The sequence below is a fragment of the Takifugu rubripes genome, chromosome 16, assembly GCF_901000725.2.
Source record: "Takifugu rubripes chromosome 16, fTakRub1.2, whole genome shotgun sequence".
In the NCBI taxonomy this organism is placed as follows: Eukaryota; Metazoa; Chordata; class Actinopteri; order Tetraodontiformes; family Tetraodontidae; genus Takifugu; species Takifugu rubripes.
In genome coordinates this window covers 11,270,619-11,390,792 of record NC_042300.1, presented here as the reverse complement: position 1 = coordinate 11,390,792, position 120,174 = coordinate 11,270,619, and the positions used below count along the sequence as shown (strand labels likewise).

The following is a 120,174-nucleotide window of genomic DNA, read 5'->3' as shown; positions in this document are numbered from 1 at the left end:
ATCTTATTTCTAAAACTCTCCAGGACACCCCGGGACATTGCGCAATAATGCCTTTGAAATTATTTAACTTCGTACCCTTTTCCCTCCCGTCCTTTTAAATACATTTTCATTCATTTCTATCAATTTGATATGGAAAGGGATCGATAATGTGAATGTCATGGGAAATAATCCACTATTAATCAAATGTATCCGACAGCTGGATGGGATGTATGGAGACACACATTAGCCCAGTGTTCTGTAACTTTCTTATCATATTTCTACTGTTTCACTTTTTATTACACCACACTGATAGTAGCGAGGTTGAGCAGACTTTCATCGAATGTTCCAGATCAAGAGATAATACAGGTGAATCAGATACTGTTGAGTTAACTGTTCGTAGACATTTTTGTCTTCCAGTGTTTGTTCAGTTTAAGTGCTGCACTAGTTCTGGTCTTATCTGAAGCTGGGTTGTTACCCTCGGCCCTGGCGATCTGTAGCATCGCTGTGGATGCAGCAAGTGTGCGTTCCCTCAGTCGCCCACATTTAATCGCCTCCTCCAGAAAGAAACCGAAGACGGTGGCTGCCAACATGAACTCTCCATCTGTGTTTATGGCTGAGTATAAATGATTTGGATGTGGCAGACAGCGTTCCAGAGGCTGTGGAGCTTTGGGTCCAGGCTCGGTCCTGGGAAGATGTCAGGAGGAGGTTTGTAAAGGTTTGTTGCAAACAGCAGACACTCTGCACACACACACGTATAATCAATTAGCGGAAGTCTAGACACAGCAAAGAAGACAGGAAAAGTACCTTCCACTGGCTGCCCTTATCACATCGCTATCATCCTTCTATAAACCCTGACTATTATGTGACCATAAAGCCTTTCTCCCACTAACCACAACATGATTTCTTATGTTTAAGAACTCTAAAGACAAATGTAGATCGCGCTTTAGAGTGCTAATGTCACTCTGAGTGGAGGACTACCTGCTCATCCAGACTTCCTTAAACATTAATTTTCTGTTGCATGCATGCATAAACTTGGGTTAGTGTAACGGCCTTTCTGCAATCAACAAAAAAATCTGAAGTAGGATCCAGTGTTTCACTTCATACCGACAAATATCCCTCATTTGCATTAATGACTGCGACGCTGGCAATGGTGCAAATCTATGTTAATGAGTATTCAAAAAGAATGGAAATCAGCTAAAATGGAGCAGAGGGCAGCTTCTGTGTGTGGCAGAACTGCGCTGAAGAGGCAAATGAATAGTTTTCATTCCAATCAGCCTAACGTCTGGGCTGCTGGATCTTTCCAGGAATGGAGATGAGATAGAGTACCTATAACCAGGCGAAGCCAAACCTTATCTTTTATTACAGGACTGCGGCGCAAGACAGTCGAGGTGATCAGACTTTGTTCAGCAAATCAATTCTGAGCATCTTGCCTAACGTTCGGCAGCACTGGAAACTTATGTTTGCAGTTTCAGTGAACTGCTCTTCCAATCTGGAGAGTTAGAAGTCTACAGATAACCACTGATAAGGCAGCACAAAGCATACAGCTGAGAACATCTGCACCCCGTCACCCCTTTTACCTCACAGACACCCAGAAAATAGATAGAAGTGCTTTTATACTGGTGTCAATAAATGAAAGCATTTCATTATTCACGGTTTGACATGACTCAGTGATTAAGGAGGCAAAAAGGGCCTACAGCCGTCCCGCAGGTATCGATCTCCTGTGAACGGCTACAGAGGTCACTCTTTTTCCACATTCAGCACTTCGATACGTGTTACTTAATCACTACAAACTCTTAAGCCTGCAGCATGATGCTTTGGGTGCCCAGATGTTGGAGTAGATCTACCAGCCCACCCACAGGGGCTCAGGTGATCCACATCTAGAGATTCAGTCCAAAAATGTATTAGGCTGGAACCAATCTACAGGAAAAAGCAGATGATCAAATACTTGATGGGGACATCAGTAAAAGGCCAAAAAAGCTCCCTTTGGACTTTATGTTTGTCCTGCAAACATCAGTACTGTGCAGGGAAAAAAGCTGCTCTCATGGAACATGACACAACGTTAATACATATAAACAAACTCTACCTTTGAATCTTTGCTGATCAAAGTTCAACATCTGACCCCTATCGAAATTTGGTACATGTTTTTGACTCGAGGCGGTGGTAGCTGAAGAAGCACCAGGAGCCATTTCTAATCGTGAGTATTGGAACTTTAGATCGGTGATTTTGATTATATTTTCATTATAAAGCACTGGCATAATGATTGGAGTGATCTGGAAAGCACTAATAAACTAATTCAGTGCTCAACAGACGGTGAAAATGTAGTAACTCAAAGCTGCTGGTTTTCTTGCTGGTGAGTACCAACCGCGTTTTAAAGAGCTGATAAGTTTATCACACGGAGGGACTTTGTGTTGTGATCATGTCTTGATCACTCACTGGTCATTAAGGGCGTCTATCATTGACCGAATTCTCCCAGATAATGACCCTGATTTATCTTTTCCCTGTAGTCCAGATATATGATTACATAAACACCTCCTCCTGGGGACCGACTGGTCCATCTGGGCTGTAGACACAGAGAGCTCACATTGACAACCTTTACTTTACCTGAAAAATGAACATTGTTCTGTGCTGAAATCTCATATTTCTGCGCCTTTAATGTATCTGGAAGACCACATTCTGTTGGTGGGGATCCTTTAAACCTTTTGCCTTTGTCCCTCCACACAGGAGGTCGGGGTGGACTTTGAACGTTCTAAAGTGGTGTCCCAGCCCCTCTGGCAAAATCCAGCTGAAGCTATAAAAGTCCTGAGCTGAGGTCAAATTGTAGTCTCATCTGAGTACTCGCCAACTTTAAGGGAGAGAGCTTTGTCCGTGATGGGGGACCCAAAGCTCTGCCTTTTGCTGCTCCTCAGCACCTCAGCCTTGGCCCGTGAGTTCTGACAGCAAGTTTTATTCAGCAAATTTATCAAATTTAAATCGTTAAACCGTTGGGGGTTTTTTTGTTAATCAATCTGAATTGTTATTGTCAAAATCACACTTAAGACTCTAAATAAAATCCAGAAATGATAAAATAAGTTGTTGTTTTTTTAAAACAGTTGCCCAAGACGATCAGCCAACGTGCCTGCGTAAGTTACACCAAAGTAGATTCCGTGATTTTGCTAATAAAATGGCTCATTTGCGTTGTTCAGCTCACACGCTTTCTTAACGCTTAAATGTGACTTTCAGTGGCCAGGAGATACAAGACCCTTCACAGGTATCAATACAGATACGAAGCTCAATCCCTGAATGGCATCAATGGAGCCTCGACTGTCAAGAATGGACCCGGGGCCTCTTGCATGGTTCGAAAGGAATCATTGTAGGCTGGCGTGTAATTGACAGACCGTAAGATAAAGCTGACATTGTCTGACGCAGGTTGAAATTGAAGTACCTCAGGCATGTAGCTTCATCGTCCACACCACGGGCTGTCAGCTGAATGAGGTGATTGACGTGGACTTGGAGGGCAACCATGTGTTTGGACCTGCACCCACGTCTGACGTCTTTGCTGCTGACATGGAGAGGTAGTGTGATATCTCTCAACTTATTCTGATGAGCTTTTATTTTAGGGGTCTTAGATAAAAAACAAAAATAAAAATCCATGTGGTGGTTTTCAGATATCCCCTAAAGGTTGTGGTTGACGGCATGTACGACGTGAAACTGTACCCTGAGGAAGGAGAGACAACAACCACCCTGAACATCAAAAGGGGAATTATCTCTGCCCTGGCTGTGCCTCTGCTGGAAGAAGAAATGAACAAGGAGATGGTGCTTAAAAATAAAACAACCTTTCAGCACCACCTTTAATAACTGATTCCTAAAAGTTCTCCTCCGTTCACCGATCTTAGCCCACCATCCATGGCAAGTGTCAGACCCAGTACATCGTCAACAGCAGAGGGAGCATTGCAACAGACATTAGCCTCAACAGGGATTTGTCTGAATGTGACCAATTCGTCCCCATTCGAGACCACACCAGTCCCCTGGCGCTCATCTCTGGAATGGTAAAAAATATCTTCTGTGACTTCATGAATAAATTAAGCTGTGAAAGTTGCTTCAATTCAGAAAAGAGTCACCGAGAACTCCTGTCATTGTTTGCCAGCACTATCCTCTTGCCCAGCTGATCAGAAGCTCACAGAGCTGCAACTACAAGTTTGACGATAAGAAGAAGCACATGACGTCTGTCTCTTGCACCGAGAAACACATCCTTGTCCCCTTCTCCTACAAGTAAGTCAATGTCTACTCAATCAATGAAACTTAAATGTGTGGAAAGGCTCAGTTTTAAAGAAACACTTTCTTTCTTTCTTCATCCACAGCAAAGAATATGGAGTTACCAGTGTCGGAACACAAGAGCTGATACTGGTTAAGGTTTCCCCTCATAATGACAGAATCTTCTATCACAGTAAAGTCTTTATTTAATAGGTAGAGTGGAATGATCCCTAAATGTATCTTAAATTCTTTAATAGAGTTGCATCTGTTTCATAGGTGGCATTGAGAAGGGGCTTCACATGGAAGCAGTTGAGGGTAAGAGCACTGTCCAGAACAAAGATGCTGCTCTGAGCCTGCTGAGAGAGCTGGCTGAACTAGATCAGACCAACGGAGAGAAGAGGGCCCACCTCTTCCACAGACTCATCACTGTGGTCCGTGGGTTGAGAGCCGAGACCCTGAGATCGGCCATCCCCGAGGCCATCGCCGTGTCCCGTGTTCTCACCTACCAGGTTCTTGCCCAGTGCGGAACCCCCGAGTGCAGCAGCGCCATCATGCAGATCCTCAGAACTTTTGACGGTTCTTCCCTGGAGGTGGACGCCGGCGTTTTTGCCATGGGTTTTATGTCTAATCCCTCCGCGCTTCTGATCAGCGACATGCTGGAGATGGCCAAGTACAAGCGTAGCAAACCCATCATGTATGCGCTGAGCAACGTCGTCAAGAGGTGAGTGGGGTTAAAAAGCTGAATGAGGACTGATCGCTTGAACATTCCCCTGTATGATGTCACAGCAACTTCAAACACATCCTGCAGGTTTTACAATGCTGAAGAAAAGCTGATTCCTGAGATTCACTCTGTTGCCGAATTCATGGCGGCCCAGTTGGGCGACTGCACTGGGGACAAGGACAACACTTTCATGACACTGCGGGTACAGAGAATCTTTATTAATTAAATAGCTTGGTTTTAAAATCTTAGTAGAGCTCTTCCAGCCTTCAAAAATCTAAAGTATGATGCAAATTTGAATGTAGTAGATGATATGCTAAAATTGTTTTGTTGTTGCCAATAGGATAGATGCATGTCTTGATTTGATTGCAGGTGATTGGGAACATGGCTCCAGCTGTGATCCCTGCCAGTCCTGCTCTCCGAATTGCTGTCCTGGAGTGTGTGAACCATCCTGCAGTGGATCCTCTTGTGCAGCAGGCTGCGATTCAAGCGTACAGGCTGACCCTTGTTCCTGAAGAGGCGAGTCGCTTTAAGTGTTTGTAGCTTGATAATGTCCTTCTACTGTGTTGCTTATGTGTTGGTGTGGTATGGTGACAGGCCAGGGGGGCTCTCCTGCGGGTGCTGATGGACAGCAGCAGCCCCGTGCAGAAACGTGTCGCTGCCTATCTGATGCTTATGAAGGACTTCCGGCCGACTGAGCTTGGCCCACTGCTGAGCGTCTTAGGCACAGAGGAGAACCCACAATTCAGAAGTTATGTGGAGTCCCACCTTAGCAACATTGTGTCCTCAACTGAGCCAGAGAAAAAGGAGTACGTTAGATTCAGTAGCAGTTGTTTGCATGTTTCTTTGTTTTTGGTAATGTGGATCTGATCTGTTGCTCCATTTCCATTTTTCTTGGTCTCAGATTAAGACATAAGATTAGAAATCTTCTGCTAGTTAATGAGATCAGCCCCATTATTCACCCAACTAAGTTTTCCCGGAACTACAAAATGGGCTCAGTGGAGGGCAACATGATCTTTGAGGGGGACAGCTTCCTGCCCAAGGAAGTTATGCTTGAAATGACCCTGAAGGCGTTTGGCTTTGACATCGATATGCTGGAGGTAAACATTTCCACTGTTTAACGCTACACTGGAGACCATGATATGTTCAAGCAAGCCCTGTAGTGACTGAGCATTGTGACCATGACAGATTGGCATAGACGGTAAAGGGTTTGAACCAACTGTAGAAGCCCTGTTTGGAAAGAACGGTTTCTTCCCTGACACCACGATGAAGACTATGTACTACATGTCCGACAACATGCCCCAGAGAATCAGTGAGATCCTGAAGAACGTGATGCCCACCCAGAAGAGGGACAGGATCAACGCCCAGGTACGCACTGCACAGCAGCATGTTTTCCAACAGTGATCCAAAGATAATGTGCTTCAAAACTGTTGTGATCGCTGGACCTTCATAAATGTTCTTGGCTCCCAGAACTTCATGCGGGACATTGGAGAAAATGTAAACAAACTTGTGAGTGAGCTGAAGATGGCGCAGTCTCCGGAGGCAATGGTTTATCTGAGGCTTTTGGGAAACGAATTGGGCTATCTGACGACCACCGACATGGAAGGGGTGGCGAACACTGCCGCCGTGATGGTTGGCAGCATGTTCAAGATGTTCCAAACTGATGTAATTACAAGGTTTCTTTTTCCACACATCGATGCGAATCATTTATGCAGAAATGACTTATTTAACACCTTTATGGGTATTGTTGCCTGTCACAGCTGATTAAAGCACTGATGACCAAAACTGACAACACAATCTTTGCCCACTACATCTTCATGGACAATGAATTCTTCCTCCCGACTGTCACTGGTATGCCTTTGAGGATTGCATTGTCTGGTACCTTCACCCCAGGCATCAAGGGTGGACTCAAGATTACTCGTGACATGGTAATTAGAATTAATTATTTCCCAGAATTCTATCTCACGGGCCAAATATGAATGGTTAGTCACACCTATATAGATGTAAGTCACCAATGTATTTTGTGCTTAAATAGGGCGAAGTCAGCTTCCTGCCATCTGCTGGGGTGGAGTTTGTAACTCATGTGGGTGCCCACATCCCTGAATATGTCAACTCTGGCTTGGAGATGTACACCAACATTTTCCATGAGAGTGGACTCCGTGCTAAGATCTCCATGGAACAGAACGGTGTCAAGCTGACTGTCCCGGCTCCAAGCAACCCAACAAAACTCTTCAAAATCACGTAAGTCCAAGGAGAATTATTTGATGCTTATGTGTTTTCACAGTCTATGGTACAAAAACAAAGGAATTGAATCCAGTGCAGATATTTGAGAAGGCATTGGGATGAAAGATTATAGAATATAGTATATATACAGTAGTATAGGGATTATAGTAGATTACCTTTTGCCCTGCACAAAATCTATGAGAGGATTCTAGATTTTGGATTCATCAATTTAAACAACAAAGGTTACATTTGACCGTTTTCTATATTGTCAATTTAGAAACAACATGGTGGCATTAACTGGATCTCAAATGACGACCATGTCCCCAATGGTGATGGACATGGTTGTTAATAACAAATGCACTCCCGTCTTTGCTGGAATGAGATCCTGCACCTCAATGGAGTATGTTGATGCATCCTCACACGAAAGTGCTCCCTACTTCCCCTTCACTGGAGACAGCAAGTGAGTAAGATTCGCGCTTTTAATAACACGTTACCTTTTAATCTCAGCTAACTAGCCGTAACTAACCTGTCGAATCAGGTTTGTTATGGAGCTCCACCCCACTGGTGAAGTCACTGAATACACAGCCACCATCGGCTATGAGCTGCTCAGGGAGGGAGACGATGGTCGACACAAGGTTGACTCTGTCAAATTCGTTCTGAGGGCTGAAGGTAACCTGCACACTTCTAAAGCCCTTTTAATTCACAGCTCAATTTGGAATGAATTTGAGATTTTCTGAAGGTTTCTCTTATTGTCTCCCAACAGGTGTGGATCCTACTGAAGCCAGAGCGGTCATGAAATACAACAGAAAGAAGAACGTTGTCACGGCTGACATTCAGATCCCCGACTATGATGTGGAAGCTGGAGTCAGAATGGGTGTAATTGATGGAAACACAAAAGGCAAAGGAACTCACTCCATCACTCTTGACTTTGTGAACAAGAACATCCCACAGCTCTCTCTGGTGGCCCGTGCCAAGTAAGTAAACACCAACATTCCCAATGCGCAAACATGAATTGAGAGTACACTCAAGAATTTTTCTCTCAGTCTGAAGGCCACGAAGAAGGGAATGCTGCAGGTCCAATTGCTTGTCCCCTCCGTCGATGTTGATGCCACCCTAACGGCAAAAATGGAGCGTGGACAAGAATTGGAACTGGAGCTTCAGAGTGAAGTCAAGGTCATGGATGTCACCTCTGAGCAGAAAATCAGCCTGAAATATGGTAATGTGGTTGTCATTTACATTTTAGAAGGATTCACAATATGCTTGAGTCATTAGCTTTTTATAGAGATACAAGACAAAACAGTATAACTAGAGGGTGGCTCGAATGTGTTAGGAGTGTACACAATGTGTAGGATGCTATATAGGCAAGCAAGAAATTTTGAAAGAAACATTTTAACATTAACTGTCTATTCTATTCTATTCTATTCTATTCTATTCTATTCTATTGCCACAGAGGACAGCAAGATCAAGGCTGAGTTCAAGTCTGATATGAACACTGACACCTCCAATTTCCCAACTTCTGAAATGTTTGAGAAGTATGGAAATGAAATTTTGGACCTGCAGGTGGGGGAGACTGACGTGAAGGTCCGCCATGTCTTCAAGAACTTTGCAGAGGTGTGTAGCTTGGTTTAAATAAAAGATGTTTTGGTGTGACGTGTCAGTGTGCTTTAACCGTTGATTGTTTATTGTTTGTAGGCAGCAAATAACTACATGGAAAAGAATGGTGCCTATTTCCCTTACATTCAACACTTCAGGGTACCTGATATGCCGGAGATCTCACTGCCAGAGACGCTTTTCATCAATACGTAAGTGCATCTTGATGCAGGTGCTTTTTGAGCCAGTCTTAAATAATTTTATATAATAATTCATAAAAATAACACTGTTTTTTTTTTAAATAACATTTGATTGGCAAATGTACACTTGATTGTCTGTCATGAGAGCTTTTGATCACGTAAATATTTTTATTATTTTTAATTTAGGATTTGCCTTTTCTCTTTGTGACAGTGAGAGCGAGGCTGTCTACCACTTCAACAATGAGCGCTACACCTTTACCATCCCTCTTCCTTTTGGAGGAAAGTCAGCAGATGAGCTTCGCTTCCCACCATTTTTGAGCACTCCGAAGGTGTCTCTACCTGAGTTTGGGTTGGAAATTGTCTCCATGGAGGTTCCCATTCCCCGTTTTGTGGTACCAAAGATGGTTACGCTGTCAATTCCACTTTTCGGCAAGGCTGAAGTTTCAGCTTTACTGAAGAGCAACCTGTATGACATAGAGGCCTCAGTGTCTGCTGGCAAAGAGTTTGAGAACACACCTAGCTACGCAGCTAAGTTTGATGTGAAAGGAACATCCCCGCTCGACATCCTGTCAGTAAAGCTCGAAGGTATGTGGATTTTCCTTTTTTGGTTTCGACTAATGTGAATCAATGTAATTTAATTTGAGCTTGCAGTGACCCAAAGTTACATTAAATGGCAGTCGTACTGCAGAAGTTTTACTTGATTATTCCCTGCTTTTTGCTTTCTGTAGGTTCTGGAATGTTGGCCACTGCTGATTCCATCAAGGTTCAGCTTCAAAGCTCAGTGGTCCATAAATTTGTGGAAGCAACCTTTGTCATTACTGAGGATGTATCAGTCAGGGACAAGATTTATTTGCGATCAGAACACAAGGTTGAAGCCAAAAGCCCACTTGGTCTCAATTTTAATGTGGAGCACAACTGCCAGACCGGAATTCGGACTGGACAACTCACTGCTGAGAACTACGTTAAAGGAGTGATCATGACTGGACCCATGTATGGGGAGGCTTCATTAGACCAGTCCTTCACCATCTCCCCATTCGCAAGAGAGACAATGATCACTTCTAATCTCCAACTGGACTCCAACATCATGCAGGCCAGTAACACATTTACAGCCACCATTGCTAAAGGGGAAATGTCAGTCGTATCTAACACCAAGGCTTTCAACGATGTCCTAATGCACTTTGCTGAGCTTTCCTACAAAGATAACAAGCTGTCCTTTAAACACGACGCCAATGCCGTCGCTCTTGGAATGAAAATCCGCAACCAGGCTGAAGCTTCCGCTGGTGCCGGCGAAATTAGCATGAAGATGGAAACCGATGCAGACCATTTTGAGAACCGCGCCTATCATCTCATTTCTGCTGGTCTTGATGTAAATGGTCTGGTTGTAAACAGCGACGGCATTGTCAAGGTCTCAGAGAACGAGGCCACTCACAAAGCTACTGTAAAGATGAACAAGGATGGTCTGCTGATAAAAGGAACAAACAAGCTGCTCAGCCCCCTGGCACTGGAGAACGCCTTCGATGCTGGGTTTGATGCTTCAAGGGCTACTCTGTCCATCACCAACATGGCCGAAATGGATGACAAGAAGTTTGATAATGTCAACAATCTCACCATTACGCTCACCAGTCTTGATTTCAGCTCAATGGCAGAAATCACTGCACGTAAGATTCCCGTCTATGCTCATAACGTCAGGCTCAACATGAAACCTTACTCCGCATCTGCAGCTTTTGCCAACAAACTAAGCATTTGGATGATTCATTTTATTAATGAGGCTCAGCTGAAGGTAGAGCCAAACAAAATGGATCTGATGGGCTTTGTGAAAGCCGGCTATGACCTGGAAGAAATCAAGCACGTGTATCAGGTCAGTTACGCTGACATGACTGGTAACTTTAAGTGCAGCACCACCGGGAAACTCTTTGGAACTCACATAACCCACACCAACGAGCTCGATGTGATTGGTCTTGCTGCCAAGATCACCAGTGATTTCCGCTTCCACTCCCAGCCGATGCAGTACGACCACACCATCCGCTGCAGCGCTGTGCCTTTTGATATCAACCTCGATGCCATTATCAATGCCGATGGAGATGTGACGATGTATGGCAAGCACAGTGGCCAGCTCTATAGCAAGTTTCTGATGAAAGCACAACCTTTGGCTTTTGCAAGCACACATGAATGTAGAGCATCACTATCTCAGCAACTAGACAACGGATTTGCCCTTGAGACCACATTTGACAACAAAATTGATAATGCTGTGTCTCTTCAAGAACAGAAGACCAACATCAGAATGAAAACTAAAGTGAACGAGCATGCTTTTGTTCAGCACTTCAGTGTTTACAACATGGCAGAGAGAGCGGGAATTGAGGCTTCCAGCGTCATCTTTACAGATGTTTTCAACATGGAATCTACCGAAAACCAGGAATTTGCCATCTCGGGCTTTGTCAAGTATGACAAGAACACAAACAGCCATGTGATTCAGCTACCTCTGATGGAAAACCTTCCTGTCTTCTTGGAAACTATCAAGGGCTTATTTGTGAGTATTGCAGAGGCTCTGCAAGATTGCATCAACAATACGGACATATTAGCCAAACTAGAGGCTCTTCCAGACCAATTAACTGGTTTCATTTCTCAAATCAACATTGGGGGCTTGCTGGCTCAGATGAGCCATATCTTTGATCAGTTTCCTCAAAAGTACACGTTCTCCACGGAGGATATGGAAGCCTTTTTGAGAAAGCTGCAGGCCACTGTTGAGAAGGTGTACGTAGATATTAAGTTGGAAATCCAGAATTTTGCTTCTATGCTGAAGGATCTTGCCAGTCGTGCTATCCCTGAAACCATTATTCTGAAGATTGGTGAAGTCCTGAATGTCATTAACGAGAAGTACGACATCCAAGCTAAGATATTATCTGCACTTGATACCATGATAAAGATGATTCAGGACATTGACTTGGAACAGTTCAAGGGAACCAGAATGCAATTCCTCTACAATATTGATGCCAGGTATGATTTCAAGCGTAGCTTTAGCATATTCTTGAACGATTTGAAGCACCTTGTTGAAAACGTTGGAAGTGAGGAAAATGCTCGAGTATGTCGACAAATGGCTAACTTAGTGTTCGCTCTTTTCCATCTTATGACTGATGAAATGATTGATAGCCTTCCATTTAAGACTTTTATTAATGTAAGAGATTATTTCCTCGGAATTGTCGAGGAGTTCAACATCATTGGTAAAATCTCAACAGGATATGGCCAAATAAGAGAAATGATTGTGAAGTTTGAAGCTGACAAAAAAGTTCAAGTTATCTTACAAAGTGCAGTGGAGCTCATCAAGCAGTACCAAATTGAAGAAACAATGAGAACTGTATTGAGGATGGTGAAGGATGCTAACATTCCCGGCAGTTTTATGGACGCCTTCAGGCACATGATCAACTATTTGAAATCGACTGAAATGAAATATATCATTCAGAAGTTGAATCAGAATATTGAAGCTACTGTGGATACACTTAAGTCTGTGCAATACAACGACTTCGTCAGATATGCTAATGAATTTATTTATGAATATACAAATTACGTCAACAACCTGATCAGGACTCTGCAAATCCCCCAGAAACTTGAAGCAACAAGGAATTTTGTCAACCAAGTCTTGCTCTCCTGGAGGGTTATTGTGGAACGCTTACAAGAAATCAAAGTGGCAGAGATTGTTATGTCTGTGAAGGATCTCATGGACCAGCTGGTGTTTGAGAACCTTCGTAACTTTGCTGAGCTTGCAAAACAGAAAATCGCAGCCTTTGATGCCAAAAGTACAATTCCCATTTTGCTCAAGACTGTTAGCAATTTCTATCGGGATTTCATAGAATTCATCACTGATGCGATCAAGATTAATCTTGAGTTTATGATGATCCCTCGTCAAAAACTCACCAGGGAGATCCAGCAAATCATTAGTGGGATCAGTGCTGAAGTGAGGAAAGGCGAGGTGAACGTGCCGTCCTTCATCGTCCCCTTCACTGATCTTGTTTTGCCCTCGTGGAAGTTTAGCATGGGTGAGCTTGGAGAACTTGAAATCCCGGCACAGCTGGACATTCCTACATTCACAATTCTGAACTACTACACAGTGGAGGCCACAACAGTTTCCATCGATGACATCAGGAACACATTAATTCAAATTATTGACTTCTTTGTGAACTTTGAGATTGGAATGCCTGACATGGATGCTTTCTTTGGAGACCTGACCATGAATTTTCTTCCCCCCATGCCTGCAGTATCCTTCCCTGAAATCCCTCCTCCTGAATTCTTTTTTCCAATCATCCCGCCATTTCCAGTAGAAAAACTTGTCAAGTCTCTTCAGGTTCCTGAAATGAAGTTCCCCACAATTCCTCATGAGATCCTGCTTCCTTGCTTTGGCAAACTCTACGGTGAATTCAAAGTCCAGACTCCCATCTACAGTGTCAAGACAGCTGCTGAGTTCCAGAACACAACGGAGAGTGAAACAACACCTTCATTCACAGCATTCCTAACATCCCAGGCTACATCCCAGACTTTTGATCTTCTAAATTACAAACTTGACACATCTGCTCGCATCGCCATCCCCAAAATGAGTCGCATCGTCTTGGCAGAGATGTTGAAGTTGAATAATCAAGTTCTTGGTGTTGACCATCAAGCATCTGTGTCTCTCTATGGTCTATCCGCTCAGGCCCAAGCCAAAACTTCTGTGAAGGTCAATACCTCACCATACTCCGGTGTTTTCATGAACACAGCCTTTATTGCTATGGAAGAAGGAATGTCGGGGTCTCTGGAGACCAGCTACGACCATTTGCTGAACCTTCCTCTGTTTGACGTCAGAAACGAGGTGGTTGTAACTCAAAAGACAATTGTTCGTCAGAACGCACACAGTGTGCGTCTGACAGTGGACAATTTAGCCAAGGGCAAGTTCAATGCTCACAACGGTGGCCACAAGAGTACCTTGCATTTGTCACTGACTCCCAGTGTTGTCACTGTAACTTTCTCTGGTGATACAGATTCCACTCTCCTAAATATGAAACAACAAGTTTCTGCTGAATTGGGAACCCTCCGATACTTCAAGTTTAACATCCGTAACCAGGCAGACGGACCCATCATCAAGAACAGTCTTTTGGAGGTTTCTGGCCAAGGTAGAATTTATGATATGAAGGTCGATATAAAAGCAAGTCATCACACAGAACTCATTGGCGACTTCACCGGATTCCTTTCCAACGAACTCAATTTTGCACTACAGCCTTTTGAGTTGGTCTTTGAATTCCAAAACAAAGGAAATGCCAAGTTCAGGGCTTTCGAGAATGTGGCCACTAAGGTGGACCTGCAGAATGATTACACAGCCATTTTCAAACCTGGCAACCAGCAGGTGAACACTCTAGCTCTGCTGAGTCTAAACCAGTACAAAGCTTTCTACAACTTCACCGTTGACAATAATGAAAATCAGGCCGGCGTCTTTGTAGTTATGGAAAGCGAGGCTGATCTTGACTTCCTGAGAACCCCCATTAACATTCCTAATTTTGACTTGCCTTTCGTTGACTTCCGTACCCCATCTGTGTCCGATCTGAATGTGTTTGAGCAGACCGGACTGAGGAATATTTTGGGAACCACTGAGCAGGTGGTGAACATAGATGCCAAGGTTGTATACCAGAAAAGCCAGGAAGCCCCTCTGGCTGATGTGATGGGCGTGATTCAGATACCGTCTGTTGGTGACCTCACCACAGAGCTGTCCTTCAAGTCTGCCATCGTTAATCTCAACGTCATCGCTGCGATGTACACCAAGGATGACCTCATCATCCGCCTGAGAGGCACCACGTCTTCTGGTTTTGACTTTCTAAACGGCAAACTTGATGGCACCAGTAGTCTGAGCACCAAGAGAGGACTCATGTTGGCCAATTCAGTTTCCCTTGAAAATAATCACATTGAAGGGACTCATGAAGGCACCTTCAGCGTGAACACCGAGACCTTCGACACCACTGCCTCTGTCACTACGGTTGCAAAAATTGCCTTGCCTGTACTCAGTCTCGAAGGCACCCAAAATTTTGTTGCAGACACCAGAACCAAAGCAAATACTCTCTCCACTTTCACCATTAAAGGAGATTTCAACATCCCAGTGATCAAGGCAGTTGGAAAGGCCAATGCTCACTATAGCTTGAAGCTGGAAGGAACCCTTGACCGTGTTTCCATGGAGTCAGCTACAAGGGCGAGCCTAAACGCTACAGTACTTGAAGACTATGTACTGTTTGGAGTCCTTGACAATGTGCTGGACCTCTCTTTGAATGATATGGGCTTGCAAGCCACTTCTAAGATCACTGCAGATGGCAAGCTTCACCAAGGCCCCACCAAAATCATCAGCATGGATGTGAATGAGAATCTTGGTGTGGAAGTCTCCCTTGGCCACTTGTCTGTGATGCTGGATTATATTAGTAACAACGAGGCAAACCTGCTCAATATGAAGACCAATGGCATCCATTTGGCCAAGGCTAAAATCCATTTCATCCGTGCCTCGCTCCTCACCGCCGACATCGAGATCGATATTGGTCAACCGAGTAGCATGGGTGACTTCACCTTCCTCATGAAAACTGTTGCTGACCTGGCATCCAGAGGGCAGAAGGCGTCTACCAGCATGAGGTTTGCCAGCCCAGTTTACACCACAATCCTGGAAGCTGTGGCTGAAGGCAACGCTCCGGTCTTCAAAGTCACCCTGAAGTCCACTGGAAGCTCTGATATCAAATTCCTGGATTATTTAATGGATGGTGAGTGTGTGCACTTCAATACATCTCCCATTGGTGACAAAAATTTACTTAATATTACTTTTTTTTGTAGTTTCTTCCACGGCAAACTTTGAAAATGAAGCTCAGAACCTGATCAGTAAGGTCATCCTGACACACTCTGAGCTGAGCGTGGACTTCAACCAAGCCCTGAGGTAAAATGTGCTCTCCAGCACTTCCTGAATGGGGTCCTACATCGATCCATACGTGAACAGATTTCAAATGCTTTCGTTTTTTCCAGTTCCTCCCAACACACTATAAACGTGGGCATCGCCAGCCCCTCATTCTCTGACGTGAGCCTCCGTTATGCTGGCAGTAGAGATGGTATCAGTGCCTCCGTGTCCTCCCCCACCACTGGCTTCCTCGGCCTTCAGGTTAATAACGGAGTTCCATCCCAGAAGACCGTGAGAGTCTATGGTCGTTATCTCGTGAGTATCTTCAATGTCATTTTCTGATTCAACCAAAAATGAGAGAAATCATGAAAATGAAGGGAAAGTGAATATTGAATGTTTTTCTCAACAGTCCGCTCCGGAGGTCGATGTCGACATTTTAGGCATCAGATCAACAATGAAAGATGGCAAAAGGGTGAGACTGCAGATCGTTTACAACATGGAGGTGCCCACAACCGTGTTGTTTGAGCTGAAGACGAGAATCCCCTCCATCCTGTCTGCTGTCACACTGTTGGCTGAGAAGTATCAGGTCAAGAGGCTCGTGGAAGAGTTGAAGACGGCCGCCGACACCGCCGTCAGAGAGGTCTACGATCATATGGTGAACTACACCCCTCGAACGAGCCAACTGTCAATCCTCTTCAGGAACACCGTCGTCCAGTACCAGAAAGCTGTCCAAGCTTCCATCGACGCTGCCGTCAAGGTCTTAAGAGAAACCAAATTCAAGCTGCCTGGTTCTGACGAGCTCACCACCATCCCCGAGGTGCTGAAAAAGGTGACCGGCAGCATTGCTGTAATGCTGGAAAAGATCATTCAGAATCTATACATTAATATGCAGTTTTGCTATTATGCCTTTGTTGAAATGATCATGAATGTCAACCTGAAAATGCCAGTTGGCGACGCACTCGCTTCAAACCAGTTTTTGATAACGGTCAAAAAAGACATGGCCATCGCGTTTGAGAAAATGGTGGACTTTGTGAAAAAGATGGAGAGTCTTGACACCATGTTAGTGGAATTTGGCGAGACCTTCAAACATGTTGTTGAAAAAACCCAGGAGCTTGTTGACTTAATTGAGACTGACTATTTTGATGTTGCCTTGGCCAGCATCAACGAACAATATGCCGAATTTATACTCTTCTTGAAGCTTTTTGTTGAGCAGTTTGCAGATCTAACTATGGAAGATGTCAACAGTGCATGTGAGAAGATCATAGACAATCTCGTAATTGCCACGGAACTGGTCAACAGTATTGTTTATGATTTCTTAACCTCCGTGGAGGTTAATACCTACGTGACAATTAGTGACAAAAGTCTTGAGATGGACATTCCGTTTGTATTCCAAGTGTGAAGTTCATAGGAAATGACATTGCTGCTTAAATCATGTTTTAGGATGGAGTATGGACAATTTGTTCTATAACCATATTTATCAAAACAAATGCAACACGTGTGGTTACATATGAATGTAAATGCTGCATTTGAGCAGCGTTTAAAAATGACATTTTCTGTAAATTGGTTGGTAAGATCAATAAAATACATCGTGTTATTTACTGCTTCATAGTGTATTCGTGTGTGTGTGTGTGTGTGTCTCACATGTACAGCTCAGAAAAATGGAAGCATCAGCATCATGGTTAAAATAGTTACTTGATGACTTGGTGTTTTGTGGATAGTGGAACACACAAAGAGGTCTTCAGCCAGAAGAGATGCCCACTAAAAAGAAAAATAATAAATAATACATAAAAGAAGCAAACTAAATCTAAAAGAATAGAGGAGTTCTTCATCACCGAAAAAATAAAAATGACCCGTTCATGTATCAGGGCGGCCACGCGTGTAATTTCTGTTTTTACCAGTAGGTGTCACTAAATAGCACTGTTAAAAACGGCGCGACCATCATTCAAAAAAAAATCCTGAATATTTAATTCAAAGGGATTTTATAAATATTTATCTGCCATGCCCAATAAAGAAAGGGCAAATTTCAGTTTCAATGTTTTTTTGTATTTCACTTTCTTTAACTTTTAAGATTAAAAAGGTAAAGAAATGTTCAGTATCACGTGGTTTATTTTACTTATTTAGTTTTAAAGCACATTCCTGTTTAAATTATTAGTTTACAAATACACCTTGGAAACTATAGTGGGTAGCATTAGACACAAAAGTGTGGTGTTAATGCACGGATTTAACTGGGTATTTAGATAAGCCAGACGATAGCCGTAATAAAAATAACTTGTTGGGTTTAACACAAAGAAGAGCTTGCTTTATACGTATGATTTTTTTAAAAAATTAAAGTTAGTCAAGTTAAAATTCTACATGCTTTTGTTGAATCTCTTGTTGCAAGTTTAGTCAATGAACAAAAACCTTTGACCCTTTGTTGTCTTTCCTGAACATACTGGAACCGGTTATCAAAAAGGTCCGACGCAGGAAGACGCAGGGCCGTCAGTTCTAAACACTTTCCTCTCGTCTAATAACAAGAAAAAAAATTCTGAATCTAGTCCATCAGTTGAAATAACTGCTCGGCTGGCTCATCTTGCTGCAAAGCGAAAGGCTGACTATCCTCTTTTCTTCCTCTGTATCCCTAAAAAGACAAATTTTGCATCAATAAATGTATAATTTATGGTAAAACAGACTCAAAAGTCATTTGCTAACAGTCAACCTGGCGCTGAGCCTCTTCGGACCTCTGCGGACGTGCTGAGAGCTGTGGGGGCCCTCACGATGAGACAAACTACCAGTGAACCTCATTGATAGCACAGAGTTTTCATGGTAGCTGATGCGGGACACTTGATCCGTTTCACAGAGTGAACTTTGACCTGAGCTCAGATGTGATGTCATGAAATGATGTGCGTCTATCCTTTTTTTTATGTTGTTTATTGATCCGCATCAATAAAATCCGATTTTTCTATTATTCTTCACATCACCTCAAACGAAAACTGGTCATTTACCAGTTGAGTATTTGCTGATCAGGTCTGGATGTGGCAGCAGATCACAGCAAACAGGACGAACGTTGAGTCGTGGTCACTGTGACTTCTTACTGTCGTCTCGCTGCTTTTTAAACACCACTGTCCTGTTTTGCTGCCTGCTCCGTGCTGCTGCGGTCCTTATGTAATGTCACTCTGCCGTCTTCTGCCTGATTAACTTATCTTGAGTCCACTTCTGTTGTAATCCTGATCCATGAGCTGTCATGGACATCTGTAAAGGGGCGAAAGGTCCATCGGGAACAATGAGCCATCCGAATTAAGCAGGTTTCTGAGGCGGAGCAGAAGACATCGTCTCCCTCGTGGCTGGTCCACCTTGGCCTTGTGGACAGGTACTCGTATTAAACGGCCATGATTGAAATGTGTTTGGTGTGTGTCCTCATTTTACTAGCAAACTGGGGACATTTTTGGGAAGCGAGGACATTTTGACTGGTCCTCACGCCCCCTCCCCCCACAGTTATTCGCTGTTAAGGGTTAAGACCTGGTTTTAAGGTTGAGGTTAGAATTTAGTTCAGGTCAGGGTTAGGAGGTTAGTTGCGCTGTCAGGGCTAGGAGCTCGGGACTATGTGGGCACTATGAAAGTCCTCACAAGGATAGAACTACAAGGATGTGTGCTTGCTTGTGCGCACTTCAGAAACAATCCAACACATCTACCAGGCAGTGATAAACCTGGTTTCAGTTCTTCGTGAGTGTGATTCATGCTGTTCAGTAGTCACAGGCCAAAGGTTCATGCAACCTTCTGCGTGAAGCGTTCATGTATTTGAGAACACATGACCTTTGTTCCAGAAAAACAAAATCAAGAGTATTGACTCAATTTTTTTTTAAAAAGGCTAAACAGGGAAATAAAATAGAAAATGACCTCTCTGTCATTAACTTTAAACACATTTATACTGTCCACATTTTTGCCAAAGACAACATTTGTGTCTGTATTTATTACACTAATATCAGTATCTGGATAGAAAATCATTGGTTTGTCGCAGATGATGTCATAAATAAACCAACGATGATGAGATCGCAGGTATACTGGAAATAAGTGTGTTTCCCATTTAAATTTCCATGTCACAACTGAATGAGGCAAACATTTAGGAAAATCAAAACCAGCCTGAAAGAGCAGGAGCTGAAGCAGTAATGTGAGATAATGAAACAGCCCCCACCCAGTGCTGACAGACACAACATTACAACCTTTGGCCTGCCACAAGGAGCCAGACTTTGAAACCAGGGCAACACATTTGCAGGTAACTTCATCTTCCCGTGCTGGGAGACATGAGAGTGAGTATAAAAGCCTCAATAAGGAAGCGGTAGAATTAGTCTTCACAGAAAGAGGAGGACTCTTTAACTCCAGGCTCCGGAGCTAACAGAGCCCATCATGGGGGGTACCAAACTCTGCCTTTTGTTGCTGGTGGGCACATACGCACTAGCCCGTGAGTATAAGCATAAGAGGAAAAATGACGATATCGTTTCTGAATATGTCTAAAGTTGTGGAATTACCTGAATGTTTTGAAGTAACATCCATGAAATCATGTTATATGTTCACATAAATAGGAATTTATTTCAACATTATAGACATTAATCCCAAATGGCAATCCTAAAAACTAACTAAATAAATGAACGTAAATGTTATATGTTCACATAAATAGGAATTTATTTCAACATTATGGACATTAATCCCAAATGGCAATGCTAAAAACTAACTAAATAAATGAACGTAAATGTTATATGTTCACATAAATAGGAATTTATTTCAACATTATGAACATTAATCCCAAATGGCAATGCTAAAAACTAACTAAATAAATGAACGTAAATGTTATATGTTCACATAAATAGGAATTTATTTCAACATTATGGACATTAATCCTAAATGGCAATGCTAAAAACTAAATAAATAAATGAACGTAAATGTTATATGTTCACATAAATAGGAATTTATTTCAACATTATGGACATTAATCCTAAATGGCAATGCTAAAAACTAACTAAATAAATTAACGTAAATGTAAGACTTTACATTTTAGACATGTTCTTCAAACACCTTTGTTATGGCATTGGAATTTTAAGATTAATAGTATTTTCATTGTATTGCTAATATTACCTTATTTATTTATTAATTCATTTAATTATTTAATTAATTATTTATATTATTTATTTCAGAGCAAGATGTGGAAACTACTGCAGACTCTCCAGTTTGCCTTTGTAAGTACTTAAAATCCTCAGATTGTTAAATCAATCATCGCCCGGATGGTTAGACAGGAAAATAAATGTTGCAGCGCTCTAAGCAATGCGTCAAATGTCATTTAGTGGCCAAAAGATACAAGAACTTCAGACGGTTTGTGTACAACTACGACGCTGAGACCTTAAATGGTGTAAATGGAGCAACGGACAACAAGAGCGGCGCCAAAGTCTCCTGCAAGGTATGTTTCAGGGCCACAAATGGTGTCGCGCATGCAGCGACCCGCTGAAAGGGGACCGGGCGCATTGAGACGTGTTCAATCTGCTCTGTAGGTTGAGGTTGAGGTTCCTCAGATGTGTAGCTTCGTCCTCCGTACAACAGAGTGCTCCCTGAAAGAGATTTCTGATGTGGATGGAGAGGGAAACCCAGTGTATCGTTCTGCGGCTGGAGCTAAGGCTTTCAAAGAGGCCATGGCCAAGTGAGTTCATCTGGATCACTAAACACACGGACTGGGTGCTGATGAAAAGTGGCTCAAATATAAACCTGCCAACAGGAACCCACTGAAGATCACAGTCAACGGACAGAACCAGGTCAAACTCTACCCCGAGGACGACGAGCCCGTCAACATCCTGAACGTCAAGAGGGGAATCGTGTCCACTCTGATGGTACCAGTGATGGAGGAGGACAAGAACAACAACATGGTAATTGTTCTGCGCTTTGACAATATTCCAGCCATCGATTCAGGCCAGAGTCTTCGGAACGAGAGACTCAACGGGGGATAAACAAGTTTCACAATGTGCAGATAAGCTAACTGTACTTTCAGCTGCGGGTCAAAGTCCCAGATAAGTTTATCTTGCGAACAGCATCACCTGCCCTTATAATGGGGGGCAATCTTTCAGATGACATGATAATCAGGGCAATCTCAGACATAAATATGTTTACCACAGCTGCGATGGTGACGATGACGACAATGATGATGACGGTGACCTCTCTCCTTCTTTCCAGCCCACCGTTCATGGCGTGTGCCCCACTGATTACACCGTCAACGCCAGAGAAGACATCGCCACCGACGTGAGCGTCAGGAGGGATCTCTCCAACTGTGATATGTTCTCCGCCCAACGGCAGGACGTCAGCCCCCTGGCCATCATCAGCGGCATGGTAAGACACCAGGCATCAATTTCCTGCTGTCGCCATGGCAATGAGAGATTAAACACGGGTTAGATATCTGTGGTGGTCTCAGTCCTGACCTGGGTGGGAAGATTTTCACAATGGCGCGTGTGTGCTCACGTCACCAGAGCTACCCTCTGTCCAAGATGATCAGCAGCACCCAGACTTGCAACTACAGGTTTGACAACAACAAGAAGCACATGACCAGAGGACTGTGCACAGAGAAACACATCTTCCTGCCCCTCTCCTCCCAGTAAGCTTAAATACAATTAAAAAACAACAACCCAGAAACATTTTCTTCTGTCCCCTGAGGTTGTTGCTAAAGAACAACCCGGTAGCTTGTTTCCAGTTCTGACCGCTGAAATTGTTTCCTTTCCTCCTCAAACAGGAAAGAATATGGCATTTCTACTGTGGTGAAACAGACCGTGACGCTGCAGGAGACCGCAAGGATCAATGACAGAATCTTTAACCGCAGTCAGTGTCTCCGTTTTTCAAAGAGAGTCTAAAATAAAAAGCAGTTTGGAATGACAGACAGCCACACTAACCCGTTGCTTGTGATGCTCTTCTACGCAGATGAGGACAATGTCAGGTTCTTGCCCATGGAGGCCGCTGATGCCAAGTCACCAGTGCAGACCAAGGATGCCGCCATTGAGACCCTGAAGCAGCTGAACACTCTGTCGCGGACGACGAAGGGCGAGGAACGTGCCAGCCTCTTCCACAGGCTGGTGTCTGAGCTGAGGGCTCTGGAGCTTGATGTCCTGGGGGCTGCTGTTGCTGAGATGATGGACCTGTCGCAGCCTCTGTCATGGCAGGCTCTGGTTCAGTGTGGCACCCCGGAGTGCACTAGCACCATGATGAAGGAGCTGAGGAGGTTGGACTCATCTGCACTTGAAGTTGACGCCGCCGTCTATGCCTTGGGTATGCTGCCTAACCCCTCACCGCTGATGGTCAGAGACATGCTGGCGATGGCCCAGTTCAAACAGAGCAAACCCATCATGTATGCCCTGAGCAATGTGGTCCGGAAGTAAGTAAACAACCGCACCGTGTTCTTGGTAGCAAAGGGGCTGTTTCTCACGCACCACTAATGTCTAATCCTGTCACTAGGCTGTATCAGGTGAAGGGCGTCACCCCCGAAATCACAGCTGTATCCGAGTTCATCTCCTCTCTTCTGGGCACAGACTGTGCCGGTGATAAAGATTTGACCTTTTTGACCCTGAGGGTAGGTATCGAGCCCGTTGAACTCTAGTATGTCTATGAATATATTGTCTTTGCCTAATTGCCTGCATCATTACAGGTGGCTGGTAACATGGGAGACGTCCTGGAGGCTGTTAACCCTGCCATAAAGAGCACACTGGTCAAGTGCATGAGGCAACCTGCAACCACACTGTCTGTGCAACTTTCCTCCATCCAGGCGTTCAGGCGCATGTCTGTGACAGATGAGGTGAACAATAACCCCTACCAGTCTACTGGATGAGTTCAAAACTGTTGTAACCCTTTACTCTGGTTCTTCATGGGCAGGCCCGCAACAACCTCCAGAGGGTCTGCCAGTACCCCAAAGGTGGTGTGCAGAAGCGCCTGGCCGCCTACCTGATCCTGATGAAGAACCCCGTGGACAGCGACTTTGACATGGTGAACAAGATGCTGACGCAGGAGCAGAACGAACAGATCAAGTCCTTTGTGAGCTCCCACATCTACAACATCATCACCTCCACTGACCCAGAGGCCCAGGAGTAAGAACAGAACACTTTTTAATGACATCCTCCCCCCACTTTAACACAGAATTGAATAAGCAATATGACTGGATTTCTGTATCATCACAGGGTTGCTAAGAAGTTTCTGGATGTGCTGAAGGACACCGAGCTCTTCACACACAGCGACTACACCTCCAAATCACGCAACTACAAGCTGGATGTGGCCTATGAGGACATGCGAGCTGGCATCCAGGGCAGTCTATTCTTCGATCCCAGTAGCAAGCTGCCAAAGGAGGTCCTGCTGGAAACTACCTTGAAAGCTTTTGGTTTCGACATGGATGTCTGGGAGGTATGAGTTTTATGAGTTTTATTGCAGTTTTCTCAACAAGGTTCACATTTTAACACTGTATTCCCACATTTTCTCTAACAGATTGGCATGCAGGGAAAGGGTTTTGAACCAACTGTTGAGGCTTTATTTGGAAAGAATGGATTTTTCCCTCATACTCTGTCCAAAGTTCTATACTGGACGGTGGATAAAGTTCCCCAGCTCCAAAAATGGATCAAAATCTCAGAGAGACGCAAGGTAAAGTATATGTTGTCCTCAATCTATGAAGCACCTGTAGGAAGTATGACACTATTGGTCCAACTGACATGACTTTTTCCTAACAGGCTGATGACAATCTTATGAGAGAAATTGTCAACAACTTCAACAAGGTGGTTAAAGACTTGCAGAACCAAGAGGCCCCAGAGGCTATGGCCTACCTGAGGATCATGGGCAATGAGCTTGGCTACATCAAGGGCAACGAGCTGAAGTTTATGGCTGACAATGCACTCATGTATGCAGACATTTTTATGCGCATCATTCCATCCAAGGTATCATTTTCATTTCCTAATTTACATTGTATGCATTCCTAACTACTGATCACAGTGAACCACATGTCAAAGCCACTGTTATTTTTACCAGGTTATGGCTAACCTGATGTCCAGCACCAAAAATGAAATCTTTGTCCATTACATCTTCATGGACAACAAATTCGTCCTGCCAACAGCATCTGGCTTGCCTCTGACATTTGCCCTGTCAGGCATTTTCACACCTGGTGCTAAGGGAGGTCTTAATTTTGCAGCACAACAGGTAGGTTCTCATTCAGAAATCATCCTATGGATGTGTTACATTATTAAAAAGCTAAAGAAAATAACAGAAACATTCGTTTGCATATTTTCTAACATAATCTGTGTTGTATTTGCAGAAGGAGCTGTCCTTCATGCCTTCCATTGGAGTCGAGTTTGTCACTCAGATGGGGGTCCAGGTCCCCGAATTTGTAGTGTCCACTGTTGAGATGCACACCAACATGTACCACGAGAGTGCACTCAATGCCAAGGTCACCATGGACAACGGCCAGTTCAAGCTTTCCATCCCCGCCCCACAGGGAAAAACCAGGATCTTCAGCATCAGGTACAAATGAGGCAGAATATGACTTATAATTTATAAGTAAGACAATGTAAGTTCTGTGGTTTGTAAAGTTTTACTTTCTTTCTTTGTAATAGCAATAAAGTGCTAGTTGTTGGCGCTGGCCTTGCTCAAGTGATCCCACACAGTGAGGGCGATGTGACCTGCAGACCTCTTTTCTCTGGCGTCAATTACTGCACAGAAACACTCCGCAAAGACACTAAAGGCATGAGTGCTGCTCCTTACTTCCCCCTGAATGGAGAGACTAAGTGAGTAAACCACAGTGGATCAGTGGTCACATGCACAGTGTGGTGTCATCCAAGACCAAACATTGTCTTTTCTCACCAGATTTGCTGTAGACATCAGCCCTTCTGAGGAGGTCACTGAGTACACAGCCACCATCACATACAAGCTTCTCAATGAAGGAAAGGATGGAAGGCAGAACGTTGATTCTCTGAAACTGGCACTGAGAGCTGAGGGTATGACTTTTTCTTTAAAATCACACTTAGTTCTGCTGAGTAGCCTTATAACTTCATTGTTTTTCATGCAAAGTAATCAAGTCACTTCCTTACAGGTCCTTCACCAACTGAGGCTACAGCCACTATGAAATACAACAGGAACAGGAATGTCTTCACCACCCAAATCGTCATACCCAACATTGATGTTGAAGCGGGCATTAAGGTCGGAATGACAGACAGCAGCTCCAAAGGGAAATCCATCCTGTTTGAGATCTCCAACAAGAACGTGCCGCAGCTCTCCTTGATTGGCCGTGCCAAGTGAGTGGACACAGTCATAACCTGGAAATAAATAATTGCTTCACTCAAGTTACCCTACATCAACAAGTATTTATTACAAAATGATGCACTGATTTCAGGCTTCAGGCCATGACTGATGGCATGCTGCAGCTCCAGATGTTAGTTCCCACACTCAAGACTGATGCTACCCTCACTGCCACTATGAGCAAAACTGATGGACTCACACTGGAAATCAAGAGTGACGTTAAGCTCCCAGAGTCCTCCTCTGTTCAGGCAGTCACGTTCAAATATGGTAAACCTGGTGGTTTTTCAGACATTGCTCATTTTAAGCATGTTCATTAAATGTTCAAATTGTGTATTATTTGTATATCAGGTGAAAACCAAGCTGAGGTTATGCTGATGTCCAACATGAACGCTGATACCATGGTCATGAACTTTTACACTGAAGCCCTCAGAGATTGGCTCATGATTTATGTGGACGATGCCATGGACCAGAAGGTAGTCAGTACTGACTTAAAACTGCGTCATATCATCACCAAGGCAGTTGAGGTAAGGGAGAAAGGAATTTAGAAAAATGTAGTTCATCATAATAGGAATTTAGGGTGTTTTTAGTATTAAAGCTTGAGAATGTTTGTCTTTATCAGGCCAGTGATATCTGGATGGAGAAGCTCACAAAAGAATGTCCCTATGCTGAAGCGCTGAGGAACAAAATGACTGACATGGAGATGCCAGCTCTTCCTGAAAACCTCTTCATGAACTTGTAAGTCAACACCAGGTGTAAAGTAGACTAGATTATGAGAAATTTCAATATCAAAACATCATGTCTGATATTTATTTAATAAATCATTTGCTTATTTCCATTTACTAGTGAAAGCACTTTCAAGTACCATTTCAACCAGGACACTTTGGAAATCAGAATCCCTCTGCCTCTGGGTGGCAAATCATCTATGGAGCTGAGGATACCTCCAGTTGTCACCACCCCACGCATCTTTGTGCCTCAAGTGGGCATGGAGGTTGCCTCAAAGGAGATCCAGATCCCTGCTTTTACCATCCCGTCTGAGTATGATCTCACCGTGCCCCTGATGGGAATGATGGAAATGTCTGCAAAAGTCAACAGCAACTATTACAACTGGGAGGCAACAATCTCTGCTGGTAACAAGACAGCTGACTCTTCCAGCTATGAGGCCAAATTCAACACCGTAGTTGAGAGCCCGATCAAGATTCTGGCCTTCTCGGCTGAAGGTAATTTCAACCTAATCATTTTCCCTTTTTTTTCAAGAACTGCATCTGTTAAAAATCTAGGTAAAAAACCTGTTTGCTAATTAGCAATCAAATTATTTGTCCTCTTATAGGTGCCACAAAAGTCACAGACACAGCAGAGAAAATGATGAAATTCACCATTGATGGTTCCCTGAAACACATGTACATCAACACAGGCCTTAATGTTCTGGAAACTGTTGCTGTCGCAGACAATTTAATGACAACAGGAAAGTACAAAGTGCAGGCCACGTCTCCTCTTGGTTTGGACACTTCCTTGGAAATCACCACCCAGCTCAGTCTAGAATCCAGCAAGCTTTCCGGAGACATCAACACAGAAGGACATTTGACTGTTGGCCCAATGAGAGCTACCACCGCCTACGTCCAGACCTTCTCTTTTGAGCCATTGAAGAGACAAGCAATGGTAGACAGCACCCTGAGGGTGAATTCTGAAAGCCTGACGATCGGCAACAAGATCAAGGCATCATATGCTAACAACGAGCTCATGGCCGAGTGGGATGCCAACATGAACAGCGACTTCCTCAAACATACCACCAAAATGAGCATGAATTACAGAGATGTAAAGCTGACTTTCCACTCTGACTGTGTGACCAAGGCTGCTGAGCGTATACTGCGTAACCAGGTGGAGTTTTCTGCATCTGAAGGACAAGTCAGTCTCAAGATTGAAAATCAAGCCGATGACAGTGTGAACCGTGCCTTCTCTCTGCTGACTGGTTCCCTGAATCCCTCTGGCTTGGAGATCAACACCGATGCCTCTGTGAACCTCTTTTCAAGCCTTGCCTCTCACAAAACAACCTTGACAATCAGCACCAATGGTCTGACAACTAGCTGTACAACCACAGCCCAGCACAGCCCCATGACCTTTGAGAACATCTTCCATGGTGGAGTTGATGCATCTGGTGCTAGCATGTCTCTCTCCACCAAAGGAGCCATGAAAGAGAACAAAGCTGAGCTCACTCTTGAGGGAAAACTTGCAAGCACAGAAGTATATCTCAATGGCATCATGAATGGTAATTTCGATAACATGAACACCAGGAACAGACTGAACCTTAGACTGAATGAAGATGGCTTGCTCTTCTCCAGCAACATAGTTGGATCTCTCAACAAGATGAGGACAGAGAACATCAACTCACTGTCTGTCACGCTCAGATCATTTAACCTCCACTCCAAGACCGACAACTTCCTTGACATGAAGAATTCCTACATGCATGACATCACAGTTGCCATGGAGCGTTCCACTGCCTCAGTCATTGTGAAAAATGACCTGAAGATTATGGATGTCAATTTTGTAAACGATGCCCAGTTTAAGGTAATGCCCTACACAGCAGAGCTGACTGGAACCACGATGGGAGTCTTTGCAGAGGAACAGCTTAAGCACACCTATGAAGTCAAATTTGTTGACATGGTCCTCACAGCAAAGTGCAATACCAACGGCAAACTCCTGGGAGCTCACATGACTCACGCCACCGACATGGAATTGGATGGACTGAACATTAAGATGAACAATTTGGCTAATCTCAACTCACCATATCTTCGTCTGGACAGCACAATTAAAACTCAGGCGGCCCCCTTCACTCTGAACATTGATGCTCTTTTCAACTCAGATGGTGCAGTAAACCTGTATGGACAGCAGAGCGGAGACATCTACAGCAAATTCCTCCTGAAGGCAGAGCCACTGCTGTTCACACATTCACTTGAGTACAGAGCATCAACTACCCATGAGCTGGAAGGCAGACCCACCATCAAGACCAACATGAACAACAAGTTCAACAGCCTGTTGAGCCTTCAAGAACAGAGTGTTTCTGTGATGATGACATCAAAAGTCAATGAACATGCTTTTGATCAAGAATTTAGCGCCTATAACAACGCAGAGAAAATGGGAATTGAAATGATGGGAGCTGCCACAACTGCCCTCTTCAGCGATGCCAGTGAAAATTACGCCATCTCTGGATTTGTGAAGTATGACAAGAGGAGCGAGGGTCACTTTATCCAGATCCCCTTTGTTGAGTACCTGCCAGAACTCATTGAACATACCAAGGTCACAATGATGAGGCTGATGGACTACAGCTTGGAAACACTGAATGACATCAACACCAAGTATGAGATCAGCGTTAAGATCCAGAGCAAAGTGTCAGAACTGAAGAAGATTGTCAATAACTTTGACTTTAACCTCTTTTTCAACGACCTGAGAAAGTTCATCAATTCAGTGGAAAACTACGTGGTCAACCTGGCAGACAAGTTCCCAACTGACAAAGTCATCAATGTGCTGAAGTCTATCAAGGAAGCTATCAGGGCTTGGATCAAGAAGCATGGCATTTCTCAGAGGTTCAATGTTATTTGTGCTAAGGTAGAAGAAATCCTCTCCAATTATGAGGTAGACAAGATGATTGAAACCATCATGCATGAAGCTCTGAAAATAATGAAGCAGTATCAGATGAGGGAACAGATTCAAAGGTTTTTCAAAGCCCTGCCAAAAATCGACATCCAGCCTTTTTTCAAAAAAATGCTGGTGCCTCTTCAGGAGATCCTGAATGAACTCTCTTCCTTTGACTACAAGCAGCTGATTGATAGCATGACAGATTATTTCATGAGAATGGTCCAGAAAATGAGATCTTTGGATTATAACATGTTCTCCGCAGAGCTGAAAAACACCATTGTAGAAATGAGCAAGATTCCCGCTTTTGGAAAACTCTATGGAGAGTTCAGAATGAACTCACCTCACTACAAACTCACAACGACTGCTGATCTGGAGAACACCACAACCACATCAGTCACACCCGAGTTTAAAGTAAACCTCAACTCGCATGCTGAATCTACCCTGAAAGTGCTTGACTTCACTTTGGATGCCAGCGCCCATGTTGCCGCACCAAGGATGAGACGCCTGACCATCTCTGAGAATGTGAAAGTTGTCCAGTCATCTTTTAATCTTGATCACAAGGGAACGATGAACCTCTACGGTCTCTCAGCTCAAGCTTCTTCCGAAACTTCTGCAAATGCCAATACTGAAATCTATGTTGCAGATTTTGGCAATAGGGCCTTCTTAGCTGTTGAAAATGGGGTTTCTGCCAAGATGGACACAAATTACAAACAAAACCTGAACATGCCTCCTCTCGATATCTTCAGTGAATCCTCATTCGACCAAAAGGCTGTTTTTGTGATTGAGGACAACACTGCCCACCTGACCATCAACAACGTGGTCAATGGAAAATGTTCATTTGAAGACACTGTGGATGAGACAGCCCACAAGAGTGACATGGATGTGGTCTTGGATCTTCACACAGCCAAACTGACATTCACTGGTGAAACAAAGGGGGGAAATTTCAAAATGAATCAAAGGGTGGTTGCAGACATTTGCATTTTCCGCCATGCTATCATTGAGGCCAAGGCTGAAGTTGAAAGCCCAGTAGTGAAGCGTAGCATCGCAGAGGCTAAGTTCCAGGCTAAAGCCGGAGACCTGAAAGTTGATTTCACTGCTACTCACAGTACAGAGCTCACTGGACAGGTGGACGGAACCATCTCAAACACTCTGACTGCTTCAGCCGCACCCACTGAGCTCGTGTTTGACACCAAGAATAAGGGAAATGTTAAAATTTCTCTCCCATTCAGCTTGTCAGGGAAGATGGATCTCCAGAATGACATCTCTTGCATCGTCAACTCTGAAGTGCAGCAGGCAAGTTGGACAGGCCTGGCTAGATTCAACCAGTACAAGTACTCCCATTATTTCATCATGGATAACGGTGAGAGGGAAATCACCTTCCTCACTCGAATGAACGGGGAAGCAAATCTGGATGTACTGAAGGAGCTCATCACCATCCCTGAAATGAGGCTGCCATTTGCTGGTATTAAGACACCAAAAGTTGAAGACTTTTCCTTGTGGACAGACACTGGCCTGAGCTGCATTCTCACCACAACTCAGCAGACCTTTGATATGAATTCCAAGCTGAAGTACTTGAAAAACCCCGAGGTGATCACCATTGACCTTAATATGGAGCCACTCGTCAATGCCATCAACACCAATGTCAAGACTCTGCACAAAAAGATGCTCATTGGCAAAGACAAGGCTGCTGCCATGATGGCTGAATCCTACAATAGAGCCAAGGCTGAGTATGAAAAATACAGCATTGAGCTGCCTAACACCATCACAGTTCCAGCCTACAGAGTTCCAGGGATGAATGTTGAAGTGTCCACATTTACCATTCCTGTGCCTGACTTCAGCCTCGTCACAGTGCCATCACTCTACATTCCATCAGCTCTCAGCAAGTTGACCATTCCAAAAATCACTCTGCCCAAAGTCACAAGCATCAGGATCCCAGTACTGGGTGATTTGACCTACGAGTTCGACATGAAAACAGCGATGATCGCTCTTAAAACCGATGCCAGCCTTCTTAACCAGGACAAGCTGATCGTCAAACTCGATGCTTCTTCAACCTCTGAATTTAATCTTCTGAATGGAAAGATTGAGGCCAGCACCAGCCTGGACAAATTGGGTGGATTTAAAATGGTCTCTCTCGTGGCTGCAAAACATTCACTGCTGGAGGGAAAGCACGACAGCACCATTGTGCTTAATTTCGAAGATGTGGCGACCGCCATTGCCAATTCAGCAAAGATCAACCTATTTCGCCAGTCGGTGGAAATCTACCAGGAGATGACAGCAAGTCCAGAGAAGGGCCTCCTCGCCTCTATGTCCACTCCATCTGCAGGATTCATTGCAGTTTCGATGCAGACTAAACGCCCAGCACAGCTGAAAGCAAGACTCTTCGGCCGCTACCCGGTAGGAGAACATACTTAACATAACTGAACATAAATATTGTGTATACGCTTTATTCAAATGGACATTTTACTCATTTTTTGTCTTTTCCCAAAGTCTCAGCCATCAACCGACATCGATGTCTTGACTGTGAAGATGTCTGTGATGGAGTCAAAGAGGCTGAACCTTCAGACCACCTGGAATACAGAGTTGCCATATGAGATGATGCTGCAGGTGAAGAAGCAGGTGCCAGTAGTCACAAAAATGGTGTCTGAACCCTCCGTTGCGATATATGGAAAAATGCGTAGACACGCCAGCACCCTCGGGGATTCATTGGAAGGGGCCAAAGAACAGAGTAAGTTGATGTTCAAGAAAGGGTTCGAAAAGCTAGCAGCAGTAAAACCTAGCCATGCTATGACAACCGTCGTAGAAAATATGATTACGATCGCCAAGGGTTACCAAAAGAGAGTTGAGGTTATTCTGAATGCTGTTGTGAGATTCCTGAGAGATACCAAGTTTCAGCTCCCTGGGTTTGAAAAGAGGATGTCAGGGCTCGAAATCTATGAGAAATCCAATGCTTTTGTGGCTGAAGTGTCTGAAAAAGCTGTCCGCTTAATTCCTGAATACATTTCCTCTGTCTTTAGAAATGTCCTTGATTATGTCAGTGCCTTTGAATTCACCCTTCCTGGCTCCAACTATGTTGTCAGGGGCAGAGAAATCCTTGATGACTTGTTTGTTGCATTGAAGAAAATTCAGGATCAAGTGATTTTGACTGTGAGAAAAATCAGTGTTATCCAGTTAGAAGATATTGCTCGCCAATATTCCGCTTTTGTGCAATTTACAACCAAACAAACTGAGAAACTTTTTGAAACCCTGAAGTCTCAGAACGCTGACGGGCTGTACACCTTTGTGACTAGCACCTACCATGAGGTCATCAACAGCCCCTTCCTGGGCCAGGTCGCCACACAGGTGAAAGAGGTGCGCAAAATTGTCCTTGAATACCTTAAAGTCGTGAGCGCTAAAGTGCACGACCTTCTGTCTGACATCAGCACCGAACAGCTTCAAGTCGACATCCAGTCTCAGATTGACTTTGCGGTAAAACGTGTAAACGCCTTCCAAAATGATACCATTAGGATGCTCAAAGAGAAGAGCAAAGCTGTCGAACCATTTGTGAGGGTAGAGGACAGAAAGGTGGAGCTCGACATCCCTTTGCCATTTGCCTCTTAAATGAACCAACTGAGTGTTTGTATCCACCGTCTGCTATGTAACATCAATGGTAGAAAATATACTGTGCCAAATATTAAAACGCAGAATGTTTCCACACTAGACGTGCGGTTGTTTTTATTCCTACTGTATCTTCCTCCCTTTATGTCTTGTATTATTTAAACAAGTGCCCATAAATAAAGATTGTTTGTACAGCACACACCTCTGCATTTCTCAATCTTTCAATGAAAAAACTGAAAAACAAATTAAAGGAGGACAATGAGATATTAGGATGCACATAAAATAGGGGCTAAAAATACTCCTAGAAGGCCGTGAGTCATTTGTACCTTGATGTTTAAAAAAGGCAGATAAAAATAGATCGTGTGACACACAGATCTATTTTATCATGAAAGAGCAGATGTGAAACTGCTAAAATTGGACCCAGAGTGGGGGAAACTTTAAAATATCAACTATGAATAACAATATTACACCATGAAACCAAAGGAGGAGGTATCCAGGTTTGATTTCAACACACTAAGCTATATACTTACAATATCCTTATATTAAAGTGATAGCTATGTTATATTTATACAATAATCCATAAACTATCAACTAAATATAGCTGTAAAGACTTTCCCAGTTTAAAAACCTTGATTCCCACATGTGTAGCTATATTTTTAAAATGGAAATGTATCATTTTTGAAGTGAGGCTACACGTGACAAACCAAGTACATCCACGAGACAATGTCCATGTTTTTTTTAAAATAAACAATACCATAGTTTCTATCCAGTCAGTAACGTCCAGTTGTCCTGTGTTACAGAACTTTGTAACATGATCGCCTGTATTACAGGAGGCTCAGTCTGATTTTCTTTGTTACGAGAATGAAATGAATGAAAAAGTCCAGTAGTTTGAGGAGAAACGCGCAGATCTGGTCAGTGAAAATCATGACAGCACTGAAGCCCACGAAGGGGGCCGGGGTGGGAACACAACCGTACCGGACAAAGCATTCCTGTCCAGTACGTCAGCAGAAACAAAAACCCCCAGCAACGGAACTCGGGGTTGGAATGCGGCGCGGTTCACTTACAAAAGACACCATCCCTTTGAAAAACTTTCAGGTACCTTTAATATCAAACAGCGTAGAACCATAGGCAAGCAAAATGTAGCGTCTGTGTGTCACATGCTCGTCTCCCAGCACCCTCAGGACAGCAACGCACCGGTTCATTTGGCACAGTTCAAGCATGAGGCGGATCACAAGCACTGTTAGGAACGTTGCGTTGCTTTTACATTCAGCCACGACGGAAGACACGCCGATTCCGTCGAGCAGAGACCAAGAAAAGCTTCACACAGGTTTGCTCTTGTAGCATCAGAGTGTTTCGCAGTCACTTTTCGGTTCTGGCTTAATACAAGATTGTGCTCCATCTGAAATAAAACCAAAAGGTTAAAGACATATTTCACTGAGAAAGCATCCACATGCTCGACCAGCTCAGTATTCTCTCGTTAAGGAGGGATCTGCTTCGGGGCGGCTCCCAGAGTCTTTGAAATCAACCGAGATCTCATCTCTAATACATCAAAAAAAATAAAAAAGAGAGTCGGCTCAGCTGGCTCCTCTGCTGGTTATTTTCAGCACGCCAGGCATGTGTAACTGTTCAAATCCTCCATCCACGCGGCTGCAGAAACAACGCCGGGTGGGGAAAGAAATGTTTGATCAAGTGAGACCCGACAGAAAAGCGCAGTGGGCCCAAACCCATCGGCAAGACCGCTGGAGTCTGCTTAGATACCCGTCACTGTGGTGGCACAGACAGTTTCAGCTTTAACAACCCTGAAACTACTAAAGTGAAGTTGTTGTTTGAAATGTGACGAAAAAAACCTTCTAATAACTGTAATATTTATGTGCTTTAGAACCTCCCAAACCGTGTTCACAATAGAAAGTGTACATAAATAAACAGTGCAAATTTTTACGTTTTTTTTTTTTTAAAAAAAGAACAATCTTGGCAGTGATCTGTGCAAACATTTAAAACATATTTGAGCAACTGGAGTTGGCACAAACATGGGTTAAAAACAAAAGACAAAGGGATCCAGTGAAAAGCTGGATCTGTCCTCCCAAGCATCCACCAGTCAGGGGATCATGTGATCCACAGAATACTTTAGTCACACACCCGGGCTGGCACCGGCGTGTTCAAGACGACTTGTTTGCAGTCTCTGTCCGTCGGAACTCGTCTGGTTCCATGGGTGTATCCCCGAACACGCTCAGACAGTTCCCAGCAGGGGGGAGACGCCTGCGCTGCGCGCCATGACTCTCCGGTCCCTTCACATCAAAACACAGCATTTGTGACAGCCTTCCGATGGCGTCTTTCGCTTCTGCAGAGCTGCCCGCGTCGCGGTTTCGAACACCTCCCAGACACCCTCCTTAGTTTTGGCCGAGCACTCCAGATAGTCATAGGCGCCGATGCGCATGGCCATGGCCCGGCCATCTTCCGCCCGCACCGGCTCCAGCTTCAGACGAGACAACTCGTTCTTCACGTTCTCGTCGTTCCGGAGGTCCTTCTTGTTGGCCACCAGGATGATGGGGACGTTCGGGCAGAAGTGTTTGACTTCGGGGACCCACTTTTCGGGGATGTTCTCCAGAGAATCCGGACTGTCCACGGAGAAGCACATGAGGATGACGTCGGTGTCCGGGTAGGAGAGCGGCCGCAGCCGGTCGTAGTCCTCCTGCCCGGCCGTGTCCCACAAAGCCAGCTGGACCTGCTTGTTCTCCACCTCGATGTCCGCCACATACGTCTCGAAAACCGTCGGCACGTACACCTCGGGAAACTCGTCTTTGCTGAACACGATCAGCAGACACGTCTTCCCACATGCGCCGTCCCCCACCACCACAAGTTTCTTGCGTATGTCAGCCATCCTTTGTCTTCTCCCAAACTTTCATAAATGTCCCTTTAGAACCCTCAAATGTGCTCGCGGACGACGGAAAAGTCGCTCACCGACGGGCAAAAGAGTTACTCGGAGTCTGGTTCACGCCGAAAAGTCGCTGCGATCTCTTTATAAAGGACGGGCGGTCAACTAAATATAGCAATCCAATCGGAAATGGGGGGGTGAGATCACGGCTTTTGGAGGAGGATTCCATTGGATCGCGACGGGGATTCTGCCGGAGAGGAGGGTCAACGACCATGAGGACCCACCCGACCCAGAACCAGCCCCAAACCAACCACATGTATCAGCATAATGACGAAAACCGGTGCAACAATTTATTTTCCAATTCACACCTCGTGCGGCTTCCGCTGAATTCGCCTTCCTACACACGCGCGCGCACAGTCGATCAAAGAGGCGTATTTGGACACATTAAATCTCCCCAAACGATCGCGATAATAACCCGGAATAAATAATCCCAGCCTCTCAAAACAAGTTATTGTTGATTTTTTTTTTTTTTTTAACCTCCGCCCGTTGGAACGCGCCCGGGTCGCGGAGGCGAACCATCCCTGAGACAGTCGGACGCGCGTCTACGTAATTTACGCTATTTGCGGGGAGGGGGCACTGGCGCAGGCGAACTCTTAGCTGCGACTATCAAGGCGCTGCTAAATCAGCGCTCTCTCCCAGGAAACACAACAATATCCAGCCGGACGGACGCGGTGCAGCCTGCATCGACCCTCTCTCCACACGACGACGCGTGAGTATCTCCCCGGGGCGTCCGCCTCGGAGCCGACGGCGTGCGGATCGGCGGACTTCAACGCCGCGGTTTGAGCGTTTCCCCCTTTTGTTTAGCGGTTAAGGCCCCTGTGTTTGGGACTTGAAGGGGGGGCCATGTTGTTTAGCCGCTGACTGCTTTGGTCGATGTTTTAGCACACAGCAGCGACCTGGCAATTAGCGCTTGCTAGCTTTCGTGTCGGCTAATTTGCAGCGTTTCGCGTTGGACGAGTTTCCCGTTTCGAGAGATGCACGCACATATTTCTCCCGTGTAACCAGGCTGGCCGCTCCCTTTACCTGAAATAACGACAGGTAGCAGCAGGGGGAAAACTACCTTTTATGTGCAGCGTCGGCAACCAGCAATACCCGCACCGGGCCTGCTAGGGTTAGCATTAGCTAGTTAGCGCGAGTTGCTAACGCGAACCGGAGTCAATTACGTTTACAAGCCGCCGCGAAACCCTTCAGACTCATTATCCCCCCCACCCCCCCAAATCCACTTTAATTTGCAGATTTCCTGTTGCATCCATTGAGATTTAAGAACCTATCGTGAGATAAAGGCTACAGAGTTGGTTTTCTAGCGCCGAAGCTGCTGGCCGGGTTAGCTAGACAGCTTGTTAAAGATCTTCGTGTGAGTTTCCCAGATATTTACGATTGTTTTTTTTTTGTATTACAGTGGATTAATAGCGCATCCAATTTTCCCCGGAATACCTTTTTTGTTATCGGAGGCGTGCGGTATGTCTTTGTTAGGAAAACGAATGTTCTGAAGCCGTATCACCATCGGTGTTTTCCTGCTATCACTATATGGGCAGCGACCATAATAATTTGCATTATTAACTTGGCAAGTTATCAAAAATTGTACTACCTATTTCGATACTATGTGTGTGCTTTAAACACTAAACGTGTAGAATAGTGAAATTGTGAAATTGACGCCGTTGTAATTTTTAGGTCGAGCAAACAGTCATAAATCGATGTTCGGTGGAAGGTTCCGGTGGATAAAAGCATAGTAAATCCGAATCATTCAAACTGTCTGGCGTGGGAGAATTTATTTCACTTTATTTGCCAGTCATAGCCACAATCCTGAATATTTTCCCATACACATGTGAATGGCATGAACTAACTGCACACCAGAGCCTGTCTGCTCCTGATGGTGATGAATTATCCGTCATTATTCCCTGTTTCTGTTAGGCTTTTCCGTGGAATGAGCATTCCATGCAGCATCCTAGGTATGAATGACGTGACCTGGCAGGAGACAAGAGGCGGGATGCTGCATGCAAACGGAGCTCCTGAGACCGGAGGCGTCCGGGTTCACGGGGTAGCTGGACAGTCTCCGGGGGTTCCTCATTTACAGGGAATGGACCGGGTCGTCAACCCCACCCCCGGAACGCCGCAGCCGCCGCTGAGCGGCCGATCTCAGGATGATGCCACGGTGGGATACTTCTTTCAAAGGCAGCCTGGGGAGCAGCTCGGAGGGTGCACACCCAGCAAGCACCGCTGGCCGACTGGAGACGCCAATCACGTCGATCAGGTGATCAGTGATCCCGAGAGATCCGTTATTGTAGCCACGCTCATCCGTTCCAGCCGCATTACGGGGCTCAAAAAATAAATATGGAGACTTGCGTTTATTTGATTTAGATCTTTTTATTGGATAAGCTCTCACGTCCTGTCAGTAATGTTGCTCTTGGCCAGTTCAGCCCCGTGTTTGTATGTTCCAGTGCGCGGTAAACACGCGGTCGGGTGTTTAATTATTTGGACATTGGCATTTCTCTTGGACATACGCCACCAGATGAGAGCGGGAGACTTTGGCACCCATCATGGTGGGTTTTGTGCCAAACGCCTCATATTCTTTTTTTTTTTTTTTTTTTTTTTTTGCTGGGCTTAGATGTGTTAAGACAGAACTGACAAATGTCCGCAGTTAAATCGGGTCCCTGCAGCATCGGGGTGGCCTGAGCTGAGCACAGACTCTCTCATTCAGAAACAGTCACTCGGCTCCTCAAACACGTTCTGGTGACGGTTCAGATGGGAATTGAAGCCCGCGCGGCGTATTTCCCTGTACCGCAACACTGCCGCCGCCATGTTTGACACACGCGTGCTTGGATTTGGATCGTGGTTTGATTTTTGTCCAAAAGGCTTTTCAATGTAAGCGTCCAGATGCTTTGAACCATTGGGGTCACTCATATGCTGCGTTTGAGTTATTGCCTCTGTGTGTTGCCTCGTTCCAACTGCCGCGCCGCCTCTGAACATGTGCAGCACATGCAGCCCAGATTGTCGACTGCTGTTGTCGTTTTTCTGTGCACGTAATGCCACACGTGAGCGAACCTTCCGTAAACCTGCTGTAGCTACAGCGACGGCGCAGAGATGCTGTTGAAAAGGCTTCCAAATGCAGTGCAGATTTGTCTGTATTGTCATTTTCCACCTTACGCGGGGATCACATGCAACTTCCTGGATTACATTTCCATTTTGCTGTTACCGGGAGCAACACACCCATCTCACCTAACCAGTATATCTTTCAGAAGTGTACCTGAAAGAGGGTAATATTTGACTAGCATGCGCGACATGTTTTCATTAGCTTTATTGTTACAATAGTAACATAAGAAGAAGGAAGAATTGATAAGAACTGAGTGGATCATTAATGCAAAATAGACCTCATTATAATTTCATGTTTTCGGTTTCTAATCTCTTTTTTTTTGTGTGTGTTTTATTTCAGCTCCGGGCTGTTGATGAGATGAACTACGACTTCCAGGCCCTGGCTCTGGAATCAAGAGGAATGGGAGAGGTGAGGGACATCAGCGCTTCTCTGTGAAGTTCACCAGTCCGTCGAGGCTCAAGAGAATTTCTTTACTTTTCTTGTTCATAATAATCAGCCTCGGCTCAATGATAAGTAAATGTAGTTAGGACATATTCACACCTGCAGGGATTGGGGCAAAACTGCACATTTCTTTTCTGTTTTGGAGCTTAGACTCTTGTAAATGAAAATCCAGCAGGCTCATTTACAGCGTGGCGTTAATTTACAGTTAACTGGAAGAGCCAAATATAATTTGGAGGTTTCTGTTGATGATGAAAAGGAAAAGTGTGAGGAGTGAGAATGGGTTGAAATCAGGCTGTTGTTAGAGCTGCACTAGCTTCCTGCTTTAGGTAGGTTTGATTTGTCAGGATCCTTTAGTTGTTTTTGTTCAGTGATTCTCAGACGTAGATCAAATGATCTCAACACAGGTTTAATTATTCCTTTTGTGTTAATAGCTTCTGCCAGCCAAAAAACTGTGGGACTCGGATGAGTTGGCCAAGGATGGAAGAAAAGGGATGCTCCTGGGGGAGGAGTGGAGGGAGAATGCATGGGGATCATCTCGTGAGTGTCTCTCGCATCCTTGTGGATCATACTTTTATACAGATCTCAGTAGGGTTCTTTTCTTTCTTAACGTAGCCACAGTTAAGGTACACAGCTACTTAGATATTTGATGGCAGCTTTTCATTCAGATCATTCAGTGTCTCAGCCAATCATGGTGCAGCGGCGACCAGGCCAGAGTTTCCATGGGAATGGTGATGCCAATTCTGTGCTTTCACCTCGCTCAGAAGGTGGAGGCCTGGGGGTGAGCATGGTGGAGTACGTGCTGAGCTCTTCGCCTGGCGACAAGATGGACGGGCGCTACAGGAACGGCGGCTACGTAAGTGTATCCTGGTTTTAAGGAATTCTTGCTGTTCTTAATGGTGGAATATAGTCTGACCTCATGCTTGTGTATACAGGGCACGGGAGATGGTGCCCCAGACGGGAGAGAAAAGAGTGACGCCCAAGAAAAGGTTTCTCCCTTTGAAGAAGACAAGAACCAGGAGGTTGGCGAGGAGAACGACCCTGCTAAAGCCAACGGGAGAGGCCTCCTGAACGGGATGGACAGAGACTGCAAGGATTTCAAGTAGGCAGCCTTTAAACTATGTTTTATGTGTTCCGGAATGGTTTTAGTTGTATTTATTGAACGTTGTGGAGTATCGGTGGCGTTCTCAGTGAAGATGAGGCAAAACTTCCGAGTTCTGCTTGACGGTCTTAAACCTGTTTGTTCTTCCAGCCCAACCCCTGGAAGTCGTCAGGCTTCTCCCACTGAAGCCGTGGAGCGGATGGGCCCCAGCCAGTCTGGGCTGGAAATGATGGTTCAGCACCACCCTCACGTGCTTCAACAACACAACCACACCCAAAACAAACCGCCGGCTGAGGACTTCCAGAATCAGGAGGCCCAGAACATGGGCGGTCTAGAGCAGCAGGCCGGTGTGGAGTCCCTCCAGTTCGACTACGCTGGGAACCAGATTCAGGTGGATTCCTCAGGGGCTGCAGTAGGATTGTTTGACTACAGCTCCCAGCAGCAGGTTTGTTAAAAGTCAAAACAGATGTCATATATTTCCTTTTTTTTTTTTTTTTGCTGTTTGTGTGATATGTTGATGTGTTTCCCTCTCTAGTTGTTCCAGAGGTCCAATCCTCTGACTGTCCAACAGCTCACTGCAGCTCAGCAGCAACAGTACGCCTTGGCTGCAGCCCAGCAGCAGCATCTTGGTAAGATCTCAAACTATCTGGTTTTATGTAACGTTCTAAACTGGCATTTGTTCCCCATTTGAACAATATTATGCATAATTAGCTATGTAATGGCCAACGTTCCTGTTCCTCCACTCACACAGCTGGCCTTGCTCCTGCATTTGTGCCAAACCCTTACATCATTAATGCAGCCCCCCCTGGAACCGATCCCTACACGGCCGCTGGGCTGGCGGCAGCGGCCACGCTTGCAGGTGTGCACAAAACGGATGCTTGTATACGTCATTTTTTTGGGCCGTGTGTAAACAGGACTCGCCATCCGCCACGCATATAAAACGTGAAACTGTTTCCTCAGGACCCACAGTGGTTCCGCCGCAGTACTACGGAGTTCCCTGGGGCGTTTACCCAGCCAATCTTTTCCAGCAACAGCCCGCATCATCTGCTAGTCACTCAGCCAGTCAGCAAGCATCCAATCAGGGACCAGGGCCAGGCCAGCCACAGGTAGGAGCTCCTGAAGTTTATCTGAAAGGTGCAGCTGATGGATGTGACTTAGTTGGCGACTGTTTGGAATTCAATCAAATCCAATCCACACAGACCTGCTAATGTAGCTCCTTTTCTTTTTCTTAAACAACCAGCCAAATGTGTTGAACTGTAACGTTTTTGATGCATCAACGCTCATTTTCCCTTCTGTCTTTCAGGTGATGCGCACAGGAACGAACCAGCGACCTCTGACTCCTGGGCAAGGACAACAGAGCCAGCAAGAATCACTAGCTGCAGCGGCGGCTGCTAATCCAGCTTTAGCATACACAGGAATGCCTGGTTGGTGTCAGTCATACAGTTTGTGTCTTATCAGTGTATACGTGATTTAGGATATTATCCGTGGCTCTTTTTAATACATATTTTTACCTCCTAAGGTTATCAGGTTCTGGCTCCTGCTGCCTATTATGACCAGACTGGTGCTCTGGTTATGGGTCCAGGTGCGAGAACAGGTCTGGGCGGGCCAGTACGTCTCGTCCAGACCCCTCTCCTTATAAACCCCGCAGCAGCACAAGCTGGTAAGCACTACATCAACTTTACATTAAATACAGCGATGTTGACGTATTTATATTTGTTGGCGCCACCGTCTCCTTTAGCCGCTGCAGTGTCAGCATCCGGCTCCGGTAACAACATGTCTGGTCCTGCCAACGGGCTTTACCGTTCAATGCCGCAACCTCAACCCCAGCCGCAGCAGCAGCAGGCCCCCCCACCGAGCAGCGGCCTGCCCTCCAGCTCTTTTTACGGCTCTGGATCAGTCCCCAACACGTCTCAGAGCAGCTCCCTTTTCTCGCATACATCTGCTGCACCACCTCCAAGCTCCTCCCTGGGCTTCAGCAGCACCGGCGGCTCCCTCGGCGTGGGACTGGGCTCGGCTCTGGGAGGCTTCGGATCTTCTGGTTAGTGCTGCACGCAAGGACACCAAAACTTGACTCTGTATGTATTTTGAATGTTCTATTTTCTATATTTTTCACAGTATCCAGCTCTACCAGTAGCAGCATATCTCGCAGAGACTCACTGTTGGCCAGTTCGGACTTATACAAGCGTGGAGGCAGCAGTTTAACTCCCATCGGACAGCCCTTTTACAACAGCCTTGGTTATTCCTCTTCACCCAGCCCCATCGGCCTCACACCGGGTCACTCTCCTCTTACTCCTCCACCGTCCCTGCCCTCCTCTCACGGCTCGTCTTCCAGCCTTCACCTCGGTAAATCCAGCAGTCACGAGCTCTTCCTAACACTTATTGTGCTGCAGTTGATTCAATTTTGATGTGTATTGCACTTACTTTTCCTTGCACCAACAGCGTTTGGTCGTTCTGTGAACCCAGGTGGATTAACGAATGGCAGCGGCCGTTTCATTTCCGCGGCGCCTGGAGCCGAGGCCAAGTACCGAAACACCGGCGGCACCTCCAGCCTCTTCAATTCCAGCAGCCAGCTGTTCCCGCCTTCTCGGCCGCGCTACAGCCGTTCAGACGTCATGCCGTCCGGACGCAGCCGGCTCCTGGAAGACTTCAGAAACAACCGCTTCCCGAACCTTCAACTCCGCGACCTCCCGGGACACATGGTGGAGTTCTCTCAAGACCAGCACGGGTCCAGGTGAGTAAGATGGGCTCTCTGGTAGAAATGGCGTCTGTTTGGTCTGTCAATAATCCTTCCGACGCCTCCCTGTCTAGATTTATTCAGCAGAAGTTGGAGAGGGCCACGCCTGCCGAGAGGCAGATGGTGTTTGGTGAGATTCTGCAAGCCGCCTACCAACTGATGACTGACGTATTTGGGAATTACGTCATCCAGAAGTTTTTTGAGGTTAGGACTTTCACTTCGGTGGTTGAGTCAGTTTTGTCCGAGGTCTTGGTTCTGAGTCTGCGTTGTGTTGTGCAGTTTGGAAGCGCAGACCAGAAGCTGGCCTTGGCAACACGCATCCGTGGGCACGTGCTCCCTCTAGCTCTGCAGATGTACGGCTGCCGAGTCATTCAGAAAGCCTTGGAATCGATCTCCTCAGACCAGCAGGTAATTGTAAGTGAGATTTCCATTCGTTTTAATGGTTTAAGCCATTACTGCGTCACAGTTGATCTCCTCGTCCACTTTAGCAGCGCGGTAATGTCGGCCCACTTGTTTTATGCACTTCAGAGCGACATTGTCCGCGAGCTCGACGGCCACGTTTTGAAGTGCGTGAAGGACCAGAATGGAAACCACGTGGTACAGAAGTGCATCGAGTGCGTCCAACCTCAGGCCCTTCAGTTCATTATCGATGCCTTCAAAGGACAGGTAAGATAAATGTCTTTTGTTTTCATTAAAGAAAGGTGAATTTCACAAAGTCGTTCCTCCCCTGCAGTCCTCAACCTTTTTTCTTATTTCTTAGGTGTTTGTGCTCTCCACACACCCTTATGGCTGCAGAGTTATCCAGAGGATTTTGGAGCACTGCACCCAGGAGCAAACTCTGCCCATCCTGGAAGAGCTGCATCAGCACTCTGAACAGTTGGGCCAGGTGAGCGCATCTGTTTCAAGCTGTCGGGTTTATTTTTAATCCCACGTTGTTTACAGATGTGGTGCGCTCTGTCGGCTAGATGACCGCTGTGTTCGTTAGCATGTTTCCCTCCATATATGAGCATTTCATGTTTTCATTGTTACGTTTCTTTGTGGTCTGCTAAATCTTAAGTGCAATGTGATGTGTTAGCTGTCATTACATGTTGGTTTTTTTTTTTGTTTTTTTTGTTCCTAATTAAACAACCACCCTGCCACCTCACTTATTTCATCTAGAAATTTCAAGGCGTATCATTGGAGATGACACCCAAAACATATTATACAGTCTCCCGTGATGCACTGTTCAAGGTCAGAGCAACTTGCGTCTCTCACGGATGCCCCTTTACTCGCTTCCTCTTTCCCCTTTTCTCTTCTTTTGTGAAAACTCTGCTTTAACTTCTAGATAGTTCCCAGCCTTCCGGCTTCTGCAGGCCTTCCTCTAACCCATTAAGCCACCTTTTCACCTCCCCCCACCTGCTTTGTGCCACTGAGGATTCCCCAGAATCGCGCTTCCTCACTGTGTGACCATCCATCTCTTTGGCTCCAGTATTTCTTGATCAATCAGTTTTGGGTTTTTTTTGGGTTCCAGCATAATGTCACTTGAATTGTTTGGTAAAACATCCCTAAAAGTAATCGTATGTCAGTTAAGCTATTCAATCCTTTCCAGTTTGAAGATAAAAGAAAATTAAACCTGTTTTTTTACAAACTGATTGACAGAAAATGGATTTTTTTGCCAAAATTAAAGGTGGAGGTCAAATAGCCTTGCAGCAAATCACTGAATTGACTAAAATGCAGATGTGTAATTCATTGCTTGGCCAAGTGAAATCTTGTCTCCATGAGTTGTCTCTAAAATGACACCCGTAACTGTCTATCACCCGTTTCTGAAGGGGCAAAGATGCTGCTGGTTCTGTGATCTGGTAAGCTTCACGTCTGACCAGCAGCATCTCTTTTGTCTGACCTTCTGCAGTGATGACGTAAGGGTATTTGTTGAAACACGAATGGGGGTGTCACTCACTCTACCTATCATCATATAGATGCATGTTTATCGGACACCATTATAATCAGCGGTGACAGTTAGTGCATGAGAATCAGAAAAGGCGCCGCAGATCTTCTGTGGTCATCAGCTTTGACCCCTCTGCTGCCCCCTGCAGGATCAATATGGCAACTACGTGATTCAGCATGTGTTGGAACACGGAAGACCAGAGGATAAAAGCAAAATAGTGGCAGAGGTCCGCGGAAAGGTTCTTGTCCTCAGCCAGCACAAATTTGCAAGGTAAGCTGGTCATGATGTTGCCGCAGCTGTTGGTTGATTAAATTGCGAACACGACGCTAACGTACAACATCGCGCTGATGAGTTTTTTCCCTCCCCCAGTAACGTTGTGGAAAAGTGTGTGATCCATTCGTCCCGGGCCGAGAGAGCTCTGCTCATAGACGAGGTGTGCTGCCAGAAAGACGGGCCCCACAGCGCCCTGTACACCATGATGAAGGACCAGTACGCCAACTACGTCGTCCAAAGAATGATCGACATGGCCGAACCAGCGCAGCGTAAAATCATCATGCACAAGGTGGGTGAGGGCAGTTCAGGAGCGTTACGCGAGACGGGTGGCGTTAGGGTCGTCACGCCAACGTGTGCTTCAAGGGATCGGATGCAATTGTTGACTGGACCATTTTAAAGACCGTTTATGCCGTAATGATTTGATCAATTCCCTCGTAATTATGCCACTGTAATCGTTAAAGCTCGGATTGTTTTGGAATATTTGCTTATTGATTGATCGTTTGTGCTTTGGTGACCGTCCCTGCCCTCTGGTCCTCAGATCCGGCCTCACATCGCCACTTTGCGCAAGTACACTTACGGCAAACACATCTTGGCCAAGCTAGAGAAATACTACATGAAGAGCGGCTCCGAACTGGGCCCGATTGGCGGCCCCACAAACGGCCTCCTGTAATCAGATTTGCAGCCCAGGTCCTGTGAGGAAGCATGTGAGTAGGACCCTCAACCCCCCCTCCCTATGAAAGATGCTCTAGAGCCATAGGGACGCCCTCTCGTCATCTTGGGGAATCACCAAAAACAAGAGACAAATCGACTTCAACTGAGAATGCTGTGAGAACGGCCCCCCGCCGGTGTGGCCCCACATCAGGCAGAGGGTCCCCCCTCTCCCCACATACCGGGTGAAGCACAAACCCATTGTTAATGATGTAATTGATGTATTTGACTGGTTTTCATATTATCTTGTACATTAATTTTTTTTTTACCTTGTAAATTCTCTGTAGAAAAAAAAAAAAAAAGCTTACACACATTTGCTGAAATTTACGATTCCTACAGGTAACACCAGCAAATGATTTTATAAGGCTGAACTAAGTGATCCTTTAAAAGAATTCTTTGTTTTGTAACCAGACTTTTTGTCTAATTGAGCCTGAGGGGGGTTGAATATTTTATATTATTCCATGAACAGTAAATGTTTTCCCATGCCAAAGCGCTCAATGGATTAGTTTGAACTAGTACTACGTAGTACTGATGGATGTTATCCAGTCCGTCCCCAGGTCAGTACTACGCATCACGTGCCACAGACTCCCAGAGGTCCTCGTGACCACTTTGAACTAGGATTTTTAGCGCGCCAGGCTTCATTTTGCGGTAGTGTTTCTTGCCTTGGTACTAATTACTTAATAATGGAGACCGACCAACCTGAGCTGCTATATCTCCTGAGCTTTCCTTTCCCTCATCAAGCTAATTGGGGGTCTCCCACAGGAAGAATTAGCTCCCGTTAACTTGATGCGGAGCGTGTGCTTTGGTTGTACAGCATAGTGGGGATGGGAGTGGGCTATGTGTCGGCATGCTGTGACGGGATTTTAATCCTTCAGATGATCAGATTTTTTTTCTTTAACATGTTTTGTGTAGCATTCTTATGTCTGTAGTTTGAGATGAACACTGCCTAGAAAACGGTATCTTTCTGTACTAAATAATCATCTCTTAGAAGTAGATTAGGCTTTCTTTTTTTTTTTTCCCCCGTAAGAGTCAAATTGTTGCTTTTGGATATCGGAGCCTCGGAAGAAGCCGTGGAAAGCTAAGCGTCTGACCCGGACCGCTCGTGATGATGGCTTCTTTTGCTTCATATGGATAATTGTAGAATACGTGTAGTATATGTGCAGTTAAGTGTAAGATTATTAGTTCAATGAAAACATGTCTAGTTGTGGTGTTTGACGGGCCTTGCTCTAAATTTGTAGTGTTGCTTTTATTTCGTCTGTACAGTTGTACATTTGTAAACGTTTATGCTGTAAATGGGATGTCTTTTACACTTTCTTGGGGGGGAGATAAGGCAAAAATATTCATTTTGATGTGTGTATATTCATCACTCCTTTCCCCTTGAACATAATGTATACAGTTTTATTTGATTGTGTTATTTTAAAGAGTTTATGGCTCCACAATCCGGCGCGGTTTACTTTGTTTTTAATTCTGAAAGGCCTGCCTCTGCTCAAACTGGAGCTGTAACCTCCACTGATGTGACAGTTTCAAATCTAACAACACTCGACTCAGATCTGAGGCTGCTTGCAGTCCTCGCCGCTACAACGGGATCTCCACAGGATTTGACAATTATTTTTGTACAGAAGAGTGCTGTATTTTAGAACAGCTAACACCTTGTAAGCAAAAGTAATGTAAAATATTGTCAATTATATAAATATGAACATATGAGTTTTGTCACACTGTCAAAGTCATGTACATTTTCAGGTGGCCTTATGTACATTTCCAAATGTTAGATGAAGAAAAACTCCTTTTTGGAAGCAGAATTGTGACTATGTATGATTAAACTGTTCTAACATTTAACTGGTGCTTGAGTTTTTGTATTTGTGGATGTATTTCTTCACATTTGTGCAGGGTTGGGGTCCGAAAGTGACCTTTTCCATCCCACATTATAAATGTTGTAAAAGGAGACCAGTGGAGCAGGAAAAATTGGCACGAAGACCAGCTTCAACCCTTTTTAAATGATAAAAATGAATTTTTAAATAGCTGTAGCTCACCAGGTATGCATATGAAAATATTGACCTTTTTTACTTCTCTTGCCCTCTGCCTGCATGGTAACCAGAGTTCGGGGGTTATTATTTCATCTAAAACATGGATAACTAAGTTCTTGTTGTAAAGCAGACTCTAATGCAGGATTCATTTCGGCTTTTTAAGAGTTTTTCTGTCAGATGAGCGTTTCCAGAGGCCTTTGTTTTCTGTCTCTGCTCTAGGATTTGAATTTCAGCTCAGATGGTTTGACTTTTGAATAAGGAGGAATTTGTTCATGAGTGTTCTGCTAAAAATCCTTTTCTGGGCACGAGCACAATCTGGAATATCACAACTAGTGTCTTATCAGAACAAAACATAGTTCATCACACAAAATATTAAACTCAATTCCTCTGGAGAGAAAAGAAACCCCCTTTTCACAGTCCAAGCGGAGAGCTGCGTGTCGGTTCCTCGCTGCTATTGGTCCAGCCGCCTGTCAGTCAAAGTTAAAAGCAACGCCCGCCTCTTCCGCCGCGCCGTGTTGTTGTCGTGCTGGGGCCGCGTCGCTGGCGGTGGGCGTTCCTCCGCGGCCGTTTCGTTCGAGGCGGATTCTTCGTTGCGGACGAGTCTCAATGTTTCTCCCTACACTCGTGGAGGACATGCATCACTTTAAACCCAGTCGGGACAGATTGTACACCACCAGGTGTTGTGGATGCTGCCATGTGAGGACAGGCACCATCATCCTGGGGACATGGTACATGGTACGTAAGATGGTTGGTAAGCATGCTAGCGTTAGCAACCTGTTAAGTTCATGAGTTACATAATTGATGTCAGCCATACAGTTGGTATCGTCTTCCTAGATTCCATCAATTATTACTTCAGAGAAGCATCCGGGTTGTTTTTTATTAAGATGGTTTTGCGTTTATTAAATGCTTTGTTAGTCTGGTTATAGTCCTCAAATGCTAGCGTTAGCCGATTTTTTTTTTTTTTTTTTTTTTAGGGAGGGGGGGTTACAAAAAAAGCACAAAACAGCCTAAAATAGAAGCATCCAGCACGCTTGGAAGCTTCGTTTTGTAGTCCAAGCATCAATCTCTTTGGTTTCTAAAGTATTTGTGTGTGGCCGAATGTAAAGTGCAATAGGTTATTAAGGGTTAGCTGACTTTCCGCTAACTTGCTAACATTCGGCTGTCAAGCGCTGAATAATGCGCAATAACTCTGCACACCTCCCTTCTATTTAGCTGGGCATTGGTTTAGATCCTTACTTTTCAGACTGGCGAACCTCTGGTAAAATTTAAACCATTGTTGTTTTTTCTATTTAATGTAATTCTCACCGGCTGTGTTATTCCGCGTCTTTAAATCGGTTTATAAAGCGACCCTAGAAATTGACTCGATTCTAAACTTACTCCTGTGAAACTACTTTATAACCTTTTTGGTTTTGCAGTAATTCCTCCTGTTTCGACTCTTTGCGCATCAGATGTTCCACGATGCGGAGCCCTCTTTTTAAAAACGGGCATGTTAATGAAAGAGCAGCTTTTCGGTGGTTTTCTGCTGACAAAACCAGCAAATCGGGCAGAAGCACAGAGGAAAGACAATAGTGCGGGTGAGAGCCTGCAGTAATTACACAGTAAATGAGCTTTATGCTGTGAGTAGCAATAAGAGTGTTAGAATGCCATTAATTAAGAAATCAGGTTTCACTTCAGGCAAGTGTCTCACTTCTCTTTTCAAATGAAACAGCTGATTGGCGTCAGCTCAAACCAGCAAAGTACGTTGATTTTCCCGTCCAAACCTTGTTTTTATCTGCTCAGGTGGTGAACCTGTTGATGGGCATCCTGCTGACGGTGGCCGTGACCCACCCAGAGAACGTGCCCACCATTGACCTGCAGTATGAGGTCATCGATCATTACTTCGCCTCAGACAGGATGTCTGGTAATGTCCCGTCTTTATTTACCCATTCAGCAGACATTTAAAGCGTACCCTCAGCATTCTTTCACGTTGTCTCTCCCGTCTGAGCAGTGAAATGTCGCTAAATACTTAAGCAGCATTTTTTGCATGAGGCCGTTCTTATTTTTTTAATTCCCCTCTTGTTCCCGCCATGTGACCGCCCTCCCTGGAGAACACAACTCCCCTCTGACTGCTAAACAGAAGAGCAGAAGGATGCATGAAAGCCGCTCTGTTGCGTTGTGGTGCAGGTTCTCAGCGTGCTTTGTACTGTCGTGAGGGTCCCGCTCGAATCCGGTGATCAAATCTGGCAACTATTTGTGCCAGCGGAAGGCCGATCCCCCCCCCCCCCCTCCCCCTTTTCTTGTTTGTTCTCTGGAAAACTGGCTCTGGTGAGACGACCGAGACCCGACGCATAACACAGATAGTTTCTCATTACTGCCGACATAAAAGCCGCTTCATCATCATCCTTTTATAAATCCCAGAGCTTGGTTCCACTTGTGTTTTCAATGGTGGCAGATGATTTTTAGCCACACAACTTACGCCTAATGAATAAAGCATGTCTCTATGCTGGGTTGTTGCCGTCGCCGCTTCCAGGCAAGCGACATCCCAGCAGAGCAACAGGCAGAACAGGGGAAGGGCAGCGAGGACGTGATCGGAGGACAGGGGGAATGTGATATACAGAGCTATTAATTAGCTCACAGTGCTTTAGCAACAGTAAACAGCTGAGTGCTTTAGTGCTCCACAGAGGCAGCTGTAGAGAATGAAGCTGACTGCTCACGTTCTCGCCCTGTTTTCCCCCCCACACAGAGAATGCCTGCGTTGGATTCGCCATCTCTCTGCTGATGCTCACCATCAGTGCGATGATGGTGTACGGAGCCATTACTGTAAGTGTGCCCTCCTGCCCCATTAACCATTTCTTTTTAAAGTCTATTCACAGAGCGGTCAGATGTGGCTGCACCGCCGAACATTTAAGCTGCGAATGTCAGCGAGATGTTATGAGACCCAAATTAATCTCATTGTTCGTCTCCTCGCCGGATCCGTGTTGTGCACGCCTGCCGTAACAGCGAGGGTACGATGCCGTGGGTTATTTAGGCCCACGTTTTAGATTGTACAGATAATGGGCTTGAAACAACAACCTGGCGCCGTTCCCGCGCTGCTGCTTCCACCTGGGCTGAATGGCAAGTGGCCCTCGCAAATCGGGATAATGACTCGGGAAAGAAGCTTTCTTCTGTGGAAGCCTCCAAATATGCTTCCATGACAACAGCCGTGACAGCTTAGACAGACCTGGCGCCTCTCACTGTGTCTCATCTCTACCCCACAGGCCCGGGCCGATGGCACCAGCGCCCACAGGTTTGACGTCCTCGACGTCGGTGCTACGTTTAGCTGTTAGCCGGAGTGACTGCACAGTTACAGCCTGGCACTCTTACAGGCTGGTTTCGCGGTCTGGAAGCGTTTTGTAGGCCTTGACTGTGCAGCCGTGCGTCCCCAGACAGCTGTGGTAGATTTCCCCTCCTCCCAGTGCAGCGTGGCGGCGCACAGCTGCTCTTAGAGATGTAGAACCCAAGACGTTAGTCTCTTCAGACGAGACCAAATGTGCTGATGTGTGTAAAGAGGCTGGCCCCTCTGAACGGCCCCAGTCTTTCCGATGAGTTCGGTCTCCACCTGAGCGCCTCCGTCTGTCTCCCGCAGCATCGCGATGGCTGGCTCATCCCCTTCTTCTGCTACCAGCTCTTTGATTTTGCTCTGTGCTGCCTGGTGGCCATCAGCTCTCTCACCTACCTACCGAGGATCAAGGACTACTTGGACCAACTGGTCAGTACCCCCGCTCTGGTCTGGTTAAATGTCCAATGTGTGAGAGTGCTTTATAATTGGTTGTTAGACCTTTTTAAGCAGCTGCTAGTTGCACTGTCAGTAGTGGCCAGGTGACGATTCCTTAAAGATTTTAAATTTGTTGGTGCAGCCGGACTTCCCTTACAAGGACAACCTGCTGTCTATGGACTCCAGCTGCCTGCTGCTGTTTGTGCTGGTCTTCTTCGCCTTCCTCATCATCCTTAAGGTAAAAACACGTCACCTCCGTCGGTTTAATTCTCAAGGGAAACCGATTCTGTTTGATGTCATTCTTTTTGCCCACCAGGCTTACCTGATCAACTGTGTGTGGAACTGCTACAAGTACATCAACAACAGGAACATGCCAGAGGTTGCTATGTACCCCGCCTTTGAGACCCCTCCCCAGGTGTGTGTGTGTGTGCGCGCGAACGCGTGTGAGGGAACTGGTGTTGAGTATCAGCTGCAGGAATAGGTTGATCCAACAGGTGGCGCCAAATGTCTAGTTCGTTGTCGACTTTTAACATTCTTGTGGGGACATTTTACTGTCCGACACGGTGTACTGGGAGCTTATAATGGGATTCTAAACATTTTACATCTCATCATCTCTTCTAGTACATCCTGCCTACCTACGAGATGGCGATGAAGATGCCTGAGAAGGAGCCGCCTCCCCCTTACATGCCCGCCTGAGCACCAGCCCCGTCACCACAGCCAACACACACACACTCGCACAAACCCGTCGCCATATGCATTCCTACCCTCCCTCGCCTCATCCGCGTGTGTGTGTGTGTGTGAGACGAAAGAAAAGGCCGTAGTTCAACACTAGTTCTGTGGAGCGCACTAGTGGGGGGGGGGGGGACTGAGATCTGCACGAATGAATGTGACCATTTCTAATTCAGTCAGGAGGGGATGTGTGGAAATGTTGAATGTTGTCACCATTCCAAACACCATCTTATCAATAGATTGATATATTACATGTAAAGAAAATCAATTTGACAATCCACGTCTTATAGCTCCTTTTGCTGAATTGTTCTGATTCCTAACGAGTAATATTTAGTCTGGTCCAGCTCGGCCTGCAATTGATCTTTGGGCACTTTAGTCTTTTATTTATTTAGCTTCGCTGTGCTTTGGTTCGCAACCAGCCCCGATGTTTCCATCCCCTCTTCTGCACCGATGTGTTAGCAAAGCTAGTGACTCGTTTTCCAGAGAGTGAAGCGGCGGCGTAGACGGCGTTGCGGCGCCGTCTCCTCCTCCGCCATCGTCTCGTCTGGTGAACGTTTGCATGAATTCTCCTCCCGCTCTCATTTACTTTACTGCTAATATGATTTGAATCCCGTCGAATGACGCTTCATTTCAATAAACATTTATATCATCGCAGTGGCTCCTGTGTTCCTCTCGCCGTGGTCGCCATGGCGATGCTACTGGAGGCGTCGAAAGATAACTTGAGGTGTAGGCGAGAGCAGTGAAGTAGGTCAGCGTCGTAAAAAAAAAAAAGAACCTGTTAAATGCAGGAATTTCATGAAGTTCTCTCAGGTGTGTGAAATATGTTCAGGAGGAAAGAAGCTCCTTCAAAGGACATCTGTACATTCTATACATTAAATACATTAAAAGGGCAATTAAATGCAACTTTTAGTGTTTCCCAGGAGGGGGAAGTACACATTATTTATTAAAATATGTATATTCTTCCACACAGAGCATGTCTAATGTGGATTTTCATTATAAGTAAATCCATCTGGTTAATTTAGGGGATAAATAAAAATGAATAAACCTCATTTAAATGAACGCGGGACAACGACGGGTTGCGTCACCGCTGACCCACCTCAGGGACGCAGACGCGGCCCGGAGGTCAGCTCCCTCCTCCGGATTGGACAGCGCCTGTGACGTGTCGGGGCCGGACCGTCCTCATATGTGGACGCGCTCGGATCCTCGGGGATCGTCGGAGGGGCCTCTGCGCGCAGGGAAGATGCTGCGGAAGCTGCTGCTGTTCGCCGCCGCGGCGCTGCTGTCTGGTGCCCGGGCCACCTTCCGCCTCAGCCCCGGGGACCCGCAGCTCGTAGCCGCGCAGAGTTACGCGCAGAGCCGCAACAATGCGCGACCCCCGATCAGGACCCTCAACCCTGCAAGTAAGGTCCAGGACCCGCTTCAGTCTCGGCTGTTTTTAAAGACTTCCACTTGTTTAATAACTAGTTTTATATGATTTAATCTTTCTGTACGTTTTATATAAAAGACAAAATCGAGATATTTTTACATGAGGTGAAAAAAAACCGAATTTACGGTTCTGAGATCTTTTTGATTCAAACATTTAAGTTGTAGGTTAGAGAATAATGTTAAATACTGCAGTGAGCTGGAAGTATAAAGGGAGCGGGGAAAAGCGTGTTCTCATATTTGAAATATACTTTAAGATGTAGGCCTGTGATTCTGCTTTTATTAAAGATATTTTATCACGTAAAAAAAAAAATCAGAATTTTTCAAGTTTAAATCTACAATACAGCCAAACGTTTGTCAAATGTAATGTGCTTTAAATGTGAACTCCGTGACTGGGTGTTTCACAAGGTGGATAATCCCAGCTTGTTGGAAACAGCCCCTGATCTTCCCCTCATGCTTCAACTAATGTTGCTGCCTGTTTCATTAAAGTTAGCCTGTTTCTCTCTTCAGTTTACTGACGCAGCTCTCCTGTGTGTCTCCTGTCCTACTAATGTTCTTTATCACCTCTGTAGTCCACAGAAGTGATTACACGTATAGAGGAGGGTATCACTACCGCTACCAGCCACCAGGGATCTCTCCACCGGTAGTGTATCCACCTTTTCCTCTATCTCCTCCGGTGATTTACCACAGACCCCCAGTCCCTGCGCTGCCCTATCACCACGCATTCAAAGGGCCAGTGGCGCCGCCAGTCGTTTACCAGCCGCGCCAAAGGTTCAAAGGTCACTTGCCTTACAACCTAAGGGGCCCCTGCCGAACAAACCCGGCCCCGACACTCCCGTCCGCCCCCGTGGTTCCCCTCCCCGCCCTCCCTCCTGCACCACAGCCGGCCCTGCCCGCGACCGTCACGCCGGAGGTGGCGGCGGCGGCGGCGGCGCCGGTGGAGACCAGCGCGCCTGTGACGCTACCGGTCAGTACCCAAAGCGGCTTCACCACCACCGCCAGTGCTGTGGAGACAGGTAGAACATGACCGGTCAGGTTTGCTTGAATGTGCTTGCAGAACTCAGTACAACCAGAAACCCACCTCAAACATAAATTTAATACAAATGCATATATCAAAACTATGAATTAGATAGTGATTCCTGTCTTATATCTCTCACTCTCTGTCTCTCTCTCACACACACACACACACACACACAAATATAGTCATAATCGAACTGATGCTCTCTTGTCAAATACATAGATTATTTCGTTGATGCTGTTTTTGTCCTTTATGGGTCTGAACCTGAGTGACATCATTGTTCTTGTGAAAGTACAGGTGACCTCACATTTATATACAGGCGTAGCTGGGTGTAGTTCACAGTCCTGCCACTAGATGGAAGTAGAACGCCCCCGTTAGGATCATTGGCGTGTATAGAAAATGAATGCGCGGGCGTGAGTGGGCCACCTGGGCTGAAATGGACATCAAACATGTCATAGAGGCCTCTGAGGCGGTCTTGGACAGTGATTGGACAGGCGGGACACTAACATTGTGGTGTTTCACATGTCAACCATCCTTTTGAAGGATGTGACTGTTGAAATGACCGAGTATGATCGCAGTCATACTGTACGACTTCGCCAGGCGGCTGTGATGCACCGTTGTTTCCCCCTCCGTGTTCTCTGGTGTGCATCCCGAACTGCGTGTTCTCGCTGATTCGGAACTGCATCGTTGATTGGCGCCAATCAGCTTCTCTGCATTCCGTTTTCGTTGTTAATGGACTTCCTCCCTCCGTGATGTTATCAGAGACAGATTCCTCCTGCATGAGCCGTCCCCTGGACCTGGTCTTCATCATCGACAGCTCTCGCAGCGTGCGCCCCAGCGAGTTCGAGAAGGTGAAGACGTTCCTGGCCGACATGGTCGACACCCTGGACGTGGGCGCCGACGCCACCAGGGTGGCCGTGGTCAACTACGCCAGCACGGTGAAGACCGAGTTCCTGCTCAAGGACCACTTCAACAAGCCCGACCTGAAGAGAGCCATCTCCCGCGTGGAGCCCCTGGCGACCGGCACCATGACCGGCCTGGCCATCAAGACAGCCGTGAGCGAGGCCTTCACGGAGCAGTCTGGGGCCAGGCCCCGGCCCAGGAACATCGCCAAGGTGGCCATCATCGTCACAGATGGGCGGCCCCAAGACCAGGTGGAGGAGGTGTCCGCCGCCGCCCGAGCCTCAGGCATCGAGATCTACGCTGTGGGCGTGGACCGCGCCGACATGCGCTCCCTGCAGCTGATGGCCAGCATACCCCTGGAGGACCACGTCTTCTACGTGGAGACTTACGGCGTGATAGAGAAGCTCACGTCCAAGTTCAGAGAGACCCTCTGTGGTAGGACAAAGCAAGAGAGAATCACCTTTAACCCCGGTTCTAGTTCCTCAGTATGGGGCACCTACAGTCTTCTGGGGGGTTGTTTACACCATTACTGCAATTGAGTCCATTTTAACCTCTGAAATCATCAGGTGATAGACGCCATCAACCCCCACGTGGCTGCAGGTGTCGGCACTAGAACCTGCTTCCAGTTCAGCTAACCTAAAGTCACGGGATCGCGTTGTCCTAAACTTCTGTCCTCAAGCCAACGTGTCCGTACGACTGTCCCGTCTGTCTTTATCCGTACTGATGGTCGGGCACAGCGCCACGCCAGGGGGCCCACGCCAGCGGGCCACGCCTAAGTGCTCCAGTTCATAGCAAAGATCGCAAATGTTAGACCAGACGCTGACGCAGAATTGCTTTTAACCCAAAGAGCTTCTGATAACCTTGTTTTTTTTTAAACTCCAGCGCACCACCTTACCTTACCTAAGCTACCTGACTAGTCTAATCTCTGCTAGCTGTACCCACCCTCGCTTACTATTCTAGGTGTGGACCCCTGTGCCATGGGACACGACTGCGAACACGTATGTGTCAACAGCAATGCCTCCTATTACTGCAAGTGCCGGAACGGTTATATCTTGAATGCGGACAAGAAAACGTGTTCTCTGAAACGTAAGGACAACCTGTGTGGATCCCTTGCAGCCAGTGTGACTGTGCTAGCGATGCCGCTCATGAGCTAACGTGTAACTGTGAAAAGAAAAGGCCCCGCTTGGCTACGAAAACACTGCTTCACAACATCACAACTGCTTTAATGCGGCTCTGTAGCATTTGTTGGGTAATTATCGGCCGGTCTTATAGAATTGAGTCTCTTTAAATACGTCGTTGCTGCGGCTAAATCCAAGTGTTGCTTCGCATCTAAAAGCAGCTTAGCCAGAAATTGTAGCGTGATGGCTGCTGTTCTGGGTAACCCTCTCACCATGTGATCTCTGCTGTCTCCTGTCAAAGAGGTGAAGGTGGAGGTGGTGGAGGATCCGTGTAAATGCGAAGCCAGACTGGCCTTCCAGAAGCAGACCCAGGCCACCATCCAGCAGCTCACAGCCAAGAATATCCTTCCTGCTGTTTCAGGTGGAAGAACCTTCCATTATAAACACGCCGCCCATGTTTTTGACCCGGCCGTGTGTTTTGGGTGAGCTAACGGAGAACTGTCAGCATCATTTAAGTCCATTTCCTTGACTCGACGCACTCGCCGACGTGTCTAAGAGAATAGAGCGTCTGGAGAGCACGGTGGGCCGGGGGTGAAGCAGGAGCGAAGCAGGCGGGTCTGGATTTGGTTCAACATGTGCCCCTCGACCCACCAGAGAGTCTGACCTGTTGTTTGTTTGCGTGTGCAGAGACAGCGAGCCGGTCTGGGCGAGCGCTTCCTGTCCTCCGTCCTGCCGTGACCAACGGGGATTCCAGCCGGCCTCCGAACAAGAAGTTCTGAGTAAAACAAAGCAGCCGATGTTCTCGGACCACCTTGAATGTGCTGAGCTAAAGACTGTGTTTCAGGGTTTATCTTGTGTGAATCCTGGTTGTACAAAACTGCATTATTGTAAATAGTTGCTTTTATTTTTATAAAATCCAAACATCAAACTGAAGTTACTAAAATGACTTTACAAGTTTGGACCTTTTTTTAATGATTTTTCTCAAACAGATTTACCCTCTAAAGTTTGAACTTTAGTGTCAAATTAAAATGTACCTCTGTTATTGTGTGTTTAGAGGAGAAAACCAAGTGAAACAAGTTCACCGAAACAATAATGTTGGACTGTTGGTTTTTAAAAAATATATATTTTAAATGTTTCAACATCAATATTAATAAAGGCATAAATCTGAAAGAATCTTTCAGTATTTTTATGTAGCCACCTAAAAATAAACGTTATTTCTTGATATATGTGTGATCATTTCTGCCGGTTTAACGGATTTACAGTCAAAGGTGGGGGGTGACCTTTGACCCACACTCAGATTCAGTCGTCAAACAACTTGTGATGACCACCACCTTGACAGATAAGACATGTGGTGAGAAAACATGTCTTATCTGTGGAGGGGGGGTGATGAAGACATTTACAGCGCGGCCAGAAACAGAAAAACCATCACGGGGGTCACGATGTGGCCTCGGGCGTGAGCTATTTACCCGACAGCGTCTCCGTCTGCCCCATCTGTGCGATGGAGAGTCAACACGCCAACGTTTACCTCCAGTCTGGCTGGGATCCCCCCATTAGCAGACAGCTGTTTCCTGTTTGTCCCCCCCCCCAACAGCGCTCAGGGTTACCACACACACACACACACACACCAGCGCTCACGGAGGTGACGCCAACGGATGAATGGAGCTCACACACACTGCGGAGGAAGAGAGAACACACAGAAAAGCCAACCAGTCGGTGCTCCCAGTATAAAGGAGATGTTTCAAACGAAGCCATTCTGGTAGCAGCTAATTGGGGGTTTTTTTTTCCCCTTAAAATTGCATTTTAATCGTTTGATTGTCAAATCTAACAAAATTGGTGCTGAACATCCAACCTGCTGCCACTACCTGGTGTAAAGGTGGGGAACTTTGTCCTTTTTGACTGACTATGGCGTCGTTTTCCTCTTCAAATCCCAGCAAATAAAGATGATGATTGTCTTATTTTGATCTAAATCAAACTACCAGTGTTAAACTTCGCTCGAAGGTTGTTTTCGTTCGCTTAGGTTGGTGTTAAGAAGAACACAGAGGTGATGTTTTGACGGTACTGAGGGGTGAACTGCAGTTACAGTGGGTGTTTGTTAATGCTGGGCTGTCACGCAGGAGGACCCCCTGAATAAATGGTGGTGATGGATGCCTGGCCGGGTTCTGCCAGACCAACGTGGACTTTGACACTCGGTGTTGATTCTCTCAGCAAACAGCGACACTCGAGGCGCCTGTAGAGCCGCCAAACACGAAGGTTGGTGCAAAAACCGAACGAAATCGTGCTGTCAAGCATCTGCGGGAAACCACAGCCATCCATCTGCGCCCAGCGTCTGTGACCTTCGACCTGCAATCGTCGTCCTCCGGGTCGAACCAGTTCGCAAGTTTCAACTTGTCCACACAGTCTGGAGATAAATGGGCTGAGAATGGGACGCGAATGACCTCTGCTTCCTTCAAGTGCCATTCAGGGCAGTTGACTTCTTCACCTGGGAGGTTAGCTTTAGGTTGTCATGGTTACTTCTTTGTTGTGCATCTTTTGAAGTGTGTTTGGGTGTTAAGGATGATTGAGCCTGTGAGACTTTGTGGTTTCTCAGGATAACTGATGACGCAAGCATCTGACTTGACTGAATTTGGCAATAGATGATGCTAAAAATGTTTCACGCACAACGTAGCATTTTATCGGACAATGAAAATGTACATATAATATATGCCCAGCTACATATACTGTATACAAACAGTGGCTGACACAGTGATCCAAAAGTTACACATGTTGCGCATTTTTTATTTTGCAAAAGTCCTCATAAAACCATTAGCCAATCATTCCACAAAAAATATAATTAAAGTTTATGCAGTGGTTTTGATTTAAAAAAAAATGTCCCTAATGCTCAGCACTCCCCCATTTTGGAGAAAAACTAAGACTAAGTGGCAGTGATGACAATTAATTTATTTTTCTATTTTTAAATGCACGTAGAATTGCAACCAATCATATTTTTGCACATAAAATCGTGTGATTTACACTTTCAGATTGCGCAGTCAACATGTGTTTTCCTGGTTATTTCCCCTGTTCTACACCCAACGACCACCTGGGGGCGATAAAGAGCGTTTTAGCTAATTTAACAACCTGTAATAACGTTTGAAGAAGACGCTTTGTTTTGGTTTTTGCCCCATGGCGGAAGACATCTCCCACATATTTAAAAATGCTAACTCTAAGTTCAATGAACAGAATTACGAACAAGCAGAGGAGCTCTTCACAAAGTATATAACGTCCTGCTTACAGTCCAGGTACTTCTGTACTTTTTTAAAAGACACGAGTGTCACTCTTGTCATGTTTGAAGTGTCACTTGTCAAATTAAAGGTGCTTTAAAATACGTGTTTTATTTCTTACAGAGATTGTGAGGCCAATAAATTGGCCACTGCGTATAATAACAGAGGACAAATAAAATACCTCCGGGTGGATTTTAGTGAGGCAACAGAAGACTTCACTGCTGCCATAGCGACCGACAGCTGTTTTGAAATACCCCTCTACAACCGAGGGCTAATCCGCTACAGACTCGGTAAACATCCCATTTCTTCCCTGTACAGTCCGATTTTATTACTTTAACAAACCACAAATGTCTATTTCGGCTAATTACTAAATTGCACAATAGCTTCCGTTTTGGGTCGAGCTTTCAAAATAAAGGTCATGTGTTTTGCGCTACTTTAAAAAGTGGTTTCGTCACGTCAAAAATATAATCTTTAATCAATCTACGTGGAATCTAATGCAAACCACGTGTTATTTACATCTATGTGTATTTTAATGTGTGTTCGCTGAACATTGTTGAGTTTTATTTCAAATAAAAGAGGCAAAATGGATTTTTCCTTCCTGCACAATCAGGCAAGGGTTCTTTCTGAAGACAGTAGATGGAGCTGTGTAGCCGCCTGTGTTCCTGCTGCCCAAGCTTAATAACCACTGACTCCTTCATCCACAGTACAATGCAATCTACTCGCCTGTTTTCATCATCTTGCAGGGTTTTTTGACGATGCCAAAAGCGACTTTGAACAGGCTCTGAAGCTCAAGCCAGACTTTGAAGATGCCAAAGTGAGCCTCCATCAGACCATTATGGACCAGCAGCACAAGTTGACCAGAGGATACTGAGGCTTTGACCTGCAGAAAGCACATCGATTCTATCAGTTGTTCAGTGTCTTCCATGTTTGATATATGAAAATGTAAATAAATGTGAAAATGAGATCTGTTTGTGGTTGATGTCAAAAATAAGTCACGCAAACCAGATATTGAAACAATGTCCTTTAGAGGTCTAAAACAGAATAAAAGTTTAATTATGACCAGTTTGTTTCCTACATATCCTGTACTTCATCAACAATAAGTATGGGTTTTTGAATATTTGTTGACTTTACCTTTTCAAAATGCAAGTGTGCAATGAATGCGTCACACCACTGGTTAATTGAAGTCTCCGCATGAATAATTTGCAGTTAGTTTCCTAGGAAACCATCTAAGGCAGGTGAATAATCAGGAGTTTCACCTGTACCGCCTAATTACCTGACATATAAAACAGCTGGTTGGGGTGCAGGGAGGCAGTCAGCCCTTTTCTCTCCAAGTCGGTGGTTGTTGAGGGCTTGCTGGGGTTTTCTCTGCCAAGTTCTCAGCCGTTTTGTTCTGTGTCTGTTGGGCTGTGCTGAGATTTTGACATGGGGTGGCCTAGAAACATGTAAGTTGACAATTCTTGTTCTGTGAAATGCTCACTGTTATCTGTTGTGCATTTTAAATGTTTGAATGTGCTTGTTTTTGAAGTTTATTATGGAACTTGATGGCTGCACTGATCACCTTGGGTCAAGCGAGGCCCAAGTTCAGTTCCCATGCCAGTAAGTGTTTGTGCTGTAATGCTGTTTGTGCTTGTGTCCTGAGTCCCTCATGAGCCTCCTCTTCTAATCAGACAGCCGTTTAAAGGGGGACTGTCTGGGTAACCTGATGAGGCTGTCGCTGCATGAGGCTTTAGCAGTGGGAAATCAGCTTGAGGTGGAAGCAATCAGTGAGTTTGAGTTCTGGTACTAAATGCAGCTCCCCAGTGGCAAAGATGGTCCCAGTTGTAACTGCTTTGGTTTTAACCTAGATGGCACCACGAACATTGCACTGACCCCCAGTTTAGCTGCCCAGTGTGGATACAGCATGGAGTCTGACCCCTGGGGCAACACCAGAATCTACACATCTCTGCTGGCCTGTTATGTGGACAACAAAGTAAGCTAGATGGGTTAATGATTTGGTTGTTGACATGAAGGATGGTGCACAGACTTACTGAAACTGTCGCTCTGCAGAATGATGAGGTATTCAACATTGGCCTGGCACTGAAAATGTACAGTCAAAGCCTGTCGGCCATAGTTACCCACAATGTGGCCGAGACATGCAGCTACTCCCAGTGGGCTTCCAGAGAGATCCTTTGTGACAGGAACTACATGGAGGTGTGTCTCTCCCTAGTGTTGCTGCTTTCTAGATGGCTTAATTGGACTAAAACCTGGTTTGTTTCTGTGTCAGGTGTCTTACAGAATGGCTAAAACTGACGCAGTCAAAGGACACACCCAGGAAGAGAGCAACGCTGTTCCCGAGGTCTCGATAAAGCTCATTAAGGGTGTTGCCGTTGCTCTATAGCTGCTCTAACTGTGTTCCTCATCCAGGCCTCTGCAGCACATGGCATCTGGAAGATGACGTTTTACACACCGGAACCAGTGTCTATGGTACAAAGGGAGGCAGAACAAGCCGGCTACAGTTCTATGATAACTTCAAAACGAGTCGTCATGAGAAGCCCGTACAACACACCAGAGACGTATTCTGAAGATGTAAGTGTAGCGCACTGAAGGTCCCCCCCCCCCCCCCCTTGCTCAGTAGTTAAAACTGTTCTTTAGGTGGCTGGCGTACCGATGGAGGTCTTCAGGGTCAGTGCTTACTACAAGGATCCACATGGTCTGAGTGTGGTTAACATGGTGGCAGCTTGTCCCACAGGCAAGTTTGAGTTGACTTCTCAAAGTGTTTAGAGTACTGTTGATGTAACAAGGTGTCAAAACAGGTGGCGTTCTCTTCGCTGACGATGTCATCTCGTGGCACGTGCCTTACCGCATAACACCCCTGCTTGACGGGACCTTCAAAGTCGTAGAAATACACATGGGCATCAATGGGCAAAGGCTGGATAAAGCTCAGATATCAACCCGAGGTTACAAACTAGCTACCACAGAGTTCCACATCATCATTGAAATCCCCATAGGTGCCCCTGATGGTTATTTTAAGGTGGGTGGATCTCTAGATTGCATGTGCAGAAAGTTGCATAACTAATTAAAATTCCATAACTTGCAGAGTCACGCCCCAGATTACCAATACCACGTCGTGTACACGGTTGAGCCCATGCTCGAGGTTCTATGGACTGCAGGTAACGGCCGCGAAGACACCAGATACAAGGTTCTGTTTCCAATTACCACACCACTGATTGCTCGACCACCCCGCCACCAAGACGGTAAGGCCTAGTGTATGGTGCCACTCTAGGCATGTGGGGTAGAAATCTAACCCTGACATTTTCAGACACCTCTACCGGAGACCGGATGTTTGCTGTTCTACTGGGAGACTTTCTTCAAGATGTTGAGCTGAGGAACATCACTTTCACAACTGGGGTTCTTACTGTGCAGGAGTGCAACGCCAGAGGCTACATTGTCCAGGAACACACCACCCTTGATAACTCCAAGGGCTTTTCCTTGCATGTGCCCTTTGACGCTGACGTTGTCCTCAAAAGGGTATGGGGAAAATTGTATGCAAGCTCTACACGGCTTCACATTTGCAGCATTAACAAATGGTGTTTCTGCAGAATCCTGAACTGTTGGTCACTGAGTATGTTCTTCCTGTGAGCTTTGGTCTGGTAGTTGTGCCTGAAGAGGTGCCTTTCAGTCACACATTAGAGCTCCATGCTAATCTAGAGGATGTTGGTGAGACAGCCAGTCTACATTCTGAGTTGATGCTATAAAACCCTGCAACTACTCCACCTCAGGTTCTGCTCTTGCTTTCAGTGCTGCCCTCCCTTACCGGCATCTGTGATGAGAGCAATTTTTACCTCTCTGTGAAATATGGCAGTCAAGGGAGCAATTTCCAGACCTGGCTTGGTCATCAACACTTGACAGAGGAGGTGTTAGAACTTTACAACTTCCAGGAAAATGGCACCCACTTCAGCCTCATCGTGCCATACAATGCCAAGGACACGGCATTCGAGGTATGCTTAAGTCACACTTCAACCGTTTGCATGGAGTAACTTTTTAACCTCCTACAGATAATTACATCAAACTCCATCAGAGCCAGGGCTGACCTGCTTCTGTATGATCACATCAACAACCGGGCACTGGCTAATCTCTTCCTGGCCTGCACCTTCCCCTTGATAACAACTAGTATGTGGTTCCAATACACTTGCCTAAATGCCTGCCACATTTTATTAATCCACTGGCTTTTCAGATTGTTACTCCAATGGAACAATGACTGCTGTGGCTGTGAAAGTGGAATCGCTGAACAACCTCACCCCAGGTTCCCTGACCCTGAAGGACACTTCATGCAAACCAGTGTTCAGTGACGACCGCTTCGCCTATTTCTCATTCAGCGTTGATTCCTGTGGTACCACAAGAACAGTAAGTGAGCCTCATCTGGAGAAGTGTGGGATGCATCACATGACTCATTCAATTTCAGTTCTTCAGCCACTACGTGATGTATGAGAATGAGATCGGCCATTTTGACACCCGCAACTCTTACAAGAGGACAAGTCTAGCGACGGCACCAGACCCAGAGTACAGGTGAGACGTGCAGGACTTCTGATGTGCTCGGTCCAGATTTGGATGTGCTCTTCTCACAGGCAAACCATTTCATGCTACTACGTGGTCAACGAGACAAAGGCCATTTCCTTTGGCTATAAACCAAGAGGCGTTGACTTTGCAACACAAGTTGGCCAAGGACACCTTGATGTCAAAATGAAGCTAGCATACGGTAAAGTTGCCCTGGACTTGAGACAGTACTCAACAATGCAATGTTCACTGACCTAATTCTCCCACAGATTCTTCATACCAGTCTTGCTACAAAGATGAAGAATTCCCAGTAACAAAATATCTGAGGGAGCCACTGTACTTCGATGTGTTTCTGGAGTCATCTGACCCAAACCTGGAGCTCTTGTTGGATAACTGCTGGGCCACTTTACATGAAGATAGTACATCCACACCCAGCTGGGACATCATTGTTGATGGGTTGAGTATCTGCTAGATTCTGCTGTGAACAATTTCCCAAAACTAATGTCCTAAAATGTCTTCTAGGTGTGAGAACAAAGATGATGGCTACTCCACCACATTCCTTCCTGTGCACAACCCCAAAGTTGAGTTTCCTTACCAACACAAGCATTTCTCTGTGAAGATGTTCACCTTCATCAGAGATGAAGAGGTTTTGGAAGATCAGGTAAGGGCACATAAAATGGCCCAGAATGTACAGGACATGTCTGAGGTTAAAAGGTCAACCTGTCCACAGATATATTTCCACTGCAATGCTGTGATCTGTGACTCCAACCAAATGGAAGGAATCTGCAGGAGGGACTGTGCTTATCCCAGGGACTCTAGTTACACATATCCAGGGATGAACTGGAAAGGTGAGTGCTTAAAAAATCCACTTTAATGTGGACATGTCACCTAACCCTTTTTTTTTTTTTTTTTTTTTTTTTTTTTTCCCCCCCCCATCTAGGAAAAAGAGATGACTCCTCCCAAAGGCTGACCTCTTCTGGACTCATTCATCTGAAACACTAAATCTCAATAAATGCGTTCTAAAAGTTTATGCTTGACTGGCTCTTGTCTGACATGGCTGTACTGTCATTAGTTTTGGCATCCTCAGGCTGCATGACCTTGCACTGGTGCCTTGGCCTATAAATACAAATGCATGCAGCTGCCAGATCCTGGGTGTCCAGGGGATTAATGTTTACCTGGCAGTGCCCAGCCTTCAAACAATCACCCTGATGTGCATGTCCCAACTTGGAAGCTTAAAACAATTCAATTGTGGGAAATCCAGTCCTGCAACTTGCATTCCACTTGTGCAGGTCTGGATTATAAATGGCTGTAGTTGCTAGGGTGCTCAGCCCCTCTGGTGGCACATGACTGCAGTCAACCACTAGATTGCTGTTAACGTTGAGTGTTGTCCATTTTGGTCATGACAGGGTAATAGACTAGAAGCCTTTAAAAATGAGTTCAACTAATTCACCCTTTTTGGACAACTGCATGGTATCAGTCTAGACTTGTGCAAGCAGCTTTGGGTTGGCTTCCACATTCCTAATGATTCAGTGTTTAACATCCCAGCCATCTGACTCCCCCCAAATCCAATCAGTCTTAAACACCTAATTAGCATTCACTTATGCATTTAATACTGGGTTCACCAGATTTGACATTTTCCTCTAATCAAGCAGTTTTGACCTGCAAATGGTCATTTACAAGTGCTAAATTAGAATTCAATATTAATGGAGTTTGTCATGAGTTTCTAAAGAGAAAAAGCCAGAGTTGTCTTGGAAGGTTGATGCCTTTCAGCAAAACTAACTTCAACTGGGCCTTTTAAGTCCCCCAACCCAGAACAATCAATCCTGTGGAGCAAATAATAGAAGGGTGGTACAGAACCTTACTAACAGGTGCTTGCACTGAGGATATCGAGGAACGCAAGTCCTCAAAAACTAAAGCAACCCAAGATCAGCCCAACTAAGTGTCCGATTAAAGTGTGTTATTTGTCTCAAACGTGTATCATGTCTTAAGCTAAAGTTTTTAACTTTCTTCAGACCTTGTGCAATTTCAGTGATCAGCATTCGCCTTCAGAGACGTTTGACAGCCGGCATGTGCGGAAAAATCCGCGTATTATTCGTTCACTCGAAGGCATTTTTACCTTTAATACAGTCAAAAACGATAGCTTTCATCAAATTTGGCTTCTTTTTTTTTTAAATAAACATAACTTTAACGATCACTTGCATATGAACGTAAACGTCTCAGGCGCAGACAGCTGACATCTCCCCCTCCTTCAGCCTCTCAGTGCAGCCTCCACACCAGCGTGGGCGAGTGACAGACCTTTATTTCTGCAGATTCGGGCTGATTTTTTAAGTTATGAAACTGATCAGCGAACATCTGATTCACCACATGGTTCTGTGGTGGTGAAAGAGTTTTTAGGTCGACGTGAAGAGGGACTAAATAACACGAAGGGACCAAATATACACTGCGCAATGTTGGAGAAGTTCCCTTAACAGAACCTGGTGTTGTCACATCTTTTGTCACTTTAAGTGAGACATTATTTAAAGGGGTACATTTTATTTCTTATGACCCTAAAGGCAGTTAATTTACCAATGAGAGATCGCTACGGGAGAGAAATTAAGACACAAAGCCGTTACGCATGAAGTGAGCCAGAGTAGGAGAAAAAAAAAGACTATCTGTGTTTTATCATCTGGTCTGATGCTCCTGAGTTTGTCTGAGAGCAGACTGTTCACTGGCTAACGCTGTCTCATTCAAACACACAGGAGTGCGCAAATGCGCATGCATGAGGTGGACAGCAGTGAATCATCTGCGATGTCACTTATAAAAAGCTGAGGAACACACTTGTATGAATCTTTAGGAAAGTTCAAAGACCACGCATCTTTCGCCAGACGAAAAATCCAACACAGATAAAAACATTGGGCCAGATTCACGAAACGTTCTTACGAACAAATTTGTTCTTAAGTCCCACTTACGAACATTTTTTGAAGATTGTGGCATTCACCAATTTCTTCTTATCCTGGATTTATGCGTAGGTAAGAACAAATCCTACGAACACTCAGGAGTACTCTTGCGCACATTTCAGTGCCGACATGTTGGCATGGTTGGGTTTTCTTCTCTTGTGCAGTTCAATAAAATTCAATATTACAATGATAATTCTGTCATATTTATTTATTTATTTGTTTATTTCCTATTTTTTGGTGATTTACGGAGAATTTTAAAATTACGTAAATGTGCCAATGACTTAACATTAATCAACCAAATTGGAAACCATGCCAAAACTGTCTTTTTATTTGATTTTATCTTGATTTATTTTATTAGAGGATCGAGGGTATGCCCTAGCTCCCTAGTTGTTGACACCACTGACCAACCCTCAGACTCCACAGGAAATTGTATTCAATCAGATGCATGCGCGCAGTCGCTCCACCATTGAACGCACCATCGGCATGTTAAAGAGGCGCTGGATGTGTTTGGACACAGAGCCACAACCCCGTGAGGATGTGCGTCCTGACGCAATGATGGGGCCAGACTGCAGGCACGCGGTTCACGTTCGAGCGCGATTAATTGCCTGTTTGTGAATAAAATGCATTGTTGTCACAATCCGAGCACAGCTTTTACACGCTTTTACACGTTGGCTATAGTCATCAGGGTTGAGGCAATTTTATCAAGCGTGTTAGCCATCCTTTCTTGATTGTTCAACACGGCGTCAGAAATCAGGCGTGGAGAGGCAAGCTTTGGGCATTTCGCTTTGGGCATTTGGCTGCTTTTTGCTCTGTCTACAGGGTCCTGCTGCAGTTCCTTTTATGGGCATTAGTGGGCGGTGACTTATGCTAATCGTATGTTAATTAGACTCACCTGGCACGCGCTTTCAACTTACGAACAGATGGCATTCATCAATCTAAGAACACAGCTGCGAACAATTCTGGGGCTTACGAACGCGTTGATGAATCCGACGTAGGGTTTTCTTAAAAAACTTCTTAAGGACAACTTAAGAAAGAATCTAAGAAGATTCGTAAGAACATATTGGTGAATCGGGCCCATTGTTATCCGTTTATCCAATTTTCCATTAGAGCAACAAAAATCGGAAAATAAATCGTTATCCGTGTTTTCATTTTTATCTTAAAGACGAATATCGAAAAAATTCATTTTCTCATTGTTTCAATTTTGGTTTTATTTTGAATGAACGAAGGATACACGGATTGCGGAAAGCCCAGAGAAACAAAAACTGCACCATATCTTAAGTATTTAATTAAGATTATTCGTTTAATTGTAGTTGTAAATTGTAAGATTACTGTGCATTTTCTGAAACATGGATAGACTGCATGGATTTCATAAGCAACACACTATTTTACAAGTGTAAAGATACACACACACATATATATATACACACACACACACACACAGTATAGACACATTTCAGATGTCAAGTGTTTGCAGCTCCCAGTGTCATCTTTTCCGTTGAAACTGGGTCTAAATGGCTCAGTGTTAAGGTTGCCGACCCCTGAACTACACTATCACATCAAAAGGGTGCCCGACTCACTCGCCAGTGCAGTTAAATAACAGCAGCTCATTAGATTAGATTAGATTAGATTCAACTTTATTGTTATTGCACATGTACAGGTACAGAGCAACAAAATGCAGTTTAGCATCTAACCAGAAGTGCAAAAGAAGCAGCAAGTGAGGATAATAAGTTAATAAATACAGTATGGCGGTTATTTTACAATTGTTTACCGGGTTGTGCTATAAACATATTTTACAGATGGTGTTTACATTAAATGCCTTGGACTATAAGTGCAGGAGCTATTTAGCTATTTACATAAGATAGAGGAGATGTGCAAATTATAAATTACGTGTATACAGATACAGATGATAAAGTGCATGAGTGCGCAGGACTGGTTTAAACAGTAGCTACATTGGTTACTAAGCTAGTGAGTTGTTGTGTAAACTGCTGTAGTGTAGTGAGGTGTGGAGTGTGTAAGGGTCAGCAGGAGTTCAACAGGGACAACCGCTCTGGGGAAGAAGCTGTTCCTCAGTCTACTGGTCCGAGTCCTGAGGGTTCTGTAGCGCCTCCCAGAGGGCAGGAGGGAAAATAGTCTGTGGGCAGGGTGGGAGGAATCCTTGAGTATGCTGCGTGCTCGATGCAGGCAGCGCTTCCTCTGGACATCTCCGATGGCAGGGAGTGTAGTCCTTGTGATGCGTTGGGCAGTTTTCACCACCCTCTGCAAGGCCTTGTGCTCAGCGATAGTGCAGCTTCCATACCAGACTGACACGCAGTTGGTCAGGATGCTTTCTATCGCACAGCAATAGAAGTTCACCAGGACAGCCGAGGATAGCTGGTTCTTCCTCAGTGTCCTCAGGAAGAAGAGGCGCTGGTGAGCCTTCTTGATGATGCTGGAGGTGTTTGTGGTCCAGGACAGGTCCTCTGAGATGTGGGTCCCCAGGAACTTGAAGCTGGAGACACGCTCGACGGCCATCCCGTTGATGTGGATGGGGTCCTGTGTGCCTCCTCTTGCTTTCCTGAAGTCCACGATGAGCTCCTTGGTCTTGCTGGTGTTGAGGACCAAGTTATTGTTAGCGCACCATGTGGTCAGGCGCTCTACCTCCTCTCTGTAGGCTGTCTCGTCGTTGTTGCTGATGAGACCGATCACCGTTGTGTCGTCTGCAAACTTGATGATGGAGTTGGATCCATGTACAGGTCTGCAGTCGTAGGTGAATAGAGAGTAGAGGAACGGGCTCAGCACACAGCCTTGTGGCACACCGGTGCTGAGTGTGATGGTGGTGGAGCAGCTGTGACCTGACCTAACACGCTGTGGTCTGTCGGTCAGGAAGTCCAGAGTCCAGTTGCAGAGGGAGGGGTTGATGCCCAGGTCTCCAAGTTTGGTGATCAGCTTGGAGGGGACGACGGTGTTGAAAGCTGAGCTGAAGTCAGCAAACAGCAATCGTGCATAAGTGTTCGTGTTGTCCAGGTGTGTGAGCACAGAGTGCAGTGCTATGGAGACTGCGTCATCTATGCTCCTGTTGCTGCGGTAGGCAAACTGGTGTGGATCGAGTGCGGTTGGGAGGCAGTCCTTCAGGTGAGCCAGGACCAGTCGCTCGAAGCACTTCATAATGATGGGGGTGAGTGCTACCGGGCGGTAGTCATTGAGGCAGGTTGGTCTGGAATGCTTCGGAACTGGGACGATAGTTGTGGCCTTGAAGCAAGACGGGACCACTGCGTGGGCGAGGGACAGATTGAAGATGTCCGTAAAAACCCCGGCGAGCTGTTCTGCGCATGCCCTGAGCACACGTCCAGGGATGCCATCAGGACCAGCAGCCTTGCGTGGATTGATCCGGCTGAGGGCTGTGTAGACGGCGGTAGATGATAGTGTGATGGGTTGGTGGTCTGCTGGGAGAGGGGTCCTAGTGGTAGTGTCCTTGTCGTCCTTTTCGAAGCGAGCATAGAAGGTATTAAGCTCGTTCAGGAAGGTGGTGTCCATGACTGTGGGGCTGGAGCTCATGGACCATCAGTGAGTGTCAGTAGCACGCAGGCCCACATCATCTCACAGAGAGCAGCTGACCTTTAAAGTATTGATCCAAAATAATTCATCTGCACTGAAACAATTACAAGTGTTCACTCCCATTCTATGGTTGGTCCATCTGTACAAAGTGCTGCCAGACAGTTACAGTCTCAGAATGTCCACCTTGAGCTGCCTTTATTTTTAGATGATGCAAATTAAATTTTCCAACCATTCAAGACAACATGTGTAGTTTGTCTTATCAAATAGTCAGACAGGTGGTTTTGGTCACCAGGATGCAGACATGAGGCCAAGATGGAGACACTAGTTTATGGGTAATGCAGCCAGACATCATGCAAGGGGCAATGACTTAGCAAACTGCCACAAATGATCCTTTACTGTTACTTTAGCCAAACTCAACCAATTAAGACAAGAATCCAGTTGCATTTATTTTATTAAATTACAAGAATGGGTCCTGATATCACGTGTAGGAGTGTGCGATCATCTGAAGCAGCACGTTTTTGACCTGTGAAGACAATGAAAATTAACTTTAAAATTTCAATTTATTTGATCAGGACCTACCCTTTCCGGTTTCCTTCTCATAACAGAGCTTATTACAAACTCCATCTTGGGGATTTTTGGCATCACAGACAAATACGTCGCAGTGAACAAAAACCTGGGGAAAGACGACAAACAAGTTTGAGTTTGTGCTTGAAGGAAAAAAATAAAAAAAGGAATTTACCTGATGACTCAAATTATCTTCATCAGCAAAGGCAAACATCTGGACCTCAAATCGCTTAAAATGTGAAGGATAATGAACCCTTTGGTCAACAGGGACAGGATGGAAGATCACTTTGTTTGGGTCCACTGGGTTCACGCACCTGAAGGACAAATACTTCAGTACTTCAACTCAAGCTACAATTTGACAGAACGCGTCGCAGACCCAGAGGTACCCTTTAATGATGAGGTTCCACCTGGGCTGCGAGAACCTGTCGCCGTCAAGCGTTGCCCAACAGCTGTCCAGTTCCAGCGATACGGCCGCGAGTTTGGTTCCCTTCAGTTCCACCTCGAAATACACCGGCTCCTGCAGGAACTTGAGGACAGGATAATCCGCCTCGGTGTGAAATGCGGCATAGGCGTCATCTAGGAGACCGCACAATGACCCAGTCCGAGCATCACACATTAGATCACAACTAAACTTTGTCAAAAAGTGACTATAAGACTCGATGTGGGACGTCGTACCAGAAGCCACTCGAATTTCAACTTGAAGCTCTCCTTGTGCGTCATCTGCATACGGTTCGCTCCTGCGAGCTCTGGTGTTGAAGGCCACAGCATAGGTGTCATTGATGTCATAGTAGCAGTACACTTTCAGCCTGAGACGACAAACCACATCATTCAGTGTGTATTTTTATAGATAAATTAAAAAAACCACCACTTCTGAGCAGACCTATTTTTGAGGGGATAAACCTCAGGTCATGAAATCATTCAATACTCACTCATACTCTGGCTCATCGTCTGATTTTTCCATCTCAAGTTCACCTGGCAGAGAAATTTCATTTTCATACAGCATCATGTTGGCAAAAAACTAGAGAAGGGGGGGGGGGGCAAAATAGAATTAAATAAATTTGTCAGTCAGTATTTGGTAGATGTCTGCATTTGGACTGATTGGGGTTACCTTTCTGTTGGTCCCACAGGAGTTTGCAGTGAAGACGAAATAAGCGTAGCGATCGTCGCTGTAGGCGGGACCACAGCTGGGGTCATTAAGCACAAGCTGACTGGGGTTTAGACTGGGAACCGACTCCAGCTTCACAGCCAGAGCCGTCATGGTACCATTAGGAAAACACTCTGAAAAGGCAGAGCGTGGATTTAACCCTTTGTTTACAGGGACAACATGACAACGGTTTCCCCTACAAACCAGTCAGTGTTTTGATGAACGTGCATGATAGAGAGAATCCTTCCAGGCTCTTTTTGGTTTGAGGATCCGTCAGCGTCACATCAAGTCTGGATCTTATAGACGTTGCTTGAACAGCCTGGAGTGAAGTTCTCTTAAAACCAATCACAAACCAGCAACATGCGATACTAAAAGATTAAGATCATACCTCGTATGCAACATTTGAGCTAGAAAATGGCACCGAAAAACTCAAGTGTGTTCCATTTTCCATCAGGTAGTATTCCCTAGCCAAACTAGATGTGAGCATTTGTTTCCCCACGGTGGTTGCAAAGTTTAAGCCTCGGGTTCCATATTTCACAAGGATGTAGAAGTTCTCCTCGTCGCAGCCACCAGAGATGGAGGGCGAAACTGCAAACGGTCGCCCAATGTTGGCTTTAGAAGGCTCGGCCAATCGGCTGAGTTGCATACCGACGTCGGCCACTTCAGCATGGAGATAAGCCGAATGGGAAAAGGGAACGAGCTCTGGCATGACCAACAAGCCAAAGGTCAAGTGAAGACTGACGACAGTCTTCCCTAGATCTCCCTGTTGGGGGGGGGGGATGTAAAAGAGATAAAGTTTAGCAATCCGACTTGTTGGTAGAATGCAAATTAAAAACTTGCCTTCTGCTGCACGCTGGGGTCTGCGAAAGGCACTTGAAGCGTGAAGAACTTTGAGCTGCTGTCCGGAAAGGTGTGCTCCAGGATGTTGAAGTCTCTGGCGTTGCACTCCTCCACGGACAAAACCCCCGTCGGGATGGAAATGTTGATAAGACAGACATCAGGACCAAAATATCCCAGCATTAAATCAAAGAATTGCTTCTCAGGAACGGTGTCTGTAAGGACAAGTCATAAAACGAGATGAGCGCAGCACGTGTTGCATTTTAAATCAGGAACAGCGAGTCTACCCACAGTCGTTAAGATAGATGGGCTGTAACTGCTGTGGCGTTGTCACAGGAAGGAAGACTTTATATCTCGTGTCCTTGTGCATGGCATCTTCGGTCCAGAGCAGCTCCAACATTGGCTCAATTTGATAAGATGTGTAGTATTTGTTATCCCGAACAAAACTCTGCAAGACATCTTAGCATTAGCTAAGCATATGTATTGAACATTAATGTGAAAGGATCACTTACCTTAAAGTGGCCTCCGACAGACCCGAAAGGAATGTCGAGGATGACGTACACCTCGCCGACCGTGAGGGAGTATTGCCTGGCAGCCACTTCAGCGGGCTCTAGCCTGCTGCCGTTGATGCCCACGTGCACCTCCAGGAGCTGAACCTGGCCGGAGATCAGAGGGTTGATGTACCACGGCAGGAGCCAGCGGATGGAGTTTCTCATGAAAAAGACGCTACCTGCTCACAGAAGCAGATGAAATTATACATTTTAGGCCTTTTTGGAGCATAAATACTTGGAATTATGGAGTAGGTGACTAAAGTTACTCCTAGATGCTCCATCAACCCAAACCCTGCAATCATAAATCACCCTCTGGTGTTGGGCAAGCAGCCGTTGCGTCAATCCATCGGTTTGCAAATATTATGGAGGTTTTCAGCACAGCCATGGTCACGCCCGAGACCTGCGGAGGGCTCGAGTCAAATAGGCAGCGTGACCACGTTCAACACAAGTGCAGACCTAGAGGAGAACCATGGCTTACATCCTGAGTGAAGGTCTCCGAGGAGGTTGTTGAAGTTCTCAGGAACAGCCTGGTAGGTGTGGTTGTGATCATGTGCAAGTTCTGGGCTTCAGTCACTTCCATAATCTTCTCTTCAGGAGTGAACAGCACCAGATATTTGACTCTCAGACCTGCCTCTCCACCGGGTTTCTGCAGCAATGGAACAGAACATTTAAAAAAAACAACCCACATATAAAAGAGGATGATGTCAGACCTGTGTAGCTCGACCCATCTGTGACCCTGGGACGGATTGCTGGGGAAGGGCATAATCGTTTGAAGCGGGTCTTCTCACAGATACCTGAAATGAGGCCGCAGCTCTAAGTGACCATCAATCCACACAGTGACATCAAAATGCTTCAGCCTTGATGGGGGAATATAACCACTTATCCTACAGAACACCCCATGACCCCTGAAAAGAACGCCGTCTTCACTTGCCTCCATGTAGTCGCTGTTGCATATAATTTCCCTGGAGGCCCAAGCAGCATAGCGGCAGGTTTTCGCCACCTGGTAAACTTCGTCACCCTTGTGGCTGCCGATCAGTCGGAGATTTAAAATGGTGGTGAAGTCAACGTCTCCCTGCAAACACCAGGAGGAAGAAGCCGTTCAAAAGTTTTAGTTAAAAAACAAAACCAAAAGCAGGGATTGGTGGATCGTACAAGGCTTCAGTACCGAATTCTGCGCAAAACAGTTTTGAAGAGAGGCGAAAATCACAGTGTTGCCTAGCGGTGATGTCGTCATCCTCAAGCCGCACTGAGAAGCTATTTTTGGTGTAATAACAACCGTGGAGTCATCTGGGGAGGAAATGAGTCCATTTGAAGAGAAATCAGACAAATTAAGCAGAAATGCAAAGAGCTTTTAGCCTACTGAGGACAGCCTCTACTTCCAGATATCGCCCTCCGAGCAGGCTCACATCCACAGACAGGACATTCCCCAAACATCTCGAGTCGACGCCTGGAGGTATAAACAGCAGGATACGGGATTACGTTCACCAGCCGGACGGGGCTGGGAAAGACGGTCACAATGAGAGAAAGACACTTACTTGCAGGTGGCGTATTTTGAGCCTCTAACTTTACAAACGCAATCAGGAAAACAAGCCACCTGAAAAAGAGGAGCATGTTCTCAAAGCTGGAAGGAGCAGATCAAAAAACAAAGAATAAAACCACAAACCCAGATCCAAATAAATGACCCATGGCAGGAAAGGTGGCACAAGGCAGGCAGGCAGCCTTGGAGTGATGATCTCAAAGCTTTATTGGAGTCTCTGGCAGGGTTGGACAACCCTTTGTGCAGGATGAGGGAGGGTGTTCCTCAACAAATACAGCCCCACACAGGTGGATCCTCTTAGAGCCTGATGAGGGGCCCCAATCAGCACTGAAGCTCCATGTTTGGCTCTTTCAAGCTGATTGTCACAACCAACGTCTGCCACGCAAAAGCTTTGCAGTGTAAAGCTGTCTGAATGTGTAAAGTTTGCACATTCAGACATAAAGTATGAGTAGAAGGAAAAGGCCGGAACATGTGGAGGCCTGAGGGCAGCAGATTAATGAAGTGACGAGACAGTAAGAGATTAGGTGCTTTCATGTTTCATATTTTTAAGAAAGAATGTGCAGGCCAACTCACAATCTGCTGAATGTGTGCACACGTAGCAGAGGTGAAATACTCCTCCTTTATTGTAGGAACAGGAGAATACGCATTTTCCCGTGCAGCCAAATACTGTAAGTGGCTGGTTTGGCAGGCAGCCTGCAGGCCTCCTCAGAGGACTGAAATGTCGTTGTGATGATTACGCATACTTTAGCCGAACGGACATTCCGTCCGCTGCCTTAAGTCCCTGCAAAAAAGGCCACTGATGTAATAAAAAGGGACTGCTAATGCATGGAAGTATTGTGAATCTGATTAGATAAAAAATCTTTAAATTGGTCATATACAGTGGTGTACATTTGCACTCCTCCCCTCCCCTCCTCTACCGCTCCTCTACCTCTCCTCTCCTCTCCTCTCCTCCTCTACCTCTCCTCTCCTCCCCTCCTCTCCTCTCTTTCCCTACCTCTCCTCTCCTCTCCTCTCCTCTCCTCTCCTCTCCTCTCCTCTCCTCTCCTCCTCCCCTCTCCTCTCCTCTCCTCCTCTACCTCTCCTCCTCTCCTCTCCTCCCCTCCTCTACCTCTCCTTTCCTCTCCTCTCCTCTCCTCTCCTCTCTTCTCCTCCCCTCTCCTCTCCTCTTCTCGACCTCTCCTCTACTGCTCCTCTACCTCTCCTCTATCTCTACCGCTCCTCTCCTCTCCTCTATCTCTACCGCTCCTCTCCTCTCCCCTCCTCTCCTCCCCTCCTCTCCTCTCCTCCCCTCCTCTACCTCTCCTCTCCTCTCCTCTCCTCTATCTCTACCGCTCCTCTCCTCTCCCCTCCTCTCCTCTCCTCCTCTCCTCTCTTTCCCTACCTCTCCTCTCCCCTCCTCTCCTCTCCTCTCCTCCCCTCCTCTACCTCACCTCTCCTCTCCTCTCCTCTCCTCTCCTCTCCTCTCCTCTCCTCTATCTCTACCACTCCTCTCCTCTCCCCTTCTCTCCTCCCCTCCTCTCCTCTCTTTCCCTACCTCTCCTCTCCTCTCCTCTCCTCTCCTCTCCTCTCCTCCCCTCCTCTACCTCTCCTCCCCTCCTCTCCTCTCTTTCCCTACCTCTCCCCTCCTCTCCTCTCCTCCTCTACCTCTCCTCTCCCCTCCTCTCCTCCTCTACCTCTCCTCCTCCCCTCTCCTCTCCTCCTCTACCTCTCCTCTCCTCCCCTCCTCTACCTCTCCTTTCCTCTCCTCTCCTCTCCTCTCCTCTCCTCTCCTCTCCTCTCCTCTCCTCTCCTCTCTTCTCCTCCCCTCTCCTCTCCTCTTCTCGACCTCTCCTCTACTGCTCCTCTACCTCTCCTCTATCTCTACCGCTCCTCTCCTCTCCCCTCCTCTCCTCCCCTCCTCCCCTCTCTTTCCCTACCTCTCCTCTCCTCTCCCCTCCTCTCCTCTCCTCCCCTCCTCTACCTCACCTCTCCTCTCCTCTCCTCTCCTCCTCTACCTCTCCTCTCCTCTCCTCTCCTCTATCTCTACCGCTCCTCTCCTCTCCCCTTCTCTCCTCCCCTCCTCTCCTCTCTTTCCCTACCTCTCCTCTCCCCTCCTCTCCTCTCCTCTCCTCCCCTCCTCTACCTCTCCTCCCCTCCTCTCCTCTCTTTCCCTACCTCTCCTCTCCTCTCCCCTCCTCTCCTCTCCTCTCCTCTCCTCTCCTCTCCTCTCCTCTCCTCTCCTCCTCTACCTCTCCTCTCCTCTCCTCTCCTCTCCTCCTCCTCTCCTCTCCTCTCCTCTCCTCTCCTCCCCTACCTCTCCTCTCCTCCCCTCCTCTACCTCTCCTTTCCTCTCCTCTCCTCTCCTCTCTTCTCCTCCCCTCTCCTCTCCTCTTCTCGACCTCTCCTCTACTGCTCCTCTACCTCTCCTCTATCTCTACCGCTCCTCTCCTCTCCCCTCCTCTCCTCCCCTCCTCTCCTCTCTTTCCCTACCTCTCCTCTCCTCTCCCCTCCTCTCCTCTCCTCTCCTCTCCTCCCCTCCTCTACCTCTCCTCTCCTCTCCTCTCCTCTCCTCTCCTCCTCTACCTCTCCTCTCCTCTCCTCTATCTCTACCGCTCCTCTCCTCTCCCCTTCTCTCCTCCCCTCCTCCCCTCTCTTTCCCTACCTCTCCTCTCCCCTCCTCTCCTCTCCTCTCCTCCCCTCCTCTACCTCTCCTCCCCTCTCCTCTCCTCTCTTTCCCTACCTCTCCTCTCCTCTCCCCTCCTCTCCTCTCCTCCCCTCCTCTACCTCTCCTCTCCTCTCCTCTCCCCTCCTCCCCTCCCCTCCTATCCTCTCCTCTCCTCTCCTCTCATCCCCTCCTCTACCTCTCCTCTCCTCTCTTCTCCTCTCCTCTCCTCTCCTCTCCTCTATCTCTACCGCTCCTCTCCTCTCCCCTTCTCTCCTCCCCTCCTCTCCTCTCCTCTCCTCTCCTCTCCTCTCCTCCTCTACCTCTCCTCTCCTCCCCTCCTCTCCTCTCCGCCCCTCCCTGCCCCCTCTAAAAGGGAGCAAATTGCCGCTGTCCCGCCTTCCCGTCCCGGTCGCTGCAGCACCGCACTTCTCCCCGCACTTCTCCCCGCATCGACCTGCTGCGTGCGCCTTTTTCTTTTTGAAAAAAATAAATCAACCAGAATTTGGATAAGTAAACCAGCCGACTAAAAGTTCTTTTGATGGAAAGGAAGGCTCCGAGCACAGGTACGTGATAGCTTAACATTTTACGCCGAATTTTGGTGAATTCAAGTGTGAGAGACTAAATCTCCAACTGGGTTTGTGCGCGTGTTCTGAAACGCGGCGCGCAAGATCATTTCGGGGTTCACTTTCAACTTGTCCCGGACATTGTTTCATTTGATTTTCATGATAATTCTGCACTTGAGCCCTCAGAGAAGTGACAGCACCGCGCGCTTCTCTGGTTCTACATCGAGCCATTTCCTGTCTGTGGTAGCACTATTGATTTCCCCCCTAATGTGTTCTACAAGCAGTGCAATTAAACATGTCTGCTCTAGAAGACAGCTCCCAGCACCAACGTATCCACGCTCATCTATGAAAGGAAGACCTTATAATATCCTTGTAATGCGTTTCTCAGCAGGACCATGGGGTACGGACAAATCCTCCACCAGCGGGGCAGCGACCAGGACCAGGTCCACCTCAATGTCGGGGGCATGCGGCACAACGTGGACCGGGACACGCTGCTGCGCTTCCCCCACACACGCCTGGCCCGCCTGCTGCGCTGCCAGAGCGAGGCAGCCATCCTGGAGCTGTGCGATGATTACAGCCCGGCCGAGAGGGAATACTACTTCGACAGGAATCCGCGAGTTTTCCTCTGCGTTCTCAACTTCTACCGTACGAGCCGCATCCACATGATGGAGGAGGTGTGCGTCTTTTCCTTCAGCCAGGAGATCGAGTACTGGGGCATCCAGGAGCTCCACCTGAGCCCCTGCTGTAACGGCTGGTACCACGAGAGGAAGGAGTACATCCAGGACATGGACTGGGACGTCAGGAGCGACGACCAGCATCCGCCCAGCGTCGACTCCTCCTTCGAGGATCTCTCTGCTCTCGATAAAGACCTGGCCATGTTTGAGGGCGCCTGGTGCGGAGAAATGAGGAGCTACGTGTGGCTCAGGCTCGAGGACCCGGGTCACTCCAGAGGTTCTAAGATCATCGCCGTGGCGTCCCTCAGCTTGGTGTTGACCTCCATCATTGCCATGTGTGTCCACAGCATGCCAGAGTTCCAGCGCGTGGACGACAACGAGAGACCCATTGAGGACCCGGTCCTCGCCATCCTGGAAGAGATCTGCATCGCCTGCTTTTCTGCCGAGTTCATCATCAGGATGATTGTAGCCCCCTCCCGCAGGAAGTTCTTCGGGAACCCTTTGAACATCATCGACGTCGCCTCCATTTTGCCCTTTTACGCTAGAGGGTAATAGACTAGAAGCCTTTAAAAATGAGTTCAACTAATTCACCCTTTTTGGACAACTGCATGGTATCAGTCTAGACTTGTGCAAGCAGCTTTGGGTTGGCTTCCACATTCCTAATGATTCAGTGTTTAACATCCCAGCCATCTGACTCCCCCCAAATCCAATCAGTCTTAAACACCTAATTAGCATTCACTTATGCATTTAATACTGGGTTCACCAGATTTGACATTTTCCTCTAATCAAGCAGTTTTGACCTGCAAATGGTCATTTACAAGTGCTAAATTAGAATTCAATATTAATGGAGTTTGTCATGAGTTTCTAAAGAGAAAAAGCCAGAATTGTCTTGGAAGGTTGATGCCTTTCAGCAAAACTAACTTCAACTGGGCCTTTTAAGTCCCCCAACCCAGAACAATCAATCCTGTGGAGCAAATAATAGAAGGGTGGTACAGAACCTTACTAACAGGTGCTTGCACTGAGGATATCGAGGAACGCAAGTCCTCAAAAACTAAAGCAACCCAAGATCAGCCCAACTAAGTGTCCGATTAAAGTGTGTTATTTGTCTCAAACGTGTATCATGTCTTAAGCTAAAGTTTTTAACTTTCTTCAGACCTTGTGCAATTTCAGTGATCAGCATTCGCCTTCAGAGACGTTTGACAGCCGGCATGTGCGGAAAAATCCGCGTATTATTCGTTCACTCGAAGGCATTTTTACCTTTAATACAGTCAAAAACGATAGCTTTCATCAAATTTGGCTTCTTTTTTTTTTTAAATAAACATAACTATAACGATCACTTGCATATGAACGTAAACGTCTCAGGCGCAGACAGCTGACATCTCCCCCTCCTTCAGCCTCTCAGTGCAGCCTCCACACCAGCGTGGGCGAGTGACAGACCTTTATTTCTGCAGATTCGGGCTGATTTTTTAAGTTATGAAACTGATCAGCGAACATCTGATTCACCACATGGTTCTGTGGTGGTGAAAGAGTTTTTAGGTCGACGTGAAGAGGGACTAAATAACACGAAGGGACCAAATATACACTGCGCAATGTTGGAGAAGTTCCCTTAACAGAACCTGGTGTTGTCACATCTTTTGTCACTTTAAGTGAGACATTATTTAAAGGGGTACATTTTATTTCTTATGACCCTAAAGGCAGTTAATTTACCAATGAGAGATCGCTACGGGAGAGAAATTAAGACACAAAGCCGTTACGCATGAAGTGAGCCAGAGTAGGAGAAAAAAAAAGACTATCTGTGTTTTATCATCTGTTCTGATGCTCCTGAGTTTGTCTGAGAGCAGACTGTTCACTGGCTAACGCTGTCTCATTCAAACACACAGGAGTGCGCAAATGCGCATGCATGAGGTGGACAGCAGTGAATCATCTGCGATGTCACTTATAAAAAGCTGAGGAACACACTTGTATGAATCTTTAGGAAAGTTCAAAGACCACGCATCTTTCGCCAGACGAAAAATCCAACACAGATAAAAACGTTGTTATCCATTTATCCAATTTTCCATTAGAGCAACAAAAATCGGAAAATAAATCGTTATCCGTGTTTTCATTTTTATCTTAAAGACGAATATTGAAAAAATTCATTTTCTCATTGTTTCAATTTTGGTTTTATTTTGAATGAACGAAGGATACACGGATTGCGGAAAGCCCAGAGAAACAAAAACTGCACCATATCTTAAGTATTTAATTAAGATTATTCGTTTAATTGTAGTTGTAAATTGTAAGATTACTGTGCATTTTCTGAAACATGGATAGACTGCATGGATTTCATAAGCAACACACTATTTTACAAGTGTAAAGATACACACACATATATATATATACACACACACACAGTATAGACACATTTCAGATGTCAAGTGTTTGCAGCTCCCAGTGTCATCTTTTCCGTTGAAACTGGGTCTAAATGGCTCAGTGTTAAGGTTGCAGACCCCTGAACTACACTATCACATCAAAAGGGTGCCCGACTCACTCGCCAGTGCAGTTAAATAACAGCAGCTCATTAGATTAGATTAGATTAGATTCAACTTTATTGTTATTGCACATGTACAGGTACAGAGCAACAAAATGCAGTTTAGCATCTAACCAGAAGTGCAAAAGAAGCAGCAAGTGAGGATAATAAGTTAATAAATACAGTATGGCGGTTATTTTACAATTGTTTACCGGGTTGTGCTATAAACATATTTTACAGATGGTGTTTACATTAAATGCCTTGGACTATAAGTGCAGGAGCTATTTAGCTATTTACATAAGATAGAGGAGATGTGCAAATTATAAATTACGTGTATACAGATACAGATGATAAAGTGCATGAGTGCGCAGGACTGGTTTAAACAGTAGCTACATTGGTTACTAAGCTAGTGAGTTGTTGTGTAAACTGCTGTAGTGTAGTGAGGTGTGGAGTGTGTAAGGGTCAGCAGGAGTTCAACAGGGACACCGCTCTGGGGAAGAAGCTGTTCCTCAGTCTACTGGTCCGAGTCCTGAGGGTTCTGTAGCGCCTCCCAGAGGGCAGGAGGGAAAATAGTCTGTGGGCAGGGTGGGAGGAATCCTTGAGTATGCTGCGTGCTCGATGCAGGCAGCGCTTCCTCTGGACATCTCCGATGGCAGGGAGTGTAGTCCTTGTGATGCGTTGGGCAGTTTTCACCACCCTCTGCAAGGCCTTGTGCTCAGCGATAGTGCAGCTTCCATACCAGACTGACACGCAGTTGGTCAGGATGCTTTCTATCGCACAGCAATAGAAGTTCACCAGGACAGCCGAGGATAGCTGGTTCTTCCTCAGTGTCCTCAGGAAGAAGAGGCGCTGGTGAGCCTTCTTGATGATGCTGGAGGTGTTTGTGGTCCAGGACAGGTCCTCTGAGATGTGGGTCCCCAGGAACTTGAAGCTGGAGACACGCTCGACGGCCATCCCGTTGATGTGGATGGGGTCCTGTGTGCCTCCTCTTGCTTTCCTGAAGTCCACGATGAGCTCCTTGGTCTTGCTGGTGTTGAGGACCAAGTTATTGTTAGCGCACCATGTGGTCAGGCGCTCTACCTCCTCTCTGTAGGCTGTCTCGTCGTTGTTGCTGATGAGACCGATCACCGTTGTGTCGTCTGCAAACTTGATGGAGTTGGATCCATGTACAGGTCTGCAGTCGTAGGTGAATAGAGAGTAGAGGAACGGGCTCAGCACACAGCCTTGTGGCACACCGGTGCTGAGTGTGATGGTGGTGGAGCAGCTGTGACCTGACCTAACACGCTGTGGTCTGTCGGTCAGGAAGTCCAGAGTCCAGTTGCAGAGGGAGGGGTTGATGCCCAGGTCTCCAAGTTTGGTGATCAGCTTGGAGGGGACGACGGTGTTGAAAGCTGAGCTGAAGTCAGCAAACAGCAATCGTGCATAAGTGTTCGTGTTGTCCAGGTGTGTGAGCACAGAGTGCAGTGCTATGGAGACTGCGTCATCTATGCTCCTGTTGCTGCGGTAGGCAAACTGGTGTGGATCGAGTGCGGTTGGGAGGCAGTCCTTCAGGTGAGCCAGGACCAGTCGCTCGAAGCACTTCATAATGATGGGGGTGAGTGCTACCGGGCGGTAGTCATTGAGGCAGGTTGGTCTGGAATGCTTCGGAACTGGGACGATAGTTGTGGCCTTGAAGCAAGACGGGACCACTGCGTGGGCGAGGGACAGATTGAAGATGTCCGTAAAAACCCCGGCGAGCTGTTCTGCTGCGCATGCCCTGAGCACACGTCCAGGGATGCCATCAGGACCAGCAGCCTTGCGTGGATTGATCCGGCTGAGGGCTGTGTAGACGGCGGTAGATGATAGTGTGATGGGTTGGTGGTCTGCTGGGAGAGGGGTCCTAGTGGTAGTGTCCTTGTCGTCCTTTTCGAAGCGAGCATAGAAGGTATTAAGCTCGTTCAGGAAGGTGGTGTCCATGACTGTGGGGCTGGAGCTCATGGACCATCAGTGAGTGTCAGTAGCACGCAGGCCCACATCATCTCACAGAGAGCAGCTGACCTTTAAAGTATTGATCCAAAATAATTCATCTGCACTGAAACAATTACAAGTGTTCACTCCCATTCTATGGTTGGTCCATCTGTACAAAGTGCTGCCAGACAGTTACAGTCTCAGAATGTCCACCTTGAGCTGCCTTTATTTTTAGATGATGCAAATTAAATTTTCCAACCATTCAAGACAACATGTGTAGTTTGTCTTATCAAATAGTCAGACAGGTGGTTTTGGTCACCAGGATGCAGACATGAGGCCAAGATGGAGACACTAGTTTATGGGTAATGCAGCCAGACATCATGCAAGGGGCAATGACTTAGCAAACTGCCACAAATGATCCTTTACTGTTACTTTAGCCAAACTCAACCAATTAAGACAAGAATCCAGTTGCATTTATTTTATTAAATTACAAGAATGGGTCCTGATATCACGTGTAGGAGTGTGCGATCATCTGAAGCAGCACGTTTTTGACCTGTGAAGACAATGAAAATTAACTTTAAAATTTCAATTTATTTGATCAGGACCTACCCTTTCCGGTTTCCTTCTCATAACAGAGCTTATTACAAACTCCATCTTGGGGATTTTTGGCATCACAGACAAATACGTCGCAGTGAACAAAAACCTGGGGAAAGACGACAAACAAGTTTGAGTTTGTGCTTGAAGGAAAAAAATTAAAAGAGGAATTTACCTGATGACTCAAATTATCTTCATCAGCAAAGGCAAACATCTGGACCTCAAATCGCTTAAAATGTGAAGGATAATGAACCCTTTGGTCAACAGGGACAGGATGGAAGATCACTTTGTTTGGGTCCACTGGGTTCACGCACCTGAAGGACAAATACTTCAGTAGTTCAACTCAAGCTACAATTTGACAGAACGCGTCGCAGACCCAGAGGTACCCTTTAATGATGAGGTTCCACCTGGGCTGCGAGAACCTGTCGCCGTCAAGCGTTGCCCAACAGCTGTCCAGTTCCAGCGATACGGCCGCGAGTTTGGTTCCCTTCAGTTCCACCTCAAAATACACCGGCTCCTGCAGGAACTTGAGGACAGGATAATCCGCCTCGGTGTGAAATGCGGCATAGGCGTCATCTAGGAGACCGCACAATGACCCAGTCCGAGCATCACACATTAGATCACAACTAAACTTTGTCAAAAAGTGACTATAAGACTCGATGTGGGACGTCGTACCAGAAGCCACTCGAATTTCAACTTGAAGCTCTCCTTGTGCGTCATCTGCATACGGTTCGCTCCTGCGAGCTCTGGTGTTGAAGGCCACAGCATAGGTGTCATTGATGTCATAGTAGCAGTACACTTTCAGCCTGAGACGACAAACCACATCATTCAGTGTGTATTTTTATAGATAAATTAAAAAAACCACCACTTCTGAGCAGACCTATTTTTGAGGGGATAAACCTCAGGTCATGAAATCATTCAATACTCACTCATACTCTGGCTCATCGTCTGATTTTTCCATCTCAAGTTCACCTGGCAGAGAAATTTCATTTTCATACAGCATCATGTTGGCAAAAAACTAGAGAAGGGGGGGGGGGCAAAATAGAATTAAATAAATTTGTCAGTCAGTATTTGGTAGATGTCTGCATTTGGACTGATTGGGGTTACCTTTCTGTTGGTCCCACAGGAGTTTGCAGTGAAGACGAAATAAGCGTAGCGATCGTCGCTGTAGGCGGGACCACAGCTGGGGTCATTAAGCACAAGCTGACTGGGGTTTAGACTGGGAACCGACTCCAGCTTCACAGCCAGAGCCGTCATGGTACCATTAGGAAAACACTCTGAAAAGGCAGAGCGTGGATTTAACCCTTTGTTTACAGGGACAACATGACAACGGTTTCCCCTACAAACCAGTCAGTGTTTTGATGAACGTGCATGATAGAGAGAATCCTTCCAGGCTCTTTTTGGTTTGAGGATCCGTCAGCGTCACATCAAGTCTGGATCTTATAGACGTTGCTTGAACAGCCTGGAGTGAAGTTCTCTTAAAACCAATCACAAACCAGCAACATGCGATACTAAAAGATTAAGATCATACCTCGTATGCAACATTCGAGCTAGAAAATGGCACCGAAAAACTCAAGTGTGTTCCATTTTCCATCAGGTAGTATTCCCTAGCCAAACTAGATGTGAGCATTTGTTTCCCCACGGTGGTTGCAAAGTTTAAGCCTCGGGTTCCATATTTCACAAGGATGTAGAAGTTCTCCTCGTCGCAGCCACCAGAGATGGAGGGCGAAACTGCAAACGGTCGCCCAATGTTGGCTTTAGAAGGCTCGGCCAATCGGCTGAGTTGCATACCGACGTCGGCCACTTCAGCATGGAGATAAGCCGAATGGGAAAAGGGAACGAGCTCTGGCATGACCAACAAGCCAAAGGTCAAGTGAAGACTGACGACAGTCTTCCCTAGATCTCCCTGTTGGGGGGGGGGGATGTAAAAGAGATAAAGTTTAGCAATCCGACTTGTTGGTAGAATGCAAATTAAAAACTTGCTTTCTGCTGCACGCTGGGGTCTGCAAAAGGCACTTGAAGCGTGAAGAACTTTGAGCTGCTGTCCGGAAAGGTGTGCTCCAGGATGTTGAAGTCTCTGGCGTTGCACTCCTCCACGGACAAAACCCCCGTCGGGATGGAAATGTTGATAAGACAGACATCAGGACCAAAATATCCCAGCATTAAATCAAAGAATTGCTTCTCAGGAACGGTGTCTGTAAGGACAAGTCATAAAACGAGATGAGCGCAGCACGTGTTGCATTTTAAATCAGGAACAGCGAGTCTACCCACAGTCGTTAAGATAGATGGGCTGTAACTGCTGTGGCGTTGTCACAGGAAGGAAGACTTTATATCTCGTGTCCTTGTGCATGGCATCTTCGGTCCAGAGCAGCTCCAACATTGGCTCAATTTGATAAGATGTGTAGTATTTGTTATCCCGAACAAAACTCTGCAAGACATCTTAGCATTAGCTAAGCATATGTATTGAACATTAATGTGAAAGGATCACTTACCTTAAAGTGGCCTCCGACAGACCCGAAAGGAATGTCGAGGATGACGTACACCTCGCCGACCGTGAGGGAGTATTGCCTGGCAGCCACTTCAGCGGGCTCTAGCCTGCTGCCGTTGATGCCCACGTGCACCTCCAGGAGCTGAACCTGGCCGGAGATCAGAGGGTTGATGTACCACGGCAGGAGCCAGCGGATGGAGTTTCTCATGAAAAAGACGCTACCCTGCTCACAGAAGCAGATGAAATTATACATTTTAGGCCTTTTTGGAGCATAAATACTTGGAATTATGGAGTAGGTGACTAAAGTTACTCCTAGATGCTCCATCAACCCAAACCCTGCAATCATAAATCACCCTCTGGTGTTGGGCAAGCAGCCGTTGCGTCAATCCATCGGTTTGCAAATATTATGGAGGTTTTCAGCACAGCCATGGTCACGCCCGAGACCTGCGGAGGGCTCGAGTCAAATAGGCAGCGTGACCACGTTCAACACAAGTGCAGACCTAGAGGAGAACCATGGCTTACATCCTGAGTGAAGGTCTCCGAGGAGGTTGTTGAAGTTCTCAGGAACAGCCTGGTAGGTGTGGTTGTGATCATGTGCAAGTTCTGGGCTTCAGTCACTTCCATAATCTTCTCTTCAGGAGTGAACAGCACCAGATATTTGACTCTCAGACCTGCCTCTCCACCGGGTTTCTGCAGCAATGGAACAGAACATTTAAAAAAAAACAACCCACATATAAAAGAGGATGATGTCAGACCTGTGTAGCTCGACCCATCTGTGACCCTGGGACGGATTGCTGGGGAAGGGCATAATCGTTTGAAGCGGGTCTTCTCACAGATACCTGAAATGAGGCCGCAGCTCTAAGTGACCATCAATCCACACAGTGACATCAAAATGCTTCAGCCTTGATGGGGGAATATAACCACTTATCCTACAGAACACCCCATGACCCCTGAAAAGAACGCCGTCTTCACTTGCCTCCATGTAGTCGCTGTTGCATATAATTTCCCTGGAGGCCCAAGCAGCATAGCGGCAGGTTTTCGCCACCTGGTAAACTTCGTCACCCTTGTGGCTGCCGATCAGTCGGAGATTTAAAATGGTGGTGAAGTCAACGTCTCCCTGCAAACACCAGGAGGAAGAAGCCGTTCAAAAGTTTTAGTTAAAAAAACAAAACCAAAAGCAGGGATTGGTGGATCGTACAAGGCTTCAGTACCGAATTCTGCGCAAAACAGTTTTGAAGAGAGGCGAAAATCACAGTGTTGCCTAGCGGTGATGTCGTCATCCTCAAGCCGCACTGAGAAGCTATTTTTGGTGTAATAACAACCGTGGAGTCATCTGGGGAGGAAATGAGTCCATTTGAAGAGAAATCAGACAAATTAAGCAGAAATGCAAAGAGCTTTTAGCCTACTGAGGACAGCCTCTACTTCCAGATATCGCCCTCCGAGCAGGCTCACATCCACAGACAGGACATTCCCCAAACATCTCGAGTCGACGCCTGGAGGTATAAACAGCAGGATACGGGATTACGTTCACCAGCCGGACGGGGCTGGGAAAGACGGTCACAATGAGAGAAAGACACTTACTTGCAGGTGGCGTATTTTGAGCCTCTAACTTTACAAACGCAATCAGGAAAACAAGCCACCTGAAAAAGAGGAGCATGTTCTCAAAGCTGGAAGGAGCAGATCAAAAAACAAAGAATAAAACCACAAACCCAGATCCAAATAAATGACCCATGGCAGGAAAGGTGGCACAAGGCAGGCAGGCAGCCTTGGAGTGATGATCTCAAAGCTTTATTGGAGTCTCTGGCAGGGTTGGACAACCCTTTGTGCAGGATGAGGGAGGGTGTTCCTCAACAAATACAGCCCCACACAGGTGGATCCTCTTAGAGCCTGATGAGGGGCCCCAATCAGCACTGAAGCTCCATGTTTGGCTCTTTCAAGCTGATTGTCACAACCAACGTCTGCCACGCAAAAGCTTTGCAGTGTAAAGCTGTCTGAATGTGTAAAGTTTGCACATTCAGACATAAAGTATTAGTAGAAGGAAAAGGTCGGAACATGTGGAGGCCTGAGGGCAGCAGATTAATGAAGTGACGAGACAGTAAGAGATTAGGTGCTTTCATGTTTCATATTTTTAAGAAAGAATGTGCAGGCCAACTCACAATCTGCTGAATGTGTGCACACGTAGCAGAGGTGAAATACTCCTCCTTTATTGTAGGAACAGGAGAATACGCATTTTCCCGTGCAGCCAAATACTGTAAGTGGCTGGTTTGGCAGGCAGCCTGCAGGCCTCCTCAGAGGACTGAAATGTCGTTGTGATGATTACGCATACTTTAGCCGAACGGACATTCCGTCCGCTGCCTTAAGTCCCTGCAAAAAAGGCCACTGATGTAATAAAAAGGGACTGCTAATGCATGGAAGTATTGTGAATCTGATTAGATAAAAAATCTTTAAATTGGTCATATACAGTGGTGTACATTTGCACTCCTCCCCTCCCCTCCTCTACCGCTCCTCTACCTCTCCTCTCCTCTCCTCTCCTCCTCTACCTCTCCTCTCCTCCCCTCCTCTCCTCTCTTTCCCTACCTCTCCTCTCCTCTCCTCTCCTCTCCTCCTCTACCTCTCCTCCTCCCCTCTCCTCTCCTCTCCTCCTCTACCTCTCCTCTCCTCTCCTCCCCTCCTCTACCTCTCCTTTCCTCTCCTCTCCTCTCCTCTCTTCTCCTCCCCTCTCCTCTCCTCTTCTCGACCTCTCCTCTACTGCTCCTCTACCTCTCCTCTATCTCTACCGCTCCTCTCCTCTCCCCTCCTCTCCTCCCCTCCTCTCCTCTCTTTCCCTACCTCTCCTCTCCTCTCCCCTCCTCTACCTCTCCTCTCCTCTCCTCTCCTCTCCTCTCCTCTCCTCTCCTCTCCTCTCCTCTCCTCTCCTCTCCTCTATCTCTACCGCTCCTCTCCTCTCCCCTTCTCTCCTCCCCTCCTCTCCTCTCTTTCCCTACCTCTCCTCTCCCCTCCTCTCCTCTCCTCTCCTCTCCTCTCCTCTCCTCTCCTCTCCTCTCCTCTCCTCTCCTCCCCTCCTCTACCTCTCCTCCCCTCCTCTCTTTCCCTACCTCTCCTCTCCCCTCCTCTCCTCTCCTCCTCTACCTCTCCTCTCCTCTCCTCTCCTCCTCTACCTCTCCTCTCCTCCTCTCCTCTCCTCTATCTCTACCGCTCCTCTCCTCTCCTCTCCTCCCCTCCTCTCCTCTCTTTCCCTACCTCTCCTCTCCTCTCCCCTCCTCTCCTCTCCTCTCCTCTCCTCCTCTACCTCTCCTCTCCTCTCCTCTCCTCTCCTCTACTCTATCTCTACCGCTCCTCTCCTCTCCCCTTCTCTCCTCCCCTCCTCTCCTCTCTTCCCTACCTCTCCTCTCCCCTCCTCTCCTCTCCTCTCCTCCTCTCCTCTACCTCTCCTCTCCTCTCCTCTCCTCTCTCCTCTCCCCTCCTCTCCTCTCCTCTCCTCTCCTCTCCTCTCCTCTCCTCTCCTCTCCCCTCCTCTCCTCTCCTCTCCTCTCCTCTCCTCCTCTACCTCTCCTCTCCTCCTCTCCTCTCCTCTCCTCTCCTCTCCTCTCCTCTCCTCTCCTCTCCTCCTCTACCTCCTCTACCTCTCCTCTCCTCCTCTCCTCTCCTCTCCTCTCCTCTCCTCTCCTCTCCTCTCCTCTCCTCTCCTCTCCCCTCCTCTCCTCTCCTCTCCTCCCCTCCTCTACCTCTCCTCCCCTCCTCTCCTCTCTTTCCCTACCTCTCCTCTCCTCTCCTCTCCCCTCCTCTCCTCTCCTCCTCTACCTCTCCTCTCCTCTCCTCTCCTCTCCCCTCCTCTCCTCTCCTCTCCTCTCCTCTCCTCTCCTCTCCTCTCCTCTCCTCTCCGCCCCTCCCTGCCCCCTCTAAAAGGGAGCAAATTGCCGCTGTCCCGCCTTCCCGTCCCGGTCGCTGCAGCACCGCACTTCTCTCCGCACTTCTCCCCGCATCGACCTGCTGCGTGCGCCTTTTTCTTTTTGAAAAAAATAAATCAACCAGAATTTGGATAAGTAAACCAGCCGACTAAAAGTTCTTTTGATGGAAAGGAAGGCTCCGAGCACAGGTACGTGATAGCTTAACATTTTACGCCGAATTTTGGCGAATTCAAGTGTGAGAGACTAAATCTCCAACTGGGTTTGTGCGCGTGTTCTGAAACGCGGCGCGCAAGATCATTTCGGGGTTCACTTTCAACTTGTCCCGGACATTGTTTCATTTGATTTTCATGATAATTCTGCACTTGAGCCCTCAGAGAAGTGACAGCACCGCGCGCTTCTCTGGTTCTACATCGAGCCATTTCCTGTCTGTGGTAGCACTATTGATTTCCCCCCTAATGTGTTCTACAAGCAGTGCAATTAAACATGTCTGCTCTAGAAGACAGCTCCCAGCACCAACGTATCCACGCTCATCTATGAAAGGAAGACCTTATAATATCCTTGTAATGCGTTTCTCAGCAGGACCATGGGGTACGGACAAATCCTCCACCAGCGGGGCAGCGACCAGGACCAGGTCCACCTCAATGTCGGGGGCATGCGGCACAACGTGGACCGGGACACGCTGCTGCGCTTCCCCCACACACGCCTGGCCCGCCTGCTGCGCTGCCAGAGCGAGGCAGCCATCCTGGAGCTGTGCGATGATTACAGCCCGGCCGAGAGGGAATACTACTTCGACAGGAATCCGCGAGTTTTCCTCTGCGTTCTCAACTTCTACCGTACGAGCCGCATCCACATGATGGAGGAGGTGTGCGTCTTTTCCTTCAGCCAGGAGATCGAGTACTGGGGCATCCAGGAGCTCCACCTGAGCCCCTGCTGTAACGGCTGGTACCACGAGAGGAAGGAGTACATCCAGGACATGGACTGGGACGTCAGGAGCGACGACCAGCATCCGCCCAGCGTCGACTCCTCCTTCGAGGATCTCTCTGCTCTCGATAAAGACCTGGCCATGTTTGAGGGCGCCTGGTGCGGAGAAATGAGGAGCTACGTGTGGCTCAGGCTCGAGGACCCGGGTCACTCCAGAGGTTCTAAGATCATCGCCGTGGCGTCCCTCAGCTTGGTGTTGACCTCCATTATTGCCATGTGTGTCCACAGCATGCCAGAGTTCCAGCGCGTGGACGACAACGAGAGACCCATTGAGGACCCGGTCCTCGCCATCCTGGAAGAGATCTGCATCGCCTGCTTTTCTGCCGAGTTCATCATCAGGATGATTGTAGCCCCCTCCCGCAGGAAGTTCTTCGGGAACCCTTTGAACATCATCGACGTCGCCTCCATTTTGCCCTTTTACGCTACTTTAGCCCTGGAAACGGCTGACGAGGAGACCATAGAGGAGAGCGAGGACTTGGAAAACGTGGGGAAGGTGGTGCAAGTCCTGCGCCTCATGCGTGTTTTCAGAATCCTCAAACTGGCGCGTCACTCCATCGGGCTGCGCGCGCTCGGCGCCACCGTCCGCCACAGCTACCACGAGGTCGGCCTGCTCCTCCTCTTCCTCTCAGTCGGCATCTCCATTTTCTCGGCCCTCATCTACTTTGCGGAAAAGGAAGACGGATACTCAGATCTGGGGACCATCCCATCAGGCTGGTGGTGGGCCACCATCACCATGACCACGGTCGGATACGGTGACACCTGCCCCAAAACGCTGGCCGGGAAGCTCGTGTCCACCTTGTGTATCATCTGTGGCCTGTTGGTGGTGGCTCTGCCCATCACCATCATCTTCAATAAGTTCTCAAAGTACTATCAAAGAAACAAAGCCATGGAGGGGACGTGTGTCGCAAGGCCAGAGAGAAAAGACCCCGAACTCCCTTATTACAGCATCAGGGACCTGCTGACGGAGAGCGTGTATCCTTTTATAGGAGCTCTAACCTTCAGGAGCAGTGTGAGCAGCCCGGGGGACGACACAGATGCCTTCAGCCTCCAGGACGTTGAGGTGTATGACAACGACACCTGTGAAAACAAAATACCAAAATGAATTAAAAGCCATTTGATGTGTCACCGTCCTTTTTCCTCCTGCACTACGACAGAGATTTATCAGGCCGCGGACCTGTTTTGTAGCGATGCTAAAGACGGAAAATCTGGAGGGATTTATTTAAACCTCGCTCAGAGGTTCTAAAAGCCTATTTTCTGCTTGAGGAAACCGCGTTGATGCATGTCGGAGGCCGTAATGTTATTGTTTTTCAAAGTAATGCCCGGTATTGATTCGTCTGCTCGCTGAAAGTTCCTGAGATCTTGGCAGCTGCGAGACTCAAATAATGCCAAACAGCACGGTTTGATGTTGGTGGGGGGTGGGGGGTGGGGGGGTTGGTCTGGTCTGCACCGATGACAGGGACGGCCTCTGGAAGCAGGCTGCTGTGCATCGCCGGTGCAGATTTATGTCTCTGGGGGTGGGAATGCTGCTTCTCTGCTGTAATGTTTAGGTCTTGACTGTGGCGTTAGCATGTCTCTGGAGGTCGCTCATGTGGAAATAAAGCTCTGCGACTCAGAGGAAACGTGCCTCGTGTCTGCACTCGGGAGTCAGATCTTTGCTTTTTTTTAACCACTAATTCATCACTTTCCAAACGACTCCACGTGAAACCCCGTGAACCGTCCTCGCAACCCTCCCCGAACTGTTTGGTTTTTACTGGCCCAGAAATGATCGATTTCCTGTCCTTTGTGATCGTCTCTGCTTGGATGAGCTGCAGGGCTGCAGATGTTACCGGTCTTTGCACCACGGGGGGGTTAGCAGACACAGATGAGCGTTAGCATCCCAACGTAATTGCAGTTAATTAAACAGGAAAATGAGTTTGATGGTCTTAACTACACATTTGGGCATCCGGTGTGCATGGTAACACCTCGCCAAACTGCTTCATTCACATTTTTCCCACATTGTCAGCTGACTTTTATTACAACCATTAAACCAAGTGGAGACAAACGTTGAGCTCTTGCAGATTTCAGGTCAAACCCCACCGCGATCAAAGCCAATATTGGATTTTCCTGTGTTGTTCTCTTGGTCCTGGATGATGTTCTGTTCTGCTTTATTGTGTTGGTATTAAATCTGATCTTTTGCAAATAAAATAGACCGAAGCGAGAACTGGCGGAGGTTTGAGTCCAATTAATCCGAACGTTTTTGACTCTGCGATCGGGTTTGTTGTGAGCGATGAGCTGGTTCTTCTGCTGAAGAGTGATCGACATCCTCTGCTCCTCACCGTTACTCCCAGTGTTGTAACTCTGGGTAGTGGATTGATATAACGTCAAGAATAAAATAGCTTATTATTGATTTTCTGACAGGATGCAGAAGATGCCTGCTGTGAAGTAAATAACCACAGGTCTTATGAATGTGTTTAGGTTTAAACTAAAACAGGTTTAGGCTTATGTTTAGGTTTACACTTGCTTTATAAAATGAACTAGAAAGGGCAGCAATGGAAGCTAATTAGCTTTAGCATCATGTTTCAGTCAGTGTTCTGTGACAATAATTAGACTCCTGTTTAATTAAATGAACCACATCAAGCTCCTTTTACACGACATGAGTGGCATTTGTCACAGGATATTAACGTAAAGGGGGGGGGGGCAATTACCTGTAAAGGTCGTGGAGCACAAATGTCCCTTTTGTTAAAAAAAAGGCCTATTTCTGAGTTCCACTTTAACCTTGTGCTTCAATAAAACTTCTCCAGGGTTGAAGGGAGACGCCTGAAACAGTCTTCCTCAGCGGCGAGCGGATGCAGGGGGGTCAGGAGAATTGGATTCCTGTCAGAAGCACTGTGGTCACACTCATGACTGAGGAATAAAAGCAAATCAATAAAACCTATTTAAGCTGTTTTCTCTCTTTGTCGGCGTTTTGACGTTGATTTGAAGCCAGAAGTTGGTTCCCGGAGCAGTTTCTCAGCCAGCATCCTGGTCTGGAGGGGATTCTTCTGCAGTGGCCGGGCGCCGCTGTTAAATAATGAATGAGGCCGGAACCTATGGCAGATGTGTTCATTTTACACACACTATGGACACAGATGGAGTGAGAACGGTGAGTTAGTTCGAGGTAAGCGCCTCGGGGTCCATGCGCCAGCTCATTCAGAAGGAAAAGGGCACTCGCAGTGATGAATGTGCCGAGAAAACACGGGCCAAAGGTGTTCCCACCTAAAGGAAAGCCGTCGTTACAAAGACATTTATGGTTCTGCTGGGTCGGTCAACAAAAGGCTGTATCGTGCTTACTCTGAATCACATCACATTTGTAATAAAAGTGTAATAATGCTGCTTGATTCATCTGGTTGGACGTGGCTTCACTCGCTGCTCGCTCTGGATGCAAATGATGTCACCAGGGCGAGACGGCCGCTCCCGCAGCGCTGCGGTTCTGGACATGTGTCCTCGGTTCTGGACAGGCTCATATGCAAATGAACAGATCGCTACACGTCAGCAGGAGGACCCCAAACCAGCCTTGTTCTGCTCAAAGGTCCCTTCCTGTTTAAAGAAACCTTCCTGGTTTCTGTAGGGCAGAGACACATAATCCACTGTCCCCGTGCTACCGGGGATCCTCAGGGGAGGGGTTCTGAGCCTCCACGTGCCCCGACCCGATTGTTCTCGTGCAGCATGATTCCTCTGAGAGCTCGGCTTTGCCGATGGATTCGGTCCATCCGTGTTTGCACAGGTTACGTGAGGTCACATCTCTCCACTAAATCTCCTCATGTGTTAATTACAGGCTCACCGACATCAAAGTTGAATTCAGTTACGCTAATGTGTTATCGGAATGAAAGGGAACCTGAGCCAAGCCGGCCGGGTATGAAGTATGTAGAGAACACGTCTGCACCTCTTAGGAGGGATGATGAAGTGGCACCTCGGTAACCATCAGAGGGTTGCAATGACCAGTGGGAGGGTTTAATGGAGGCTGTTAAAGAGAGCAGGAGAACTCTGAGTCCTGCCAGTGAATCAGGAGAACAGAGGTGGAGGAGGAGAGGACGGGAATGGAAAGACACAACATTTGGTCCCCCCAAAACAGAGAGGAAGAAGTAGATCATTAGTATATCCTCATCCTGGTGGGAGAAAAACCCACCACAAGGATTTGGATTATTTGTCCTTTCCTTTACGTCCTTTGACGCCTCTGGAAAACCTTTCAGCCGTGAAGCTTCTGCTCTGCGCTTCAGCCTTTAACGACCGTCGCAGGATCGCTCCTCTTGGCCACCGGGACGCGTCGCCACTGTGATTGTGTCAGCATTTCTAGTGTCAATAAGCCTGTTTAATTAATTAAAATCAATGGTGATCTGCAGCTCTGCTAACCATGCAGCTAATGCTAATGCTAATGCTATCTATCTATCTATCTATCTATCTATCTATCTATCTATCTATCTATCTATCTATCTATCTATCTATCTATCTATCTATCTATCTATCTATCATTGTTTGAGGTGACTTTGTCCACCCATTTGTTGGGTGTCGATTCAGCATTAAAATGGAAATGGATTTCATGCTGCTGTGAGGTCCAGAGCACTTAACAACGCTCCGAGGGCACCGCTCAGCCCATAATTGCCCATCCCCCCCCCCCCACCCTAACTTGGTGATTGGTCCGAGGACCTTGGAGATAATTGATTTGTGAATTTTCTTATCAATGCGGTGGCGACGCCCTGGCACACATGACGGCAGCGGGGGGGGGGGGATCGTGCCAAGTCCCAGTGACGTTTTCCCGAGCGGTTGATCAGTTGATCTGAAAGCAATCAGCCGCCTGCCTCGTGTTGGCAGCCTCCCAGATGTGGACCTCAGCTGATCCAGCCCGGCTGCTGCCAGCACACCAGCAGATATTTTAAGGCCTCTATTGCTCCGTGCACTCTATCATGTGAGTTCTCGGCGCTCGGCTACAGAATGATTGGCGCTCTTATGTCTGGCGCCATGTTGTTGCGTTCATTCTGGTGAGCTGCACAGCCAGGCCAGTGTGCGTCTGCATCAGTGTGTCAACAGGAGGTCGCTGATCCGAGCGATTTTCTCCTCTATTAACACTCGCCGAGGAAAAATGTGTGACTGAGCGGATCCGTTTGCTCTTTGTGTGGTCATTAAGTCTGATTTAGACGGTTCCCCGGCACCAGAGGAGCTGTCGCTATCGATCGAGCGGAAAGGAAAAGAAAGGTTGGGTGTGTGTGGCCTTTTTGTCATTTCAAATAGGCAAACGTGTCACCGAGTCGAGAAACGAGCGTTAAATCACTGTTGTCGGAACAGTTTCCACAGAAAAATGCAGCTTTTAGAGATTAGAGGACGCAGCACGAATGCTGCAACCAAAAAAATCAAAGCAGCAAATAATAAATTATCTCCTGGGGTAAAAGTTGGTCTCTAATGTCCCCGCCCTCCCTGATGCTAGCCAGGATGCGGGCTGAGGTTGGCAAAAAAAATATGCAGACAAACATCCACTCAAGCACCTTCTTATTGAGTCATGCTGCTGCAAACGCGGCCAATACCGGACCGGAAAACAAATAACTGGATCAATGTGGCGTCGATGTTCCCGCTGCACGGGTGGAAACGCCGCGCGCTTTAATTAATCGGGGCTCATCGCCGTCTGGAATCGAGCTGCAGCCAAAAGGGGAGACGAGAGGTTGGTGTTCGATGCCGATGACCCGCCTCAGCAAAGGCCTGGAGGCACAGAGCAGCACGTGATGGTGCAGAAGTTCACGGTTCGAAGGAAAAACAAATGGAAAACAGCTCATACGTACGTCTCATCCATGCTAACGTTGACCTGGATGTTCAAGGGCCGGTTGAGGAAGCCCCACTGGGGAACATCTCGGGTCCCTTGTGCAGCTCTGTCCACTAATGGAGTTCTGGCTGCACGCCTGCATCGATCACAGCGCGGCATTAGCGAGGAATTCCTGATTTTAACGCATCGGGATCTGTCCTCGGGTGACTCTTCATCACACCAGAGGCCGCTCAATCAGCGCGGAGGTGGAGGACGGGCGGAGGCGAGGGGGTCAACGCGGAATCGGACAGATAAATCAGAGCTGCGTGGCCGTTACATCTGCTCCCCTCTGACAGGGGCACGGCTGCATGTCGATGATTTTATGATGGATGAGGAATTCCGGAGGCCCGAGGAACACGGTGATGGATCATGAAGAAGTGGAATGGGACACAAGCCAAGATTGAAGGGGGAAAAAAAAGAACCCGAGAGTTGACATTTTTATTCCCACCGCAGCGATTAAAATTTCTCGCTCTGATCCGGAGCTTCTCACAGGTGCCCCCCCCCCCCCAGCAAAGACACGCGTGTGCGGGCAGAATGAGAAGGAAACCAGGAAGGGAAAAGGTATGTGGTCACCATCTACGGCCTCGGACGTAGCTCCACATCTGGTAAAAGTCATGTGTATAGCATGGCTAATAGCTTAGCATTAAAGCTACTCCCACCAGCACAAGAAATGTTTGACTCTCATAATGGACCATTAAGCACCGGCGCTGCTCGCCGTCATAATACGCCGATAACCTTGTGTTTCCAGCAGAGACCTGATGGCTCGTTGATTTTCTTTCCTGATATTTTGCTGGGATCTACATATTTCTCGAAGCTGCCGGAACGCCGACGTCCCTCTGGGACCTCGGACGGGGATCCTTTATTGGTTTGTGTATTGTTTCTGTCAGCGGAACAGGGAGCATTTTAAAGCGTTTAATCTGGCAGGTGCTCCTCTAAGATGACACACATCTCACCTTGATGCAGGGAGGCGCTCTGGAGACTAATAGGGCCTATTGCTCATCACCCTGAGAGGGCGAACGCTGCTGACTCCAGTAAAAATGCTGTGAGGCGACCGCGTTGGTCCGACTAACGGGGACGAGGACGACGGACGAGGACGCCGGTTGAATGGAGAGGTGTCGGGTCAAGAGGGCGAGCCAGCGGACGGCGTCCCTCAGGGACGCACGTCGAAACTGAGTAGGCCTTTATGTTAGCGGTCACAACAAGGACGGTCAGACCGCCGCCTTGGGTGAACCCTCTCTGTGGTAAAGACGGAGGCGGAAGGCGCCCGTGTCTCCACCTCAGTCTGTTTTAATCACAGCCGGTGACGAGGAATTCGATCATGGCACTTTGGGATGGATGGAAAAGTCCTTCTTACACCGGACAAATGGCACTTCAGAGAGACAAAATCATTTGTGCGTGATTGAGGCCTGCCCATGTGTCACACACCAGAGTTTATGAGTGTATTTAATGTAGGAGTGACACTGACCTGCAGCCTGGGGGGTCACACCCTGAGCATGATCAAAGTTTTATAGCCGGGCGGCCGGCCATCAATAATCTGGAGGGGCGATTTTGCTTTACGTCAGACGCGGCCTCGGCCATGCTAACGAGGAACCATCGATCTCCTCATTTCTCTTCCAGACAGTCGTGACATTGATCCAAGGCTTCGCCCTCGTCTCTCCATCGCCACGCACCAGTCTGGCGGGCGTTGGCTTCCCTCTCCAACCCATTGTTAGCTAGCTTGCTAATGGTCCGTATTAGCAGCGCGCCCTCCGTTCAGAGACGACTTCTGTTCCCCGGCTGCTTCATCACATAAACGGACCCTCGGCAGCCAGAGTCAGTTCCAGACTCCTGTAATCAGTGTCACACATGTCCAGATGTGATTACAGCTTCGTTTGATTAATAAACCACTGCGGATTTTAAAATCGCTTGATGGCACTTTAGTATAATTACGATTTGTCCTCTACGGAGACTTTTTGTTGCTGCCAGTAAATATATGGTTAAGTTAAAGTAGCTTACATAGAATATAGCTGAATTAAAGGTATTTTCCAAGTTCCAATTTCACTTTATCACAAAAAAACATGAAGGTCTTTTGAAGCAGAGATTTTTTATGTCTGTGAAGTGGGATCAGGATAAATTGTGACAAATGCAGGAGGTAAGGCACATTTTCAGTGACAGAATTCCACTTTTTGTGAAGGATTTAAGGAAAAGGAGTTGCCTGACAGCCCTAGGTGGTAGCTCAGTCTGGGGCGTTGGCCTGAGGGTTCCGAGTTTGAGCCCCAAAGAAAACAAAATGAGTTTTAATACGAGGGAAAAAAATCAGCCCTGAAATTTTCACATGAAAACCAGCAAATTTGGTCTTGGTCTACTTTGCAAACATCTTTTAGAACGCAAATGAACGCAAGTCAAAGAAGTGAAACCCGGTTTATGAATATTGTGTCGGTGCTGCTACTCAGCTCAGGAGGAGCTGCAGGGTTCGGATTTTGTTTCTATAACAAAGTCTTAACGATGATAAAGCGACAGAGCAATAATGACACAATTTCCATTATGTCATTAGTCTTTATGTTCTGTGCGCGCACCAAGCAGCGGAGCCAGACCGTTTTTATCTGCGTCCCCTTGGCTCCACGGGCAGGCCATCACCCAGCGTCTGCAGCTAATTTCTGCAGAAACGGGCCAAATTAAACGAGAGCCGCCAGGTTGTCGATACAGAATGTTCCTCCTGCTGACAGGAGGCGTCTCGCAGGCGTCCAGACGACGCTCCCTTTAACTGTGGGTGAGCAAAGTTCCATGTCCAAATTAAGATAAGGCTCATTTCTGCACCTGAAGAGAATTGGATAAGAAACTGGCCCTATGAATTTAACCTTCGATTTAAAATCCTTAAATTAAATGTTTGTGTTCGCAATTTCCTGATCTAACAGAAAATTTTTGATTTAAAATTAAAAGGAACCTAATCAATCAGAGACATGTACTCATATACTCAGCCGGTGCTGCCACCCACCGGAATACAGATGTACTGCAGCCAAAACATGTGGAGGAACAGATTTTTAATAATTTTCACCTCATTAGTCATATTGCAGCAGATATTAGTTATTATATTACCAAATTCATTGCAAAATACAGTGTCATAAATACATGTCAATACTTTTTTGTACATCAAAGGTCCCTTAGCTGTAAAAATAAGTGTATAACAATGTCACAAGTCGCATGAAAACCTGCAAAATATTTTCTCAAGAATTTAAATACATGTCCTTCCTTTATATTTCTTTAAAAGGACTGCTATACTTTGATCTTGACGGATGTTCTCTTTGCTAAATCTTAAAAAATAACATAGCAATTAAGTCCACGCTTTGAAAATCTATAATATTTTGACATATGTTCAATTAAATAACTGATATAAAAGGCAAAACCGGCAAGCAGAAGTGTTTAAGTGCATTTACAAGGAAAAAACTTTGAACATTTTTTTTTTTTTTTAAAAATACAAAGGTTTGGAAATGGAGTGCACCTTTGCAGGTGCACCACGCTCATCAGGAAGAGTCTTTTCACCCCTCAGACACCACGCTCAGTCCATTGACTCCCCCCCCCCCCTCAGTGCCAGTCTTCATCATCGTCATCCTCCACCTCCGACGAGTCTTCCTGGCCGCTGACGTCCGCTTGCGGTGTCACGCCGCTCCCATTCTCCCGCTGAAATTCTGCTGCCGACGCCGCCGCCGCCGCCGCCTTCCTGGCTCGGGCCACAGCCGCCGCCTGCTCCTCCTCCTCTTTCTGCCGCAACGCCGCCGCCTTCTTCTCCTGCTCGGCGTGACTCTTCATGTGGGCGCTCCGGCTCTTCACTTTGTAAAACACCCTGAGGAGCAGAGCAGTCGCAACCTTACACACTCATGTTGTCAGAAAGGACAGCGCGGCGGTCCGGAGCGGCTTCCTCGCTCCCCCCCCCGTGCTGGTTCGGTGCTGAAGCAAGAGCCGAGATGGGTGATCTGACACCCAATAATGCTGGGCGCCCCCTGCTGGCAGGATGTAATAGCCGCATAAACGCCAGTCTCCACCACTGCTCCATGAATGCTGGGCAGAGTCCTCCCCATGGACACCATTGCAGTGTCTGGTTGTCACATGCACGACACGTGTCTGATGTCATTGGTGAGTCCGCAACATTTAATAGAACCGGTTTCCTCCAACACGACAGAGCTCCCGTGTGGAAATGAATCCGGTCTAATTCAGATCTGCGTCAGCAATAGTCATCTGAGCAAACAGACACGCCCTCGACACCGTCCCGTGACAACGCAACAGAGGACGCGACACACTTCCCTCTGACCTGGTGGCAGCAGCAACTGAGGGAAACACCACCTCTTCTCTTTGCAGTGACCTTTGAACTGCAGTCTTTGTACCTGAATTTGAGGAAAAATATATTTTCATGTGTATATTTGGCTGTACCTGCTGCATTTCTTGCATGGAAACACTGCATCGGTGTCCTGAGGGGGCTTCGTTGGCTCTTTGCTCTTCTTGGCTGCAGGTGCTGGTCGAGGCCTCGGGGCTGCTGTCAGGGGAGGAGTCTCCTTAATGGCGACGGTCGGCTCTTTGATCATCACCATCGTCCCCGCCTGGAGTGCAGGAATTGAAGCAGTCTTTGTTGGACGATTCATTTTGACTCCAATCAGGGAAGGAGTGCGACATACGTACATAATCATGAGCCTGTAGGGACTGCGCCACCCTCGCCTGATGGCTGCTGTCCAGGCCCCGGTCGGAGGCGCCGTCTTTATGGTCGTCTGCCTCCGGCAACTTTGACAGCTGTGAATTCTGCAATGATCAGGAAATCTCCGTCGGAACACTTTCAAAAATCAACCAAAGCAGTGAGCTGCATTCAAACGATCCATCACACACACACGACGTCTTGGATGTAAACGGTCCACAGGAAGCCCTCAGTCTGGCGTAAGCATGCTTTTATTTTGGTAAACGGTTACCACCCGGTTGGCTACGTTGGTTATCAAATCCTCTGTATTTAGGTAACGATGTTTACTGCTAAGTAGAACAGGAAGTAGCAGATAAAAACACATGAAACACATTTTGTTCTCCTGCCATTACAAGAAAAGGGTCAGAAAAGCAGAACTTCAAAAGTATTTTACAGACTGAGTTTAAGAGCAGATAAAGAATTGAAGCGGGTATTTTTAAAAGCTCCATTTCCTCCATCTCTTTCTCTCTCTTCAAGGCACGATGCGGCCACTCACTCTACCTTTTCGTCCACCACGGCGTCCAGTTGCTTCTCTGCTGGCGACTCCGGAGGCCCGAAGGTTAAAATCCCGTTACGTCCGATCTTCACCTGCCTCTTATACGTGTAGTAAAACTCCACGCACTGAGCCACAGTCTTTGACTGCACCTTAAAGATGAAAACATTTTTTTTGGATTGACAACTTATTGTTGGATTATTGGCTAATCTTTACAACATTTAGGCAACGACAAGTTCTCGATGCTGGCTCTAAAAAATGAGGACAATTCCCATAAACCCACTTACTCCTCGATGCACGATTGTTTTTATTGCACGTTGATGAAGAGCAGACGTGTCCTGTTTGCAAAAGTTTTCCATTACATCTGAATCACAAGCCCCTGAAGGCGGCAACAGCTGGAAAAATCTGTATTTCAGCACCGAGACGCCCAAACTAATGGCCGATAGTTCTGGCAGCAGCAGTTCTTCTGCGTCAAAGCGCTACGAGCAATACAGCTTTTAGCCGTTTAGCTAACTAGCGGGTTAGAAAAATGAATGTGCGCACCAGTTTCTGCACCATAAAAAAGTCCTTCCTGTAGGCAGAGATCCCCTTGTTGAAGTATCGCTTCTCCTCTGCAGTCCAGCAGTCGCAGCCTGGGAGGAAATTAAACACAGGGTAGGTTGGCGCCTCGCTCACACCAGAAAAGGAGAGAATAGAGGAAGTGAAATCAGAAAACTTGACGGTGGAAGAATGAAGAGGCAGCTCTTTTGCGTCGATCTTCACCTGAGTAGTGATAACCAGCCAGACGGTGGCCTCTGGGGAAGAGTGGATCCCGGAGCATCAAACGCTCCAGCGTTTCCTTAAAGGGGATTACACGCCAGTCATTAACTATTTGAAGGATTAATGCACTTAACGGCTGGACTAACTGATTTTTCCTGTTCCTGAACATTGAGCAAGTCATTCTGAATCACCGAACTCACCAGGATATCACCACCACATTCGTGTAAACAGTGTAAAACCAGCTCCTGGTTGGTTCCTCCCCCTCTGAGCACGCTGGAGCAGGCCATGCTCATCAGCTCCTCCACTAATGAAGAGAGGAAAGCCACAGTTTCAGCGCCGCCCAAGCATAATCGCTACAGAGGGCTCGGCGGGAGGACCAACCGTGGTACTGACGGCTCTGCTGTTCGCCAGGCTTCAGGTGGGACTCGTCCGCGGGCTGCCAGACCAGGTCAGCCTTGTGCTGGTCGAACTGGGAGTTGTGTTGTTCTTGCAAGGTGGGGATTTCCGCCTGATACCTCTCGCCGATGTTGATGCGCCTGCATGGACAACAACAGGGTTGGGGTGGCATTGACAGCACAGCTGGAAACCGGAACGGCCTGTTCTGGCGCTCGCACTTACGGCTCAAGGCTGACGGGCGTGGCATCGGTGATCAGGGGCAGCACAGGAGGCGTTACTTCGGAACTCGCTAACAATAGCAGAAAAAGAATAAATAAAAAAAAGATATTAGCAATATTACCAGACATCACCGACGGGAAGCTTCACCTGGAATGACCAGACCAGAATTTAGGGATCATCTACAAAGTGCAGTAAAATCAACAGGAGCAAAGACAAATTCTGCATAATTAAACATAATTATTGGAATTTCTCTGAATAAAAATTGTCAGTCATGATTAGTTTTTTTTTCTGTTTGTATTTTACACTCTTTTGGGTGTTTAGAGACGGTCCCTTACTGCTGCTGGAGTTGACTGTGAGCAACCTTCATCCATCTGAGGATGACTTATACCCCAGGGTCTACATTTCTAAGGCTGAAATATGATGCTGTTAGTGCAACTCCCTGAAGTTTCAAAATCTTTCCTAATTCTAAATTAAGAAAATATGCAACGTTTACTTCATATCGGACAAAATCCATGTTTATCTTTGTCTGAAAGGGGCCAGAAAGTTCAAGTTGAAGTTGAAGATTTACTCAGAGTACCACCCCACCAACTTTACTGTAAACAAATCGGTTGCAACGGTACTTTAGAAAGCTCAGACTTACCGGAGCGCAAAAGACTGCGCGTCGCCGATTTGGGAGTCGGCGGTGGGAGCGGCAGCGGCGGTGGCGGCAGGCTTTGGTTGCTAGCAATGTTGGCCAGAAAGGTGGAGCAGTAAAGTCCTGAGCCCTCACGCATGGGAGACAGAATGGGTGGAGGCGTGTACGGGGGCAGGGCGGCGGGGTGTTCGGGCAGGCGTACCGGAGAGCGCAGGTTGCTCTGGTAGGAGGAGATGGTGGAGTAGAGGGATGGAGGGATGAACGTGGATGGTTTGTGCGGGGGGATAATGAGAGGCTCGGGCCGAGGCCGGCGCTTGAATTTGGATTTTCCGTCCTCGTCCAGCCCTGGATTGGTTTCCTCATCCTGGGTAGAAGTCAGTTTAAGTTTAAGGATTACATCAAAATGGTATGCAAGTATAGGTAGCAATAAAACTTATGGGAATAGTTGAAAGTTACACCCTCAAGTGTCTTATTTTACATTAAAAAAGGTTAAAAAATCTCAAAGGACACAAAATACATTTGGATGCTAAAAACAGTTGACACGGCAACAGAGCTGAAGTCAGCGTAATTATTATAAATGAGGGTAAATGCACATTAGGTAACATTTTACTTCAAGCAATATTATATAATATTGAAAACATTAAAATAATGAATTCAAACAGGTTTACTTCATCGTATGGACCATCACTACAGAACAATAGAAATGTAGCCCCGCCTCCGAGGGGGCGTGGCCTCGCAGTAAAGCTTCATCATCATCATATCTGTTCAACACTCACATGTCCGAAACTCTCCGTTATGGAGTTTCGGAGTGATCGCCGACGGGCCACGATCACGGAGGGTTTGCGATCCGACGGTCCGGCGGGCTGCTCTCCCGGGCCAAGTCGCCCGGGACCCCAGTTGCCATGATTGTCCGGTTGTATCCGGTGCACCGGCACGGACACGGGCATGATCAGAGGCAACATCATTGCTTGTCTGCCTGTAACAGCATCTTCCTGTTGAAGCACAAGCGCACACAGACAGGAAGATGAGGAGGGAAAGTGACTAAAAGAGAGGAAGTAGGAGGGAAAAGAGGGAAATGGTGTAGTGCTCTACAAAAAATAAAAAAAAAGTTAGGCAGCCTGAAAGAAAGAGCCTATAATGAGGATTAAATCACTGGAGGATTATTCATAATCCCGAAGCAAATCAGCAGAACAGTTGTTATTTCAACTCACTAGGGTTCAGAAATATGTTTTTATAAAATGCCAACCGAGGATCGCACATGTCAGCCAGGAAATAAACAGCCATTTTATCTGCATATTTCCACAGGCAAGCGCGCTCGCTGATAAAATCCCAGCAATCGAATTTACGGTTTACAGCTCAGAAACATAGGAGGACGGACGCCGCTCTCACAGAAATAGTGCCTGGTTTGGGTTTTCAGGTGGCGATTAAACCTGTTTGGCCTGTGCTGCAGTGTGCAGGAGGGCAGCTGTGCAGGTTGACAGCGGGGGCCCCTCCCTGGACCTGCTGCCTGAGGAATGTGGAGGTGTGCAGACATGCAGTCGCTCCTACCTGCACATTCACAAGGCGCCAAAACCCGACAGCGGGCCCGATACTCCTCCGGGTGTCAGCGTGCTGACACCCCTGCCTCAGAAATTAAAAAAAAGGATAGCGCTTAACTTGTTTTCGCACGTTTGATGAGCCACAGTTGCAGTGGAGGGCACTGCCTTTGATAGGTGATCAGATAAGTGATCAGATAAGTGGATCTAATACAAGATCCACGTGTCAGGTTGCACCAAATCTTTGGAGGGGTTCTGCACCGAAACAGGGTTCTTTCTCTACCAGTTTGCCACCTGTGCCATAAAATGAGCATCAGCTGCATATTTAAGATTTAAAAACGGGTTAAAAATCAACTTCGGGGAGGAATAAGTGTGTGATTGTTTTGCATTTTTATACCTTGGTCAGTTTAGCAGGCTCCATTTTCGACGCCTGCTGGGCCAGCGTCTCCAAATTGATCTCCTTTGAGGCCCTCCTCCGCCTACTGGTGATCTGAATGACCCCTCCCGTTGCTGCTTGGCTCTCCGCGCCGTTCTGGGACGTCTCTTTGGATTCTTGAGGCCAGATGTTCATTGGAGGGGGACCGAGCGGGGACTGTCCCTCCCTGGAAAGGCGACGGGAGCGCCGAGGCGCAGCCAGGGGAACATCTGAAGGCTCCGTGGGATGAGCAAGGAACTTCTCAGAACACGGGTTGGAAACCGATGATGCGTCGCACATCTGACCGTCTGCTTCCTGCCGAGTCTCCAGGGACTGTACATCCGCCTTTACGGGCATGGTAACAGGGGGACCAGGATCGGGAGGCTGGTAGTTCGCATAGTTCTGGCTCTGTTGCAGCTTTGGTTGCACCTGAAGCTGCGTTGTGTCCTGCTGTGGCACATTTTGTTTCTGCAACTGCTGCATTTGCTGAAAGTGCTGCTGTCGCTCCTGCAGCTGCTGCTGCTGCTGCTGCTGCTGCTGCTGGTGGTGGTACTGCTGCTGCATTTGCTGCTGTTGGATTTGTTGCTGCAGCTGAATTTGATGCTGCTGATGGAGCTGCTGCTGCTGCTGCTGCTGCTGCTGCTGGTGGATTTGTTGCTGCTGCATCTGGTGGAGCAGTTGCTGCTGGGATTTAGGCTGCTCGCCGTACGACATGTTCCGGACTCCCTTATTTCCTGGGAATAAAGAGTAATAGCCGGATGAAAACTGTTTGCTGGGCCTGAACATGGCCTGGAAGGGCTGCGGTATGGACCCCTGCAGGGTGTGACTGGGCACGTGGGGCTGACCCTGGAGGTCCACACCTTTGTGAGAATGCTGATACGCCTGCAGCTGAGCCTGGTGCATCGCAGCCATGGCGTGCTGTTCCCACTCAAGTCCCCTCCCCTGAGCCTGAGGCTGGCTGGCGTCTCTGTAAGCCTCGACGTTCGCCGGCAGTTGATTGTCTCCCCCTACCGATAGGGTTCCCCCCTCGTGGACTCCTTTGTGGAAAGGCATCTGACCTCTGCTGTTCACGCCGCTCATGTAGGGGCTAAAGTTTTGTCCCCATGCAGACTGGGGAGTTTCCTGAGACCAACCAGGGGCCTGCATGGGCTCCTGGTGCATCCACTTCACAGGAGCCGGCTGCTGATAGTGTGGTAGACTTTGGGGCCCTTTTTCAGGGTTGTAAACTCCAGAGCTGCTTGCAGAATCAGGGTGGGTTACCTCCATAGCTGGAGGTCCCATACCATAATAAACCTCCCCAGAATGCTGCACGGGCTCCTTCATGGCAGCACCCCGATGCTTGCCGCTCTTGTCGGTGTTAACTTGAGGGGGAAGACTCATTGTAATTAGAAACAGTCCTAACTTGGATTTCTCCGTGTAAAGAAAATGTCCAGCTACTGCCTGTGTAGTGTGCTCTCACTGGCTGCGCCTAAGGGATCCTTCTCCAAATTGCTAACTATTTTTATGGGATATACAACTCCTCTGGGGTGGTGCAGAGTGGAGAGCACACGAAGTTCCTCCCAGGATCAAAGCTGAAGCTGGTCGTCCATTTCTTCTCATCCTCCTTATGGTGCCAGACCTTGTGAAAGAAAATTAGGGTTTAGACACTTTTTAATGTTCTCTCAAGGCAAACTGTTTTAGCTCGGTCGTGCCCTGTAAAGAGGAAACTGGGGCCTACTCGAGCATGGTCAGTCAATAAAATTCAGTGAGACAGAAGGCCTCGGGAATATAACGGATGCAACAGGCCTGTTTTGGTTTTTTTTTTTACACTTTCTTTGCTCAGGACCGTGCAGATCAAGTTTGATTGTCAGAAGCAACAAGGCGCCTGTCGTGCAGCTGCCATTTGGCACAACAAGAAATACAGGAAACGAAGGACCTTAAATCAGCAGGCTGCAAACGCCGAGCTGGATCCACTGACGTTGAGTAAAAAGAAAGCAACAAGGAAGCAAGAAAACGTGTTGGGCAACGCCGCGGATTCGGTGTGTTTACCTTACAAATGGTGCACAATCCGCTCCACAGTCAGCCCCACGGAGCCACTTTGCTTTCGATCAAAGTCGACTCCATGCAGCTTCATGAACGCCTCAAATGTCATAACTCTGACAACTTTCCCCCGAGTTTCGCCGCGCACAAATATGGCGATCAGGCGGATTGACGATCCCGCATAAACATAATCCAAAATCCGGGGAGGCTCGAAGTCGTTGCACTTTAGAGGAGAAACTCTAGAAAAACATATCCAAAACTTTCTCCCCGCATCAACTGGCTAAACGGCACATGAGAGGGCGCCTGCGTGAGAGCTCCGCCGTGCGGTGGTCTGCTCCGGTATTTCCGCAGATTTCAGCTCCGCAACGCGGAGCCGCACGCTGACTCAGCTCCAACCTCCGTTTTATCCAGAACGCATTCACCGCAACGAAAACGCGCAAACACGCATAAAGTTATGCGGGACACAAGGTTGCTCTTACGCCCCAAAACAGCTCAACTCGCATCCTGTTATCCAATCCGATTGCCTGGCCACTCCCTTTGTCATATCCGCGTACGTTTGTTTTGGCGTCACGGGCTGCCCAGTGGGGCGGAGTCTCAGTCCATCATGCGGAAACAGATTGTTGTGAAGTAAACTGCGCTGCAGGCAGCAAGGCACTTACAAGCATCTGCAGGTGGACTTGGCATCGGCCTGAGCTGCCATGCAGGGGAGTGTTATATTCAAAACAGAGAAAAGGATGACGAGCAGAGTTTAAATCACAGTAAAGCCCAATTAAAGCACTGATTTCTCAAGGTGTTACATTTATTGGTAATAAAGAGAGTACAAGCTTGTCTGCCACTTTTTAATATGTTGTAATGGGGTATGAAAATTCTCCTCAAACCAATCCCTCCAAACCAGTAAAGTGTACCCTCTGCAGCATTGCTCAGGCAGATGGGAATGTTATCTTATTATAATTATATCATACTCCAAAGGATTATGATACTGGACACCCAAATGCTCACATGGGGCCCTGCAATGAGCTGCTGCCATGACCCCAAAAGGGATATAATGCTCAAGAAAGAAAAGATTATTATTGCCATAATCATATGGTCACAGTTGCAGTTATTTATATAGTGTACAAACGGTCACTCAAAGATTTTGGGTGTATCTTGCTTTATATCAGTTTGGCTGCTGAATGCAGCGCTACATCATCAATATGTCATAAAGTTTTATTTAAAGGCAACTTACTACACTGCACACTGCACTTACTATACTGCATAATACATCATATGAATTTGAATATCACCACTAAGACAGTAGCATATTTACTTTCTAATTGGACATATAACATGCTGTGTAATTATTAATATTTGGGAGTGGGACTCGAGGGTTGCTGGATGAGGCGGAAGGTTATGGAGCACCAGAAACGGGTGCTTCTGAAGGAAGGTGCTAATGGATCCAGCTGGTCCAAGTTGAGATTGGGTCGAAGCTTCAGCGATGATGAACTCAGCTGCTATGGTTGCTTATATACAGGTGTGTACATGAGTTGTAGTCATAGGTTGATATATGATAAGTATATGTAGCTGTGGCAAAGGTGAGGTACAGTAATAATGTCCCTAATGGACACCCCCTAAAGGGATCAATAAAGTACTCTGATTCTGATAAACAGGATGGCTTGAGGATGTAGGCCTGTGGGTCCTTTGGTGTCAGAGCCCTCATCCCCCCTGTAGAACTTTCGTACAGGTAATATCTAAAACACCATAATTGCTTATTATATAATAATATCTCTCTGTGTCCGCCCTTTATTCAATTCCACTGACCGCAGTGGCAGCAAATATTTTGGATTGTGTTGTGTTTCATGAATATCCGCCAGCGGCGGAAAAAAGACGAACCATTATCAAAACGGAAACATTAACCCACTGCAATGTAAACTTGTACAATTTTTTTCACGTATCGTCATAAATAGATCTACATTTTATTCAAGTTAAAATTATTTTTAAAAGTGTTTGAAAGTGTTCTGTCATTGCGCTTAAAGAACTACACGTCAAACGCTAATATCCTACGCCTCTTATGCTCCGTGAATGCGCCATAACATCACTAACCTATTAGCATGCTAGATAGCTAACAGTAGCCAGCGGCAACAATGGTGCAGTACTCCATTCCCAAAACAAAATACTTCTTACAATGATCCGGATAAATAAGAGCGCATTGAGAGTATGGGGACTCATTGGGCTTTATATACCATGTCGGACAGTGGCTCTGCAACAAAATCAGGTAAGACATTGAAGATGTTTGTTACTCCGAAGGATATCTTCAGTCAAACTGCTCGTTAGCTAGTTTGGGACCACCAGAGGTATCCCATCGCTAGATTAGCTTCCTACAGCTAATCCCTCAAACCACAGAGATTGTCCAAGACAATCGTCCAAGACACCACATTTACTGTATTTCGGCATGTAACATTTACACATTAAAAAAAAACTCGATAACGACGGTTAAATTATTTATAATATGGTTTTTAGAGGTGTCAGCAAACCCTCTGTAGATCATCACATGAAAAACGATCCACGTTTCCCCCAACATATTTTGTATAGACTCGCTTAGGGGGGAAAAAAACTTGATTATCTTCCGTATTTTACAGGCGAATCAGTGTGCACTGTACAGTGATTTATCAAGGTAGAGAAGAGAAGATCAGTGAAGTCTAAAGGGTGACTGCTGCTGGGATCTGTCGGGATGAGCGGAGCTGCAGAGAACACAGACATCCTGTCAGTGGCAGATGTTGTCAAAGACAGGTGGAAAGTGGTGAGTGCCACCGTTAAGTGTCGACCCTCCGAGGAACACATGGTTCGAGTCCTTTAAAAATAACGCCGTCCTAATGTTCAGGCGAGGAAGATCGGCGGAGGGGGCTTTGGGGAGGTCTATGAAGTTTTGGATCAGCTGAGCCAGGCCACTGTTGCCTTAAAGGTGGAGTCCGCTCAACACCCCAAACAAGTGCTCAAGATGGAGGTGGCTGTGTTGAAGAAACTTCAGGGTGAGTGACGCTGACACTCCCTCCTCTGTTCTGCATCTTTCTCCAGGCAGCAGAGGCTGGTTGCGCTGCATGTCGTGGCTTTATTCTAGATAAAACTGTATGTCTGATGTCTGCACAGCAGTTTAACAAGTCCTGTCCTGCAGGGAAAGACCACGTGTGTCGTTTTGTGGGCTGCGGCCAAAACGAGCGTTTCACCTACGTGGTCATGGAGCTGCAGGTGGGATTTATCTGCTCCCCGCGAGTCAAATGTTGTGTTTGCTGCTGAGACAAAAATCTCAGTATCGCACAATAACAGACACGCCTCATTTGTATCCCAAGGGGAGGAATCTGGCGGATTTACGCAGAACCATGACTGGCGGCACCTTCTCTGTCTCAACCACTTTGCGACTCGGCAAGCAGATTTTAGAGGCCATTGAAAGCATCCATTCCGTCGGCTTCCTGCACCGCGATATTAAACCGGTAAGGCGTCTTCGAACCCTTCCATATTGTTGCGTTGTACACAGAAAGCTCTTTTGTTGGGGTTGACTTTGCTTTTTTTTGTCCCCTCTTTTTAAAACTGTAGTCAAACTTTGCAATGGGAAGACTAGCAAGTACCTGCAGATGCTGCTATATGCTGGATTTTGGCCTGGCGCGCCAGTTTGCCAACTCTAACCAGGAAGTGCGACCTGTAAGTGCCTGATCATCTGGGCAGATCTCTGAAGATGCTGTGCAGGAATTGCTTGTGTAACGGACTTGTTTTCTTGCTCAGCCTCGTTCTGTCGCAGGATTCAGAGGAACTGTGCGATACGCTTCGATTAATGCTCATAAGAATAAGGTGAGCGCAAGACATGTTTCCTGTCAAGGAGTTTGTCATTTGAAAAGTCCCAGTCATGTGTATCGCCATCTCTAGGAAATGGGTCGTCATGACGACCTGTGGTCCCTGTTCTACATGCTGGTGGAATTCACGGTTGGTCAGCTTCCATGGAGGAAAATCAAAGACAAAGTAAGGAGACGGGTGCACCAAAGTGCAGAGCCATGGGGGGACAGTGACACGACACCAGTTCCCATTTCTTATTTTCCGTTTTCAACTGTGCACTCAGGAAGAGGTGGGCAAATTTAAGGAAACATACGACCATCGTCTCATGCTGAAACACCTTCCGCCAGAGTTCAGCTCCTTCCTGGATCACATTTTGACTTTAGACTACTTTACTAAGCCCGATTATCAAGTAAGTCTCTCCTCTGCTGAGTTTTTGCACTTTATTTTAGCCTGGCTAACCCATGCTGACCTGTGTGGCTTCTCTTTGACAGCTCCTCATGTCCGCGTTTGAAAATGCTATGAAGAGACACATTGTGCTGGAGAACGACCCGTATGACTGGGAGAAATGCAGCAGCGAGGAACTGCTGACCATCAACGCCGCAGCCGCCACCGCTCAGCAGCTGACCCGCCTCACGCCGGCGTACCTGGGGTATTTACAAACTAAACCTGTACTGAAATATGTTCATTCATTTTACTGATTGACACTAGGATGTTAATTGTTAATTGTGAAAGTCATTTCTGAGGGTTGACCTTCCTTCTCCTCCACAGCATGGCCAATGCTTCGGTGCTACCAGGCGAGCTGCAGAGGGAGAACACTGAGGACGTCCTGCAAGGGGAGCGCCTCAGCGACGCCGACATCTGCCCCCCTCTGCCCACGCCGGCCCCACCTGTTCCTGGGGAAGAGGCGCTGGAAGAAGGGGACCACAGATCCAACCAAAAACAACCCACACCAATAATCAGAAAGGTCAGGGGAATAATCACTCAGGGGAACTGATGCTGTTACTTACCGGGCTTGTTTTGAAGATCTGTTTGCAGTATTCCAGTTAACATGCTTATTTTTTATCCTCTGTCTCAGGTGGCGAGTGTGGATGAGCGGAGTCCGAACCAAGGCAGCCACAGCCCCAAAAGCGGCTCTCCGCAGAACTCTCCTAGGCGGGTGCGGTCGGAAACCATGTTCCTGGAGCGGGCCGTGCCGCTGCTCCGGAGAATGAAGCACAGCCAGAGCATGGCGTTGGAGAAGAGGCTGATGCCAGAGCCCAAGCCCACCCTCGAACGATTCCTCGAGACCTAGTTAGTGCTCATCGTACGTCCCATTGGGGCATCGTTGCGAGCAGAAATTTAAATAACACAGTTCTTGTTTCAGCCTTGGCAGAAGACGGTCGGGTCTTTGTCAAGTAGGGGAGAAGTCCACCCCTGACCGAGGACAAGGGACGCACTCGCCTTCCATCAACAAGAATCACTCTGCTACAGCGACCCCAAATTCAGAAGAAGGCGCAGGAAGTTGTGGGATTGCAGGTGCGCCCCTCAACCCCGTGGACACGGAAGGGGGCCCTCAGGAATACCTGGTGCTCAAATTAGAACGTAAGAGCAGTTCTGGGGCCGCCAACGTTCCAGGTGAGGCCACGTCAGAGGACAAGGCCGCAAGACGCAAGCCTGCTGAGCCTGAGGACCAGTCCTATGACGCAGCGGTCCCCACCAGTCCGGTTTTGTCCCAAATATCCATGCCTGGAGCGTGGTTAATGAATCACAGGAGGCTGCCGGGGATGCTGGGGCAGATGACCTCAGACATTATGGGAAGAGCTCAGCTAGACCAGGTAAGGTTGTTTCAGCTTTGACCTGTGAATTCAACTGATGACTGCAAATTCATGCTGTGCCAAACATAAGGTCTGCCACCCCATTAATCTGATGATTACTTTAATGTTCTCAGTCCTCCAGTTGTGGGCCACAGTCGCCTGTGCAAGAGAGGAGTGAGGTGATCCCACTAGAAGCGCCATCTGGGGAATGTCCCACGGCCACAGACGATGGCGGGAGGTTGACCTCGTCTCCAGTGCCATCCCCAGCTAAAGGCCTCAGTACTCTGACAAAGGACAGAGACCCGGAGAGTGATTCCGGACTCCCCGATCACTCCTCTGATCCCAACCTGCATCATCATGGGGACATGGCAGGAGGTGCTATAGAGAGTACCGTCTCCTCTCCTCCACCAGTTCTGCTCAGGCGTACAGACTCCCCGTCCTCCCCGAGACTGAGTCGAATCCCCGTACGGGACCCCAGCTCCCCCCTGGAATCTCCGAGCAAGGACCTGAAATTCGACAGGCGTCACCGCTGGAGCAGTCCGGTCCCTGGCTCCCCCACCTACTCGCCTTCTCCATCTCTGTCCTACGATAACCTGCCCTGCATTTTTCCAAGGGACAGGCTGCCCTCAGAGCGAGGATCCCGATCTGACTATGGGGCAGAAGACCCTCTGTCTCTGTCGTCCTCGTCAGGCAGCAAGAGTAAGCTCCCGCGTCCCGTGAGCACTACAGGTACCGCCATACCCAAGCAGCTTCCTGTCAAGTTTCTGCCTCGGCCACCACCTGGGAAACCATGTCTGGACACCAGGTAGTTGAACTCATACTCAAATAAGTTGGTATCCTGGGTGTTTGGTCCGTCTTCTTTGTTAAATTTGTGGGAAATTTGCAGCGATCCAAAACACAGGAAGCATTCTAACCTCTCATTCTAATCTTTTCTCTTGCGCCTCATTCAGGCGACACCGGGTGAGATTACGAGTGAACGCCGCGAACGAGGCAGATTTCCTGGCCAGCCTGACCCAGCTGATGCAGAACCCCAACAGGATGCTGATTAGCCCCCCTCCTCGCCCCCGCAGCTCACCCTCAACCTTGCAGCGCTCGCTGAGCTCCTCTCCACCACGCTTGTAGCTGCAGAGATCAGCCCCGATCCCCTCCCACTTCGCACAGCCACAAGGCAGACCTGGAAGTTTAGGTCAGCAGGGTCACGGTTCCAGAGGACGCCGACTCCTCCACAAAGATCAAGGCATCGTTTATCGACGCTTGACCTAAACAGATGGTGCAGCTATATTGAGCGACTGGCTAACATAGCATTGCTAAGATGGTATTTACTCATAGGAATGTACTGTATGTAATGGAACATGTATAGTACAATGTATTTATTTATTTATTTAAATGTGGATGTCTCATAAAAATACTTGACAAATTGGCCTGGTTAACCTCAAGTGGAAGCAAAAAGGTTGAGAAGTCTTAAGATTGGCAACTGCTTACCTCTCATTTCATTCTTCCACGTAGGCCTAACACGAGACCAAAAACATGTAATTATTAAGGGATGTGAGGAAGAGTCTAGTGGTAGATATGTCATATTTAAAATAAGCAATGTACACAAACACAAGCCATTTAGTCACCAAGCCATGCAGTATTTAGTCATCAGCAATTGTGGACACAAGCAGGGCAAGCAGCCCGGAATCGACCTCAGTCTTGCTTCATGTAACGCGCATTTGACATTTAATGTCTTAGAGGGATCTCCTGAAAAAACATTGATATTTTAGAATGTAATGTGCACTCTAAATATTGTAGACTGCATGATTATCACTGTTTGTTTTTTTTTAACTCATTTGTACAGTCCATCAAGGCATCTTTATTTTTATTGAACTGCTTTGGATCAAAACACATTAAAGTAAAAAAAAAAAAAAAAAAAAAGTTCTTACATTGTGAGAACAATGTAAGTTAAGAAATCTTGAACAACGCCTTTGCCTCGCGTTTTTCTTGCCAGTCGTAAAGGGCCCAGAGTGACTCCATTGAGCTTCACAGCAGCGATTTCTACAGCGAAACGGTCAAAGAAGCCTTGATTAGGTGTGACGCAGCAGTCCAGTCCAACGTGTCCTCAGAGGACAGACGCTTGTCAAACTATCTGTGCAGCTGAGGAAGCAAGAAACAATATCCACACAAGCACAAATAAATAAAGCTTGATGGGTTACTGACTAAATCCCAGGTGGTTTCAATCAGTGCTGTGGGTGTAAATTGAAATATATTTACACATTCAACAGCAGTGACAGTCACAGATTACCTCTCGCAGCGTCAATAAAGACGAGATTAATCACCCTTGTTGCTGGAAGGTTGTTTAATGTATCTTCTGGAAAAAGACATCTCTTTAATGTATAAATGTAGAACATATTGTGTCTTAATGGGCCCTCAAATGGTCTAAAATAACTACATACTTGTGTGGAAAATAATTGACAGCATAAAATCTTAAAATCACTTTTCTTATTCCTCAGAATTAGGCTAGGAGTTCTGTTTTGTTTATAAAGCATCGTCACTGGATACATTTGTTGCTATGGATGGTTTAAAAAGGTTCAGGCAGTTGAGTAGCAGACGAGTCTAACAATATGGTGCACACTGGTGTATCTAGGTAACCTTTGGCAAGAGTCACAGAAACAGTTTGGACGTCTATGATCCCAAATCAGGGTCATAAAGGTGAGCTGTGACTTGAAGGTGGACCAGCTAGAAGAGTGGTGCACACTGTCTGGGGTCATCAGGTAACACGCTGATGGAGTCCTCAGCCTTCCCACACAGCAGGCAGAGCATAGTGTACTCCTAGACAACAAAACACGCCATGCAAACACTACATTACTTCATTACCCACGAATGACGTGTAAATTATACATGTGACACGTTACCTGATATTCATCAACAACGGAGAAAGTGTATTCATGGCTGGCAATGACATGGTCACAGTTTTTGCAAACATCTGGAACAAAAAGAGGGAGCAGTTATGGATGATGGGGCCTAAATATTTTAAATCCGAGTAAATGGGCGATGCTAGGACAGTAAGGGCGAGCTACGGTCATATGTGACTATCTCCTCTCCATCATCTTCCTCTGTGGCTTTATTGCTGATTAGCACAAAGTCCCGCTGATGGCAGCTGGCACACTCCAGGTAGTTGATCAGGTAAGAGCCGTCCTCCAGACAGGTGTTTCCCTGAGCAGAAAATCAAAGCAAGCTGTCTTTGTAAGACATAGTTACGTTTACAGCAACACAACGGTAAGTAACGAACAATGTTGTGGCTAGTTAGTTAGCTGCAAAATTTTAGCTTGTGTTCGTGTGTGGGGAAAATAAGTAGCAAGTTGTCTCAATTTACCCGATCTGGATATTCTTTTTTCACACAGCCGTTGCACATTTTTAACTTGTGTGCTCTTAAAAAGTAGCAAATCAAAGTAAAACAAGACTCCTCTTCCGCACAGGAAGACGGTCGACTTAACTTAACCGAGCTATAACACACAATCACCCCTCAACGCCGGTGCTGTACATACAAGTGTGATTTGTAGATCTACGATTTAGTCCGACCGGAAACTTCCGGTGTTCTCTTGGCGGACGTAACGTAAACGTAAACATAGAAAAAGCCATGGCGAATTGGAGTTGCAACGAACTGTTTCTGTGAGCGTCAGAACATTCTCAGGTAATTTTGATGCTCATTCAACGACGAAACCGTGGACTGAATGAGATTTACAACGACAGGTGATTTGTTTTTTACGTCCGTTAAGAAATGGCAGCGGTTCGGTATTCACAGAAGAAAAACGTGGGTGCAAGAGCAACCCCAGCGAATCAGCCCGCAGACGTCTACTGCGACGTGTGCCGTATAGCAACTTTTAAAACAGTAAGTTCCCCTGACATGATTTCAATGTTCCTCCGTGCACGCTTCACAAAAGCACCCAACATTTAATGTTTACCCACAGGAACTGCAGGACCATATGCACAGTATGGCGCATCACAGGGAGCTGGAGGCAGTGATGGGCAGGTGAGTGACATGCTGACCAGTTCCTGCCTCTTTCTCTTTCTTTTGACATTGTTGACACACTGGGTGCATCCATGATGTAAATGCAACTGATCATCTCGTAGAAAACCATGAAATGATCCTTGAAATCATAACAGTGTCGTCACGGAGGGAATCAAACCTTTTAAAGTGTTGACTTTATGAACCAAGCTTTGAAATAATAAACTCAAACAGATATCTAGAAAACTACTGTCCTTCACTAATGGTATTACTCATTTGCAGGGATTCGTGTCACGAATGCCATGCTTGTAAAGAGAGCTTTGCAGGTCTGAATCTTTATCATCTGCACATTTCTACTCCCGATCACAAAGCCAGGATGGTGAGCGTAAAGTCTAGAAATGAAAAGCCCCCCTCTTTGTATAAGGTCCTGGGCTCAGAGGTCATGACCAAAGTCTGGGACAGAAACAAGAAACTGAAGAAATGCAAGTAAGAGCTGACACCTTTTATTATTAAGTATTCGATAACCTAGTCAGCCCTTCTGATGACTGGTTTTTACTTTCACAGGAAGAAAAAAAAGAAGAAAAAGAAGAATATAGATCAGTTGGCATCCAGGGGAAAATATAGGGGGGACTCAAAGGATGCAGGCAACAATATGCTGAAAAGCAGAAAGAAAAGGGCAGATATCAACAATGTACCAAGCAAAGAGAATAACGTCTCCTGCAGACCAAACTGGCTGCCCTTCTACTGTCAAGCTCAGACCAGTCCAGCTGAACAGCTGAACATTTTTGTAAACGTCGAGAACCCTAAATCAGACCCACGTTACGCAAGACCATGCACAAGCCAAGGATATCCCACCCACGCGCCGGGACAAACGTGGCTGGGCGTCGTCGAGCAGCACAGCCGCGACAATGAGCGCTGCCAGGCTGCCGCCGACTTCACCAGCGATCACCTCCCTCA

The 120,174-nt window shown here is 46.8% G+C and overlaps 16 protein-coding genes across 38 annotated transcripts in view; 11 read left to right on the top strand and 5 right to left on the bottom strand.

The window, feature by feature from the left end:
* The first annotated feature begins 2,050 nt into the window (after positions 1–2,050).
* Positions 2,051–17,426, top strand: apobb.1 (apolipoprotein Bb, tandem duplicate 1). 2 transcript variants are annotated; one of them, XM_029849202.1, is made up of 29 exons: positions 2,051–2,173; positions 2,701–2,902; positions 3,069–3,098; positions 3,199–3,311; positions 3,385–3,530; positions 3,624–3,771; positions 3,852–4,004; positions 4,103–4,227; positions 4,317–4,402; positions 4,486–4,930; positions 5,018–5,132; positions 5,300–5,446; positions 5,525–5,736; positions 5,832–6,027; positions 6,116–6,295; positions 6,398–6,592; positions 6,688–6,855; positions 6,963–7,168; positions 7,428–7,610; positions 7,689–7,819; positions 7,914–8,124; positions 8,194–8,366; positions 8,601–8,761; positions 8,843–8,952; positions 9,152–9,525; positions 9,669–15,695; positions 15,766–15,865; positions 15,952–16,138; positions 16,233–17,426. In XM_029849202.1, the coding sequence occupies exons 2-29, from the start codon at positions 2,848–2,850 to the stop codon at positions 17,220–17,222; spliced, it is 11,367 nt and encodes a 3,788-aa protein (XP_029705062.1). In that variant the 5' UTR covers positions 2,051–2,173; positions 2,701–2,847; the 3' UTR covers positions 17,223–17,426. The 2 variants fall into 2 exon arrangements, with proteins under 2 accessions (XP_029705062.1, XP_029705063.1); XM_029849203.1 differs by lacking the exon at positions 2,051–2,173 and adding an exon at positions 2,199–2,329.
* Positions 17,427–20,034: 2,608 nt separating this feature from the next.
* On the top strand, positions 20,035–33,513 carry LOC101066597 (apolipoprotein B-100-like). The gene is made up of 26 exons (XM_011612240.2): positions 20,035–20,258; positions 20,989–21,030; positions 21,136–21,248; positions 21,340–21,485; positions 21,561–21,708; positions 22,013–22,165; positions 22,303–22,427; positions 22,563–22,648; positions 22,748–23,198; positions 23,279–23,393; positions 23,469–23,615; positions 23,693–23,904; positions 23,995–24,214; positions 24,296–24,448; positions 24,535–24,738; positions 24,830–24,997; positions 25,113–25,318; positions 25,411–25,581; positions 25,661–25,791; positions 25,887–26,088; positions 26,187–26,359; positions 26,441–26,616; positions 26,712–26,827; positions 26,936–27,309; positions 27,420–32,116; positions 32,210–33,513. Exons 1-26 carry the CDS (start codon positions 20,204–20,206, stop codon positions 33,317–33,319), a joined length of 9,894 nt encoding a protein of 3,297 aa, XP_011610542.2. The 5' UTR covers positions 20,035–20,203; the 3' UTR covers positions 33,320–33,513.
* Positions 33,514–34,395: 882 nt separating this feature from the next.
* LOC101077050 (rho-related GTP-binding protein RhoB) lies at positions 34,396–36,404 on the bottom strand. Its single transcript, XM_011612227.2, has one exon. The coding sequence runs from the start codon at positions 36,192–36,194 to the stop codon at positions 35,604–35,606; it is 591 nt and encodes a 196-aa protein (XP_011610529.1). The 5' UTR covers positions 36,195–36,404; the 3' UTR covers positions 34,396–35,603.
* A 217-nt stretch (positions 36,405–36,621) lies between these two features.
* Positions 36,622–48,354, top strand: pum2 (pumilio RNA-binding family member 2). Of its 15 annotated transcripts, none has more exons than XM_011612237.2 (23): positions 36,622–36,957; positions 38,160–38,499; positions 39,679–39,747; positions 40,212–40,317; positions 40,542–40,633; positions 40,713–40,879; positions 41,030–41,324; positions 41,415–41,508; positions 41,631–41,738; positions 41,840–41,985; positions 42,183–42,303; positions 42,399–42,539; positions 42,618–42,917; positions 42,995–43,222; positions 43,319–43,610; positions 43,688–43,817; positions 43,893–44,027; positions 44,142–44,279; positions 44,374–44,499; positions 44,772–44,843; positions 45,686–45,807; positions 45,907–46,099; positions 46,349–48,354. In XM_011612237.2, exons 2-23 carry the CDS (start codon positions 38,173–38,175, stop codon positions 46,478–46,480), a joined length of 3,534 nt encoding a protein of 1,177 aa, XP_011610539.2. In that variant the 5' UTR covers positions 36,622–36,957; positions 38,160–38,172; the 3' UTR covers positions 46,481–48,354. The 15 variants fall into 15 exon arrangements, with proteins under 15 accessions (XP_011610539.2, XP_003971870.2, XP_011610534.2 ...); XM_003971821.3 differs by having other exon boundaries at positions 40,446–40,633; positions 43,343–43,610; XM_011612232.2 differs by having other exon boundaries at positions 40,446–40,633.
* Positions 48,355–49,058: 704 nt separating this feature from the next.
* On the top strand, positions 49,059–53,656 carry laptm4a (lysosomal protein transmembrane 4 alpha). Its single transcript, XM_003971820.3, has 7 exons — positions 49,059–49,277; positions 50,322–50,442; positions 51,265–51,341; positions 52,147–52,269; positions 52,418–52,513; positions 52,592–52,690; positions 52,897–53,656. Exons 1-7 carry the CDS (start codon positions 49,149–49,151, stop codon positions 52,969–52,971), a joined length of 720 nt encoding a protein of 239 aa, XP_003971869.1. The 5' UTR covers positions 49,059–49,148; the 3' UTR covers positions 52,972–53,656.
* Positions 53,657–54,180: 524 nt separating this feature from the next.
* matn3a (matrilin 3a) lies at positions 54,181–58,689 on the top strand. Of its 2 annotated transcripts, XM_003971859.2 has the most exons (6): positions 54,181–54,404; positions 56,207–56,782; positions 57,308–57,433; positions 57,767–57,865; positions 58,005–58,076; positions 58,153–58,689. In XM_003971859.2, exons 1-5 carry the CDS (start codon positions 54,188–54,190, stop codon positions 58,058–58,060), a joined length of 1,074 nt encoding a protein of 357 aa, XP_003971908.2. In that variant the 5' UTR covers positions 54,181–54,187; the 3' UTR covers positions 58,061–58,076; positions 58,153–58,689. The 2 variants fall into 2 exon arrangements, with proteins under 2 accessions (XP_003971908.2, XP_029705184.1); XM_029849324.1 differs by lacking the exon at positions 57,308–57,433.
* Positions 58,690–60,571: 1,882 nt separating this feature from the next.
* ttc32 (tetratricopeptide repeat domain 32) lies at positions 60,572–61,781 on the top strand. The gene is made up of 3 exons (XM_003971858.3): positions 60,572–60,740; positions 60,846–61,012; positions 61,466–61,781. The coding sequence occupies exons 1-3, from the start codon at positions 60,625–60,627 to the stop codon at positions 61,591–61,593; spliced, it is 411 nt and encodes a 136-aa protein (XP_003971907.1). The 5' UTR covers positions 60,572–60,624; the 3' UTR covers positions 61,594–61,781.
* A 227-nt stretch (positions 61,782–62,008) lies between these two features.
* On the top strand, positions 62,009–66,285 carry LOC101076364 (uncharacterized). The gene is made up of 21 exons (XM_003971819.3): positions 62,009–62,164; positions 62,248–62,318; positions 62,390–62,485; positions 62,567–62,691; positions 62,769–62,912; positions 62,986–63,057; positions 63,126–63,287; positions 63,354–63,450; positions 63,515–63,732; positions 63,799–63,955; positions 64,021–64,229; positions 64,301–64,418; positions 64,500–64,699; positions 64,757–64,871; positions 64,936–65,105; positions 65,164–65,267; positions 65,327–65,457; positions 65,525–65,711; positions 65,778–65,916; positions 65,986–66,103; positions 66,196–66,285. Exons 1-21 carry the CDS (start codon positions 62,145–62,147, stop codon positions 66,255–66,257), a joined length of 2,715 nt encoding a protein of 904 aa, XP_003971868.2. The 5' UTR covers positions 62,009–62,144; the 3' UTR covers positions 66,258–66,285.
* Positions 66,286–72,146: 5,861 nt separating this feature from the next.
* Positions 72,147–76,645, bottom strand: LOC101065915 (uncharacterized). Of its 2 annotated transcripts, none has more exons than XM_029849321.1 (20): positions 76,485–76,645; positions 76,357–76,415; positions 76,182–76,268; positions 75,987–76,108; positions 75,753–75,893; positions 75,532–75,615; positions 75,300–75,467; positions 75,131–75,221; positions 74,783–75,000; positions 74,562–74,718; positions 74,274–74,485; positions 73,822–74,196; positions 73,638–73,752; positions 73,398–73,567; positions 73,219–73,307; positions 72,965–73,095; positions 72,676–72,865; positions 72,465–72,603; positions 72,305–72,398; positions 72,147–72,248 (listed from the first exon to the last, which is right to left on the bottom strand). In XM_029849321.1, the coding sequence occupies exons 1-20, from the start codon at positions 76,505–76,507 to the stop codon at positions 72,178–72,180; spliced, it is 2,736 nt and encodes a 911-aa protein (XP_029705181.1). In that variant the 5' UTR covers positions 76,508–76,645; the 3' UTR covers positions 72,147–72,177. The 2 variants fall into 2 exon arrangements, with proteins under 2 accessions (XP_029705181.1, XP_029705182.1); XM_029849322.1 differs by having other exon boundaries at positions 75,300–75,452.
* Positions 76,646–79,337: 2,692 nt separating this feature from the next.
* LOC101072972 (potassium voltage-gated channel subfamily S member 3-like) lies at positions 79,338–81,345 on the top strand. The gene is made up of 2 exons (XM_029849866.1): positions 79,338–79,565; positions 79,954–81,345. Exon 2 carries the CDS (start codon positions 79,961–79,963, stop codon positions 80,789–80,791), a length of 831 nt encoding a protein of 276 aa, XP_029705726.1. The 5' UTR covers positions 79,338–79,565; positions 79,954–79,960; the 3' UTR covers positions 80,792–81,345.
* A 3,810-nt stretch (positions 81,346–85,155) lies between these two features.
* On the bottom strand, positions 85,156–89,632 carry LOC115253041 (uncharacterized). Of its 2 annotated transcripts, none has more exons than XM_029849861.1 (20): positions 89,484–89,632; positions 89,356–89,414; positions 89,181–89,267; positions 88,986–89,107; positions 88,751–88,891; positions 88,530–88,613; positions 88,297–88,464; positions 88,128–88,218; positions 87,779–87,996; positions 87,558–87,714; positions 87,270–87,481; positions 86,818–87,192; positions 86,634–86,748; positions 86,394–86,563; positions 86,216–86,304; positions 85,962–86,092; positions 85,673–85,862; positions 85,462–85,600; positions 85,302–85,395; positions 85,156–85,245 (listed from the first exon to the last, which is right to left on the bottom strand). In XM_029849861.1, the coding sequence occupies exons 1-20, from the start codon at positions 89,504–89,506 to the stop codon at positions 85,175–85,177; spliced, it is 2,736 nt and encodes a 911-aa protein (XP_029705721.1). In that variant the 5' UTR covers positions 89,507–89,632; the 3' UTR covers positions 85,156–85,174. The 2 variants fall into 2 exon arrangements, with proteins under 2 accessions (XP_029705721.1, XP_029705722.1); XM_029849862.1 differs by having other exon boundaries at positions 88,297–88,449.
* A 98-nt stretch (positions 89,633–89,730) lies between these two features.
* Positions 89,731–94,068, top strand: LOC101065687 (potassium voltage-gated channel subfamily S member 3). Of its 3 annotated transcripts, none has more exons than XM_029849865.1 (2): positions 89,731–89,869; positions 92,262–94,068. In XM_029849865.1, the coding sequence occupies exon 2, from the start codon at positions 92,266–92,268 to the stop codon at positions 93,763–93,765; it is 1,500 nt and encodes a 499-aa protein (XP_029705725.1). In that variant the 5' UTR covers positions 89,731–89,869; positions 92,262–92,265; the 3' UTR covers positions 93,766–94,068. The 3 variants fall into 3 exon arrangements, with proteins under 3 accessions (XP_029705725.1, XP_029705724.1, XP_029705723.1); XM_029849864.1 differs by lacking the exon at positions 89,731–89,869 and adding an exon at positions 91,601–91,870; XM_029849863.1 differs by lacking the exon at positions 89,731–89,869 and adding an exon at positions 91,601–91,870 and having other exon boundaries at positions 92,259–94,068.
* Positions 94,069–101,474: 7,406 nt separating this feature from the next.
* mideasa (mitotic deacetylase associated SANT domain protein a) lies at positions 101,475–110,179 on the bottom strand. The gene is made up of 13 exons (XM_011612223.2): positions 109,648–110,179; positions 107,602–109,237; positions 106,446–106,661; positions 105,676–106,033; positions 105,039–105,105; positions 104,802–104,956; positions 104,621–104,724; positions 104,424–104,499; positions 104,205–104,293; positions 103,670–103,813; positions 103,120–103,236; positions 102,874–103,040; positions 101,475–102,289 (listed from the first exon to the last, which is right to left on the bottom strand). Exons 2-13 carry the CDS (start codon positions 108,997–108,999, stop codon positions 102,031–102,033), a joined length of 3,150 nt encoding a protein of 1,049 aa, XP_011610525.2. The 5' UTR covers positions 109,000–109,237; positions 109,648–110,179; the 3' UTR covers positions 101,475–102,030.
* Positions 110,180–111,720: 1,541 nt separating this feature from the next.
* Positions 111,721–117,953, top strand: ttbk2b (tau tubulin kinase 2b). The gene is made up of 15 exons (XM_003971855.3): positions 111,721–111,889; positions 112,254–112,414; positions 112,496–112,643; positions 112,787–112,860; positions 112,962–113,102; positions 113,206–113,310; positions 113,392–113,457; positions 113,533–113,625; positions 113,723–113,848; positions 113,931–114,088; positions 114,208–114,403; positions 114,515–114,729; positions 114,803–115,253; positions 115,367–116,037; positions 116,183–117,953. The coding sequence occupies exons 2-15, from the start codon at positions 112,346–112,348 to the stop codon at positions 116,352–116,354; spliced, it is 2,685 nt and encodes an 894-aa protein (XP_003971904.2). The 5' UTR covers positions 111,721–111,889; positions 112,254–112,345; the 3' UTR covers positions 116,355–117,953.
* On the bottom strand, positions 117,553–118,763 carry churc1 (churchill domain containing 1). Its single transcript, XM_003971818.3, has 4 exons — positions 118,585–118,763; positions 118,289–118,424; positions 118,124–118,194; positions 117,553–118,040 (listed from the first exon to the last, which is right to left on the bottom strand). Exons 1-4 carry the CDS (start codon positions 118,621–118,623, stop codon positions 117,948–117,950), a joined length of 339 nt encoding a protein of 112 aa, XP_003971867.1. The 5' UTR covers positions 118,624–118,763; the 3' UTR covers positions 117,553–117,947.
* Positions 118,764–118,782: 19 nt separating this feature from the next.
* znf106b (zinc finger protein 106b) overlaps positions 118,783–120,174 on the top strand; it is a 5,681-nt gene continuing 4,289 nt past the window's right edge. For 2 of the 3 annotated variants that reach the window (XR_003891407.1, XM_011612217.2), the window contains exons 1-5: positions 118,783–118,902; positions 118,988–119,100; positions 119,180–119,241; positions 119,500–119,703; positions 119,782–120,174. The exon at positions 119,782–120,174 is cut by the window's right edge and continues 504 nt beyond it. Coding sequence is in view for 2 of the 3 variants with exons in the window: in XM_011612217.2 (XP_011610519.2) it covers positions 118,990–119,100; positions 119,180–119,241; positions 119,500–119,703; positions 119,782–120,174 (770 nt within the window). In the remaining variant the exon portion in view is untranslated. Of the gene's footprint in view, positions 118,903–118,961; positions 119,101–119,179; positions 119,242–119,499; positions 119,704–119,781 lie in introns of all 3 variants that reach the window. The other variant, XM_011612219.2, reaches the window with a different exon arrangement.

What these genes read in the sequence shown, in the direction of transcription:
- mideasa (XM_011612223.2), bottom strand. Translation starts at nt 108,999, where the DNA reads ATGAGTCTTCCCCCTCAAGTTAACACCGACAAGAGCGGCAAGCATCGG. An exon ending in AGCCTGCTAAACTGACCAAG is followed by an intron (nt 106,662 to 107,601) that starts GTATAAAAATGC and finishes GTGCTTCAACAG; the next exon opens with GAAGATGCTGTTACAGGCAG. An exon ending in ACGCCCGTCAGCCTTGAGCC is followed by an intron (nt 104,957 to 105,038) that starts GTAAGTGCGAGC and finishes TTGTCCATGCAG; the next exon opens with GCGCATCAACATCGGCGAGA.
- LOC101066597 (XM_011612240.2), top strand. Translation starts at nt 20,204, where the DNA reads ATGGGGGGTACCAAACTCTGCCTTTTGTTGCTGGTGGGCACATACGCA. An exon ending in AAATCTCAGAGAGACGCAAG is followed by an intron (nt 24,449 to 24,534) that starts GTAAAGTATATG and finishes TTTTCCTAACAG; the next exon opens with GCTGATGACAATCTTATGAG. An exon ending in TCTGGCCTTCTCGGCTGAAG is followed by an intron (nt 27,310 to 27,419) that starts GTAATTTCAACC and finishes GTCCTCTTATAG; the next exon opens with GTGCCACAAAAGTCACAGAC.
- LOC101065915 (XM_029849321.1), bottom strand. Translation starts at nt 76,507, where the DNA reads ATGGGTCATTTATTTGGATCTGG. An exon ending in GCAACAGCGACTACATGGAG is followed by an intron (nt 75,616 to 75,752) that starts GCAAGTGAAGAC and finishes GCCTCATTTCAG; the next exon opens with GTATCTGTGAGAAGACCCGC. An exon ending in GCCCATCTATCTTAACGACT is followed by an intron (nt 74,486 to 74,561) that starts GTGGGTAGACTC and finishes TTGTCCTTACAG; the next exon opens with ACACCGTTCCTGAGAAGCAA.
- apobb.1 (XM_029849202.1), top strand. Translation starts at nt 2,848, where the DNA reads ATGGGGGACCCAAAGCTCTGCCTTTTGCTGCTCCTCAGCACCTCAGCC. An exon ending in AAGAAATGAACAAGGAGATG is followed by an intron (nt 3,772 to 3,851) that starts GTGCTTAAAAAT and finishes CACCGATCTTAG; the next exon opens with CCCACCATCCATGGCAAGTG. An exon ending in CCCTTCACTGGAGACAGCAA is followed by an intron (nt 7,611 to 7,688) that starts GTGAGTAAGATT and finishes CTGTCGAATCAG; the next exon opens with GTTTGTTATGGAGCTCCACC.
- ttc32 (XM_003971858.3), top strand. Translation starts at nt 60,625, where the DNA reads ATGGCGGAAGACATCTCCCACATATTTAAAAATGCTAACTCTAAGTTC. An exon ending in ACGTCCTGCTTACAGTCCAG is followed by an intron (nt 60,741 to 60,845) that starts GTACTTCTGTAC and finishes TATTTCTTACAG; the next exon opens with AGATTGTGAGGCCAATAAAT. An exon ending in GCTAATCCGCTACAGACTCG is followed by an intron (nt 61,013 to 61,465) that starts GTAAACATCCCA and finishes ATCATCTTGCAG; the next exon opens with GGTTTTTTGACGATGCCAAA.
- LOC101072972 (XM_029849866.1), top strand. Translation starts at nt 79,961, where the DNA reads ATGGGGTACGGACAAATCCTCCACCAGCGGGGCAGCGACCAGGACCAG.
- ttbk2b (XM_003971855.3), top strand. Translation starts at nt 112,346, where the DNA reads ATGAGCGGAGCTGCAGAGAACACAGACATCCTGTCAGTGGCAGATGTT. An exon ending in TTAATGCTCATAAGAATAAG is followed by an intron (nt 113,458 to 113,532) that starts GTGAGCGCAAGA and finishes CGCCATCTCTAG; the next exon opens with GAAATGGGTCGTCATGACGA. An exon ending in GAACGATTCCTCGAGACCTA is followed by an intron (nt 114,730 to 114,802) that starts GTTAGTGCTCAT and finishes TTCTTGTTTCAG; the next exon opens with CCTTGGCAGAAGACGGTCGG.
- LOC101076364 (XM_003971819.3), top strand. Translation starts at nt 62,145, where the DNA reads ATGGGGTGGCCTAGAAACAT. An exon ending in ATGGGGTGGCCTAGAAACAT is followed by an intron (nt 62,165 to 62,247) that starts GTAAGTTGACAA and finishes TTGTTTTTGAAG; the next exon opens with TTTATTATGGAACTTGATGG. An exon ending in CCCCTGATGGTTATTTTAAG is followed by an intron (nt 63,733 to 63,798) that starts GTGGGTGGATCT and finishes CATAACTTGCAG; the next exon opens with AGTCACGCCCCAGATTACCA.
- LOC115253041 (XM_029849861.1), bottom strand. Translation starts at nt 89,506, where the DNA reads ATGGGTCATTTATTTGGATCTGG. An exon ending in GGAAGTAGAGGCTGTCCTCA is followed by an intron (nt 89,108 to 89,180) that starts GTAGGCTAAAAG and finishes TTTCCTCCCCAG; the next exon opens with ATGACTCCACGGTTGTTATT. An exon ending in TGGAACCTCATCATTAAAGG is followed by an intron (nt 85,601 to 85,672) that starts GTACCTCTGGGT and finishes TTTGTCCTTCAG; the next exon opens with GTGCGTGAACCCAGTGGACC.
- LOC101077050 (XM_011612227.2), bottom strand. Translation starts at nt 36,194, where the DNA reads ATGGCTGACATACGCAAGAAACTTGTGGTGGTGGGGGACGGCGCATGT.
- pum2 (XM_011612228.2), top strand. Translation starts at nt 38,173, where the DNA reads ATGAGCATTCCATGCAGCATCCTAGGTATGAATGACGTGACCTGGCAG. An exon ending in GCTACAGGAACGGCGGCTAC is followed by an intron (nt 40,634 to 40,712) that starts GTAAGTGTATCC and finishes TTGTGTATACAG; the next exon opens with GGCACGGGAGATGGTGCCCC. An exon ending in ACTACAGCTCCCAGCAGCAG is followed by an intron (nt 41,325 to 41,414) that starts GTTTGTTAAAAG and finishes TTCCCTCTCTAG; the next exon opens with TTGTTCCAGAGGTCCAATCC.
- LOC101065687 (XM_029849865.1), top strand. Translation starts at nt 92,266, where the DNA reads ATGGGGTACGGACAAATCCTCCACCAGCGGGGCAGCGACCAGGACCAG.
- matn3a (XM_003971859.2), top strand. Translation starts at nt 54,188, where the DNA reads ATGTGGACGCGCTCGGATCCTCGGGGATCGTCGGAGGGGCCTCTGCGC. An exon ending in GTTCAGAGAGACCCTCTGTG is followed by an intron (nt 56,783 to 57,307) that starts GTAGGACAAAGC and finishes TTACTATTCTAG; the next exon opens with GTGTGGACCCCTGTGCCATG. An exon ending in CCAGCAGCTCACAGCCAAGA is followed by an intron (nt 57,866 to 58,004) that starts ATATCCTTCCTG and finishes GACTCGACGCAC; the next exon opens with TCGCCGACGTGTCTAAGAGA.
- churc1 (XM_003971818.3), bottom strand. Translation starts at nt 118,623, where the DNA reads ATGTGCAACGGCTGTGTGAAAAAAGAATATCCAGATCGG. An exon ending in AAAAAGAATATCCAGATCGG is followed by an intron (nt 118,425 to 118,584) that starts GTAAATTGAGAC and finishes TTTTCTGCTCAG; the next exon opens with GGAAACACCTGTCTGGAGGA. An exon ending in GGAGATAGTCACATATGACC is followed by an intron (nt 118,195 to 118,288) that starts GTAGCTCGCCCT and finishes TTTTTGTTCCAG; the next exon opens with ATGTTTGCAAAAACTGTGAC.
- laptm4a (XM_003971820.3), top strand. Translation starts at nt 49,149, where the DNA reads ATGTTTCTCCCTACACTCGTGGAGGACATGCATCACTTTAAACCCAGT. An exon ending in CGCCTCAGACAGGATGTCTG is followed by an intron (nt 50,443 to 51,264) that starts GTAATGTCCCGT and finishes CCCCCCACACAG; the next exon opens with AGAATGCCTGCGTTGGATTC. An exon ending in CCTTCCTCATCATCCTTAAG is followed by an intron (nt 52,514 to 52,591) that starts GTAAAAACACGT and finishes TTTGCCCACCAG; the next exon opens with GCTTACCTGATCAACTGTGT.